The sequence below is a fragment of the Lytechinus variegatus genome, chromosome 18 (genome assembly GCF_018143015.1).
Source record: "Lytechinus variegatus isolate NC3 chromosome 18, Lvar_3.0, whole genome shotgun sequence".
Classification (NCBI taxonomy): Eukaryota; Metazoa; Echinodermata; class Echinoidea; order Temnopleuroida; family Toxopneustidae; genus Lytechinus; species Lytechinus variegatus.
In genome coordinates this window covers 6,955,969-7,088,393 of record NC_054757.1, presented here as the reverse complement: position 1 = coordinate 7,088,393, position 132,425 = coordinate 6,955,969, and the positions used below count along the sequence as shown (strand labels likewise).

Here is a 132,425-nt window from a genome sequence, read left to right as displayed (position 1 = left end):
ATCCAGCTGCCACAAAGGATGTGCTTACTAAGTGTTGAAATTTCAATTTGGGTGGCAAAATTGTTACAAAATGCTTGAATATTTGTTTCAATTGACTAAAAATGCAAGGGAAATGTATGAGAAATGTTTTGCAGGGTAAGTTTGATTTTGCCCTTTCCCCTTGACACAGCGTGAAAACAAGCATCTCTGCGCAAACAGATTTCTGCGAGCTTTACAAAAATGGACAGTGCTCACTCAAGTGTAACATTCTGTCAAAACGTTTACTTTCATTGGATAGATGAGACCCAAACCCAAGATTATATATGAAAAAATTACATGTTGTATATTTTCTAATTCCCAGGGCTTTTTCAAAGTGTAAACTTTTTTTGATATGCACTGTATAATCATAATTGAAGGTCTGCATTTGCCTCCTTACCTTCTTTGTGTTAGGTCTTTTCATGAATAATCTAATATCAACCTGTTGGAAAATGCCTGCATATGTTTTGGAATGGCCGGGGTCTATGGAAAATGTGTGTTGTAGCATAGTAAGCCAATCACCTACAGGGAAAAAATACAAATCTGGTGATGGGCATGCTTGAGTGATCATACTTCTAACATCTTGACAACCAAGATTACCATTTTTTGAGCCATGTAATAGTAAGTCAATTTTTATGATTGTTCTCTAATTATGGTTTGAAGTTTCTTTTTTGTAAATTTTGATTTGTTTATATTTATAACTATAACATTTATGATTTTTGTTTCAGTTAAAGGTCATAAATCATTACATCATCACCCCGCAGCATCTATGTATATAATTTTTGTTCATTTGTTTAATCTCCTTTTTTTATCCAGTAGCGTAACCTGTTGACTACTATACAGAATTCAGTAGTTGAACAGGATAAGGCGTTTGAATGATTTTTATCTAATGAAAATAAGAGAATGATTCTTTTGAGATTATTAAATATTGTTATTAATAATATTATGAATATTATTAACATGCAACAAAAGTGTTTTTTTTTTAATAACCATTTGCAGGGAAACTTTATTTTTATTTGTAGACAATAACACTGTGTGTATAATTAGGTAATTGCTCACTATTGTTTGTACTTAATTCTTGTGTTAACATGTATTCTGATGAAAATGATACATAAGCAAATGTACGTGAGTGTTCTTATTTTCATCAGCATTAAAACTACAGCATAGGTGTTTAAATCTAATTAATATGAAATGAGATATGATATTTATGTTGAATATGTACTAATTTTATTGGATATTATTAAATGCCATGCTAATTAGTAGTCCATATATCCTATCTGTTCAGTGGGTGGAAATGTGTTCCTTCAATACTTCTCACTCTGTCCATTACTTTTAAACTGCATATCATATGTACATAATATTGTATGTTATTTTTGTATTATGGAATTGCCACAATATGGACTCCTACATTTCTCCATGTAGATAAATATTACAATGTTGGTGTATGTAGTACTATGTTCATACAATATATATATATGAGCAATGAGTTTATGTCGCATAATTAGGCAACTGTCAGAGTGAAAATGGAGAAAAAAATGAATGTGAAAAAAAGCACAAATTCGATTTTAAAAATCCTTCACGATTTTAACAGAGTATGTTAATCTCTGTTGTAAAAAAAAAGAGTTTCTATCTATAAACCACGTAGGTATATGATAGTCTGTATGCATGAGGACTGAGAGTACTTTACATTTTTAAAAACTTGCACAACAGGAAATATTATATTTATAAAGACTTGTCTGCCTAAGTTATCACAAACATTTCACTGTTGTTGCAACACTTTGTGCCTTGATGTTATTACTATCCCATGTTGACACAAAATAAGGTTATCATAGAATTGCACTTATAGAGTCTTTGCAAATTTTTGACAAGATGAGCTCACCGCACTTTTATAATTCTCATTGTGATCCCATTGAAAGAAATTTAAATATGTTTAGACATGGAAAATTATAAGATAAATCAGCCTATTATTTCAATTCTATTTACCTTGCAATTTGATATTGAAAACTAGAACTGTCTTGGAATTAATCGTTCCATACGGAGCAAATGTTGAATCAGCTTCAGTTGTGTTTACATTTGAATTCTTTTCAAAATTAAGCCCAACCTTTTTATATTGAAAAAAAAAACTTTAACCAAGCACTTAGTCATCTCAGTGTGAAATTCAAGATCTAAGCTATATATTTTTAATGAAATCTATGATTGGGTGAATTTCTTTAGAGGAGCAAAACAAAAAGTTTTAATTTTTTTAAGTTTTGAATAAGTCAGTCCTAGACTTTATATCATACTACACTTTTGATCTTACTACAATTTGAGGCATCTGGCAGAAAAGACTGATTTTACCTCAAATCTTAAATACACTATCTTATTTTGCTGATCCTATTCATGTTTTATTACTTATATCAAATACAATAATGATGTTCAAAATGGGATTACAGGTATGAATGTTAGAAGATACTTTTTTATTGAATCAGATGAAAACAGAATTGAAAATGTTGTGGGGTACATTTATTTTATGTCCCATCTTAATGGGTCATACAGTATATCTGAAAACATAATTGTGAATGTGCCTGACATATTTATATAATTGTAGATTTATTCATTGATGTGATGTTTTTAGAATGATATTCACCAACGAATGTAGAGGGCGGCATTTTTTAAAAATTGAATTTACTTTCTAGCCATGTAGATTAAGTTGTTTACCACATGTAGTTGATCTCTGTCAATGTTCCTATTCCTTCTGCTTACTCTCTCTCTCTTTCTATTTTTTCTCTTTCTAATTCATCTGTCTTTCTTTCCTTTACTCCTTCATCTTCCTATTCATCTTTCTGTCTTTCTCTATTGTATATCAATACCTTTGTCCTCTCTTTTGCTAACTCTATCTCCCTTCTTTTCCTATATCTTCTCCAAGTATGTATCACTTTTGTTACCATCAATATCATCAGACCCAGTTATTTTGTTAGCTTAGCTAACTCTTATTTGATAAAGGATGCATCCAGAACACAAGAAATATAGTTATTATTATGGAATCTATTAACGAAAAAAGGATATGGTTCTGAAGATGTTCATCATCGTGGAGAATTCAATAGATTGATCAGTTGTCTCGCGATGTGGTTGAAACTGTAAGAGTTCAGGATATATGGTGGCGTAATCTTTTCTAAAATCTTTTCTTCTTTTTACATAGAAGCAGAAAAAAATTACTTTATAACCATTGTACATTTGAATAGTGTAGATACATTCTCAGAGGAGATTTTAATAGAAATTTTATCCAAAAAAATTATAGATTTCTTGTCAAAATGGGGAAATTAATTATGTTGTTATTAGGAAATATTAACCATTCATTTTCGACAAGAATTTTTTATGTTTTAAAAGAAATTCTGCACCCCCAAAAGACCTTACATTTTTAACTGATTTTATATATCACCCGTTCAAAAATGATATTTTGTTTTATTTCTTTAGGGGCATTGGAGGACATTTTTTATTACATGTAGAAGTATATGATAGATGAGGGAAACATTCAACTCTGCTTTGAGCTGATTAAATATTTCTGAAATTCATTGAATTAACACTTTTGTCATTATGTATGTATATTATCTTTTTTTACACAACTCATGTTACTATAAGTACCATATTATGTATGTTTATGATACCCTCGCAATCTTAACTCTTTATAGCAAATTGCCTATAATGCTATATCAACAATTGCAGATGACGAAATCTACTTTGTCATTTTGCTCATTTGATTTTTGTTTCTCATGCAATATTTGAATTTTGAACAGAGAGACATCATAGATGTGTAATGCATTAAATGTATATCAGTGGCGGATCCAGGGGAGGGGGGGGGGCACATCCGGCCCATGCCACCCCTTTTGAGAGCCATAATCAAAATTTGTAATGTAAATATACCGTTTCTACCCAAGTGTGCCCCCCTTGCTTCTCAAATTTTCCGTGGACGAAATGACCTTCAATTTTAGGTGAAAACTTAAAATGTGCCCCCACCCCCTTTTTAGAATATCCTGGATCCGCCCCCGATACAGTCCATAGTTCTTTTTCGTTTTTTTGCTTGTATTATAAAAGAAATATAGATTGCAGTCAATTTATATATACAATGTACAGGGTTTAGAAAGTGGAGAGTGCAATGTAATAAATTTAAAAAACACCGGATTCATAAAGATGTGTTTGTATTCATTTAGTGTCAGTTCTATTATAAACAGAAAATGCAAATGAGTTACCCCAATTCACAATGATGTCCCTTCTTGATTATGGTAACTCTTTGCCCGTGCCATGGACAGAATCAATCCTGAGCCACATTAATATCAATATTGCGACCTTTTGAGGGGATTTGCATTGATTATGCTGATTCAGCTCACAATAGCTTTTGATTGGTTTATTGTAAAGAAAAGCATTGTGTGTATACTGTACAATGCGATTCACACATCACTATTGTGTAAGCGTGTATGAACAATAGATTTAATGCACTCTGTGTGTATTGTGGATAGAATGTGACTTGAGTTGAACTTGGCAGTCTGTTGTATGTGACTCTAGATGAACAAAGCGGGCAAAGAGTTGAGAGGTTTGGGGGAAAGTTACTCAACAACTATGTTTCTACAGTTGTTATCTTACTTGTGATTCAGTGGCAGTGATGTATCCGAGGCTGGCTCGACCGAGACCGTGACATGGGCATTCCAAGACCGAGGCCACTGAAATATCAAATTCAAGTGATTCATTTTGTGGTCGATATTCATAGACCTTTCAGTTGGTCCCTGGTATTTGAGCCATGTATTTTTCAATTTTTTTTTTTTATTTTTGTGGAAAACTTGATCACAGGGTTCCCACAGAAATTTGAAAGCCGAATTCCATGACTAAATTGCTGCTTATTTTCATGACTTCCCGTGACGTCCTGGGAGTTATGTAGAATTTGGGATGTCACAAAACTGGGGAAAATGGAAATCATGAACACCCATTACGATCACATAGTACGAGAGTTGCGAGACACGACAAACTAGAAAGCTGCCATAGCCAGGGTAAATGCAATTCCATGATTTTTCCATGAATTTTCACAAATTTTCCAAATTCCCCGACTTTCCTTGACCACAAATTTTTCCAGGATTTTCCATGACAGTGGGAACCCTGAATCATTTAGAAAAGAAGTACTATGGTAAGCAAATTGGCAAAACAGGATGAGGTCGAAGGCCAAGACATCAGGCTTCGAGACCGAGGATGTGATATCCGACCTCGAGGTATACAACACTGTTTGATGGGTACTAGAGTTATTATAATAAATAATTTATTACTAGCAGCAATTACCCGTGGCAGCACAGGGGGTAGGAGTCATTTTTCTTTATCAAAGTGTGTGGGGGGGGGGGGAGGGGGTGACATTCTTGTATGTACAGCTAGACAGCCTATTCACACTGAAAGCCAAGCAGTTTATTGATGAAATATATTTAGACAACTGATTCATAGCAGACTTCTCTTTCAATATAGATAGGAGGTTCAATTAAGTTAAGCATCTTGGGTTGAACTGGAGGAAGAACTTCAATAATCATTACAGAGTGAAATCCAAATCTAACTATAAAATGGAAAAATGTATTAGAACACGGTGTATTCAGTAAGCAGTCAAGAGGCAATTATTGTGATATAGAAATGTTATGATTACATGTATTGGGTCAGAAATAAATATGTAAGTACATTGCACATGTACCTTACAATGTACATTAGACTGCGGTTGTTTGTACTTTTTAAATTAAAGGTTGCTCTATCATATATAAGTATGGCAGGATGTCGAAAAGAAGTGAGAGTGAGAGAAAGGGGGGTGATAAAATGAGTGAGACAAGTGAAACAGTGATGGGAAAAATGTGTCAGACAGACAGTGAGGAAAATGACAGAGAATGGGGAAATGAGAGACAGAGGGGAAAATGAAAGAGACCCACACGGGGAAAATGAATGAGAGATAGACAGTGGGAAAAATGAATGAGAGAGACAGAGAGTGGGGAAAATGAGAGAGACAGTTGGGAAAATGAATGTGAGAGACAGTAGGAAAATCAGAGAGAGATGAAGAGAGAGATAGAGAAATTAAAGAATACAAAAGAGCGAGATAGAAAAAGAGAAAAGGTTTTAGATGTGAAGGAGCTAAAATATCTGCACACAATAAGCTCATTTGTGTAGTGTTACCACTTGGCATTTAGCATCAGGAATTAAAAGAAGGAAATTATGCACTGAAATCATTAAATTGGCAACACATGTCTGTAAAATCATTTTACCAATGCTTGTTTATTACGATCACACTACATTAGTATTTTGTTAATCACACAGAAATAAAGTTTAACATATGAATTGGCGAACATAATACTAAATATAGTTCATTTATATTTGTAAATGAGTTTTAGAGACATTAATTTTGTTGAATGTGTGTAGCAAAGAAAGAAAATGCCAGTGTTACCAATGTTCCGAAGAAAATCTGATCAAATTTGTCCTTAAATAAAAGGGTTAATAGCAAATCTATTAAGAAATTTTTAATTTTGGGTTTTGGAACTTAGCACTGAGTTGATTATCAGACTCAACCAAACAACTTCATCACATGTTGGAATTTAGATTTACTGCCGCATCAATCATTCAATATAAATATGTCTTACGTCAAAATACTAACCATGCACTGAACTGTGCAACAGAGCACTGGCACAGCTTGGCCTTGGAGCATTGAGTGGCAGGTAGCTGAATCTGTTAAAATACAGGATTAAATATAAAGGATGTTTCAATGAAACTGGGTAGGTAGGTCATTGGATTGACCTAATTATCAAGAAAAGGTAACCTCAAAGATTCATCATGAAGGTTTTATCTCCCGATTTCACTGATGTTGACATAGATTCTAGGCCTACAAATAATATTCTCACTTCATTCTCACCTGATCAGCAAGCAGGTGACAGTGAAGTGAGAATATTGTTTGCATGTCAAAGAAATCGGCAGATAAAACCCTTGTGATGAAGTTTTGCAACATGTACTGTCGCAAGAAATACACATCGCTTGTGAGTTGTGTTACGCGTTTGCGATTACTGCTGCTGCATAGAGTACAAGTGCAAGTGAAGCGTGTAGCGGTATCCTCAGCAGGGCCTAGTAGGTAAGCACTATATAGGTACCAATCCTGCAGACGCAAGCTGAAACCCTAATATCCTAACCCTAACCATAACCCTAACCCTCATCCTATGAATAATTAAGAATATTTATGAGCTTGCCTCTGCAGGATTGGTACCTATTTAGTGCTTACCTGCCTAGTATTGGATATAACCACACGCGTGTGGCCACATGTATGTGGCTGTATACACTGCCTATAACATAAAAAATTTCTTACCACTTATGACCAGCATTTGATAGTAGCCTAGGCTATAGATTTCTAGATCTCGAGCCTTTTAAGTAACAAATTTATCATACGTTAGAATGACAGAATGGGGCTTCACTGCAGAATCATTCACAATAAAAGAAATAAATAGGTTTGTCAGAAAGTCGTACTCACCGGTACGGTAACCACTGAGGACATCGGCCGATTACGGTATGTTGTTTACGTTTCAGCAGCGCGCACACATGCATATATTGATTAGTTTATTTCCATGCAACAATTGAACAAACAACATAAAAAGAATTAACAATATTTAAATATCAGAATAATCATTACATGGGAGGGGACAGTCATAAGCACAGAGGCTTGAAAAGGACACCCCTCAAGAAATGACTATACGGCCCTGAATGCGTCTTTTTTTAAATAAAAATAAAATAACATTTACATTCTCCATATACGCAGCAGGGCCAAAAAGAAAATCATCAAGCATGCCACAGACATAGAAATAAATAATATTACATAATTATAATGATGATATGTCAGCCGTGTATCGAAAGATAGTAATTTATTTATTTTTTGTAAGTATTAAACAAAAAAAAAACAATGACTTAGATCGAATAGCTGTTAATAATAAAATGTTTGAAATCGAACTTAAATTTATTCAATGTAGAAGCGTAACTTATTGTTATGGGTATATTATTTCAGGTATCAGGACCAGTATGTCTTATTGACCTATGAGCTAAAGCGGTTATTGTGTTTAATAAATGAACATTTGTTGAAGTTCTCGTAGGATAATTATGAATGAAAGAATTTAAAACGAACATATGATTAAACGTGGTTGGTAATTGACGACAGTAAAATCGATACATAAACAAAGCAATTTGAAATATAAGTATGTCATCCATTTTCAAAGTTTATATGCATGCAGCCAGCGCATGAGTAAGTACGTACCGTATACCGCACCATACCCGGTCGACAGTCGGCATGATGGCATGCATGCTTTGTATTTCGCTGACCCGAGAGAGGTAAAAGGGACTGGGAACTTTGAAGCTATACTCAGGGCTGCGAAAAGGAATGCCAAAAAGTTACGAATTGTAAAAAAACTTTAAATAATGTTACCAAAATACCACAAACAACCCCCCTCATGACAATCTGTGAACAATTTAACCATGTTTAGAAAAAATTCCAGCTCCATCGAGTGGAAAACCACGGAGAAAAGCTGAGTCAAACAAACGGAAGGACACACAAGATTAGCCAAATTATAGTAAGGATAAGAAATTATTTATTATAATAACTATTTATTAAAAAAATAAATAAGAAATTATTTGCCTTATGGCAGTTAGCACACAATACACCTGATAACAAAAATAAATTATTTTGAAAAAGGTGTTTATTACACACTTTTTACATGCCTCAATTTAAAATTGGCACTCAAAGCGTAGTATATAAATACAGCCTTATACCATCACCGATACATCCAGTTCCTATGGAAAAAAACTCTGAATGCCCATCTTTCATAAACTTAAGTTCAGATATACTAGCATGTGTATTAACAATCTGCATGAATCCACTTACAGTACACATTTTTTTCTCAAATTTTGCAAGCAAAAACCTTTATTTTCTTTAATTGAATTAAAGGAGAAATTTGGCTGGGCAAGTGTAATCAAACTTTGGCAGCTACGAAAATCACATTTCAAAACCCAACGAGTAATGTTCACGAGTGAGTAAAACAATAAAATGAGCACAAGAGTTAAAGGTATTGTTTAACTTTGTGAGCAGCCGATTTAAAAAATTCTCAAACCAAGATGAAACATGTGTACAAGTGCATGTATTAGAATTAATTAACCCCGAAAACGACCATTATTGAGAAGGAAAAGCCATTAAACTACAAGGCAAACCCGATTTTGTAAATAGACGTCTTATAGATAGTAAATAGTACACATAACTGTATGGGATGAAATTAAGATGGTGTTTCCGGTCACTTTATATTTCAATTTTTGAAGCACTAAATAATGATGTTCGAATGCAATTTTTTAAGAGGTTCATTTTTGTGACATATCACAGACACAGGTGACAAGTGTGACCTTCTAGCTCAGATTTTTAAAAGTCAAACCAATGTTAAACAATCACTTTAACAAAAATATGTAATTCAGAGCTATTCAAAATTATCTTGAATATCAAATTACCCTTGGAGATGATGCATTGCCCAATGCATACTGATAAATCTACTTTTCTTCTAAAATGTGTAATTATCATAGAGCTGAAATGACATTGAAAATCAATTTAGCGACCTTAGAATCTTATCACATGATTTGTAATTTTGGTCACTATTAACAAGTATGCAAAAGTTATATGGAGTAAGCTTTTCAATAGTACGTAAAATCTCAATTTTATACACTTCAGATCAACTTCTAACCTCAAATGACCTTTGATCTTGGTCTTTCCATTATAATATTCTCCCTGAGATATAGCAATTTGTATCTTATTCAGCAGCACCAGAAATAAATACTGATATAGAATACAAGATAAGGAATATGATAGCTGTCTTTAAAGACAAATTACATGACACTAATGTGTTTACTAGGCGCTCCTTTGTTTCAATAAATATAGTAAATTTTGGGATATGATCCCAGCAAGTAAAACAGACAGAAAACTGACATTTCAAATGACTTCAAAAATAAATACAATACACAAATAAATAGAGCAGACATTTCATCACAAATGAAGTCATTTCAGACCTGGTGGGTGTTTCATAAAGCTGTTTGTAAGTTAAGAGTGACTTTAAGAAAGACTGGTGATCCTTTCTTATGGTAAATGGTATATTCAATGGTGATGGTTAAGCGCGTAAGAAAGGATCGCCAGTCATTCTTAAAGTCGCTCTTAACTTACGAACAGCTTTTTAAAACGCCCCCCCCCCCCGAAAAGACAGTTTCATTTAAGACGGTAGGATCATTGCCTTGCTAAAATCTACAGGAAAGAAAAAGCTTGTCACATCACTCTCAGATCTTAGAAACATGTAAAAGGCCTTATACTTGACTACTATTTGATTATGGCTTCCAGTTACCCTTTTAGCCTCCTAACTTTCATCACCTATTACTTTGGACTTGTAAATATTGTATTGTATTTTGATTTGAAATTGATTTTTTTTGTAATTTTTGATGTCGTTTATGAAATGTTTATGTATTGATGATGTCTCTCTCTACTCTCTACCATAATGCTCTTAACAGATTAGATATAGATGCAATCTCACAAGCTCTTTCAGCAATTAATGTAAATAATGATAGTATTGGGATAGAAGAATCGTTTTACTTGCCAAATGAATTGAATGATAAAATTGCTCATCTTGCCTTGAATTCTATAAACCTGTCTATGTTACATGTCAATTGTCGTAGTATATTGAAAAATATGGATGGTATAACATTATTTCTTGATAGCTTATCTTTCCAATTTTCGATTATAGGGGTTACTGAAACCTGGCTAAAAGATGATATGTCTACAGGATTATGCCATATCCAGGGTTATGATTTTGTTTATAACAATAGGATAGGTAGAAGAGGCGGTGGTGTTGGCGTTTTCTTAAAAGATTCATTATGTTTTAAACGTAGACATGATTTGAATGTGGACAGTGATGTTTTTGAAGGTTGTTTTGTTGAAATAGAAAATACATCTGGTAAAAACATAATACTGGCCGTCATTTATAGGCCTCCTGATCAACCATTGCTCGAATTTTGTGATACATTACGATCTATTCTTAGTGTTGTTAATAATGAAAATAAAATATTGTATTTCATAGGTGATTTCAATGTTAACTTGCTTACTGCCACTTCTTGCCATGAATCTAATGATTTTTCAAATTTGTTTACAACGTTTTCCATGTACCCGCTTATTCACCACCCGACTAGGATGACAGAACACTCATTAACATTATTGGATATTTTTACAAATGACATTATGAACAACTTTAGTGGTGTTATTGTAGTAGATGTTAGTGACCACTTCCCGGTTTTCAGTATTTCCTGTTATAAGATATTTGAAAAAATAAATCGTATATACAAAAGAAAAATTAATGATAATAATATTAATGTATTAATTCAGCGGTTGCACAACGTTAGTTGGAATTTAAAATCTGATGACCCCAATGTTAGTTATAACCAATTGTTGGATAAGTTTTTACGTATATATGATGAATGCCTACCTTTATCTGAAATAAATATTAAAAATAATTGTAAAAACAAACCTTGGATTATGACCTTTTAAAAATGGTAAAGAAGAAATATCGATTGTATAAAAAATTCATTAGAAAGCCAACCGAATTCAGAAAGAGTGTATTTAAACAGTATAGGAATAGAGTCACTTGTGAAATTAAAAGAGCTAAATATCAATATTATAAGAACAGATTTAATAATAATAAAGGCAATATGAAAGCCACATGGAAAACAATCAATGAAGCATTAGGAGTTGGTTCTAGTTCAAAGCAACGAGTTGATAAAATAATCGTCGATGGTCAGGAGGTTACAAATAAACTTGATATATCCGAATCATTTAATAATTACTTTGTAAACATTGGCTTTAATCTAACAGATAATGATACATATTGTAATATTAGATCCCACCACCAGATAGTTAAAAATAATAAATCTGCCTTTTTTCCCCCTGTAACTTGCAAGGAAATCGTTAATATTGGGTCTGCTTTAAAGAATGGAACAAGTGCAGGATATGATGGTATCGATATTCATGTTATAAAAAGGATAATCAATTTAATTTCTGCTCCCCTTTGCTTTATTTTCAATTCATCTATTTCAAATGGTTTATTTCCAGACAAACTAAAAATAGCAAAAGTTATACCAATTTTCAAAAACGGTAATACCAGTGACATGACAAATTATCGATCTATTTCTGTTCTTCCATTATTTTCAAAGATATTAGAAAAATGTTTATATAAACGATTATATAAGTTTTTGTCTTCATGTAATATTTTATTTGGTAATCAATATGGATTTCGTTCGGGTCACTCTGCATCGATGGCTCTTCTCGATTTCATTGATAAAGTTTCACATTCTATAGATTCTAAGGATTACATGATTGGTTTATTTTTAGATTTAAGTAAAGCGTTTGATACTTTAGATCATATTTTGTTTAAAAAATTAAAAACGTATGGTATTCATGGAAATTTGTTATCTTTATTTAGAAATTATTTGTCTAATCGCTTTCAGTTTGTTGATTTCGATAACCATAAATCTTCATATAAGTTGATTCGATGCGGAGTGCCCCAGGGTTCCATACTTGGCCCACTACTTTTTTTTTATTTATATTGATGATATTATTAGTTCTTCGCAACTGTTGCACTTCATTTTATTTGCAGACGACACCAGTGTGTTCATGTCAAGTCCAAATTTAAATTTATTGATAGATACATTTAATAATGAATTGATCAATGTGAATGACTGGTTGATCAACAATAAACTAGTCATTAATGTAAAAAAAAACACAATTTATTATATTCACAAAAAGAAAAATTAACCTTAACAATCCAATTTTACGATTCAATGGTCAAAACATATCCCGTGTTTCTGTGGTTAAATTTCTTGGTGTGTATATTGACGATAAACTTACTTGGCATGAGCACATTGGTGTCGTGTGCAATCGCATTGCAAAATGTGTGGGTGTTCTCTACAGACTTAAACACTTTCCTCGATATATTTTAATTATGTTGTATTATTCAATGATTCTATCACACATAAATTACTGTAATATTGCATGGGCTAGTGGGAATGATTATTTTATTTCTAGATTATTTATACTTCAAAAAAGGCCATTCGTATAATTTGTAATGCCCCTTACAATGCCCACTCATCACCTCTTTTTATTCAGTTTCATGTTGAACGTATATGTTTTCAATATTGCCTCATTTATGTTTATGTGTTTCAAAGGATTATTACCACCATATATACTTTCTAAATTTTCTCTCAATAATACTTTTCATGAATATAACACTCGCATTGCCACAAATTTTCATTTACCGAAGATAAGAACAAATGTTGCCAAAAATTCAATTTATTTTAAAGGTCCAATAGTTTGGAATAATATCCCAATGCATATAAGAAATATCCCTTCTTCAAAGAGTTTTAAAAAACATTTCAAATCCCATCTTTTGAGTTTGCATGACTTTGATTGAGTAATTCATTTTTTTAATAGATACAATTCTTGTTCTTACCCCCCGCCCCATCCATCTGTTTGTTGTTTATTTCTTGCTGTTCTTACTCTGTATATATACAACGCATTGCTTTAACTTTGTATAAGAGGTCGGCGTTTATAAGGCTTTTAGCTCTTTTTGTCGTCCTCAATTCCCATAAAACCTTTTGTTATGTAATTGTATTTTCTTCTGTTCTTATTACCTTTAATTGTTTATAATATTTCTCCTTTGTATGTATTCATGTTTTTATGGTGAATGAAATAAATGAACTTGAACTTGATAAGTGGTTTAGATCTCTCTTCCATGATGAATTTTCAGCTTAACAGACATAATTGACTTTGAATACCAAAGAATGGATACTTTGTTTAAAGGACAAGTCCACCCCAGCAAAATGTTGATTTGAATAAGTAGAAAAAAATCAAACTAGCATAACACTGAAAATTTCATCAAAATCGGATGTAAAATAAGAAAGTTGTGGCATTTTAAAGTTTCGCTTATATTTCACAAAACAGTGATATGCACAACTCAGTGACATGTCAATGAGTCAGTCGATGATGTCCATCACTCACTATTTCTTTTGTTTTTCATTGTTTGAATTATACAATATTTCAATTTTTACAGTTTGACCATAGGATCCGACTTGACCGAACCATATAATATACAGTTAATGCACATTTATGAGTGTGTTATGACGATGCAGCACACTCGAGGGTATTTACAATTATGCGAAAGCAAGAGGCACTTGCGCCGAGTGCTTTTGCATAATATTGTGAATGCCCGAGAGTTGCTCGCATCGTCACTAACATCACGAATCTTAAAATGTGCATTAATTGTTTTATAAAACGGGTCGGCAAAATGATTTTTTCATGGAAATCTTGTTCAAATCCCTCCAACTTGTGTACGATCGCACAGACGAAGAGATCACAAGACTGTCAATTATGACATCACAGGCGTATCTACTATGCGCGCCTAAGTAAGCGCATCAAAATCCTATCCAGCCTCTTTTACTGAACGCGTATCAGTTTTTACGCGCTACTGGAACTATGCTGCACAAAAATTGCACGGTGTTGCACAAAAAATGCACAGTGCTGCACGAAAAATGCACGACTGGAAGGTTGCGCATAATTAAAGCATGAACACGTGACTTGAATACGCACTCACCATTGGCTACATCCTTGAACCCGTTTTATAATATTAAATAATGCTCATTCCATAAGTTCAGGGAGGAATTAATCGCTGTTTCACTTGACAATGAGAAGAAAATGAGAATATTTCATATCTCATAATAAAATACAAAAGAAATAGTGAGTGGATGACGTCATCGGTCTCCTCAATTGCATACCGACCAGGATGTGCATATAACTGTTTTGTGAAATTAAGCAAAATTTTAAATGTCATAACTTTCTCATTTTACATTCGATTTTGATGAAATTTTCAGTGTTATGCTCGTTGGATTTTTCTCTTTTTATTCAAATCAATTTTTTGTCGGTGTGGACTTGTCCTTTCATACACATGGTTAAATATGAAATATTTATACAGAACTAGTGGCAATAGTGAGGTATCTTCATCATCTCCAATGTCAGCAATAAATCATTTTCAGCTGCACTATTTCTATAACCTGGTTGTACACAGATTTTTGCATACACGTTGTAACAATACTTCCATGACAAAATTTCTTGGTTAAGAACCAACTCCAAACTATAGGGTTTCAGTTAGATAATCTGGGGGTTTTCATTTCGTTCCAACATACCTTCATAAAAATTAAAGAAGTTAAGTTCCACTCAAAAGCTTGAAATGTAGTAATTCTCTGAAACTGATAAAGGAAATGTTGATTATACTGCATCTAAAAACCAGTGTATGCTGTAAGGTCCAAAATAGACTAAATTCTGCTCATAGTTTGGGCCTGTTACAAAACATTTGACTGAAAATTTTCGTCTGTTTAAAGTAATTACTTTAATTGACTTTCAGGGCATCAAAAGAGTAATTGATTTCCATTTACATTGTTCCATCCTCATTTGGGCAATTCCATAAAACATGTATGTCCGACCCCCTACATGTGGGACCCCCATGAAATTTTCTGTCTCTGATTTCTTGTTCTTTTGACAGTCTGGAATGTTCTCAAAGGACCCAGATTTGGTCAGTTTATGAAGTGAAGTAAAACTTGAGAAAAATGGGGGTCGGACGTGCAAAAAAGTTGATTATATTATGGAATTGCCCATTAATAACATGGAAGTCCAATATGATCTCCCCCCCCTTTGTTTCCCTTTGACTTAAATTAATCCTCAAGAACTACAACATGAGGGTCATATTTGAAACAAAGCATTACAACAAAGGACACCAGAGAAATAAAGCCATTGTGAAGCAAGGCCCCGTCTTACAAAGAGTTACGATTGATCCAATCAATTGTAACTCTATGGAAATCCAACAATGTCATAATTTTTTCTTTCAGAGATTTTTTTTGATGTCCTTTGAAAACAAAAAGAAGCATAATGAATTGTCAAGAAAACAGATAATGCATGAGTATACATATATATTTCTAGTAATAATTTTGAACAAACATGTATTTTAGATGTTGACATTGCTGGCCTTCTATAGTTGCGATAGATCAGATTAATCGCAACTCTTTGTCAGACGGGGCCCCAGAAGTGTCATATTTTACAGTCAAGAATATTTAATAAGAACCTGCTATCATCGTTCTCTTTGGATTGGTAGTATAATAGACAGATCTCTTGACCTGGGTTACAATGCGATTTCCTCTGGCATCTCTTCACTCATGAGACCTGCTAACAAGTTCCTGGAAGTAAGGATGGACATGGCTATCCTTGTCTCCTCAACAGCACTGCCAATGTGGGGGAAAACAACTGGAAAGCAAGGGGAAAAAATGGATTTTAAATCTTAAAATCAGTGATGGAAAGAATTGTTTTGGCATCTAGAAAAGAAAATGATTTTAATATAATACATATCTCTCACCATTTGTAACACATGACATGCATGGAGGGTACAGCATTTGAACTTTCATCCTTCCATAATTGCAAGAAAATTGTATTCTATGATTTAGGAGATGTGAATCAAGAATAACATCTCATTTTTTAGGGGAGAGATAAGAATATTAACAAACTGGACATTATTGGTTAACAATTGCTGGAGATTGGCATTTGTTTTAAATCGTTGGCTTACCCTATCTTTTAATTCCTTTTCCAAAGGTTCATAGGCTGAGAAGTCAAACCATTGTCCCTTTTAAGTCACATTTCAAAATAGAGAGTCAAGAGAGGCCTAAGCTTTCGATCCTAGCAGAATCTTCTTCGGAGGCAGAATGACAAACATATAAACTGGAACAACCATAATATAGACCACAGACATTCAACAGCAACACTAGAAACAAGGAGACATTAGTGAGAAGAGATGACCAATCAGGCTAATGAAGGGGATGAAAGAAAAGGAGTAGGCAGACACAAAGGGAAGTTAGTGTAAGTAAGGCAAAAAAAAGACCTCAAGCTGAGAGGGATTAAGACATGAGGCAGGCAACATCAACCAGGATCTGGAACAAAACAGTGATAGAAGGTATGAGGAAGAGATGAATAACAAGAGATTTAGTGAGAGGTGGGTCAAACAGGTAACAAAGAAAGGCATAATAAACTGGTGCATAAGAGTGGGGAGAAAAGGGAAAGAATGGGGAACAACTGATAGTGTGCAAAAGACATAAGTATGTAGGTTAGAGCATTAAACAAACTACGAGAAGAAAGTAAGTGTAAAAATAAATCTATAAGTATAAAAGTATATAAATATATCCCAAAGGGGGGAAATAAATATATATACAAATGGTGTAACTGATATTGTAATCCGCTGGGTGTGAGGGGGAAAAACAGAAGACTATACAGTAGAAAAAAAATCAATATTGCCTTGCTTTCCTGCAAAAAAACTTCAACAGAGTGTGCATACTCCCACACATAGCTACATGACTGTTGATAAAGCTGGATGGAATACCCACCACAGTTATCCAGTTTGAGAAGTGGATGGTCAGTGGGCAAAGGTTCAGGTGTGGTCACATCCAGACCAGCTGCTCTGATCTGACCAGTGGTCAAGGCCTCGTAAAGGTCATCTTGATTTACTACAGCTCCTCTGAAAATAAGAAGAGCAACGTAAACGGATGAACAAAAATTGGAATTAGGCGTTATTTATTTGAATTGACCAGTTGTCATTAGGGCTATATGCAATAATGATAAATATGAAAGTAAAAATAGAGTCACAGAGCTTCAATGAACACAGAAATACATGTATCCATGATCAAGCCTGAATTCACAGACAAGAAAAAAGTTCATCTGTAAACCTGTTGATATCTGCCCATACCCAAACAGTGTTAATTGAGATGTTAGATAACGTCTCAGCGTACAGGAACGCAAATTCATCAAATACAAGTTAACAAAGCTGAACATTCCACACCTTCAGACACACACCCAAATACAAATATACGTACACTATGACTCTTCACCATTTTTGCATATTACCAGAGGGAAAAAAAACTCACCTGCTTATATTAACAAAGATGGCATTGGAGCTCATCATCTCAAAGACTTGTTTGTTAAAAAGACCTTTGGTTTGAGCATTGAGGGAGCAACTGACCACCACAAAACCAGATTCTTTGACGAGTGTCTCAAAGGGAACTAACAAAGACAAAATGGAGAGAAAATCAGTTATCAAGAAATACGTCACCGAGAGATAATTAAAGAAGGAAATATTCAGGACAATATGACATTATGCTGCAGAGTGGCCCAATAAATTGTAAATTTTTATACATGAGAAATAATAAAAAAATCTTAAAACTCCCAATAGAATTTTCTTAATGTACAGCTGATTTTTTTTTCAAGCCTTCACCTATATGGTATCAGTATCATTTGGGTCGGATTCCCCTTTAAGGCCAGCAGCCTGTTCTCTTTACAATTTGTTAAAAAATTACAAAAACTCAATTGAAAATTGCTGGTACTTCTTTTGTACAAGTGCTGGTATAGTAAGAGTATGTTGCAAGAGTTTGATATTATGCAACTTGAATGTGAAGTATTCTGACACTCTTATAGAAAATCAATATAGTGGTGTGTCATGTGTGTACACTTCTGAAAAACAAAGCATTAACTTTTCCTCTGCTTTATAAAATTGTGTGCAAATTTCATTGGAACATACCGGCAGTCACTTAGTCAGGAAACATTTTTTGTTATATTCATTTCTTGTCTCTGGTTCTGAACTTCTGCTCAATCAACACTTGTGACGATAGCCCCCAATTATATTTCCCCAAGCATGCATGCAGGGAAAAAAAAATTCTTACCATTCAGTGCACATCTTCCTTTAATTGCCATTATGAATCCAATTGTAAGAAAGAATTCTCAAAGTCAGATTGAATCACCCAGTTGGTCACACTTTCAAAGTTACAGGTGTGGCTTCTAATTCTGCTTCATATGTCATTGCCCTTCGACCTACCGAATTCAGCTGGTAGACTATCTGCTTCAGGTTTCTTGGTGTTTCCAGAGTAGAGGAATCTCTTGACCCCAAATGGCTTGAGGCGTTGAGCGATGGCCATACCTATCCGCCCTAGTCCAACTAGACCCACTGTGCTGTTAAGAAGACCTGGTCCTGTCAGCCACATCGGCTTCCAAGTGCCCCAACCTCCGCTACAATCAGTAGGAAGAAGAAATGATTAAAAAATAATTAGCAGACATGCCAAGATTCACGCATTAGGCAAATCAGTAGGACTAAATTATTCAAACACTTAAGTGCCTAGGCAGCCCAGCTGAAGTTTTGACTTTGTATTAGAATTCACTCTGTTTAAAGTCTGTTTATATGTATACAAAACTCTAAATCAATTAGTCTGTTTATATGTATACAAAACTCTAAATCAATTAGCACCTGAATATCTTAATAATACTGTAATGAAAGCTGCTTTGAAGATAATTTTGTATATTTTATTTATCTGAGAAGCCATCAAATGATTTATATTCAGGTAGAATATTTAATTTATGATGTAAAGGTTTATTGCTCTCATACTTATTACTTTCCTATCATTTTGTTGGCTTCTCAGATAAATAAAATATACAAAAATTATCTTCAAAGCAGCTTTCATACACACCCTCTCGTAATCTTTGTTCAATCACTGACACATGCAGACTTTGCATTCCCTTGTCAAAACTCTCCTCTGCCGAAAAACAGTTTGCTGTAGCAGCTGCCAAGACTTGGAATGCTATCCCTCTTTCAATAAGAAATGCTTCCAGTGTTCTTGGCTTCAAATCATCCCTTAAGACATACCTTTTTCCTCAATATTAATATTTCTCTTTTTATCTTGAATATTGTAGTAATCATTGCAAATATTAAATTGTTTCCTACTTTTGTACGCGCTATGGTACTTTTTTGTTTTTAGCGCTTCTAAATACCCATTATTATTATTATTATTATTAAAACAGCACACAATGCTCTGTAACAGAAGACATCAACTGTTCATTAAAGCGTAACAGTAAGTCTACCACTAACCATTTACAAAAAGTTATAAGAAAAAAACCTGACAAATGTTAAGGGTATCTATTTGTATGGCTAATTGCTAAACTCCATGAAAATACTAAGTCACATAGCAAGCCGTGAGAAGTGAATCCTTCAGCAAATGACTGACATAATTTGCCTGAAAATACAATGTCAACAACAGATAAATTCAAGAGGTACATGATGGACAAGTATAGTGAGTGATTGTATTACCGACCGGCCTTGTATTACCGAACGCGCGCATCATATGCCTCAGAAAATAATCAAATACGCTTAAACCTTTGCAACATCCTTCCAAAGGGAACTTAAATAGAAAAATGATGAAAAATTATCAAAAAAACACAATTTAGAAGTCTTTATATCCTCAAAACAATAAAATATGGTCAAAATAGCTCATCAGTGACTTTGTTGTTTTCCCAACTTTTCCCATAGAAAACACACGTTCGGTAATACGATACCTTTTCAAGTGACCAAAATATTTCACTTGCGAAGAGGGGTCCGATTGGAAGCTGATGTCGTAAAAATGAAAACCAATTTCGGCAAAATTTCTGCATATTTGTATTTTGTAGGTATTTGTGTATTTATGGTGAAAGTTTGGTGAATTTTATTGGAATAATGTGTTTGATATGATCAAATTCATGAAAAGTGCTCGGTAATACGATCCACTTCCATACTGACAAAACAAGCACCTCCAGAACTCCTCATGCAAACCCGGAAGAACTACCTTAGTTATTATGGTATGGTATTTGGTATGGTATGGTATTTATTAAATCATGCATCGCAGTTACAAAGACTGAATTGCACATGGATATACAATATTAAAAATGTACAATCTCAAAACAGTGTAATTATTTACATAATTAAAAAGTACACATATATCACAGACTGAATGCAATAAATAACATATTACTGCGTATTAAACCATACATATTATTTACGATAAAAGGGTAATGTAAAACACACCCATAACTAAAACAAAGAAGAGGAAGAAGAATAAGAAGAAAATGAAGAGAGAAAAAAGAAGAAGATGAAGACAAGAAGGACGATAAAAAGAAGAAGGGGAGGAGGAGAAAAGAAAATGGAGAAGAAAACAATGAAAAAGAAAAAAAAGAGAGTTGAAGCAGAATAACAAGAAGATAAAAGATCACATAAAATATTACAAAATGAGAATACAGAGTACTGATATGTAAAAGGTAAGATTTTAAATTTGAAATTTGGTTATAACCCTGGCAGGTTATAACTAAGGTTTGCTCCTCTATCATGGGCTAATAACAAAATCAACAAAGGTTCACAAAGGAATGCCATCATCATATCGGCAGATACTCCAATAGCTTATCAACTTCAAGAATACTGACAAGCCCATAGTAAAAAGTTCAGAAAAGGTTAAACTAAAAAAAACCCATCACCTCTCAAAATTAAATCACATTGCAATACGATCCATCTCTGGTGCCGACATTGAAGATGTATCTGACATAGCAACAAGAATAGCAAATGAATGTGAAGTGGAGGAAGTTATCCTTCATACCGGAACAAACAACATAAATTAATTTAATCTATATATGCAAAATAAATCCTCTTCAATATTTTCTTGTATTACCATGGTTATTGATTCGATCAACATTTCACTTCTCACAAAGAAATGTAATAGCGCCCCATATTATTTCTGTTACTTTTATTTCAGTAGCTTTTAACAATGTATAATATATGGTTTGTAGTTTGTATCTTTATATTCCCTTGTGATATATTCACAGGATTCCAATGGAAAACAGCCAATGTGCAGTTTGTTTTTATCCTGTATGAATATGATTAAATCAGTCAGTCAGTTAGTCAATCAAATAATAAATAAATACATAAATAAATCCTGTACTAGATGAAGACCATGTTATACCCCGATCTGATACTTACTTTTTCACATTGGCGATACCTTCAGAGAGTCTCCTTGATGTTGTTAATAGAAGGCCTACAGTAAGCTCTGCAGTAGCATCGGTTAGAGTACCTGGCGTGTAACCTATACGGATCCCTCTGAAAGATTATCAGAAAACCAATTTTTGAAACAAGGGTTAATATCCAAGAGACTAATGAAATATAGTCCCCGTCAAAATAATTTTCTTTTTCACCATACATGTTCCCCAACATAAAAGCAAATAGTTGCAGGTAAAAGGGGATTGCAATACTTGCAAGTTGATGTAAATATTGCAACGAACACTAAAATCTGAATGAGATCTATATAAACGGGGAAAGAAATACCGGAAGAGAAGACACGTACATGTATAGGAAGAGAAGTAGAAAACAAAGACAGAGATATAGAAAGAGAAATTAAAAGGATGAGTAAGAGAAGAGAAAATAAAGAGAAAGAAAAATAAAAGAGGAGAACAAAAGAGAAATGCTACAACATTCTCCCTCCAAAAATATTAATTCTAATGAATCAATAAATGAATAGAAATAAATTTAATTGATAAATAAATAAGAAAATATCAAAAAAAAAAATTATAAATAAAAAAAAAATCATTTCCAAAATTGCAAAGGATAAATACAGTGGCACTTTCTTACCAAAATCTCATGCATTGCTGGTTTTGTAACCAGGGCCCCGTCTTAAGAGTTGTGATCGATCTGATCAATCGCATCTATGGATGGCCAGCAACATCAACATCTATAATGCACGTCTGTTCAAAATATTTTCTTACTATGATGTATATTCTTGCATTCATTGTTTTCTTGAAACTTAATTCACTGTGCTTCTCTTTGTTTACAGAGGACATTGGCAAATTTCCTGTTCATAGAAAAAATTACAACACTGATTTCCGTAGAGTTTAGATTGATTGGATCATAACTCTTCGTAAGACGGGCCCTGGTATCACTCAGAAATTATATTACAGAGTGACAGATCTATTCTTCCACCCACCTCTTCCTGCATTCATCAACGTTGATGTGATCATAACCTACAGACAGGGTGCTGATGACTTTCAAACTCGGCCCAGCAGCATCCATCACCTCGGCACTGATACGATCTGATATAAGACAATAGAGACCGCTGATGCCTGGTACATTCTGGAGCAGTACCTCCTGAGGGACGGCATCGTCAGAGTCCCAAATTGATACCTCACATCTGTAAAGATAGAAACAGTACAGGCATTAAGACCACAATCAATTAAGTAGAGAAATACAATAAAGAAGTTCCCAAGAGTGGATTAAAAAAAGGAAACATAAATGTTCTTCTTTGCCCATCCAAACATGGTTTGGCAATGAATGTCTCTTTTCTTCTAAGGTCTTTGGGCCAACATTCCGCCCAACCATTGCAAAATATTCTAGATAAATGGCAATGGCATAACACTTCAGCAAATTTAATTTTCTGTTTAATAACAAAATATTTGGTATAGTGAGCATTGTAGCAATTTGCAAAGAAGATAGACCTAATTCAATTTCAATAATCGGGTCATTCCATCACCCAACGAGTTAAATCGCACCGTCTCATAATTCGTTCATTTTTGTTATATAGGGAGTTTGCCATGGCCCATGTCCACATATTTTTTTTTAGCGCAATCGGATGCACGGTTTTCCTGTTATGACACGTCCAATTTCGTTGATTTGGCCGAAAACGGGCGCGGCCGCCAAGTTTTAAGCGACCATAGCTCGGTAACTGATGGACCGAACTCAGTAAAAAAGGTATCAGTGGATAGAAAATTGGATGAACTATCTGAAAAATGTGTTATTTTTTATGTAGTTCTGGGCAATATGAGTGATGACCTTTTGACCTTTGCATTGACCTTGAATTTGACCCCCGGGGTCACACTATTTTAGTCAATATTTTTATATCTGAATTCCTAACATTATTTTTACACAATTTTGATGTTCAGCAATATATATAATATATATATATATATATATATATTCTTCTTAGTAAAGTGTTTACTTTTATCATCAAATTGTTGAGTATATGCTTATTTAAGGCTCCCATAATATATATATATGATATATATTGCTGAACATAAAAATGCCTAAACAGATACCTATTCATGAGCATAAATGTTTAATGTTTCATTTGTGAACTGATGAGCTTAATTTCTTATCATGTGTTTGCATACTGTGACTTAAAGATTGGAAGAAATCATGTAACTGGTGAACACTTTACCAACATGAATATCAGTATGTGGGACTAGATTGAAATTTCATATCTTTGGAAGAGTTTTTGAAGGTGAAGAAATAAAATATCATCATTGGTTTTAACATATTTTGTCAATATCATACAAATAATCAACATACACGAAAATCAAGTAAAAAAATTATTTGTCCGGGGGTCAAATTCAAGGTCAAAGTAAAGGTCAAGGGTCACGACCTTATAAATCGCTCCAATACATTATTTGATGCATGTTTTGGATTCCTCTCTGAATTTCCTATTAAATGATACCAGTTTTGTGAAAATTGGTCAACACGTTACGACGCAATGGCCATTGAAAGTTGAAGGTCACGCCCATTTTTGTCAAAACAAGGAGAAAAGGACGGGCTGTAGCGCGAGAACCGGTGGACCAATTTGACTAATTTTTTTTGTTTTGTGCGTGGGCCATGGTGAATTTTATGTATACCAATTTACAACAAATTCCGAGAGGGTCGGGTGCAAAATTGCACTTTCATTGGGTGAATTGGCATGGAATGACCCCAAACAAGTTTTTCACAGGCTTTATTTACTATTTACACATTTGACCCCTAAACAAGTCGTCGCCAGAATATGACCTCGGGGAAAAAAAACATACCCTAAACACGTTTGGCCAGACTAATAACAAAGCTTTGGAAAAAAAATACCATAAATGCGCTTCACCCTGCAATTGACCATTGACCAGTCTTTCAAAACTAACCCTTTTTGAAAATTGGTGTTTTTGACACCCTTAACGAGTGCCTGCGTGGCTTGCATCCAAAACTGTAAAACCACACCTTTAAATGCGTTTTTTTGTCACACGTGTGTACAGCAAAATATATTTGACTGCCCCCGTAAGCGGAAGATTGGTAAAATGTATTAAGGTAGTGTACTGTAATTCATGTTTCTCAAGGACCTACCTCATAACACTCATTCAATGAACAAGGTTATAATATAACCTTGTTCTCACTTATATCTCCACGTGTGGCAAAATAAGGGTGGCAATGTTTGGCTTATTTTCTCTTTTTCTTTGGGGCAAATGCTTGATTTTTTTACACTGACAGTCTCCATTACACCTATTATTCATACAACTTGACTCTTATTCAAATTTGATTCTTTAAATTATTTTTTTCTTAATTAAAAATAGAGATCAAAAAATGAAAATTTTCTTGCCATATTACTTTCCACCAATAGAGGGCGTACCAAAAATATGCCCCAAATTCAAGTTTTTGAGCGCTCTGGTGAATACAAAAATTATTCACAAGTTGCTAATGAAAAATAAATTGCAACTGTATGGAAATTAGTAATTTTGGTCACAAAAGTGATATTTTAATGATTTTTTAAAGTGTGTGCTCTGTACAACATTGGCATACCATAGTCATACCTGTAGATTCCCCACAGGCAGGGTGGTAGCAGGGAACAAGTACCTCATAATGCTGATTTGCAGGCATGCACATCATTACATACATGGAAAATTTCAGAATTTGCAGTAATTAACAAAGATTTGAGATACTTCGTATCAACATACATATGTGTATTCACTATACAATACAGAAATTAGTATGTGTGGGACTGTAGTAAAAATATTTGCAAAAAGTATGCCTTCTTCGAGAGAAGTTGGAACAAAAACAAAAAATAATACACCTCCAGTTTTTTTACATTATATAGAAATAATGTACAGTATTCATATATTGAAATATTTACTCAAAATAGTGTGACCCCGGGGGTCAAATTCAAGGTCAATGCAAAGGTGAAAAGGTCATCACTCATTATATTGCCCCTACTGTAAAAATAACACATTTTTCATATAGTTCATTCAATTTCCTATCCAATGATACCATTTTTAATGATTTTGGTGCATCGGTTACCGAGCCACGGTCAATTAAAACTTGGCGGCCACGCCCATTTTCGGTCAAATCACCGAAATTGGGCGTGTCATAACGGGAAAACCGTGCATCCGATTGCGCTAAAAAAAAATATGTGGACATGGGCCATGTCAAACTCCCTATATACCAAAAATGAACGAATTCTGAGACGGTGCGATTTAATTTTAATTTATTTTGGGGTGATTTGACACGGAATGACCCAATCATTGACTTGTCTTGTGTCAAAATAATATTACTCGTATTTTCATCTGCCAAAGGGAAAACATTTTATTTTCATAATTTGTTTGGATCATGTGCATCGATACAAATGCTTCCTAATCGAAGCCACATAGGTACAGACCCGATGGCAGTGTGATGTTTGACTGACAGCTGCCACATTCCAAGCAGCATTGCACTAACCACGAGTCGATCACCATGACAGTGGTGACTGTGAGTGGGATACAATCAGTACCATGATCACACAATCCGCCGCCGCGGCGGTGGAGCTCCGAAATAAATTCGCACAGAACCACTGCTACACACCACTACAACTACTACACCGATACCTGATACAGCCAGTGTTACCACACTTGCAATTATGCACGGAAGCCGATTGTAGTGTAGGATTATACTCACTCTTTTGATAGTAAATCAAGGCCTTCTTGGGGGATTCTCCGAGTAACGTAGACTCGAGGTTTTCCTTCAGCATTCATATTGACCGTTTTGGCTATGGACCTTCCAAACACAGTGGAATCGACTCCAGAAAACTGGCAACTTCTCGCACCCCAGATTCTCCGCCCAAAAACTGTCGTTCGCACTCGTACAGCTGCAAATTGCATGGTGTACCGACACAGTACAGTGAATGGATTTGGAGCGGCGCCGCGAGTTGGAAGAGAAAGTGGTGGACCTTTTTACCACGTGACTAAAAGATACACCTGTCATTTTTGTTTTTTATTATAATTTGCAGGGAAACTTCATTTTTTCTATTTGTAGACACTAACACTGTGTATAATTAGATATTTTTTCACTGTTGTGTGTACTTAATTCTTGTGTTAACATGTATTCTGATGAAAATGATACATAAGCAAATGTATGTGAATGTTCTTACCCGGGCTTTCATCAGCGTTAAAACTACAGCATATGTGTTTAAATCTAATTAATGTGAAAGGAGATATGATATTTATGTTGAACATGTACTAATTTTATTGGATATTATTAAATGCCATGCTAATTAGTAGTCCATTTATCCTATCTAGGGGGTGTACCACGAAGATTCAAACACGACTTTCGAATCTAAATGCCAACGCGTACATGATATGCAACTCGTAATCTTATTGATCAATATGAAGTCGTGCAGGTCCTCTTAGCATGATCTAACCAATGCGGTCATGCCTTTTATACCGCACCCAAATAAGTGTGACTCTAAGTCATACTTAAATCTTTGTAAAACACCCCCCTGTTCTGTGGAGGAAAATATGTTATTTCAATACTTCTCATTCCCTTTCCATGATTTTAAACTGCATATCATATGTAAATAATATTGTATGTTATTTTTGTATTTTGCAATTGCCACAATGTGGACTCATACATCTCTCCATGTGGATAAAAATTTTAATGTTGGTGTTTGTAGTACTATGTTCATGCAAAATATATATATATATGAGCAATGAGTTCATGCCGCATGAGGGAATTGTCAGAGTGAAAATGAAAAAAAATATGTGAAAAACCCCACAAAAATTAGATGTAAAAAATCCTTCATTTTGACAGTTTGTTAATCTCTCTTGTCAAAAAACAGTTACTGTGTATAAACCGTGTAGTTATATGATATTTTGTATGTAGGAGAGTACTCTACATTTTCAAAACTTGCACAACGGGAAATATTATATTTATACAGACTTGTCTGCCTAAGTTATCACAAGCATTTCACTGTTGTTGCACCACTTTGTGCCTTGATGTTATTACTATCCCATGTTGACACAAAATGAGGTTATCATAGAATTGCACTTATAAGAGTCTTGGCAATATTTTGACAAGATGAGCTCACTGCACTTTTATAATTCTCATTGTGATTCCATTTGAAAAAAATTCAAATATGTTTAGACATGGAAAATAATTACATAAATCAGCTTATTTTTTCAATTCTAGTTACCTTGTGAGTTGATCTTGAAAACTGGAACTGTTATGGAGTTAATCCTTCAATACGGAGCTAATGTTGAATCAGCTTCATTTTTGTTTACATTTGAATTCTTTTCAATATTAAGCCCAACCGTTTAATATTGAAAAAAAAAAACTTTGACCAAGCACTTAGTCATCTCAGTGTGAAATTCAAGATCTAAGCTATATATTTTTAATGAAATCTATGATTTGGTGAATTTCTTTAGAGAAGCAAAACAAAGTTTTAATTTTTTGAAGTTTTGAACGAGTCAGTCCTGGACTTAATATCATACTGCACTTTTGATCTTACTACAGTTTTAGGCATCTTGCAGAAAAGACTGATTTTTATCTCCAGTCTTTAATACACCATCTTATTTTGCTTATCCTATTCATGTTTTAGTACTTATATAAAAAATAATTATGACCAGCTTTCAAAAAGGGATTATAGGCATGAATGTTAGAAGATACTGTTTTTTATTTAATCAGATGAAAACAGAATTGAAAATTTTGTATGGTACATTTATATTATGTCCCGTCTTAATGGGTCATACGGTATATATGAAAATATAATTGTGAATGAGCCCGACATATATAATTGTTTAAGAATTGTAGATTTATTCATTGACGTACTATGTTTTTAGAATTATATTCACCAACGAGTGTAGAGGGCAGCATTTTTTTTAACTGAATTTACTTTTAGCCGTGTAGATTAAAGGGGAAGTTCACCCTGAAGAAAACTTTCTTGTAAAAATAGCAGAAAAAATAGTAAAAAATATTGGTGAAGGTTTGAGGAAAATCCGTTAAAGTGTAAGAAAGTTATTAGAGTTCAAAGTTTTGGATTTGTGACGTCATAAACGAGCAGCTGTCCCATGTGTTATGTAATATAAACTGCATAAATTTCAAATTTTGTATGGTTCCTGATGACTTAATTTTGTTTTCTATTCATGATCAGGTGTGAAACGATTTGTCTATTGATATACAAAAGTTACAGTGAAAACCATTTACACTTTTCTGAGAAAATGACATTTCATTGATTTTTTTACCATTCGCTATGTAGGAATGCTGCTCGCATATGACGTCACAAATCAAATAATTGAAACTCTAATAACTTTTTAATTATTTGATGAATTTTTCCCAAACCTTCGGCAATATTTTTCATTAATTTTTCTGCTATTTTTACAATAAACTTTTTGTCAGGGTGAACTTCCCCTTTAAGTTGTTTAGCACATGTACATGTAGTTTATCTCTGTCAATGTCCCTATTGAATAGGGACATTGACATTGATAGTATTCATTCTGCTTAATCTCTCCCTCTCTCTTTCTATAATCCATCTTTCTTTCCTTTACTCCTTTATCTTCCTATTTATCTTTCTGTCTTTCTCTATTGTATATCAATACCTTTGTCCTCTCTTTTGCTAACTCTGTCTCCCTCCTCCTCTATTTCCTCCAAATGTTTTACTTTTGTTACCATCAATATCATCAGACCAAGTTATTTTGGTAGCTTAGCTAACTCTTATTTTATAAATGATGAATCCAGAACAAAAAAATATATAGTTATTATATGGAATCTATTAATAAAAATAGGTTATGTGGTTCTGAAGATGTTCGTCATCGCGGAGAATTCAATAGATTCAATAGATCAGTTGACTCGCGAAGCGGTTGAAACTGTAAGAGAGTTGTGGATATATGGTGGCTTAATCACTTTCTAAAATCATCTTTTCTTCTTTTTACATAGAAGCAGAAATTTCTTACTTTATAATCATTGTACTTTTGAATAGTGTAGATACATTCTCAGAGGAGATTTTAATAGAAATTTCATCAAAAAACAATTATAGATCTCTTGTCAAAATGGGGAAAATAATTATGTTGTTAATATTAACTATTCATTTTGACAAGAATCTTAAAATGTTTTCAAAGAAATTCTGCACCCATTAATCTGTTGGTGTATGCCAACAAAGACCTTAAATTTTGAACTGATTTTATACATCACTTGTTCAAAAATGACATTTTGTTCTAGCTTTTAAGGGGCATTAGAGGATATATTTTATTCTATGTAGGAGAATTGGATGATAGAAGAGGGAAACATTCAACTCTGCTTTGAGCTAATTAAATATTTCTGAAATTCATATGGTATATAAAATCAAATTAACACTTTTGTCATTATGTATGTATATTATCTTTTTTTACACAACTCATGTTACTATAAGTACCATATTATGTATGTTTATGATGCCCTCGCAATCTTAACTCTTTATAGCAAATTGCCTATAATGCTATATTAACAATTGCAGATGACGAAATCTACTTTGTCATTTTGCTCATTTGATTTTTGTTTCTCATGCAATATTTGTATTTTGAACAGAGAGACATCATAGATGGGTATGCATTAAATATACATCAGTGGCGGATCCAGGGGAAGGGGGCACATCCGGCCCATGCCACCCCTTTTGAGAGCCATAAAATTTGTAATGTAAATATACTGTTTCTACCCAAGTGTGCCCCCTTGCTTCTCAAATTTTCCTTGGACGAAATGACCTTCAATTTTCGTGAAAACTTAAAATGTGCCCCCACCCCCTTTTTAGAATATCCTGGATCCGCCCCTGGTCAGTCCATAGGTCTTTTTCGTTTTTGCTTGTATTATAAAAGAAATATAGATTGCAGTCAATTTATATATACAATGTACAGGGTTTAGAAAGTGGAGAGTGCAATGTAATAAATTAAAAAAACACCGGATTCATAAAGATGTGTTTGTATTCATTCAGTGTCAGTTCTATTATAAACAGAACATGCAAATGAGTTACCCCAATTCACAATGATGTCCCTTCTTGATTAACTCTTTGCCCGTGCCATGGACAGAATCATTCCTGAGCCACATTAATATCAAGATGAAACCTTTAGAGGGGATTAGCATCGATTATGCTGATTCAGCTCACAATAGCTTTTGATTGGTTTATTGTAAAGAAAAGCATTGTGTGTATACTGTACAATGCGATTCACACATCACTATTGTGTAAGCGTGTATGAACAATAGATTTAATGCACTCTGTGTGTATTGTGAAGAGAATGTGACTCGAGTTGAACTTGGCAGTCTGCTGTATGTGACTCTAGTTGAACAAAGCGGGCAAAGAGTTAAGAGGTTTGGGGGAAAGTTACTCAACAACTATGTTTCTACACTTGTTATCTAACTTGTGATTCAGTGGCAGTGACGTATCCGAGGCTGGCTCGACCAAGACCGTGATATTGGCATTCCGAGACCACTGAAATGTCAAATTCAATTGATTCATTTTGTGGTTGATATAGATTTTTCAGTTGGTCCCTGGTATTTGAGCCATGTATCTTCCAGATTTTTTATTTCATTTTTGTGGAAAACTTAATCATTTAGATAAAAAAAGTACTAAGGTAAGCAAATTATCAAAACCAGATGAGGCCAAGGGCAAGACATCAGGCTTCAAGACTGAGGATACGATATCCAGCCTCGAGCCATTGTTCGGTGGTTACTTAGTGTTAAGAAATTATTTGCCTTTACGGAAGGTAGCACACAAAAAGGAAATCATTTTGATAAAGATGTTTATTACACACTTTTTACATGCCTGAATTTACAATTGGCACTCAAAGCGTAGCATATAAATACAGCCTTAAACCATCACTTTATATGTCTTGTTCATCACTTTATATGTCTTGTTCTTATGGAAAAAAATCTCTGAATGCCCATCTTTCATAAACTTAAGTTAAGAAATACTGGTAAGTGCATTAACCTTCTGCATGAATCCACTTACAGTAGACATTTTTTTCTCAAATTTGCAAGCAAAAACCTTAATTTTCTTTAATTGAATTAAAGGAGAAATTTGGCTGAGCAAGTGGTGCCATTAGTAATCAAACTTTGGCAACTATGAAAATCACATTTCAAAACCCAACAAGTAATGTTCACGAGTGAGTAAAACAATGAAGTGAGCACAAGAGTTAACAAAAATATGTAATTTGGAGCTATTCAAAATAATCTTGAATATTAAATTACCATTGGGGTAAATGCATTGCCAAATGCATACTAATAAATCTACTTTTCTTCTAAAATGTGCAATTATTATAGAGCTGAAATGACATTGCAAATCAATTTAGCGACCAAGATTCTTGTCACATGATTTGTAATTTGGTCACTCTTTGTATGCGGAAGTTCTATGTAGTAAGCTTTTTAAAAGTAGGTAAAATCTCAATTTTATACACTTCAGAACAAATTCTAACCTCACATGACCTTTGATCTTGGTCTATTCATTACAATATTCTACCCAAGATATGGCAATTTGTATCTTATTTAGCAGCACCAGAAATAAATACCTATATGGAATACAAGAAAAGGAATGTGATAGCTGTCTTTAAAGACAAATTATATGATACTATGTGTGCACTAGGTGCTCCTTTGTTTTAACAAATATAGTAAATTTGGGGATATGATCCCAGCAAACAAAACAGACAGAAAACTGACATTTTAAACAACTTCAAAAAATAAAAATAAATACAGTACACAAATAAATAGAGCAGACATTTCAGACCTAAAAAGACACCTTCATTTCTCTCTTCCATGATGGGTTTTCAGCTTAACAGACATTGACTTTAAATATCAAAGAATGGATACTTTGTTTAATACAAATGCGTTGAATATGAAATATTTATACAGTACTAGTGACAATATTGAGGTATCTTCATCATCGCCAATGTCAGCAGTAAATCATTTTCAGGTGCACTATTTCTATAATCTGGTTGTACACAGATTTTTGCATACACCTTGTAACAATACTTGCATGACAAACTTTCTTGGTAAGAATTAGCTCTAAACTGCAGGGGTGTTTCAGTTAAAGAATCTGGGGATTTCCATTTCGTTCCAACATACCTTCATAAAAATTAAAGAAGTTCAGTTCCACTCAAAATCTTGAAATGTAGCAATTCTCTGAAACTGATAAGGAAATGTTGATTATACTGCATCTAAAAACCAGGGTATGCTGTAAGGTCCAAAATAGACTAAATTCTGCTTATAGTTAAGGACTTACAATACATTTCACTGAAAATTTTCGACTGTTAAAATAATTTCTTCAATTGACTTTCAAGGCATTAAAAGAGTAATATATTTCCATTTACATTGTTTGCTTTACTATATCCTCATTGGGGCAATTCCATAAAATATATACGTCTGACCCCCATGAAATTTTCTGTCTCAAATTTCTTGTTCTTTTGACAGTCTGGAGTGTTCTCAAAGGACCCAGACTTGGTCAGTTTATGAAGTGAAGTAAAACTTGAGAAAAATTGGGGTCGCACGCACAAAAAGGTTGATTATTTTATGGGATTGCCCATTAATAACATGGAAGTCCAATATGATCTTTTCCCCAATTTGTTTCCCTTGACTTACATTAATCCTCAGGACCACGACATGGGCGTCATATTTGAAACAAAGCATTACAACAAAGGACACCAGAGAAATAAAGCCATTGTGGAGCACCAGTAGTGTCTTTTTTACAGTCAAGAATATTAGATAAGAACCTGCTATCATTGTTCTCTTTGGATTGGTAGTATAATAGACAGATCTCTTGACCTGGATTACAATGCGACTTCCTCCGGCATCTCTTCACTCACGAGACCTGCTAACAAGTTCCTGGAAGTAAGGATGGACATGGCTATCCTTGTCTCCTCAGCAGCACTGCCAATGTGGGGGAAAACAACTGGAAAGCAAGAAAAAAAAATGGATTTTAAATCTTAAAAGCAGTGATGGAAAGAACTGTTTTGGCAAGAAAATTGCATTCTATGATTTACGAGATGTGAATCAAGAATGACATCTCGTTGCTCACTGACTTTTTACTTTAAAGTCTTGCGCAACTTTTGAGACCAGTTTTGTGTCACCTGGGTACCACTTCCGAAATTACACAACATTATGTAAGTGCATTCAGACCGAAAATTGCTCAAAAACTTGATTTTGTGTACAAAGTCAATGCAAATTGTGTTTTCAACCAAAAATCATAAATGTATGATTATTTTTAATTTTGCTGGTCTAAATGTATTCATCTTATGCTGTTTATGATCTCAAAGAGTCCCCAACAAATATCATTGAAAAAAAGAAAAATAAAAGGTCCAAAAAACAAATACATAAAAAATTGCAAAAAACAATAAAATACATAAGAAATTGATCTGATATTGCAATTTTTTCATGTACACTTGCTAGGAATACCCAAAACAGTTTTTATACCAGAAAATTGGAACATTTGGAGCTTTAATTAGGGAATTAAAGGGAAAAGTATGATTTTGCATACTAATTATGCATGAATTAGCATAATCACTTGATAGCAATTTGCATGAAATAAATTACTGTATTTGTAGATTATGTTCAAGACAACCTGTGTGCCAATTTTCAGCATGATCGCGCGGCCAACGGCCAAGATCTCAAGGGGGGGGGGCCTCCATACGAACTCCCCAAATACCCCGGCCTAGATAGGGTTAAGTTACATTTCAAAATAATATTGCCTTGCTTTCCTGCAAAAACTTATACAGAATGTGTAAACTCCCATGCATAGCTACATGACTGTGGATATAGTTTGATGGAATACTTACCACAGTTATCAAGTTTGAGAAGTGGATGGTCAGTGGGTAAAGGTTCAGGTGTGGTCACATCCAGACCAGCTGCTCTGATCTGACCAGTGGTCAAGGCCTCGTAAAGGTCATCTTGATTTACTACAGCTCCTCTGAAAATATGGAAAGCAATGTAAACGGATGTAACAAAATTGGAATTAGGCGTTATTTATTTGAATTGACCAGTTGTCAATAGGGCTATGCAATAAATTAATGATAAATATGAAAATAAAAATAAGTCGTACAGCTTCAATGACACAGAAATACATGTATCCATGATCAAGCCTGAATTAAAAGACAAGAAAAAAAGTTTATCTGTAAAGCTGTTGATATCTGCCCATACCCAAACAGTGTTAATTTAGATGTTAGATAATGCCTCAGCATACAGGAACACAAATTCATAAACTTTACAGAGCTGTACATTCCATACCTTCAACACACACCCAAATACAAATATACGCACACTATGACTCTTCACCATCTTTGCATATTACCAGAGGGAAAAAAAACTCACCTGCTTATATTGACAAAGATGGCATTGGAACTCATCATCTCAAAGACTTGTTTGTTAAAAAGACCTTTGGTTTGAGCATTGAGGGAGCAACTGACCACCACAAAACCAGACTCTTTGACGAGTGTCTCAAAGGGAACTGACAAAGACAAAATAGAGAGAAAATCAGTTATCAAGAAATACATCACCAAAATATAATTCAAGAAGGTAATATTCAGGACAATATGACCTTATGCTACAGTTTGGCCCAATAAATTAAAAAGTAGAATTGTAAGTTTTTATACATGGCAAATAATAAAAACCTAACACTCTAATTAGAATTCTGTTATTGCACATCAATTTTTTTTAAGCCTTCACCTATTTGGTATCATTATCATATTGGATAGATTCCTATTTAAGGGCAGTAGTCTGTTCTGCTTACAATTTGTTAAAAAGGGATTTAAAAAAAGGTTAACTGAAAATTGCTGGTATTTTTTCTGTACAACAGAGAAGTGCTGGTATAGTAAGAGTATGTTACAAGAGATCCACATTGTGCAACTGGAATGTGTGAAGTATTCTGACTAGGCCGTTAAAAAACATGAACGTTTTCCTCTTTTGATAATCGTTTGACTGCTGTTCATAGACTTTATGTAGGTAGATCGAGGGTGACATCAACTGAAAATGGTCTTTCAGAGTCAAGAAAGAGGGAACAACAGTATTCATTTTCTTTTGTTTCCAAATAAATCAAAACAATTTCAAGGAAAAATGGAAAATAGAATGGGCATTTAATAGTTAAATAAATATATGAAATTTCAGCAAATTTTGGGCAATGTTTTTTTTTATGTTCTTATACCCCCATTGGTTAATCCTAACTGCTCTTTACTAGTAGCATTTTAACATTTAACAAAATAAACCCAATGACTCAAGTCTATCTTTGACATTGTTATAGAAAATTAATATAGTGGTATGTGCACTCTCTTGAAAATCAAAGCATTCCAATTTTCCTCTGACGAAACAACACAGAACCCAGTCAGTAAACCAATGTTCATTATATTCATTTCTTGTCCATGGTTTCAAAGTCAGATTGAATCACCCAGTTGGTCACACTTTCAAAGTTACAGGTGTGGCTTCTAATTCTGCTTCATATGTCATTGCCCTTCGACCTACCGAATTCAGCTGGTAGACTATCTGCTTCAGGTTTCTTGGTGTTTCCAGAGTAGAGGAATCTCTTGACCCCAAATGGCTTGAGACGTTGAGCGATGGCCATACCTATCCGCCCTAGTCCAACTAGACCCACTGTGCTGTTAAGAAGACCTGGTCCTGTCAGCCACATCGGCTTCCAAGTGCCCCAACCTCCGCTACAATCATTAGGAAGAAGAAATGATTCAAAAATAATTAGCAGACATGCCAAGATTAAAGCATTAGGCAAATCAGTAGGACTAAATTGTTCAAACACTTCCTCTTCAGTCAGAAGCCTGGGTGTTGTGATTGACTCCTCCCTGAAGATGAATCGCCAGGTTTCATCCCTTTCAAGTTCGCTGCATTTTCATCTCTCAAATATAGCCTGTATAAGGCCTTTCCTAACCCAGGCTGCCTGCGAGCATGCTGTAAGAGCTTTGATGACATCAAGAATTGACTATGCAAACTCCCTGCTATGTGGTACATCTTCGGCTAACATCCAGGGACTTCAATGAGCTCAGAATCGTGCAGCCAAATTGGTATTCCTTGCCAAGAAGCATGATCATGCCTCTCCCCTTCTACATCAATTACAATGGCTTCCTGTTTGCCTACAAATGCATCCATAATTGTGCTTCACCCTATCTTAATGACCTAATTTCTCTGTACCAGAGTGAAAGGCGTGGACTACCATCGGGTAATGATACAACTCTGTTGGCAAGACCAAGAACTGCTACCTCCTCAGGGGACTGATTGTTCGCTGCTGCCGCGCCACGCCTCTGGAACCAGCTCCCCCGCTGCATCCGTGAATCGTCATCTCTGGGAGCATTTCAGCGGTCATTAAAAACATTGCTTTTAAACAGTTAATTTACTTGTTATTTATGTATGTATTCTTTTTTGTTTTTCCTTCTTTCACAATTTTGATTTTGCTCATTTTGTAAAGCGCTGTGATACAATCATTGTGAAGAGCGTTATATAGATACTTATATTGTAGTGTATTGTAACTCCTCATGCAAACTCAGTAAGAACTACCATAGTTACCACCCTGGCAGGTTATAACTATGGTCTGCTCCTCCATCATGGGCTAATAACAAAATCAACAAAGGTTCACAAAGGAACGACATCATCATATCGGCAGATACTCCAATAGCTTATAACTCCAAGAATACTGACAAGCTCATAGTAAAAAGTTCAGAAAAGGTAAAACTCAAGAAGTCCATTGGTGATTCGAGAATTCTTCACACTGAAACCCATCACATCTCAAAATTAAATCGCAATGCGATACGATCCATCTCCGGTGCCGCATTGACGATGTATCTGACATAGCAACAAGACACATGAATGTGAAGTGGAGGAAGTTATCCTTCTTAGAGGAACAAACAACATAAATTAATTCAATCTATACATGCAAAATATAAACATGTAAATCCTCTTAAACATTTTCTTGCATTATCATGGTTATTGATTAAATCAACGTTTTACTTCTCACAAAGAAATTTAATAGCGCCCCATATTATTTCTGTTACTTTATTTCAGTAGCTTTTAATAATGTATAAGATATGGTTTGTAGTTTGTATCTTTCCATTCCCTTGTGATAAATTTTATATTCACAGGATTCCGATGGAAAACAGCCTATGTGCAGTTTGTTTTTATCCTGTATGAATATAATTCAATCAATCCTGAACTAGATGACGACAATGTTATACCCCGATCTGATACTTACTTTTTGACATTGGCGATACCTTCAGAGAGTCTCCTTGATGCTGTTAATAAAAGACCTACAGTAAGCTCAGCAGTAGCATCAGTTAAAATACCTGGCGTGTAACCTATCCGGATCCCTCTGAAAGATTATCAGAAAATGAATTTTAAAACAAATGTTAATATCGTAGAGATAATGAAATATAGTCCTAGTCAAAATAATATTTTTGTCAGCAGACATGTTCCCCAACATAAAAGCAAGTAGTTGCAGGGAAAAGGGGATTGCAGTACTTGCAAGTTGATGTAAATATTGTAACGAACACTAAAATCTGAATGAGATCTATATAAACAGAGAAAGAAATACAGGAAGAGAAGTATAGGAAGAGAAGTAGAAAACAAAGAAGTAGAAAGAGGAAGTAAAAGTAAAAGGATGAGTAAGAGAACAGAAAATAAAGAGAAAGAAAAATAAAAGAGAAGAATTTATAAAGAGAAATGAAGAAAACAAGAATGCAGCAACAATCTTCCTCTAAAAAATAAAAATTCAAATAAATCAATTAAAGAATAAACAAATAAAATTACATAATTAAAGAAATTAAATGAGAACAAAATATCAAACATAAAACAAATTATAAATATAAAGATCATTTCAAAAATGCAATCAAAGTACAGATACATTAGCACTTTCCTACCCAAATCTCATGCATTGCTGGTTTTGTAACCTGGTATCACTCGGAAATGATATTACAAGTAACAGATCTATTCTTCCACCCACCTCTTCCTGCATTCATCAACGTTGATGTGATCATAACCTACAGAAAGGGTGCTGATGACTTTCAAGCTAGGCCCAGCAGCATCCATCACCTCGGCAGTGATACGATCTGATAGAAGACAATAGAGACCGCTGATGCCTGGTACATTCTGGAGCAGTACCTCCTGAGGGACGGCATCGTCAGAGTCCCAAATTGATACCTCACATCTGTAAAGATAGAAAGAGTACAGGCATATAGACCACAATCAAGTAGAGAAATAGAATAAAGAAGTTAACAAGACTGGATTAAAAAAGGAAACATAAATGTTCGTCTTTGCCCATGCAAACATGGTTTGACAATGATTGTCTCTTTTTTCTATAGGTCTTTGGGCCAACATTCGGCCCAACCATTGCAAAATAATTTTCTTTGACAAAAGCAAAGATCTAGATAAATGGCAATGGCATAAGACTTCAGCAAATTGAATTTTCGGTTTAATAACAAAATATTTGGTCTAGTGAGCATTGTAGCGATTTGCGAAGAAGATAGGCCTAATTTAATTTCAATAATCATTGTGTCAAAATAATATTACTCGTATTTTCATCTGCCAAAGGGAAAACATATGGGAACTTTTTTTTATTTTCATATTTTTTGGGGACCATGTGCATCGATACAAATCAATGCTTCCTAATTGGAGCTACATGTATTGTTGGTACCGGTACAGACCTGGTGGGTGTTTCATAAAGCTGTTCGTAAGTTAAGAACGACTTTAAGAACGACTGGTGATCCCTTCTTGCGGTAAGTGGTATATTGAATTGGCAATGGTTGAGCGCGTAAGAAAGGTTCACCAGTCGTTCTTGAAGTCACTCTTATCTTACGAACAGCTTTATGAAACGGCCCCCTGATGGCAGTGTGATGTATGACTGACAGCTGCCATATTCCAAGCAGCATTGCGCTAAACATATCAAGTCTCACGCATATGCGTGAGACTCAAGCATTTTGGACTCTTGTTCATCCTCTCAAATCTCTGTCTCACGCAACTATCACAGCCTATCCCCATATACATTGTACACAATGTCTGTGATCTCACTCAGATTCACAGAAAATCTCACGCATAGCTGGTCTTTGAACTTGGCATCTCTGGCTAGAGCCCGGGGGGGGCCACTTCCATTCACAAGTGGATACCATGCGCGACCATGGGGTCTCGAAAAGCACCCTAAACACGTAATTTCCATATTCTGAAAATGCACACCTTAACAAGTATTGGCGTGTGAAACCCTACCCTTAACAAGTATTGGAAACAAAACGATATACTCTTGGCAAATATTCCCTGAAATGAACCCCTAAACAAGTACAGGAATGTTTTATTGTTACGGGTCCTTCGGTCGTCGGCTTTACCTTATTTGGTTAAGTACAACCCTATCTTCTACTCCTCGCGCAAATCGGACTCTAAACACGAAGTGTTGGGGCAAAAAGGACATCCTTTATAAAACATTTTTATTTTGTTTTATCATCCCCACAAATTCGACCCTAAACACGTAATTTTCCTAGCGAAATAGATACCCTTTTTTCATTATTTTTGTGTTTTTGACACCCTTATCACGTTATGTACGTAACGTGCCCTTTCGTGAAAAAGACATCCTTTTTACGTGTTTTTTTGGTCGCGCATGGTATCCACTCGTCAATGTAAGAGCCCCCTCCGGGGGCTAGAGTCGATCACCATGACAGTGGTTACTGGGACACAAGCTCCGCCGCGCCGCGGCCGCTGTGGAGCTCCGAGAAAAATTCTCACAGAACCACTTCTACACCACTACCGGTTACTGTACAGCCAGTGTTACCACACGTGCAATTATGCAATTGCAAGGAAGCCGATTTTTTATACTCACTCTTTTGATAGTAAATCAAGGCCTTCTTGGGGGATTCTCCGAGTTACGTAGACTCGAGGTTTTCCTTCAGTATTCATGTTGACCGTTTTGGCTATGGATCTTCTAAACACAGCGGAATCAACTCCAGAAAACTGGCAACTCGCACCCCAACAATGCCTGTAGATTCCCTGCACAATCGCTGTAGTTTGCACTCGTACAGCTGCAAATTGCATGGTGTACTGACAGTACAGGGAATGAATGTGGCGCGGCGCCGGAGCTGGAAGAGAAGTGGTGGACCTTTTTACCACGTGACTAAAAGATACACCTGTCACCTTTTTTTATTGTGCGCCATCAATAAAGCCACAAATGCATTATTGGTCCTGTCAGAAAGTTCAATGAATAAGATAAAAATCGTAATTTTGCTTCGAGTCCGGGCTTTGTATTTGCTTTCTACATGTATTAGCTTTCGCCAATATTGAGGGGGGGGGGGGCATAAAAAATGTTTCCCCCCATTTTTCCTGATCGGCCGCTCAAAATGGGTATAACGTCCAGTCACTCCTTAGCTATTATTTTAAAAGAACATACACAAGTTATTATCTCATAAGTCCTATTAAAATTTTCCAAGTGCGAAGCGTGAGCTATTGTTTTTTTGTTTTGTTTTTTGTTTTGGAAATTTTATTTATATTTTGTCCTGAAAAGACATTCTGGGCAATGTTTGGGAACTAGAAGTTACTGCGAGCGAGAAGCGTGAGCAGAATTGTTGATACATAGGCCTACGTGTTGGCCTGGGGTAAAAGGAACCTGTTTGTGTTTGCAGTTAGCCATGAACTTATTTAAACAAGTAAATAATGCGAGCATGAAGCTCGAGCTAAAAAAAGACATTCCAACCAAAAAAAATTGACATTCTAAGCATGAACGGAATAGGTATATAACTAAACACGTCTTGACGCAATTAATTTAAGCACTATTTCAAGCACTGTGCATGAAAATTATGAAGTGGATGTGAATTGATGCAAGCACGAAGCATAAGCTGATATTATTATTATTACTATTACTATTTTTATATGATTATTATTATTATTTTGATCTGGGACCGGGACATTCTAAGGAAATTGAAAATTATGACTTGAATATGAATTATGATTATCTTCCTAATCCACTTCCTAAGCGCGGGATGAAACTTGTCGATATTCCATTCTGAAAAGGGGAACAATTTAGTAATTAGGAATTTATGAAAATGTTTATCGCCTTTTTTATTAATCTAAGCGTAATGAGAAAATGAAATTTGTTGATATTAAAGCCTGAAAACTGGATATTTTAAGCACTAATTATGAATAGGATGATTGCGTTAATATATTTTCTCTGGGGCCTATAACTCACAAGCTATGCTTTCAACATAGGCCCAACCCATCACTGGTTTTAATTTTTTGTGTATATAAACTCCTATCTGTCTCAAGAACTATTTATTTCATTTCATGATAAGTTATCATTGGCAGCGGAAGCCTATAAAATTAGGGGGGTCCAGCTGAAATTTTTGGATGGACACAGGTAAAAAAGCAACAAAAAAAAAAGGTTGTCAACCAAAAATTTAGGGAGGGGGGACAGGTCACCCCCCCCCCCCCCACTTCCACTGCTTATGCATGTTATGCCCATGTCAACCAATGTAAAATGTTTGTATATAATATGTGAATTATGGAAATAGTGAAAAGGTATGGAAATAAACTGGAACAGTTGATGCGAGCGCGAAGCACGACCGAAATTTTTGTAAGAACATGAAATATTTTTTTCCAAGTCTTCTCCTCAACTTGTTTTATTTATTAGTATTCCTCTTCTCCCCCCCTCTTTTTTTTCCTCCTCTCTTTCCCCATCTTTTCTTTTGTTTCTTTCCTCCCCCCCCTTTTTTTTGCTCCGCCAATGGGGGATGGGGGGTCGAGTCATCGGCCCCCTGGATCCGCCTATATCCATTATTAAAGCCACTTACATGCTAACTTATAATGATCTAAGTCTTAACATTATACCAAACAACATTAGTCTTTTTAGGAAGCTTTAGTGAATATGGTAAAAAGTTTCTAAACAGCTATCACTAACAAGCGTGACTATAGTTCTATATGACAAGAAGACAGGAAATGAGAACATTTGTAATCGTAAAGGAAACAAATTAGATCGATCTGAAATGCATGGGAGTATAGGGGAGAAAAAATGCGTACTTTAATATATTTCAAACATTAATGCGAGCTCGAAGCACGAGCGAAAATATTGTTTAGTAACATGATTTTTTTTCCAAGTCTTCCCCTCACCTTGTTGTTATTCACTCGTCTTCCTCCTCTTATTAGAAGTAGCTATGCGACATTTTACTTCGTTTATCATTTTGACCTGAAAAAAGAACCCCAAATTATAGGACACATATTCTTTAAATTGGCCCCTCCAACTTTCCCACACAGGAACAGAATGTAAAAAAAAAAATCATTTTCACATATTGGAGCCAGAATGTTTAATGGAATCCCTGTAAATAATCACACTTGTACATTAAAAAAAACATACTGATTGAGTACCAGTCTACTTTTTATTTTATTACCATTTTCCCTCTCTCGCTTTTTTTTAAAAGTAGTATATGATGTTGCCTTAGTTCTTCATTTTCATTTTGAATGATGTTTGTATTATTGCAGGGCGAAGAGCGCCTTTGTGAAGCATTTATCAAAACTGAACAGGAAAACCCTGCCGTATGAAAAAATAAAACAAAATGAATAAACAAGGCATCAAAAGCTTTTTTTTAATGGGCCTCTTACGTAATAGTAATAATTAACATAATTTGTATAGCACGAAACATATCTCTAAGTGCTTGGGAAACCTTAAGAAAGAGAGAAAGAATTTCAGCAAAAAAAGTAATGCATGTATAGTTCACAGTATAGAGACTGTAGACATAACGAGCTAAACAAAGTAATGACAACGAGAGCCGAATCTTGTTTTTATATCGATTTGAAAACGAGATATTTCAAGTGTCATAATCATGAATCATGTGAAGATACAAGGCCGTTCTCTTGATACAACGGTTTGAACCACGCCCTCAATTTGCCGACCGCTCAGGACACTCTGCAGCAATTATATTGAATACAAAATGAGATATCAGTAGGGGAAGGCGGGGTAAGTTGTGAAACTTTTTGCATTTTGCATGTTAGAATTGATATGACTAGTAATATTGTAAAAATGAGTACCTTGCCTTTAAATTTGATTCTTGGGAAATCTTTTTCACCTATATATAACTTTCTACCCCCACACTGAAAGTCATCGTGACCTTTGAAAAAAAAACGACGTCAAATGGCTCAACTTGCCCCATCTGTGGGGGTAAGTTGTATTACCGTCTGGGGTAAGTTGAGCCACAAAAACTATGTACTATAAATTGTTTAAAGACATGTGTGGGTAAAAAACACTTATCTATTTTACACCCTTTTTACTTTTTTCGCTGAAATTTGTATTTTTCCCTCTAAAAAATTACTTTTGTTTCAAAATTGAAAACAAAGTAGTGGGGTTAACGGTTATTTAATGGGTTATCAATATATAACACCATCACGATGTCTGACTCATTCATTATTAGCCTGGAATGGTAGCTCAACTTGCCCCTGTGCTCAACTTACCCCGCCTTCCCCTATTCTTTTGAGAAAAGACCTTTGTATTGTCATCCTGTGTTGATTGGGCAAAATATAGGCCCTATTTAATATATAATTTTCATAACATTGCTAAAATGGTAGATGAAGATACATTTTTGATTTAAAAAATTGTCATATGAGCACTCTATGAAGGTATTTTTTTCATTCCAACTTTGAATGCATGCTGTACAATCTTGGCAAACTGAGAAATAGGACCAGTCGTTCGTAGACATGGTAGACGCATTGTTGTTTGTTGTGGATTTAAATGAAAACAAAAATTCAAAAGAATATACGAATAATCAAGACATCAAAGTTGTACTTATCTCATTAAATTTTAAACCACCATATCACTTCAGTACCAATGACCTTAACCTTCCCCTGATCATGCGCAGAATGGAACAAGTTTTTACAAGAAAATTTTGAAAGCGGTCACCAGGGGTGAAGTAGGCGGAGCCCTCGATGGGAACAAGATTTTGAGGGTGCCGGTTTTGGAAAAAAGATAACAAGCAAAAAAAATGACAAAATGTAAAAAGAAAAAAAAGGAAAGAAAAGAGAAAAAAAAGTATAAAGGAAAGGAATAAAAAGAAAGGAAAGAATAGGAAAGGAGAAGAGAGGAGATGAGAGGAGAGGAGATAAGAGGAGAGGAGATAAGAGGAGAGGAGATAAGAGGAGAGGAGAGGAGATAAGAGGAGAGGAGATAAGAGGAGAGGAGATAAGAGGAGAGGAGATAAGAGGAGAGGAGATAAGAGGAGAGGAGATAAGAGGAGAGGAGAGGAGATAAGAGGAGAGGAGAGGAGATAAGAGGAGAGGAGAGGAGATAAGAGGAGAGGAGATAAGAGGAGAGGAGAGGAGAGGAGATAAGAGGAGAGGAGATAAGAGGAGAGGAGATAAGAGGAGAGGAGAGGAGATAAGAGGAGAGGAGAGGAGATAAGAGGAGAGGAGATAAGAGGAGAGGAGAGGAAAGGAAAGGAAAGGAAAGGAAAAGAGAAGAAAAGAAAAGGTTGCTCAAAAATGAATATGATTTTTGTCAAATTTCTACTTTTTAGCATACCAACCGGATTTCAGGCTGATGCCAATGATGTATATGCCGTGCAGGCGCGTACGCAAGGGTTTCGGGGGTTCAAACCCCCCCCCCCCCTTTTCGTTTCCTTTTTTTTTTTTTTTTTTTTTTTTTTTTGCTTGTCTCCCCAGAGGTCGGTCTGGTCAAGGAGTTATCGGGCAAGAGCCTGATAACTCCTTCTCCTTGGTCTGGTTACGGACAATTCCCCTACCCAATAGTGACAGCAATAATGAACAGAATCTCATGTTTCCGATGAAAAACACAGAAAAAAATTTCCGCGCGCTTCGCTCGCTCCATTTTATTATATCTTTTATTTCCGCATGTCGCCGACATGATCACGGTATCGCCATTAAAAATGCCATACATGATTATCATGATGTATACTTATGAATACAAGTGAACCAAGACAAAGACATACGTTTTCTTACAAAATATGTTTTACCAATATGAAAACCAAAATGACGGAAAACGCTAAAATGTCGGTTAGCTCGCTCCGCTCGCTCGTAATAATTTATGAAATTCCATAAGTATCTAGTCTCCTGTTCAAGGCCGTATTATGAGTGTTACGAATAGGACATGTAGCATCGACTAATACTTGATTTACTAACAAACTATTGACAAGAAATGTATGTTTTGACGGGAAAACGCGAAAATTTCGGCTCGCTCACTCCGCTCGCTCGTAATCATTTATGAAATTTCTTAAGTTTCTAGTCTCTTGATCAAGGCCATATCATGAGACTTACGAGCAGAAGGACATGTATCATCAACTAATATGTAATCATTACCAACAAGCTATTGAGAAGAATTGTATGTTTTGACGGAAAAACGCAAACATTTCGGCTCGCTTGCTCCGCTCGCTCGTAATTATTCATGACATTTCTCAAGTTTCTAGTGTTCTGATCAAGGCCATATCCAGGCGCGTAGCCAGGGGGGCGGTCGCCCCCCCCCAAAAAGAAAAAAAAAGAAGGGAAAAAAGGAGAGGAGAAAAGGAAAAGGGAAGGAAGGAAAGGGAAGAAAGGTAGCTTTGTTTTTTCTATTTATTCTTTATTTTTTTCTCAAAAGAGAAACTCCTTCACTCTTCTTGCTTTAAATTCATATATGAATTTTGCTTCCGCGCTGCGCGCGGTTAAATGACAATATTGAAGTTCTCCATTGTTCCCCCACCTTTTCTCTAACCCTGTTTTTCCACCTCAGCTATGTGCTTCTTGCCAGTTAAAGTTAAAATTGTATACATTAGGGCATGAATTTGAGTAAGGTTAGGCTGAAGTAAATGTATGAAGTTATTTTTTTTTTTCAATTGATCGCGCAACTTCTGGTCTGGTCGGCACCGAGCGGGTAAAATCTTTATATCAGTTTCTGCCGTCACCTCCATAAAGTCAGCTTCTCCCGCTTTTCAGCTCATTACTATAAACAACCATAATTTGGGGGCAAACAGGTTCCTAATTTAAAAAGAGGAAGGTATGGGATTCGTGTCGTATTAAATAAAAAGTACAATATTTTTTTATCAAATTGTATTAAACTTCATGTCATTTCCCTGTATACATTCATCTCCTGTCCTGTTTTGCGCCCTCAGTTTGAAATTTTGAATGACACTTAAGTTTCTTTATATTCAAAATGAAGCGCTTCAGGATAAGTCAAAAAAATTAATCATCCTTTATTATATAGATAGATAATTTCAATAAATCACAGAAGTTTCAACTTTATGCGCACTATTTTCCTTGTAATGAAGTTCAATAATCTTAGAAAATCAATTGAATTAGAGACGATTGGGTATTAGAGATATCTACATTTGATGAAACGTCCGCCCTTTGAAATTTCAGAGTTTCATTGCTCATCGCGGGGAGGAATATCTTCCTCTACCAATCTTCTCCTCTGTTTTGCGAGTTAAAAATATGCACTGATGCTAAATTGTTTGTAATCAAATCTGATCTTTCCAAAGAAAGTTTCAATATATCTTTGAGAATACCCTTTTCTCGGGACCCTTTTTATGGCAAGAAAAATTGATAAATCACTTTAGCTTCCGCGCTTCGCGCGGAGTTATTATCATTTTAATTTCCTCCATTGTATACCTCTTTTGTGCGTTTACAATCACTTTTGAAAACAAGGTTCAAAATCGCAATATAGTCAACCGAATTGGAGGTACTAGAGACAAGAGAAACGGCTCCTTTTCATTTTAATTTATGAAACACTAAAAGCTTCGCGCTTCGCGCCCACCCCCTAGGGAGCGCGCTCTGTAAGTGTTAGCGCGCTTTGTGTGCATTAACCGCCCCCTCCAAAATGAAATCCTGGCTACGCGGTTGGCCATATCATGAGTGCTACGATCCGAAGGACATGTAGCATCGACTATGATACCAACAAACTATTGACAAATAGGTTATGTTTTCAACGCAAAAACGAGAACATTTCTGCTCGCTCGCGGGTCATGACCGCACTGTTACATACCCATCCCCACTTAAATGTTATTGTCTTATTTGCAGCGCTGAAAAAAAAAATCATCACCCCCCCCCTCATCACTTTTTAGAGACTGGGCGGGAGATTTAAAAAAAAAATATCAGCTCGAAAACCCCCCCCTTTCAAAAATCCTGCGTACGCGCCTGATGCCGTGTATGACATTCGTTGCTCCACTAAGACAAATCTTGGGGGTGCCTGTTGCGAAGCATCCCCACTTCCTTGCAGGACCATGCGTGGGAGTAGGGCATGCAAAGTCCTTCTAAAATAGCCACTCAAAAGTGAGCAAAGATTATATGATATTCTTAAAACGAAAAGCTCTCTTTTTCTTAGATTTTTACAGAAATTATCGTATTTCACACTTTTTCCCATTTTCTTTTCTCCTTTAACTTTTCCGGGGCCTTAATTTCTTGGTCGTTGAACTTTTTGAAGAGCGAGAGTTTCATGAACTCGATCGACGCATCAAAGCATTGCGAATAACAAACAAGATGACACACTCATCCAAATATTGTAGTACGACGTGCGCATTAAACGGCGCGCAACGGTAATGCGCACGTCGGATATTCAGTCGACTACAGTGCGTCTAAAAAAAACTTTACACTTTTGAAAGGGCTACCAACCAAAAATATGTAATTTTGAGGGAAAATTTCTATATATATGGAAAGCCAAAAAGTTGGAAAACTTTTCATGCTTGAGTGAGCACTACCCAGTTTCGCAAAGGGTATGAAAATTAGGGTGGGCAGGAATTAGCCTTTCGATTTCTTTCAGTTTTTGAGAGGCGAGTCCGCTTGGAACTTGCAAACTTGAGAGTGTTGTGATAAATTAATGGTCATTCATTATCAATTTAAATTGTTAGAGCAAATTTCATGAATTATCAAATTGAAATTCCATGCATAAGAGAGCGTGAATTGCAATCTTCAGTGTGCAAAGCATTTCAGTAGAGTGGAGAAGATTGGACTTCAGTGGGTGAAGTAAACTGATGGGAAAACGGACAACAGAACGTTCTTTTAGCCTCCCTCCTATACAAGTCCGCCCCCCGGTCCAGTTGAGATGGACTGATTGCTATTACATGTACGCATTAAGTCTAGGGCGGACTGTCAATAATTATGATAATAAATCAACTTTTACCTATCAATCATTCGATGAATGAATGAATGAATGAATGAATGAATCAATCAATCAATCAATCAACAATCTGTAGGTAATTAAACTCAATCAATGTGATCAATCAAACAATTTTTTTTCAATACATTATCATTCAAACATTCAGCTTTTTCAATAAATTATTTCACAAATCACCATAATCAAGTTCTTAATAATCATTCAACGGAAAAGAAAGACCCATTAACCACTCTGTTTTTGAAAAATAAAGTCTTGAAGGTTAAAGATTTATATTCTTTTCAACTCGGACAGTTGATAAGTTTATCAATAAACAATTACCCTAACCTTTTAATAATATGTTTGTAAAAAATGATACAATTCATAAGCACTTCATTCGCCAGGCGAGTTCCTTTCATTCACCTCTGAATAGAACATCGTTTGCACAGAAGACATTTGTTTTTACTGGTCTAAAATTATGGAATTCTTTTTCAAGGGATATTATACAATGTAATTCAATACTAAATTTCGAAGGATCACTTAAAAATATCTTCTGAATTCATATAAGATTATCGTTTTTTCACAAAGTAATGTAATTCAGAACTTTATATTAAATGTGTTTATTAATTTCTCTTTGTATATATGTTTAATTGTTTTATGATTACTGTATACATTGTATACTGAATGTTCTTTTTTATTCATAAAATGTACTTATGAAATAAGCTCTGCTTTTTAGTTGGTCTCCTTCTATTTCGATTTCATAGTATTATTGTATAATATAAATGATTTAAATGTTATTTTATGTAAATATGTATAACTATCATTGTCAATGTAAAAAGGTTGAAAGAGAAAATTTTCGCCCACGCCATGAATGCGCTCTCATGCGTAAACTCATCGGTCGTACGTGTGTTACGGAGTTGTACTACACTGAGAGTGCTCAATCTTTCGCGTACCGTGTATGTTTGATCTGTGTGTGCATGTGATACAATTGTTGTATTACGAAAATCACATGATCTTGATACAACGTCGACGAACGAAACTCGGAAGTTGATTTGGTAACGTCTTTAAATCTTAATTTTAATCAGCATTGAATCTATGAGAGTTTCGCCACTTTCTGTCTGATCAAGGGGACGGAAGGTTGAATTCTACGAAGATGAAGATCCTTGTTACTTTTGTGGCGCTGTTTGCTGCCAGTGAGTACCGTATATCAGTATTTATTGAGAACACGATAGAGATAATGTGAGCGGTGATGTGTCGTATTCACACGGGAAAGTTAGGCGGCCTAGTTGGCTGGAAATGGCTCTGAGCTCTGGTATATGTCACTTGCTATGTGACGCGTCGTCATGCATCGCTGTGTCTGTGGCTGTTCTTAGGTCTAAACATCTCCAATATTGTACTAAAGCTTAGCCTTAGTTTGATATATTTCCTTATATAGCCTAGAAGTTAGTTAGTAATCAATGATTTCAATGAATCACCTGTGTGAATGAGAGAATGTGTTTTTTAACAAGAAATGATACCATACAGTAGATTAAGTCAGTATAAATTTTGAGGAAAATAAGAAAAATAGAAAATCATGTCATGCCCATGATATGGGGGGGGGGGGTAGACAATTTGAAGGTGATTTGCTGATTGAATGATACAAACTCAGTGCAATGGGCTTGAATCAAAACGTTTACATGAACAGTTTTAACACAAAAAAGTGTGCAAATTTTACGAAACGTTAAAAATGTTTGGGAAAAAAGGATAAAAAAATACCTTAAAATTGTGCATACATTTCCTTAATTCATATCATGCTGCTTTGAAATGAATTCAGATGTATATTTCAATCAGAAATTATTCTAATTTGAATGGAATATGAAGTGAAACTATCTCAAGATTGCATTTTCATTTCAAGTTACATGAAGATATAAATGTACAGGTATGGCAGTGTATCCTATTGCCGGACACCTTTATTTCAGTGCTTTAAAAATGACAACTAGAGGAAATACAATGAAGAAAAATTATACCTTGCTATTCCAAATATTCTGAAAATTATGAATATGATGAAATTATTTTATATTTTCCAACCGTTTTCTTTGCACCGCACTTGCCGCATACCCCTCCGCGAAAAACAATTATTTTCGTGCGTGACAAACTACATCATAATTCCGGACGCGCCACGGACGAGTAAAAAAATTCTTAATTATAATGGTGTAAGAAAAAGTTGGTGTGATTTTTTCATGACATATCATCTCATGAGTAAATTCTAAGTTTTGGTTTGCTTTCTTATATCGATTTTGAGCAGATCTTTGTAATAAATTGGTGTTTGCTAACTAATTTCATTTTTTAAAAATTTTTTTGATTGCGTGTTCGATATGGCACTTTCCCGTATTTTTTATGCTCGTTCATATCGTGACCCTCAGTCAAGTTCTATCGATGCGCAGACGATCGTTGACGGCTCTCTACCTCGCGCACGGACGGCCGGGGTACGTACCTAGTTTACCTTGAGAACTAGCCGCCGTCGACGATCTGAGCGATGGAGCGGACGAGATTGAAATTCGGCAAATAATTAGGTCCGTATTTCCATCAGAAAATAGATCAGTTGGAATCAATTGTTAATGCAAAACTATGTTATATGATATTTCAAGCATTTTCTGTCATTTTAGAGAAAAATAAGGTAAAAGTTGGATTTTTTCGCCTTGTTTTTGCAAACTTGTTCTTTGAATTGATCTGTGAAATTGAACTGCGGAAGTCTTACGGTACGAAATTGATTTCGTACGCAGTACTATGCGCGTCCGGAAATATGATAGTGTCCGGTAATACAATACGTGACTATACTATATGTCAATTTGAGAGCATGTAGGAACAAAGCCACATGGTGTGGTTGGTTTGAATTACCCGTCAATATTTCCCCTCTTTGTGGCAAATGAAGTACATTTTCACTTCAGAAAAAATGGCCAAAATATAACTTGAAATGAACTTAGTGATGAGACAAGGCATCTTTGAATGTGACATCAAATCATTCAGTGTCAAACATTACTTTAAAAACAAAATATCATTTTGGGTTAATTATAAAGCAAAAAAAGAGAGAGAGAGAGAGAAGAAAAGACCATAGACTGAAGTAATTCTTCCAGTTTGTTCAGAGAACATATACCCTAAAATTAATTATTGAGTTTTTGTTTTTGTACTGCAATACTTTCATCAAAATATTTGAACAGTTAAAGTTTTGGATAATGTTCAGAATCTAGTAATAAACATCACCTCTGTGCAATTACATAACAAAATAAGAATGTCTGTTCATCAATCATGGTATAAAATTCATTTCCATCCCTCTTCAGAGATTAAAAACTGGGCAGTTTTATCTCCACAGAAGAATCCACACTAGTTTGCTATAATAAATTTATCACCAGTTGGGAAAATCAGATTAGGCCCCAAAACCTTATTTTCATACATACCGGTAGTCTTCTATCTATTTTCTTCCATTCTTCTCTTTTACGTGTAAGCTTATAGTCAGAAAGTTTTATTGATCTTTGAAGGCATGATATGACTATAAATTTGGTTTCAAGCAAGGTATTTTACAAGGAAATGAATACAATCTACGAATCAAGAATGTTCAATCTAATATATTTATTTTACACATAGGCTAAATTTAAAGTTGTTAAAGTATGTGTCTATGTTATGGCCACATGTTTTGAATTAGGCCAGGTTTAAAACTATACATTTTCTGATAGGAAATTAAGTAGGGATTCCCAAAATACGCCTAAACATGGCATACATTGTAGGAGGCAACCATTAGAAGTTATGGAATATAACTTCAAATTCATAGTAAAAAAATAACAAGCTTTGATACCGTACAAGGAAAGAGTAGTATTGATATACCCCACACCTTCAAAAGTGTCATTTTTCAATTCCTCTCATTCAGAGCATTATCTTTGAACTAAATGCCTTTAATTTTGAGTTTCACTGATTTTAAAAATTCAATCAGTGTACAATAGTTGGATAATGATACAACATGGATGTGTCTTGATATTCTCTTGCTTTTCAGCTAGTGCAATAAACCCTGCAGCAATCTACAGATCAAAATGCAGCGAAGGTGCTTCGTATTGGTGTCAGAGTGCATCACATGCAGACGAATGTGGAGCTGTGGAGTACTGTATCCAGAACTACTGGAGAGGCAAACTTGTTGAAGTGAGTACTACCACCGCAGATTCTTTTATACTCAACATCATTACAACCCATGATCATTTTTACTTTTAGCAAAACAGTCACCATTATCATCATTGTCAAACTTATCACCACCACCATCAATAAATGATCACCACCACCAATATGTCTCATCATCGTCATTGTCGTCGTCATCATCGCCATCAACATCATCACCATTACCATCATCGTAATCACCATTGTCATGATCATCATTATCATCATCATTATTATCATCATCAGCAGCATCATCATCTCCATCATCATCATCATCATCATCATCATCATCATCATCATCATCATCGTCATCATCGTCACTATTCATCATCATCATCATCTTCATTAACATCATCACCATTTTCATCTATCATCATTTATCATCATCGTCATCAACATCATCATCAGCAGCAACAAAGTCTTCATCATCATCATCGTTATCATCACCACCAACTTCATCAGTCATCATCGAGGAGAATAAAATGGACTTGGTAAGAAATACTGACATAGTACACTGCTCAAATCTGTTCAAGACTCCAGCAGTAGAGTTTGCTCATCCTACATATCCACCCCTTTTGTTATCTTTCAAGTTTTGATTTGTTAATCTCCAGGGACCTTCTTATTGATAGTGTGTTTGTTATTTATGTCAAGTGGTTGTTGTAGATGTACAGTAATCGGTTAAATAGTCTAAATTTGTCTTACAATCACATGTTGCTAGATTATCAGATCAGTATAATGCCTTAAATATATTAGCATTGGGTATTTGAAAGCCGGGGGGGGGGGGGGGGTCACTCTCCACATGGACTGCTATCCACCCGTGTCCGACAACCTCAGAAATTCACCCTAAATGGCGTAATGACATTAAGTAAGTTTGCAACCCTAAATGGCGTAACCCATGAAAAAAGCTACCCTAAGTGGGACGTTCAGGCCCGTGAACAGGGAAATGCCCTAATTTGATACCCTAAATGGCCTAAACATAAAAATCGATGTTTTACCTGTGCCGTACCAATGGGCGTGTGGGTAAAGGGTGCTGCCTAGTGTAAAGTCAGGTGTAAGAGACTAATAGGACTGTACGGGGGTAAATCAAGTGCTGCTCTGGCCGCGCCAGGGTGTGCGAGGATGATTTTGTATCCCTTAAAGTCGCCCTTCATGGTGTTTATGGCTGCCTTAGGTCTGCTCCTGGGTCTCTTCAAATTTGCACCCCTAAATAGCCTAATTTTCCTAACCAAATTAGCAACCCTAAATGGCGTGAAGAGAGAGAGAAAAGGCTACCCTAATTGGCGATTTACCAGCGAATGGTGCTGAAATGCAACCCTTTTTGCCAAAGACCTTGACGCCGCCCAAGTGCCTGAAATTGGACCCTTTTCTACACTTTTTCTGGACGCGGGTGCGTAGCAAGCCATGTTGAGAGTGACCCCCCCCCCCCGATTTTTGAAAGTTGCAAAATGTAAATCGAGAGGAATTACATGTTAACATTTTCTACATGTAGGATATTGATGCACTCTACATGTACAGTGTAGGTTGAATGTTGTAAAGTTATTTTTTTCATATCCAGTTCCTTGTTATGGGGAATTTCACACATTTGTTTAAAATGAATATGTGCAGTGTACCAATATGTTTGTAAATGACTTCAAGGAATTCCCTGCATTTGTAATATGATGTCTTGATCTTTGATCTGACATAAAAAGTCAGGAAACATGGACTGCATATTCATCACCCATAATGTTACTTTATAAAGTGGAAGTGAATTGGAAACAAAAATAATAAAATAAGGGAAGTAAATCCATGAAATTAAAATACAAGTCAGGAGAATATGAGATGTGACATTTAACAGTTATTACAGGGCATCTCACCAGAAACTTCGTACAAATTGGGTACAAGGGGGGGGGGGTCGGGTGTCCGGACACTATATTTTTGAAGCCTTCTTTTTTGTCTTTGGATTACACTAAAAATATGAATTCGATAGTAATCATCTTCTATTTTGCTCTTTATTAATATTTCCTAACATTTTGTACTAAAAATTGATGAAACTGCGCTTGTACATTTTTCCAAATGACATTCTAAAATTGATCGTTTGGACACACAACCTGTCTGGACACACAACAACTGGGTGTACATGTTATTTTGCTGCTGCTCAAAAATCAGAATTATTCACCATTTCAGGCATTCAAAGCTATGTGTATCCTCCAAAACTGACTTAATGAACAAATGGAAGTTTATGAAATGTCTTGTCTGGGTAAGATGTATTATGGCTGAGCTTTGGACCATAGATTAAAGCAACCAACCATAATCAATATAATGAACACATCTTTGTGTTATTGTTTGTGATGTGACATGCCCTTTAATCTTTTTTTAATCCCTGGGAAGTAATTTTGTGGGTCAGATCTGTATCTCGGAAACCCTGTAATCCATGATCTTGTGATCTAGATCAACAATACCATTAAGGGCCTTTTCACACGTGAGTCTTGAATCATTGTTATGATGATTTCTATTGTTATGTCGTGACTGTGATTAGCATTCATGATTCTAATCATGATTCTAATCATGTTCTAGTTTGGTTTCACACATGCTTAATATTTGTCATTAGACTTATTTTCCACTGGAATCATCATTCAAATTACAAAAAATTTTTACCGTGTGAAAGGGTGGGTAGTTATGTATCAATAGGTCACTGTTGAAAGATGTACATATACATAACATCCAGGATAGTTGTTTGGGTTTGGGTTTTAACTATCAAGATTAAATGAGAACATTGAGGCAAGGACAGCAGTAAACTCAGTATAAAATCGAGGATAATTAGTCTTTGCAATTGATACCTTTTGAAGTGAATTGCATGTACTGTACATAATATTTTTCTTTTTAAAATTTTCTCAGAAGTTTAATACATTGCATCATGTATGTAATGGCCTAATGTTTTGTTGAAAATAAGGTATTGAAGGCATACATTATAATGCAACAGAACTTGGTTTAGGCCTAAATCTAAATTTCTTGTAACATAGAGGAATGTGATAGGTTGGAATAAATGTACACATACTTCCCAGTACACGCATTTCCTATTAAAAGGACAATCAGATTCAAATTTTAATCTGACACGGCAGTCTGTATTCTGAAGTTAAACTTCCGTATTAGTCTAAATCTGTGCTCCAGTGGGGAAACCATTTGAAATTTTTGATTGCTTAGAAGTGTACAGTAATTTACTTATAAATATGGTTTCTCATATTTAAAGGAAACCAAAACCCAAGAAGAGAAACGATCTTATTGGAAAGAGTAAAATGAGAGGAACAATTTAAAAAAAGTTTCATCAAAATCGGTTATGAAATAAGCAAGTTATGGACGTTTAAAAAGTCTTGTTGTACTTTCTATGGGGATCTTCAAATTGGCAAACGTGCTTCAAAATGGCTGATTTTGTGGACAACTCTCCATTTGTTTTGTACACAAATTTTTAGATTTTACCCATTATTTTATATATTTCACATTATCTCCTCCTGACATTGACATACATGTATGTGGTGTCAATTATATGTCCCCATGACATATGTTGTGCTCAGAAGGAGGCAAGATGCAATTTGATAGATGAGGAAAATCTAAAAATTTGTGTACAAAACAAATGGAGAGTTGTCCACAAAATCAGCCATTTTGGAGCACGTTTGCCAATTTGAGTATCCCCATAGAAAGTACAACAAGAGTTTTCAAACTCCCATAACTTGCTTATTTCATAACCAATTTTGATGAAACTTTTTTTTAATTGTTCCTCTCATTTTACTCTTTCCAATAAGATTGCTTCTCGTCTTGGGTTTTGGTTTCCTTTAACACTAAAGGAGATAGCAGTGTGGTCTTTTGTGGCCATTATGGTAGTATGGGGCTTTATTCAAACAATCACATGACCACTCGTGAAAGCTATTTTTTGTCACTAAGCATTAAAAAATGTAAAACCATGTGAAGCAAACACAACACTGTTTTGATATTTTGAATTTTTTTAGGACTTAACTTACATGTAAATCAGAATTTAATTACAGTCAAACCTGTCTTTAGTGCCCACTAAAATTGTCTCACTTTGAAAGGAATGTGTGTTTATATTGGACCTGGTTCCCGTTTCATCAAGCTTGTTACAAACTTTTAATAACAAAATTGCAATATAAGTTTAAAGCTACTGAAATCCTGCAATTTGATTGGTTGATTCAAAATTTGTCATAGAAATTTTGCACTTGTGACTGTAACAAGTCTTTATGAAATGGGACCCAGGTTATAAAGGTCACCTGTCTAAAGTGGTCACCTTTTCCCTTGGATGGCCTTTAATAGACAGGTTTGACTGGAGCTCTACTGTAAATAAAATTGGGCTGATATCAATTATCATATGTGGTATTTCATAAATATTATTTCATTATTCATTTCACTCACGAATTCTTTTCTTGTTTCATAGGAATCAACTTCATGCTCAGACTGTGAAGCTTTTATCAATGCAGTCCAGAACATACTGGAACAGACTTCTGTTCAGGTAAGTTGTTATCTTTACAATAACTATGTCTTCTCTATGCATTTGGGATTCGTTGCCATACATGTTACATGTAGGACCGGGGACATTATGGGGAGTGTTTGAAAAAAAAAAAAAGATCAAGAAGATCAAGAAGACAAAACAGATGAATAAAAAGTTCAGTATGCTATTTTAATTGAAAATGCTTGGTTATGCTGTTTTTTTCTTTTCAATTTTGTCATACTATTGCAAGCTTCTGATTATATTGGACGCTTTTCCTTATGTCTGCTCACTTCAAGTCACTATCTGCATTGATTTAATACTCATAGATATTATGCAAGAAATTCCCTTGACCTGATTTGTAACTAATGGGGCATTAAAAAAATTACTGCAAAAAAAGGATTTTTTTAGCCCCAGGGTATATTTCCGCTGTTGTAGGATGTATGATATTTGATTATTATATTAATTTATGTGTAAGTCAACTGTTTTATAACAACTTCAAGAAATTATTTAATACTATATTTCAATATGGAATATCTAATAAACAGAGCGATATACATGTATAATAGAGAACTGCTTAAACTTAAAGACTTTGTGTCCAGACTTTAAAGGTTTATATTTTATCTTTCCATCAGACGGAAATCATTGATGCCGCCAAACAGGCATGTGTTGTGATGGAAAGTCTGGAGGCTCTCTGCCAGACGATGGTTGAAAACCTTGGAGCTGAAGTCCTGCAGAAACTGGTCACTGAATTGGTAAGAGGGGGAAGGGTTGGGTACTTCAGTAACGGCCGCAGAGAAACGTTCTTGGGGCTAACAGAGCACTATAACATCTTCCAGATTGTGATGCCAAACATTGATCCAAGATGCGAATAAAGATGTTGTGATATTGGACATTGCTGCAACATTATCAAGATCAGTTGTAACAGAGGCTTCTTTTAAAGTATTGTTAGCGCTAACAATGTTTCGGAGCAGCCGTTACACGCCAAGAGAGAAAAGGAAGAGAAGTAGAGATGGGTACGGAATGTGAGGGTAAAAAATAGGGAAGGGGAGGGGTCAAGTACGGAGGATGGCATGGTAGAGGAAAGGGATTGGAAGGAGGTCTTTATCATGCTGTTTGGTCTGATTTTGATTTTTCTGCTGCAGTGTTGTTTGACTTCAGGAGAATTATGTGTCAATCATAGCACAGCTATGAAATGCTTTTCCTGTCGTGTACCAGGATTTCCTCTCCTTTTTGGCATGAACACAATCTCATTGTTTATTTTACTATCCTGAGGCGGAAGTTTGATTGATTGAGTGATTTTATTTCTCATGATAAAAAACAATACAAAATATATGCATTCAACAAATAAAATGTTAATAATTGAATTACATAGTGAACAGGTATATGAATTTGAAGTAATCATAATATCCAACATATAGAACTTAATTCAATTTTTCTTAGTGCTGCATACTATATCCCTGGCTTTAGCAAGTCTACCCTGATCAGGGGCCCGTTGCAGAAAGAGTTACAATCAATCGCAACTCTAAAAATTATGCTCAACTTGATTCTCAACCAATCAACACCACGCATTTGGGACTTGCGATTGATTTTTTGACTTGCGATTGATTTTTTGACTTGCGTTCAAACGCAACTCTTTCAGCAACAGGCCCCAGGTGCCTGAGTATTCAAGGAATTCTTTCTTCCTGGGTACCAATTTACCACACCTGGGGCCCATCTTACAAAGAGTTACGATTGATCCAATTAATCATAACTCTATGGAAATCCATCAGTGTCATAAAATTTTCCACAAGAAAATTGCACAATGTCTTTTTTAAACAAAGAGAAGCACAGAGAATTCTTAAAGAAAACAATGAATGCATGAATATACATCAAAGCTAGAAAATATTTTAAACAAACATGCATAATAGATGTTGACCTTGCTGGCCGTCCATAGTTGTGATTGATCGGATTAATCACAACTTTTTGTAAGACAGACCCCAGGGCTCCGTCTTACAAAAAGCTGCAATTGATCCGATCAAATTGATTACTAGTATTATATATCTCACACGTACTTACAATGTCATGCATTGTTTGAGAATGTTCGTGAATATTTACATGTACCACAGTATCTCAGATCATACAAAGAGGTCAAAATAGGTGGTTTCAGACCGCCTCAAAGTTCGTCAGTTCCAGGTATTTTCTGATCGGGTAAATTTACCCGATCAGAAAGTACCAGGTAATATTGGCAATGTGAAAGCAAATTACAAGAACTTTCGCAGGTATTTTTCCAAGGTCGCAGGTATTTTGGCAATGTGAAAGCAATTTACGGGAACTTTTACCCCAGCGTGTAGTTGGGCGCGGGCGCCGTGGCTGGCTGCTGAGCTAGTGGTTTTGAATCTCGCGCCTTGCCTGCTTATCAGACCATACTGCGCATGCTCCTAACTTCAGGAATTTTTCCCGAAGGGTATGATTCGGGGCGGTGTGAATGCAGGAATAATTAATGGGTATTTTTTAGCCTAAAAAAGTTCTCGTAATTTAACAGGGATTCTTGCGATCGAGGCGGTTTGAAACCATCTATTGACAACTCATCCTGGAATAAACGATTACTGTAATCTTTTAGGCTTGGATGAAGATTGAACTAAGAAAACTGCTTACATGTAGTATTAAACCTTTAAACCTATTTAAGGTTATTAAAGGATTTTTCTTGTATTGATATTTTTCTCAGTCGAAAGAGGAACTCACTTGAGTTATAAAGTAATTTGAGCATGGAGTTTGAAAATGTGTGATGTGTGAGAACTAAAAATGATATTTGACCCAAAACATATCTGCCAGTAATTACTTGTATACATGTACATGTACATACATGTGTACATTTGAAGTGTCGAATCAAGTTTCACTTCTTTTTATTAGATACAAAAGTTATGGACACGATTGAATCGTGTGACAAAACTCTCTGAAAGTGATTGGGAAATATGGTTTTAGATGCCTCTATTATCTCAAAAATGTTAACTGTATCAGTGTATGCTGTCAAATTTTTTAATCGCCAAAATGACAATTTTACAAACAGTCACATGATACATTTATTTTGCACTCAGAAATTTTTTCATTGGACTAATGTACACAAAAAATGATTGCCTAACATTTCAGCTGATTAAAAAACAAATCTTCTTTTAAACATGGTCACTATTCTTGTTTTACCTGGTGTTGCACACTGTTGCGGCATTTGTCATCAGTCTTGAATGATTTACAATTCTATATAGTTTCATCTTCTAAATTCAACTGCTATTACTTGTTTGAGAAGTCTGCGCCTTTGAATTTGTTTTATCATAAAGAAGACAAAGATCTTGACGAAGTAATTCATTTAGCTCCAACAAAGTTTATTGAAATGAAGACCAAATTTTACGTATTAATTGTCATATTTTAAACATATACATCTACAAATAATATGAATCATCAGCATGTGACCACAAGTCCACAACTCTGGTTTTGTATCTTGATATCATTCTTTTAAAGTTTACTCGGTCTTTTTAAACACAGTGACTTGCTAATGACCATTAATCTTAACATTTAATTTGTGGGGCAATTGTCAGGTTTCTCTTCTAGTTTCGTATCTGACAGTTATTTTGGTCTATTTTTTTCTGCAAGAAAGGAAATGGTACATGTGCTTTGGTTGCATTTTCTTTATCTTTCTTGTTTCTTGATCATGTTTCCTCTTCCTGGTTAAAAACTTATGTTAGAATTTGATAATAAACTGAAAAATAATGAAAATGGTTAAGTTTGTGAATAAGTTTTGTTTACTTAAATGTTTATAATGTCCTGTGACTCATGTTCAAAGCCATTTTTTAGTAAAACACAAGGAACATTGTTTTCCCTTTCTTTTTGAAGTATCTGTTTTGATGACCGGCCTCCCTGATTCTTACTCTGTGTACGTCTCACTCTTATACATGTAACTCCAGGGGGGGGGGGTTGTATCATAAAGCTGCCGTAAGTTAAGAGCAACTTTAAGAACAACTGGTGAACCTTACTTACGCGCTAAATAATCACAAATATTTAATGGTGAATATCATTTACCTCAAGAGAGGTTCACCAGTCCTTCTTAAAGTCGCTATTAACTTACAAACAGCTTTATGAAACACCCGCCTGCTACTTACTTATTTTTATGAGATGCAGTCGAATAAATTTGTGTCTCCCAATAGGACTTATAATTAAAATTAACAATGAGCATGATTAAATATAATCTTGCTTTATTCCCTTTCCCTCCCTTCTTATCCTCCTTCCCTTCCCTCCCCTTCCTCCCCCTCACTCCCCCTCACCTCCACACCGTGTCGTGTCCCCTCCCCTCCCTGTCCCATCCCCTCTACATCCCACCCCTTCACTCTCCCCACCCACAGAATTCAGATGAGGTCTGTAAGGTTCTTCAGTTCTGCCAAGAGAAGAAGACTTCACTCCAAACTAATGTGGTAAGATCAGTTAATATATTTTTTCTCATTGAGGATATAACTAAGTTATTTGAGGAATGGTGATCATTTTTTATTCTTCAAATTGGCAACTTGACAAAACATAGCATTTTTCCTTTCATCGCTACAGTACACCTTTCCATACATATTTTATTAATTAAAAGAAGGGATTAATAAAGTTTGTTTTTTCTGGTTTCAAATTTACATGTTAATATAGAGAGATGTTGCCATTTAAGAAATCTTAGGGATTATTTTAATTAATTTTTTTAACCAAGTGAGGGATATTGATGCAAAAAAATATATTTATTTAAATCTTATGATGCTGTTCTCTATGTTTTTGGGGTCTCTCCCTCAAAGTTATTCAGTCAAGCCACAAAATATAGTAAGTTCTTCTGAAATGGAACAAAAAACTCAAACTATTTGCATTAATCATTTGAATTTTAACAAAAAGGAGTAAAAATAGTCGGGAAAAGTTAATGAGCAATGATTGGCCAGTAGAGTTTCAAAACAATAGACCAGTTCGTAGTTACTTCATGGACAATTTTGGTCAAATGACCTTTCATTTCTTTCATTATGATAGGCAGATTTCAAAGCAAGATATTACGTAAGCTTGCCTTACATAGCAGGATGAAGAAATTGAATAGACCAGGTGACTAGAATAGCACACCCATGAACACTTTATGAAGGTACCGTAAGTAACGGTGTATTAACCGCACCCCCAACTTTGGACTAAAAAAAAAAAAAAAAAAAAAAAAAAAATCTTACATTTACATGCATATTTGAGGTACGAAGAAACAAAATCTAAGATTTTAAGATTTCAAAGTATCCAAAGAGATTACCGGTATGTGGAAATCTGCTGTTCTTTATCAATTCATCTACAAATGTTAGAAAGAAAGAACAATCCCGACAATATTGGCAACTTACACACTCACTCACCTCACAGTCACAGTGTCACGCACACACACAGCACTGCTATTACATTGCAATCTACGATTCAGTACCAGTCATGCCAGTACATCAAATTATGATGTGTCTTTCCCAGCGTAGGAGGAAGAAACATTCACATTTCTTGCATCACAACCTCACTACCATTTTCAGAAATTTAATGTCTTAGCATGAATTTTGGATATGGGAATACAGGAAGGTTCAAGAAACAAAGAAATTGACATTTTTTCCAGTTGTTTTTTACGGCTTCATGCCGTCTCCCTCGTGCGTGGTTTACATGGTATCTTATGAAAAGCAAACAGGAAGGAAAAAAAAAGCTGGCGCGAAACGGGACTTTGAATAGCGCCAGCTTAAGTCGCACTATAACCACATTACAACGCAATCTCTAAGCTCACTCAACTCTCGCTCATCGGTGACAAAATATTACCGAGTATGCTTGGTGTCTCTTTTAAATTAGCCAGGGAACTTCACTACTTTGAATCGAGAATAAAGTCAAAATTAGTGTCATGAAGGTGGGTGCGTTTGTTATGGACAACATTTAATTAAGATCGTAATAATCGCTTCCCATTACCCGCGGCTCATACCCCTCTAAACGACATTGCCTGGGCGGCTACGCCCGGCCACTCGATGTGTTGTGAACTGGCAGACATCGTACATGTACGGGAAGGGTTACGGCGGGCCGGCTCAGACCCGTCACCGTGTATAAACCGCACCCCCGACTTTTGCTTCTATCCCGCCGAGAAAAAGGTGCGGTTAATACACCGTTACTTACGGTATTTGTTGCATTCCTACTTTGAATGCATATAGCATGTTGTACAATGTACTTGACAAACTGTGGAATACCAGTCGTTCATGGACGCATTGTTGTTTTTTGTGGATGTAAATGAAAACCACAATTCAAAAGAATATATGAATAAGCAAGACATCAAAGGTGGTACTTATCTCAATTACATTTTGAACAACTATGTCACTTTAGTACAAATGACCTTCCTGTGATCATGCGCAGAATATTTTGATCATGCGCAGAAAGGAACTATGAACTGGCTTATACTAGTCAAATTGTATAGTACAAGTAACTAATGTAGCATTGCCAAGAAAACCTTTTCTTCAGAGGAAATATAGTGTTTAGTGTGGATTATATTTCGATTTCTTTGAAATAAAGTATTAGGTACAAAAATAACCTTTTAATTGTCCAGGTTCTGAGTGTAATTGAGGTTTATTTTTTTTTCTGAGTTGATTTCTTTAAATTGAAACTATATGTAATCACTGTAGATACACATGTAGCGGTACATGTACATGTAATTCACCATTCATTGGAAGGCCTATATATTACACTGTTTTATTAGAAGTATTACTGAACCAGTGCTTATTTGGGTAATGAGTGTCATCAAACCAATACCGTGTTTACACATTGACTCGGCTCGGATGTTGAATCCGCAAGGCGGGTTGAACACTGCGAAGAAGGGATCAGAGATCGCGTTTATACGTACATATAAAAAGGCGAGTTCAACACGGCTCGCGGATCTCGAACGGAAGAAGAATTATGACGTCGCAAATTAAACGCGGGAAATTCACCGCCGGAATCGAATCTTGTCCGTGCGAACAATACAACAATGCCAAAAGTGAAAGCGCGCGCAGTGACCTGGTCAAGAGAGTTCGACACGGCTTTCTGTTTACACACGAAAAAATTGCCGAGTCTGACTCGGCTCGCGGGTTGAAACCTACGATTTTGGCGGATCAAAAAAGCCATGTTTGACACGGCTCGCGGATCACACTAATCGCGTTTACACAGCATAAAATTGCCTTGTTGAGCACGGCTTGCGTGTCGAACCCCCGAGCCGTGTCACTGTGTAAACACGGTAATGATTAATCTCCATCCTATGAAAACAAGCAACACCATAATTGGTCTTCTAGAATAACATGATTGTTCCCACTTGTGATCAAACATCAGTTGCATATCTATTCCAATCCAATGTGTAACATGTAGGTCAGGATTATGTGGATAGTGAGGAACATGTACTGATTTAAAGAGCCACATAAAAGCAGAATTCTGTCCCACTATTCATGGAGGTTTTTAAGATCTTGATACATGTGAGACCTCGTAATTGCCATAAAAAATATATCTTGTCTCAGATAAAAGTAGATTATCTAATTTAAGCAGTGAGGATTTCATGCTTTTTGTGCTGCCAGGAATAATCTACTATTGTTCAGTAAAGCTAAAAGGACTAACCTAAACCTAGAGGTCTCCCAATTTTTTTTATTGTTGAATTAGGCAGGGTACACCACCAATATGAATTGATTTGTTAAAGTGACCTTTTAATCAACCTTGAATCATGGTTTTTAAAGACGTTCAGTTTGAAGGCGAAGTTCACCCTGATGAAAAGTTTGTTACAAAAATAGGAGAATAATCTAAGATATTTTGAAGGTTTGAAGAAAATCCATCAAAGATTTAAAAAGTTATTAGAATTTTTTGTTAATTCTGACATCATACATATATGTGAACAGCTTCCCCATACTATCATGTAGTAAAAATTATTGATGAAATGTAATTTTTTCAAAATATTGAAAATCGTTTTAATTTTGCATTCAGTATAGCAATAGACAATAGTATTTCACACTGCTGCAGAAAGAACCAAATGTTTATTTGTCATAAACCATTTAAAATAATTAGAATTTAACGCACTTAACCAAATAAAAAAATTGATGTTAACAGGGGTGGATCCATGATTTTCCCAAAGGGGGATTCATCTTCCCTGTGGAAAATTTGACAGGCAAAAAAAAGGTTTTTATTAAAAATTGTGGTCATTTTAACAAATTGATAAGCCCAAAAAAGTCCTCACTTGTATATGAAAGGCATATTCCCATTAAAAATCTACATGCTGTGACTTTCGGGGGGGGGGGGGGGCACACTTGTGTATCCATCAACATATTTACGTTACAAATTTTGATTATGGCTCTCAAAGGGGGGAGGCATGGGCTGGATGTGCCCCCCACTGGATCCGCCACTGTTTGTTAAAGTAAAATAATTGATTTTCCTCAAACCTTTACCAATATTTTGTTCTTTTTTTCCCATATTTTTCAGAATGAAGATTTAATCAAGGTAAACTTGAAAATTAGTCGCTATTAAAAGGACAAATCCACCCCAATATTAAGTTGATTTGAATAAAAAGAGAAAAATCCAACAAGCATAACACTGAAATTTCATCAAAATTGGATGTAAAATGAGAAAAAGTTATGACATTTTAAAGTTTTGCTTAATTTCACAAAACAGTTATGCACATCCTGGTCGGTATGCAAATAGGGGACTGATGACATCACTCACTCACTGTTTCTTTTGTATTTTGTTATATGAAATAGGAAATATTCAAAATTTCTCCTCATTGTCCTGTGAAACAAAGTTTTATTCCTCCCTTAACATGTGACATTACCATTGTTACATAGCATTTTATGGTTTAGCGAAGTTGGTCCGTGATGTCAAAATGGTAAAAATTAAAATATTGTATAATTCAACAATAAAAAGCAACAATAGTAAGTGATGGACATCATCAACTCCCTCATTTGTATGCCACTCAGTTGTGCATATAAGTAATTGTTTTGTGAAAATAACAAAAATTTGTAAATGTCATAACTTTCCTATTTTACATCCGATTTTGATCAAATTTTCGTATTATACTTCTATGATTTTTTTCTTTTTATTCAAATCAACATTTTTCTGGGGTGGACTTGTCCTTTAAGTATTTTTTTCCTCAATGGTGTGTCTTTTCGTGCCACAAAGGGGCGTGGATGAAGTTTGTAAGAGGGCTTTTATCTTCTTTAATTATTCCCCCCCCCCTTCGTGACTGGGACACCTTGATCTCGTAAAGTTTGCTCCTTGATCAAACTCTAGCTTGTTTTAGATATCAGAATGTGTTGATACGTGTACCTAATTTCTGAAGACAGCATAAATGTTTTGAAATGCATACATATAGAGATTGAAAATGCAGCGAATTGCTTCCCAACAAATTGCACATTACAGAGGAATGTCAATTTCAAAACCACCTGTTATATAAGTTTATTATCATCATTCTGTACATGTTTTAATGTGGCATTGATTACATGTACCTGTAGAAAAGTGAGAAAGGGTACACCATGCTATGTTTTGAGCCATTAAACTTGTTTCTCAACCGATCTTGCCCACAAAATTGGGTATACATGTACATGTAAACACACTTCGTCCTTGCAAAAAAAATGTGTGTCAGACTATATGATCAAAGGTTGTAGTATCACCCTGGATTATAAACCATTATCTGTCACTTACTGTAGGCTCCTAGTTGATTCTCCTATGGTGTGATACATCTTTATCAATTTTTTGTAATCTTTGAAAAAACTGTTGACCTTTTTTGTACCCTAAAAAGACCAGCTTTGCATGCAATTAAGAAATTAGTATTAAAGAGAAATGCCAGTAGTTGCAGTAAACTCTGATTTAATGAGAAAGTCTGTAAAACCAGGCTTAATTGTCAGAATATCATTGAGGATCTAGTTCTGGTACAGTTACATAAACTGAACTTTGTGAAATCTATGCTGAAAAATGTTCACACTGAAGATCAAAAACACAGATAGGCACATGTGGGACAGTGTACAGTGTATTATTATTGCTGGAATAAAGACCCGATGGAAGTGACCGAATCCGCACTTATTTTTGCTTATTTCTCAGCAATAACACAATTTCTTCCAGAATCCTTTGGCAAATATTTTTATTCATACATATAGGCACTTGGGTGGTCATTATATGAGATTCTGTAAAAAGTCATTTTGAGATTGTTACCAGAACTGGAAGTTATCTTTAAGTTAACATGAATCCCTGCTTTGAATTTTAGCCCTCACAGGAAGCGCTCAAGAGGGCAGGGCAATTTAAAAAACAAAACAAAACTTCAGGGCAGTAAGGTTGTTCTATTAAAGTGTACCTTCATCACCTTGTGTTATTAAAGGCATTCAGCTATAATCATAGAGAAAGAAATAAGTTTATATTCCTCTTGTATTTTATTAGAGTAATGTAATGAATCTGTTCGTACATGTATATTACAGTATGCATGTTAGAAATAGAAAAAAAAAGGTTTTAAATGATGAATTGCAATATGCACATCAACAGATCGTCAAGTTTATTTTTATGGATCCATTGTTAATTTTGTTGTGTTGTAATTTTATTGGCCTTCACTATCTTCTTTCTGTTTTGATATGTAATTCAACCAAGTACATGTAACTGTACTTAACCCACAGAGTTCTGAAGACGATGTTCCCGTGACAAACATATGAGAACTACATTAGTCAGTTGTCAACATCTCTTGATTGTTTACTTACAATTCATTTTCTTTTGAATTTCTGTTTATGAACCTTTAAAATTTATAGTGCCATTTTGAATTCCAGTTTCGATGGATACTCAAAATTGATATTCTATTCTAATTAACGGATAAAGAAAGAAATTGAGCTACTTTCAGTGCTTGTAAAAATTGGTGAGAGGTTTGTTTATTGTTTCATCCCTTCATCATTAATCTCTGGATACAGATTTAGCATAATAGTATACAAATAATGCACGTAAGCGCACGCATGCAGAGCCAAATAATGAACGATGTGCGAGAAGAGCCAATGGATATCCCGCACCGAGGTCCGCAGGACCGTGTGCGGTATATCCATTTGGCGAGTTGAGCACAGAGTTCATTATTTAGGTCCTCTATGCACAAGAATGTGTGCATTGTTTGTTTTATACAACCTCTCTCCTCCCCCATGTTACTGAGTTGCCCCGAATGCTATATTTGATCTAAATTCTAGATAATTCCAGACCTCGTACTATCCAGCACTCTGACGTCAGAGTGCAGGATAGTACTTTTGGTACGACGTCAGAGTGCAGGATAGTGCGTTTTTTATGCAATAGTGCAATTCGCCGAATATCATGTGATCCAATTTGGACCAATCAGATTACAGAACATTCTTAGGAGTTGTATAATCTGTACTATTGAAACAGCCCAAATTCTTTACCCAGAAATCACTTTTTAATGGATCTAGTCAATATGTTGCATAGTATTAGTAAAATGCAAACCAGATAGAACAACTTTTGAATTCATACACTGTATGCTTTGCCCTTAAACATTCACCATAATATAAAGTAACGGTAACAAAATAGTTTGCCAAAGAACAATACACATATAAATCACTTTTTTGTTTTTTAAATAAAGATAAAATTTTCAACCAAACTCCAAAATTTATGCATTTTCAGTTTGTTTATTAATTAAAAAAAACAGATAAAAGCACATGATGATCAATTAAAGCTACAAATAATTTATAATCTTGAATTTTGTAAGTAGAATTCAGTTCCATTTCTGATTTCACTGGTATACATGTATGTACTGTATATTGTGTTCAGAGTGACACATGTCATTTGCATTGGATGATTGTTTGATTTTCATTTAATCATGTGATACAAAGACAATGGTGGAAGCTTTATATAAAAAAAGGTGATTATTTGGTAGATGTGGGAAGTTGTTCTCAAATTGTTTTCCATTTTTCCTTTTACAATCATAGTCATATGACTTCCATATCCTTTCCTGGTCAAGGGTGTGGGTGTTGTATTATTTGTCTCAGATTTTGTTTTCTATTATTCCGCAGAATGTAAACATGTAGAATGGGTTAGTTATAAGCAGAAATGAAGAATTACAAAGTGAACTGTTAGAATTTGTATTTGCTTTCATTCTTCATCAATATTATTTTGAAAGAGGGAGAGGGAGAGAGAACTACTTGGTTGTGACTGGCACAGCATTGCTATGTACATATGCATTGGAAATAGTTCAGTCTATTGTTATTGGACACGATATTTGCCTTCTCTCTTCTCTTCTCCAACACTCATTCACACTAGGTCTTTTCCTTACTGATGATACACAATGTACACTTCCCCCACCTCTCCCACTCTGCCTCTCTCTTGCTGCTTGAATTTAAAGGTAAAAAAAGGTAGTGGCAGCAAAAATAAAATAGTTCCTGAAAAAGTATCTTAAATCAAGGTTACATGTAATTGTCACCATTTTCATAATGTACATATATATCTAGATCTGGTACATTAATGTAAAAATATCTTTGTGAAATCATGAAATCTGAGCTCAAAACCAATAATTCTTATGATCACTAACACAGAAAAGGATATGCGGGACAAGTGTATTAATATAGCTTGGAAAAATACCCAACATTTGATGAAATTCCTTGCTTATTTGGCTTATTTCTCAGCAATTACACATTTTCTTCGAGAGCCATCTACACGTAGCACATATTTTTTCTTTATACATGTACATACAAACACCTGTGTTTCATTGGATTCTGTACAAACACGAACTCATTTGAGATTGTTACCGCAACTGTTGTTTATCTTTCAGAACTTATAAATTCATGCTGATGCCATTTATGCAATGTACTGTATGATATAAAGAGCTGTTTTGTTTTTATTATTTAAAGGTCAAGTCCACCTCAGAAAAATGTTGATTTGAATCAATAGAGAAAAATCAGACAAGCACAATGCTGAAAATTCCATCAAAATCGGATGTAAAATAAGAAAGTTATGACATTTCAAAGTTTCACTTATTTTCAACAAAATAGTAATATGAACGAGCCAGTTACATCCAAATGAGAGAGTCGATGATGTCACTCACTCACTATTTCTTTTGTTTTTTATTGTTTGAATTATACAATATTTCAATTTTTACGAATTTGACGATTAGGACCTCCTTGACTGAAGCACAAAATGTTAAAATAATGGAATTCCACGTGTTTAGGGAGGAATGAAACTTCATTTTACATGACTATGACGAGAAAATCAAAATATTTCATATAATAAAATACAAAAGAAATAGTGAGTGAGTGATGTCATCAACTCTCTCATTTGGATGTAACTGGCTTGTTCATATAACTATTTTGTTGAAAATAAGCGAAACTTTAAAATACCATAACTTTCTTATTTTACATCCGATTTTGATGAAATTTTCAGTGTTATGCTTGTTGAATTTTTCTCTTTTTATTCAAATCAAGTTTTTGTTGGGGTGGACTTGTCCTTTAAGAACTTATAAATTCAATGTACATGTATGATATATAGAGCTCTTTTGTTTTTATTATTTAATGAACATTCATGTACATGTATATTATCAAATCATAGTGTGCCATTCAAGGATTTATTTTCAGAAAACTCTGTTCTTTCTCTACAGAACGATGATGAGCTATGTACACTGTGTAAAGAAGCCATGACTGAAGCGAATTCATTCCTCTCAAATGTTACAATCCAGGTAAAAATGTTGGTTTATATTCATTTTCAAGTCTCACATGTTGTATATTAAGTAAGAAGTTTGTTACACCTAAATATTTGCCTGAAGAAACATGTACGGGGGTCATGAAATAACTATATATTTATTTTTTATTTCATTATATATGTATGATGAACACATGCCTATTACATAATTGGTAACTATATGTAGGTAACTAGGCCTTTTGGGTCTTTTTTACTATTATGTCATTATTGTCACCATTTTTATTGTCGCCATCATCATTATTGTCAGAATATCAACTTTATCTCCATCATCATCCTGATCATTATCATCGTGATTTGGCATTTTGTCACCATTGCATCATTGTCTTTCTCATCATCATCATAAACGTCATTTTCATCATCATCATCATCACCACCATCATCATCTCAATAGTCATCACCATCATCATCACCTTCATCATTATCATCATCATCATCACCATCTCCATCATCGTAACCATCATCATCATTATCATCATCATCACCATCATCACCATCCCTATTGTCATCATCGTCACCATCATCATCATTGTCCCCATCATCATCGTCATCATCATCAAATTTATTATCCCCCTTTTCCTCCTCACTTTGGTTTTATATCGTTCATGTTCATTATCCAAGAGCCCACCCTCTCTGTCTCTTAACAGCAAGATGTTGAGAACATTCTCCTCCAGTTCTGCCCGCTCCTGTCCGGGATCTTCCCGAACTGCTTCCAGGTCGTCCAAGATGACATCCCCATTGTCTTTCAGACTCTGGCTGCTTTCCTAGTAAGTAAAACTCACACCAACCTACCGACTTTGTATCACGTCTCTCTTTACAGCAAGAAGTGGAGAACGCCATCTTGTTCCTATGTCCGTTCCTGGATCTCTTTATACCCAATTGTCCTGAAGTTGTAGAGGACAACTTCCCAACTGTGGTAGAATTTTTGCTGACTTATGTTGTAAGTGGTGGAATTGGTTGCTAATAGCTAAACCACCTGTCCCATACCATCAGTCATATTCTGCTTGAAATACTGCCTCATATGTCTATGAGTGTGTTTATGCTTCCACTGCGAGGACAGAATCAGCGCTTTCAAACGTCGATTCAAAACGCCGATCGTAAACGTTATTCTGGGAGTGCTGTTTATGCTTAACTTTTCAGAGGCGAAATCACGATCTCCAGCTGGCTTCGCATTGTAATTTTTGTTGAGCAGGAAAGCGAGGTCAAATTGGGCGCGCCTTTTTTCGAAAGTTTTTTTTTCCCCGAGTGTTATTACGTGGAGGTAATGTGACTGTATTTGCCCGCGGATTTTCATCTCACTGGACATTCCGGAAGCATGTACTAAATGTTTACGATGGTGGTTCTGTTTATACATGTACTTCCCCAGAAAGCCTGATTCTGGTCAAACGTTTACAAACGCACCTTTTTGTGAGTTTACGATCGGCGTTTTGAAACTTCATTGTAGTGAAAGTAAGCATGGACGTAACCGTGTTTTGGACTAATCACGCATGGAAATGCTGATTCTGGCCTGAAAAGTGGAAGCATAAACATGGCCTATAAAAGGTTTATCATACCGTATTCATTTTCTTGTTTGTAATCATTGCGAGTGTGAATATAATATATTTGTCGTACCACATCTTTGCTTGCCTATTCAAACCTCATTTCTTATAATTTAAAACTTTTTGAGGGCAAGAAAAAAAGTATTGTTTAAGAAATGTATTGCAATGGTGGCAACCTCATATTGTCTGATAACATTCAACCATTTTCTGAAGTGAACTCATTCGTTGTAGACAAAAGGAGGTTACTACATGTTTCATAACTAAAAACTGACCTTTACCTGAGCTGTCTTCCAATTATTTAAATCTTAACGTTTGAACAGCCCAGTAACTACATACATTATTCAGAGCCCTGTGTATTTATATTGTCTGCAAACTATAGTGGCAAATCAAGGCCTTGTAAAAAGAAAAGAAAGGGATAAAATCAATATTTTGTACATGGTTGTATCATAGAAGTACATGTAGATTTACAATGAATTGTACAATTGATTTTAAATCTTATGAAGTGGAGGTCTTCGTGGGTGGTATTCTCGAATTTGTGCATCATCTTCCCACTTGCTGCTATCACTACATGTATATGAATCCCTATGTGTGCACCTGTGTTTATGATTGATCTGAAATTGCATAAACTTTTTTCTTTCTTTTATGTTTTGCTTTGTCTTCTCTAGTAACCTGTGTGTCCCTGTTCTTTGTAACGTTCTCTGTTTTCGTCCTTGTCCAGTTCTGTAACTTTCTCCGAGCTCAGCTCTATTTTTTTTTTCTGTAACTATTTTAGCTGTCAATGATGACACATTAAAGGGCCTATCCACAACAAACTTTTGCTTTACTTTAATTATGTCCATCCACTTTGAATCTGCATTTATATTGTAATTATGCATACTATTTTGGAAGGAGTTATATGTTTTTTGTATTTTGATTGATTTGTGGAAAATAAAATGAAATGAAATGAAAATATTCATACATGTGTCAATTAGTATGGCCATTAAAGGATAAAAATTGATACAAAGGCGCAGTGATATTAGAATGACAACATAATTGTCACCAAACCTATTCTTTAACAATTGTTCATTTGTTATTTAATTTCAAGCATTTCACACATCTTCTATTAAGGAGTAATATATGGCATTCTGGTGAAATGGAGAAAATGAGTAAGAGTAGTTTAAATGGGTGTATAAATTGAGAATTGAGTGAATGTTTCTTCTTTCATGTGATTGTATCTATATCATTGTAATCACTTTACAGTTTAGCACATGACTGCCACTCATGCATTTTAGATATTTTTTTAAGTGAACCATGAATGAATGAGTGAATATATTCAAATGAATATAAATGAAGCATGAATGTAAATGAGTAAATGAATAAATCAGGCAGAAATGAGTGAACAAGTGAATAATTGAATAAATGGAGCATGAATGAATAAATGAATCACAAATGAACTGTGATGAATGACTTAAAGATAAATACCAATTGTGGTAACGATCTCAAAATGAGTTCGAACAGAATCCAATGAAATACCTCCAAAGTGTTTGTATGTATGAATAAAAAGTATGTGCCAAATAACTCTGGAAGAAAAAATACGTAATTGCTGAGAAATTAGCAAAATAAGCACGGAATTCCATGAAACGTCAGGTATCTTTCGACGCAATATAAATACACTGTCCCATATATGCTTTTCTGTGTTAGTGATCATAAGAATTATTTTTTTTGAGCTAAAATTTCATGATTTTAAAAAGATAAGATAAGTTTACATTAACATACCAGATCTAGATGTATGATAATATCTTGACAATTAACCTTGATTTAAAAGACTTTCATGAAATAATTGTTTGCTGCAACTACATGTAATGTCTTTTACCTTTAATGAACATAACTGAACATATGTATGAAAATTAATATATCAAGCATGAATGAATGGATGAGTAATAGAGTGAGTGAATACATTAAGCATTGATAAATGAAATAATTGAACCTTAAATGAAAGAATACATGAATAACATGAACTGTAACTAAATAAATTTTTGTTTGCTCTTAACCAGAACCCAGACACCTGCAGTGAAATAGGACTCTGTCCTGGAACCGAGGAACTCCGAAACCTTCTTGTTCAACTCAAGAAGCTGGTAGGTATATTCTCTACTTGCAGAAAAGAAAATATGTTGGGGAGAAGGAAAATATTGCAGCTACATGTACCAATTTTGATTATAGTCCCTTTCTTATCCAATTTCTTACACTTGGCTGATCTGTTGTATTTCAACATCAAAATGATAAAAAATGAAGAAGAAAAAGCAAGATTTTTTTTTGTTCAACTTAAGAAGCTGGTAGGTATATTCTCTACTTGCAGAAAAAAAATATGTCAGGGAGAAGGAAAATATTGCATCTACTTGTACCAATGTTGATTATTTCCCCTTTCTTATCCAATTTATTACACTTGGCTGATCTGTTGTATTTCGATAACCTGTCTTTGGTCCTCCTTTAGCTTTCCATACTACATATTACTAGTCATTGGTAGTGTTGAACTCAGTGAACTTGATATACCAGCCCTAAACCCCAACCGTAAGATATCACCAGATTATAAGTGGGTTGTAGATTGATGCTATTTATTTTATCATGCCTATTTTTAAATGAGGTAACATAAATTATCTAATTAGTGCCATATCAATGTTTCGATCCCATGATTATGCCAATCTGTCACGTTGGTCTTCTGTAAACAATGAAATGCAACCTTTGCTTTCTGTTTCAAGACACTTGACAAACATAATTCATACATGCAGCTATTGCTAGCTTTTTATAGTTTCATTGTATGCTGTTGTTACACAGGCACTAGCGTACCTAAGGGGGGGGGGGGCAGACTGCCCCCCCTGACGAGTCACAACTCATCTAAGGGATGTATCCCTGCCCCCCCTGACGAGTCACAACTGATCCCCGACGAGCCACAAGCGGCCCCCTCCTTTGAACTTGAAGACCTTTTTTTTTGCCTGTCAAATTTTTGGGCGGACAAATCCCCCCCCTTTGGAAAATCCTAGGTACGCCACTGAACACAAGTTCTCAATTAATGCAGAAGTGTACCATCGGGATGAGTAGATTATGAAATCCATTAGCTGTGAATGAAATGTGAGTCACACTATGAAAATCAATGTTCAATATTACTGTGTCTTTGTAAAGGATTTAAATTCTAGATACAAGTACAAGTAGATTACATACAGTTGAGGCCAGAAGTTTACATACACCCAGGAAGTTTGAAGAAAAGTTGCCACTTGCCAAATATCATGAAATTTACTTAATCTAATAAAATATCCGTGCTATGATAATGAATTGGATATCAAACAAATGAGTCGGTCATGCCCCTTCATCACATTGCTTTGTCATCAGGAGCTGACAAATGTTTAGGTGTCATTTTCCTTACAAAAATCTTCACATTTTAGACAAATTAAAAATAATAACGTGACAAAAACATTTCATATTTGTACTATTTACTTCTCAACACAAACATTTCAGATTTCACTTATTTGTTCAGTGGTGACATGTCATGATAAAAATGTAATATAAATCATAGATTTGACATTCATACATTTCTATGAAACGATGTTTGAAAATATGATAACAAACAATAGAATACATTTGGCACGAATATTACTTTTTTTCTTCAAAGAAAAATCCACCTGAAATACACTTTAATCCCAACAGCATCCCAATCATGTGAAAGAGCTTAATACTCTCTTTCATTTGATATCAAATTTGTCATGGTAGTATTTATATTTCTGAAGATACAGTAAATTTTACGATGTTTGGCAACCAAAGAAATTTCACTGAGTTCCATGGGGTATGGAAACTTTTGGCCTCAACTGTACATACCTCTTTTTCTGTGATGATTTGCCCCATTTTTTAAACAATGAATACAGTCAGAATAACATTTTCTTTGAAAAATATTATTTTTGTTTGCAGAAAAACCGTGAGGGTGCAGACCTTTGCTCCACGTGTAAAACCACAGTTGGGACCATTGACAGCATGCTTAGCAATTCTGCAATACAGGTGTGTTTGAATTTACTCATACAATATTCTTTAGTTCATAATCATAGGCCATTGTTAGGTGAATTGCCAACTCGCCCAATTGTCACATAGCTTTCGTCTAACAACCATTTGGTCCAATCATCACCTTTAATTAATACACCAGTTCATCTAAAACCATTTCATCTCGTAACCAGTTGGTCTAATATCCATTTTATTTTCATTAATTTTTCGCCTAATCAACACTTTGTCCAATTAGACCAAGTGGAATATGGACTAAATGACTTTTGGACCAACTGGTTATTAGACCATGTAGATAATGGACAAACTGATGGTAGTAAACCAAATGATAGTAGACTGGTTGGTAATTGGACGAATTGGCATTCGACCGATTGAAAATAAACCCATTTTAACTGAGACCATGGTCTTACTCTACTGGAAGTATGGGAAGCTGAAAAATAAAAAAAAATTGTTTTCTGTGTTTTTTTATGCTTTAATGATGGAGAAAACTATTTTGGATATCATTCCCATACAGATATGAATGATTAAAGTGTAAAATAAGCTGATGAATTCATCCTGCAATGTTAAGAAAATCTGTGTTTTCCTTTTTTAAACCACAACTTTATGAATGTTTTCAACAGAAATATGGCACAGTATTAATGCTGTGGATCATCATTTTAAGACAGGATTTTTAATTAAACCGAGTTCTGAATACAGGCCCTAGTATTCATAGAAAAATAGTAGTAGTTGTAGTAGTGGCAACAGCATCAGCAGCAGCAATAATAATGGTGGAGGAGTAGAGGGGAAGAAAGTGATTCGTAATAGCAGTTATGTCACCGTTGCCATCATTTTTTTCATGTTATTTTATCATAGCCGTCTGTATTCTTTCTTTTCTTCTAGAGTGCCATTATTCTTGAGTTGGACCAACTGTGCTACCAGTTTGGTCCCTTGACCCCTGTCTGCATCTATGCCGTCAAGACTTACACCAAGGAGATCATCACTGCTGTCATCTCATACTTGGTAGGTTTTTGTCTTGTCTGAACAAAGTTCTGCGGAGACCTAGTAATCACCTTTTCTGTTGGTCTGTTACAAGATTGTTCAAGTTTTTGTTAATCTTGCTCTCATTAAAAAAAAACGAAAAAATTCTGAATCATTCGTGATCACTCTTGGTAAATGATCATTAGGTAATACCATATGTGTGTTCATGAGGAGAATGGGGTCAAAGGTCACCTAGGGGTAAAATATTGTATTGCATGTTTTATTGATCAGGTAAGACTCCTGGTTCACGAACCACCAGATTATTTTTAACAGCAGTTTAAAGGTGGCATTTCTCAGCTATCTTGAAGAGATTCAGATCCAATACTGTATTTTTTCAAAAAAAGCCAGACTCTTCCCATAATGCAACACTTTATATCATGTAGTCTAATGATGCATGCTCACAAGGATGATTTTTTTGTTGTGGATGTTTATGGAAACTCCTGTAGGAACTCGGCAGGACAGCATTTTGCTGGTAAACGCCAAGCTGGTTTATAACCAATTACCTAGGAAACATTTTAGCTTAATCACTCATAGTGGCTGACCTTATGGACAACAGATATTACTCTTTGGCCTATTTAACAAAGTGGAGACAATGGCAGAGTGGGGATTTGAAGTCACAACCTTGAGATTATGAGTACAATGCTCTTAACCACTGGACCATACGACCTGTTGATAATGATAGTGATGATAACAATAGGGATCAGCTGTCAGACGGAGTCAATGAACTATTATTTTACCCATAATACCCTACAACTCAAATCTCTGAGTTGATACAGTTTTATTTTCATGTCAACGACAGTAGCCCCAAAGCATAAATAACTTGCAAATCAGTATATTTTTTCTATTAATAATTGTCATAAAATGAATTGTTATGCCTAGAAGAATGATTTTTTGGGGGATTGGTTTCACCACAATGTCATCCTGTCTCATTTAAGTCCCACACATACACATTGATGTTAGTTGTTTAACATCAACTGACATTTCCAGAAGTCGATATTTCAAAGTCACAAAACTTAGTGAATGTTCCTCATTTTCTTGGTACTGTAGTTTCAAACCATGTCAAATACTTTCAAGAGATTATGGACAGTAGATGGTCAGTTCATAATAAAGGATGTAAGATAGAAATTTCATAAGATTTTTAGGAATGTTTTTCCTCCTACCCTCTCCCCCAATAATTGGCCATTCAAGACAGTAAGACATTCTTCAAAATAAATGTAAAGACCCATGCCTAGCTTGTTGTTGTCTACTTGTTCCATTTCAGAACCCAGATTCCTTCTGCCACGAGTTTAGATTCTGCTCATCGGATGAGGTATGAAAATAAAATTTGTTTGCCCATACATTTAGATAAGCATTGTAATTATGAGCTATGTAAGGAAGTTTCAAGACTCATCTAACCTTTTATATTAAAAAAAAAATCTTCTTGAAGTTCATTTCTAGTATCAGTTTGCAAAAGGAAAATGATCAGAAATTAAAGTAATTAAATAAAGACACTTCAACTAATTGGAAGGAAATAAATAATAAAATAGGGTATTTATATTGCGCACATATCCACCTTGTTAGGTGCTCAAGGCGCTCCTATATTACCCGGCTAAGCTAGGCGTTCATAGCGCAGACAGCCTTTTAAGGAATTACTTCCTACCGGTACCCATTTACCTCACCTGGGTTGAGTGCAGCACATTGTGGATCAGTTTCTTGCTGAAGGAAATTACGCCATGGCTGGGATTCGAACCCACGACCCTCTGTTTCAAAGTCCGAAGACTAATCCACTGGGCCACAACGCTCCACATAAAGGTGTGATAATAAGTAATTTATAACAAATAAATAAGACATAACATAAAATACAACTTTCCAGGGCTTTAAGATAATGTAAGCATAACTTAATACCTGCAAGTGAGCCCTGGGCAATAAAAAACATTTCACAAATTTCATATGCTAGCTGGGTTGATGGTGCTCACCATAATGCTTAAAGTGAAAGTTGTAATATCCCTCTATTGAATCCAGAATCCCTCTTCATATTTCTTTCTTATAGAATGTTTACCTTGGCAACGACCCGTGCGCTGATTGTAAGACTTTCATTGGAGATATCGATGGCATGCTTACCAACCAGACAGTCCAGGTAAGTACACATTGTAATCTAGTGTATAGCAATGATTTAGACCCGTATTCTGAAGTCAGGTTTTATTTAAAATCAGGTCTCAAGTTGAGGTTTAACTATGGAAAGTCGACTGTGACATAAATCATAAATCAGTAGAGGCTCAATTTGACTCTCAAAGCATATTTGTCTCTCAAATCATTCTTAACTCTCTGGAAAAGTCAGTTGTCTTTACAATTATAGGAGTAGAAAGGGCACCATGACAGTAAACATTAGAAATATACAATTTAAAGGAAAAGTCCACCCCAACAAAAAGTTGATTTGAATAAAAAGAGAAAACTCCAACAAGCATAAAACTGAAAATTTCATCAAAATCAGTTGTAAAATAGGAAAGTTATGACATTTTAAAGTTTCACTTAATTTCACATAACAGTTACACATGTATGCTCATCCTGGTTGGTATGCAAATGAGGAGACTGATGATGTCATCCGCTCACTATTTCTACTTTTCTCATTGTCAAGTGAAACAAAGACTAATTAGCCTTGTTTAATACTATAAGGTTCAGTCAGGTTGATCCCTATTGTCAAATCTGTAAAAAAATAAATATTAATTAATTCAAACTATAAAAAATAATAGTGAGTGAGGGACATCATTGATTGCCTCATTTGCATGCCACTGAGTTGTACATGTAATTTTTTATAGAAAAATAAGCAAATGTTTAAGATGTCATAACTTTCTTATATTACATGCGATTTTGATACTGTTCAGCGTTATGCTAGTTTGAGTTTACTCTGTTTATTCAAATCAAAAATTTTCTGGGGTGGACTTGACCTTTAAACAAATATTTGGACATTTTTGGCTTCCCATAATTTTAGCAGAGTTAGATCATGGTCTAATGTACACCGGACTTCAGAATACGGGCATTAGATCTTAGACTGAAGGTGTTGTAGGAAAAATTTGCAATCGATTGCAAAAATCAATTGCAAAATTTGCATTTAATATTTTTATGTATAGGGCAAGTTCATAGAATAAATCAGATTTTTTTTCTCCATTGTTGATTCACTTCATGAACTGCTCAAACTGTAATCATTTGATAGCCTTACAACCTTCATATAACAATTTACGGAATTCCTACAGATGGGGGGTGTACATACATTGTGAAATAACATTATAGCAAGTCAATAAATATGTTCTGTAATAAGAAGAAGACTATAATTGGCAGTTTGCAATGAATTGGTATGAACAAGCATATATATGTTCAGATGTATAATTTGTCTAATTATGATCTGTTAATTTGTGTTTATATTGCCTTTTTCAGAACATCATCATTGCTGGTGTTGATGAGATCTGTGCGATGTTGGGAGACTTTTCTGATCAGTGTAAGAGTTACGTGGACCAATACGGATACATAGTCTTTGACTTCCTTGCTTCACAACTGGTGAGCTTTCTTAAATAAATTTAAAGGGATGATCCAGGCTGAAAGTATGTTAAGCCTAATATATAGAGTAGAATTCACTGAGCCAAATGCCAAAAATTTCATCAGAATCGGATAACAAATAACAACGTTATTGAATTTTAAAGTTTAGCAATATTTTGTGAAAACAATCATCATGAATATTCATCAGGTGGACTGATGATGTCACATCTCCACTTGTTCTTTTGTATTTTATTATATAAAATTAGGTTTATTCAAATTTTTTCCTCCAAGAACCAGAAAAATTGGATTGACAACTGATTTAGTGCATTAGATATTTATTGCTGCAACTTATTTCATTATAAGGGAGACATATTATTCTCAGAAATATGATATAATGAAAAAAATATAATTTCATGTAATAAGAAAACGGAAAGTGGAGATTTGACATCATCCGCCCACCTAATGAATATTCATGACGACTGTTGTCACAAAATATTGCTTAACTTTAAACTTCAATAACTATGTTATTTGTTATCTGATTTTGATGAAATTTTTCGGCATTTTGCTCAGTGAATTCTACTCTTTTTTTTAAGATATAAATATTTTCAGCCCGGACCATCCCTTTAACCTGGTTGGTGTTTCACATAGAGTAAAGTGACTTAGAGTAGTGCTTAATTAAACGCCAACACGCACGTTTGATTGATGGATACGCTATAGTGTGCGTCACATGCGCATGATCTAACCAATGGAGTGATTCGTTGTATATTGCATGCAACTGAAGTTTAAGTGCGATTCTTCTAAGTCATACTTAATCTTTGTGAAACATGCTCTTGCTCTTAGGGCATGTGCACCTGGGGGCCGTTTCATGAAGCTGTTCGTATAAAGTTAAGAGCGACTTTAAGAATGACTGGTGATCCTTTCTTACGTCCTAAACAGTCGCCAATGGTGCGTACCATTTACCATAAGAAAGGATCACCAGTCGTTCTTAAAGTCGCTCTTAACTTACGAACAGCTTTATAAAACACCCACCAGATATTGCCTTTTAGATCTACAGTAAGTGAACATTGTGATCATATGATTTGAAATGTTCAATTCATGCTTTATGAGGTTTATATCATTTGTGGAAAGCAACCTGACACAACAACACATGCCATGCTTGTGTTTCACGTCCAACAATATTACTATGTGTTGTGTTTAGGACCAGACCCTTTCATTTACAAATTTCCAAAAAGAACCTCAAGAAAGGTCAACAATGCAATTCAATTAAAGTGTTACAGTACAACTATTCAAAATAAGTTAAAAAAAGACCTCAATTATTTTCTCTATAACATCCTGTTAATATATTGTAAGCACTTGAAATGTAGAACTATTTATTATTTTATATACTGCAAAGCATGTTTGCATTTTTTGTAAATGGAAGAGTGCAATATAAATGCTTACATGTATTTACATGTATTTAAGAAACAATGAATGAAGTGCATTTGAAACATGTAGCTTTAAAAGAGATATTTTAAGATATATTCCCAATAAGATAATTTTTGAATGGCTATCAAAAGCTGTGATTGTGAGATACCAATAGATATTTTTGCAGTTGGATGATAAAGGTCACAAGATAACAATAATATATTACATTGTGCAGGGCTAGCTTGTAGGCCAGCTAATAAAGCTCAAGTGGCTACCCTGGGTAACTATGAGATATCATTATACAAATAGCGAATAGGCGATGTGCGAGTGCGATGGTGCGAGATTTCGCATGAGGTGAAAGAAAGATGATCTATTCAACGAGGTATCACCCTTGGGCAGCATTGCGCATTTAGCCAGCGGGCTTATACGCGTATTGCACCTTCATTTTACTGAGCGCAATGAATTAAATCGTATTGTGACGTCACCTCCTAAAGCCGTGCAACAGTACATTTTGGATGGTACGTCTTGTGTGCAACGGTACAAATGTTTGACAATGACATTCAGCCTCCCATTTGCTCGCGTACAACAAGCTAAGTAGGCATTGTACAATATAATTTATCATTAGAGGGCTGATGTATAGAAATTATTTTATATAGACCTGTTTTGTCCACAGTATATTGGCAGACTACCATTTGAAATCAAAATGAAAATTTCAAATGAATTGTATATGTACCTCTGTATTTACGCTCTTAAATGCTTTATGAAATAATAATGCAAAATTTACATTATACTTATTGTTCTATACCATTCCCCTCCTCTCTCGATCTTCCCTCTCTCTCTTTCTGTATCTGTCTTTGTCCATATCTATCTGTGTCCTCTTTCCCCTTCTCATTCCATCTTGTGCATTACCTCCTCTGTCTCTTTGTCTCTATTTGTCTGTCTTTGTGTCCGTCTTCTCTTTCTATATTCTCTATCTTTCCTCTTCATCCCACTCTCTCTGTCTGTCTGTCATTGTGATCTCCCTTTCCCTTCCCTTTCTGTGCCTGTTTCTATATGTCTGTCTTCTACCTCTCCCCATCTTTCTTTCCCTCTCCCCTTCTATCTTTCTCTCTCCTTCCCATTCTTTGTCTGTCTCTGTCTTCTATCTCTCCCCTTCTCTATCTTTCTTTCTCTGTCTCCCCTTCTATCTTTCTCTCTCCTTCCCATTCTGTGTCTGTCTCTATCTGTCTGTCTTCTATCTCTCCCCTTCTCTCTAACTTTCTTTCTCTGTCTCCCCTTCTGTCTTTCTCCCACTATCCCATTCTGTGTTTGTCTCTATCTGTCTGTCTGTCTTCTACCTCTTGTCTTCTCTCTATCTTTCTCTCTCCTGCTTCTCTTTCTCTCCCCCTCCCTTCCATTCTCCCCTCTCTCCATTGTTCTCTCTGAACAGTCCCCTCAGGAAATCTGTACTGACATCGACTTCTGTTCATCCACACAGACGCCAAAGACAAAGGTAAGATAAAGGTCATAACCTTTGACCTCTAACAACGTAACATTTCTGGTTTCTCCTCAGGTTGTTCGAGTTTTGAGAGAAGATCTTTTAGCAGTCTCTGTGGAAATTTAGGTGATGTCAGGTTTATGGCAATAAGTTCTTTAGGTTTTTGCCATCTGTGTGAGTTGCGTCCTTCTGAAACTGAATGGCATGTTAACCTTTTTTATTTTCATAAAAGCTTGTACCTGAAATGGAAATTTTTGACCAATGATTGAGAGTTTTTATCAGGAGTTTGTTTCAGGAGGTTCATCAAAGCAGATACCAATGGGTTAAATGACATACATGTGTGTAGGTATGCACTTGGCTGAGGTTTTTAAGTCTTATCCTTGAAATTTAGATGTATTTCCCTTTTTGTATATTTATTTGTACACAGTATATTTCTCCAATTTTAATTGTGTGTTAAAAGTTTTGAATGAGAATTTGAAATAAATGAAATGAAATGAATGAATGAAACAATAAACTGTTATCAGCAACATACAAGTTTACCAGTTCTTGTCCAGATAATTGATGGCTTGTATTAAAGAAAGAAACTTTGCAATTTTCCACCTTTTGATGTTTCTTTGCTTTACAGATGGATCTTTATCATATCTTCAAGGTGGTACTCTAATTATCTTAACCCATTAGAAACTGGCTGGTCATGTTATAACACACATTTTCCATAGACCCCCACCCAAATACATGCGAGCGCAGTCTCAAAAGGGTTAACATAATATTCATCATCTACACGTTGTAGTGAAGAAAGAATTGAGAAATAATTGAGTTCGGATGTGCAAAACAAAACGTTAACTATTTTATGAAACTGCCCATTGACATATTCAGTATATTTGGTATATACAGTTGGGGCCAAAAGTTTACATACACCTAGTAGACAAACAGTGATCCTCAAATTTTTACAGTTTCACCCATTCCTGCCAAAATATAATATCATGGATGCAGACAAGTATGGTCTCTTAAATATACCTGGCATATACTTCAAATAAAAACACTTGGTGACATATATATGGTTCATAATAGATATATTTCCAGTTTATTGGTGGGTCAAAAGTTTACATACATCAGCCCTAATACTTGGTAGCACTGCCTCCATTCGTCTTTACATCTCTCAGTCAACGTGGACAAGCTTCTTGCAGACCTCCCCTGGGATGTTTGACCACTCTTCTTGGCAGATAGCATACAATCGAGTCACATTCCTTGGTTTCCATGACTGAACATGCTTTTTTAGTTCTGTCCATAGGTTCTCAACAGGGTCGAGGTCTGGACTTTAGTGTTTCGGGTCACCGTCATGTTGGCCTCAATTCTGACTAAGATTGAGGTTCTTAGCGGACCTTTCTAGGTTTAGCTGAAGAATATTCAGATAGTCTTCTTTCTTCATGGTGCCATCAATCTTCTGGAGTGAGCCAGTACCACTTGCTGCAAAGCATCCCCACAACATGATGCTGCCATCGCAACTGCCCAGGTGTTGTTACAATACTTCAGTCTGGCTTTATGATGTCGGTCCTGGAATAAAGGCTTCTTCCCTGCTCTGCAGCCTCTCAGTCCATGATCATGGAGGACCCGCTTGATGGTAGAGGGGGATACCTTGCTTCCTGAAGCCTCCAGATCCTGGCAAATCTCTTTTTTATCATCCATGGGATAAGCTGAACTGTACGGACAAGTCTGTGTTCTGCTGTCTGGTTGAGTTTTCGCTTTCTCCCTGATCATGGTAGAGTCTGCACTGTGCCGAGAGTGTTATGCTTGCGTATTATGGTTTGCAGTGAAGCACGAGGCATGATTAGAGTCTTTGATATGACTCCTAAAGAGGAACTGGACTTGTGTAAATCAACAACACGTTGCCTAAGGTCTTTGGTATATTGCTTTGACTTCCCCATGGTGCTAATGTTGCAGTGCTGATCAACACAGTATTGGTGGTAGCATTTATAGATACCAACACTGAATCACTGCAGGAACTTCTGGTCAATATTTTTTTACCATTAGTCTATTCAAAAGACAAAAACCTATTCATCGGTCATATTTTAGCTTTGCTTGACAAAGATGGAATGTGAATCATGCTTCAAATGTCCAAGGAAGAGGTATGCATAATTCTGCGGTCATCAAATGACGTCATAGAATTATCACATTCCTCAAGTCATTAAAAGGAAACCAAGTCCACTTGAAAGCCATGGCACCTCTTTAAACACATTACATCACTTCATCAGTGAGCTGTATGTAAACTTTTGACCCATTGATTTTTCAGAAATATAGATATCATAAACCATGTTATATATATCTGAGTATTTTATATGAAATATACACCATGGGCATAAAATATTCGGACAATTATTCTGATCTAATTAGCAATTAAACTGGTTGAGTGACAAAAAGATGATGAAAAAATGAGAAAAATAATTTTTTCACCAGGTGTATGTAAACTTCTGGCCCCAACTGTATATAGAGTATTACCAATGCATCATTTTCAGCCTTTACTGCCACTGGACATATCAATTTGACCGCCACATAAATGTTGCATAATCATGAATGTTTACAACAACTTTCTGTTTTCGTCCATCGGTTTACCATTCTTTCTTCCGTTATAACATGTAAGTGCACAAAATTTTTCCTTCATGACATCACTGAATACACAGGGCAGTCAACCAAACTTTAAGAGGCCTTGCGGCGACTAAAGGCAACCGCACACCTTACGACCCGACTGGTCTGCGACTGGCTTGCGACTGAGTGGGGGAAGATGAATTGCAAGGTAGTCATAAGCCTCGACACCGCACACCTTGCGATCCAACTACCATGCTGTCTGTGACTTACGCATGCGCTTTTTACTTTTAGCCATAGAAACTGAGAAAATGGGCTTCCTACTGCGTATGCGCATTGTTTATCATATACGCGTCATGCAACTCTGCTATGTGATTGGCTGGAAGTTGGATTGAGCTTGCGATCCAGTCATAAGTATTTGACATGTGAAATCCTTATGAATTTCCTTGCGACTTGTCTCTGACCAGTCTGTGACTATCAAGCTGACAAGAGCTGTGACATCACATCTCCCCTCACTCAGTCGCAAACCAGTCGCAGACCAGTCGGGTCGTTAAGTGTGCGATGGCCTTAAAGTGTCCAAAGGTTTGACAAGTATATCCTTTGGTATGAAAGATATTCATGTCTATGCATCTGGAAATGTATTTCGACCAGTCAACAAAATTAATAATATAGGTACACTCTATTTTCAATACATGCACAGAACAATGTATGTATACATGTTGTTTATCTACGTGCAACCTGTATACTGGTTTGCCACATTGATTATTGTCATTTATCAATGTTTCTGTCCATTTTATCAAGTCTTTAGTTTCCATAATACTGCTCATTTGATTGTAAACCTTCATTCATATTATTTTTTTCATGAAATAAAAGCAGTTTCTCTCTAGTAATTTATCTGTTTTTTTCTCATAGCAGCTGCACCAAGAGCACACATTTCCATGGATGTCCACTGAAGTCTAATTATTTTTTATTCTATACGTCCATTTTCTGTTTTCCAATACAGCAATTCTTACTATTAGTCACTCAGATGCCACACTTGTTCATATTTCAAGTAAAAATTGTCCTGCTATATTATAGCTACGTCTATCAGTGTGCATTCCGTTTCATGCAATTTTTGGAGGAGATACTTAAATATTGTTTGTTAATAATCATAATATCACTGTTGACCCCTGCTTTAAATAGACATTTCCATTCCACTGTCAAACCTGATGGTATGGCTCCAGGGGGATGTTTCACAAAGATTTAAGTATGACTTGGGTCGCACTTAAATGTTGACGCGTACATGATATGCAACTCGCAATCTTATTGATCAATACGCAGTAGTGCGCGTCCTCTTGGCATGATCTGACCAATGCTGTCATGCCTTTTATACTGCACGCAACTAGATATTCAAGTGCGACTCTTTTATTGTCTTGTTTAGGCAAGAATACCCTTAAATTCACTCTTGGTTTATTGCATAAGGGCTTTTTCTGTGAGATGTGATGTGCTGTTGTGGTTTGGGAATTCTTTCATTTGCAATGATCGAAAGAATGAAGCAGCTGCACCTTCCATCAATTTACATGTTCATATTGAAAAGATGAAATGAACACCATTCATTTATCAATTTGCCAGAGATGTTAAAAAAACAAAAGAAAATACATTAATAGTTAAGATGCAAGTGAGAGAGGGAGGGAAATGGGGGGGGGGGGGGTAAATTAAGAGAGGGATGGTGGAGGGTTGGAAAAGGAGTGGATGAAGGGCTGGACTAGGCAGGGAAGAAAGGAGATAAAGAGAGATGGAAGGTGGAGGAGGAAAGTGGGATGGACAGAAGAATTGAGGGGTCAGGTAAATCATATTTTCACATTTTGATTGAAATTGCACAGTTCTGTTTTGGAATTCATATGTTACACCCGAAGCAAAGTAAACATTTCATCTAAACTTGCAGTGTAGCAATTTATGCTGATATATACATGTACATGAATATGATATATTTCAAAATGTTAAAATGAAAACATGTAGAAGTATTCTACATACATGATTTTAGACACGTGTGTCCATCATAATTACAACCTTTGTATCATAAAGTTCATCTTCATGCTGTACTCTGCCAATGCATTCAGTTTGAAGTGGAGCTTAAAATTCCTCATTGATAAAATTGTGAAATATTTTTCTTATTAATTAATGAATTCATTTTTTAATTCTTTAAACATTATGTAGACATGCCCCATTTACATTGCACCACCAAGCCATGATCTAGAGTTTCACTCACAGCACCTGTCATAAACCATGAAAGAAAAGACATGAGAAATTCTAGATCATTCATGTTTTATGCACACACAATCATGTGCCATACTGACATTTAAAAAGAAAGGAATATAGATGTACACTGTATATTATATATAAATATTTCAATATGATTGTGAATTGAAAAGAAACATAATTATATATAAAAAAAGAGATAATCACATTTTAAGTGAGTGGTTTTTAAAGGTCCACTTGTATGTTCAAGAATTATTGTTGGGCTTGATATCTTCAGAAACTGAAAATGTTAGCAAAGTTAAAAAGACTTCAGCTTAAATTTGAAAGTCTCTAATGATGATATATTTCTGAAATTCAATGGATAATAAGTTAGAGATGTGAGCTTTTATTCAAGCTGTTTAATTTTCTCAAATCTAGGTTATAGAAAAGAGAATACCTATTGAGGGACCTTCCAAGGTCTGTACCGATTGTGAACAGTTTGCCGCCGACGTCCAATCAAAATTGAACGACCCTAATGTTCAGAACACTATCGTCAATGCCATTGAGAGTGTGTGTGCATTGTTTGGACCGAGTTCGGACGAGTGCCGATCCTACGTCGAGCAGTACGGCGATCTCGTCATTCAGTTTATCGTTTCATCCATCGATCCAGACACAATTTGCAATGATCTTGGATTCTGTATGTCCTCAAAGAAACCCATTACCTTGAGGAAACTGAAAGGACCCTCTAAAGTCTGTACGGACTGTGGCAAGTTTTTCTCTGATGTGCAGATGAAGCTAAATGACCCCAATATCCAGAATACCATTGTTAATGCGATTGAGAACGCTTGCACGCTGTTTGGTCCGAGTGCAGATGAATGCAGGTCCTACGTCGAGCAGTACGGCGATCTCGTCATTCAGTTTGTCGTCTCCTCCATCGATCCAAGCACGGTTTGCAACGATCTGGGATTCTGTATGTCATTGGCTCGACTCCCCACCCCGAAACAGTTCAAGAAAGTTCAAGGACCGTCCAAAGTTTGCACGGATTGCGACCAGTTTTTCACCGACGTTCAAACCAAACTGAATGACCCCAATGTAGAGGCAACCATCGTCAATGCCATAGAGAATGTGTGTTCCTTGTTTGGACCAAGTTCGGATGAGTGCAGATCCTATGTTGAACAATATGGCGACCTTGTCATACAGTTTATAGTTTCATCGGTGGTGAGTTATTTGTCAAAGAGGAAGGGGTGAATGTAAATGATATCAAGAAAAAAGATGGACACTAACCATCAACATGCCAGTAAAACATTGGAAAGGAAAGGAACTGAAAGAGAGTTAGAGACAGAGTCATAGGAAATAGGATACAGAGAGGAAAAGGATAAGGAGAAAGAGCAGAAGAAAAGGGAGAAGGGAAAGGAGGAAGAAGAGGAAAAGGAGGAGAAGAATGAGGAGGAGGAGAATGGAAGAGAGAGAGTGAAGGGGGGGGGTTAGCAGAAAGCAGAGAGATTTGGATTGAAATGCAGTACTGAAAAACAAGAGACGATGAAAATGGGGAGGGGGAACCTGGAAGAGCTAGATTCAGATAGAGGGAGTAAAAAGGTATTTTATGCGTAGAATTTAATTACAATATTGTAAAATATAACCTCTTTTCTCGCATGTCTTTAGAAATAATGTGCTAAAAAGATCCTCTAATCTAATATTCTTTACTTTGCATGCTATTCATTCTATCTTGCTTTGTTTATATGTGATTTTTGCCAGGATCCTGACACCGTTTGCAATGACCTTGGTTTCTGCATGTCCATCACGATGCTAAGACAGGCAAGTTTTGTGTTGCCATGACGATTCATCAATCAAACATCCAGTGTAAATCACCTCTGCAGAGCATATTCATCCTATTATTCAGATTTGATCATTGTTTTCAGATGTTTATTTTTTTCCTCACTGTAATTGTACACATGCAATATGGCCAGTATTTTGAAAACGGGTTTCAATTGTAAAAATCCATGGATTATGCAGATTTCTCATATTATCGCGTATGAATTAAAGGAAATGAAACCTTTGGAACAAGAAGGCTTGTGTTAAAACAGAAAAATCAAAGAAACAGATCAACGAAAGTTTGAGAAAAATCAGACAGATAATGAGAATGTCATGAGCATTTGAATATTTTGCAATCACTAACGCTATGGAGATCCTCCTTTTAGCAATGCGACAAGGATGTGTGATGTCACATGTGAACAACTTTCCCTTTGATGGACTATAAAATACCCTAAAAATGTCTCTTTTTTGCTTTTTCTCATGGTGATACAAACTCTATATCCATGGTGTATTCTTTAAACATCTGTATTACATGCCCTCCTATAGGAAGAATACATGATCTACTGATAGATGTGATAATAGAGGCATTTTAAGTGAAATATACACTAAAGTAATGGGATAGTTGTTCACAAGTGTGTGTATTTATAATTGCACTTTTCTTAGTCTTCATGATGAATATGCATAATAATGTACACAAAATATGCACAGTTCATGGTTTTATACAGTAGTACAATTGAGACCTCCTTTGAGAAGTATGGGCCTTACGTATTCCGCATTGAAATGTCTTATACATATTCTTTTCTTATTGAGTTTGATATAATTCCTTTTTATTAGGAAAATGTAAGAGCATCCAAGTTGTTTGTAATGTATTTTTCTCTATAAACATGTGTTTATGATTGGAGTGAAGAAATGCTTTTCTTGCAGGTTCTTACCATGATGACTACTGGATAATCTGAATTACTACAGGGACCACTCTGCTTCTTTAGGCTTTATGTTAATCTTGGTTGATTGTACTGCTGTGTGAACATGTCTTATGATCACGTTTGGCTTTACGTTAACGGTTGCATTTTATCAAACCATTATTGATGAATTTATCCCCTGAGCCATTTCATGCGTATTATTTCTTCATTTTCTTCCTCTGTCAATGTTGTCATTTGAACAAATGTTGTCTGTGCCTTTGCATTTTCTACATTTCATGGAGCAGGAATTTTGTTGTTGCCCTTTGGAAGTGGGTTATAAAGGTGACTTTGGAAGAATTGATGTAACATGGATGATCTGCATATCGTGTAAAATCCTTGATGCTATTGTGATGTACTAGTAAATATTTCTGAAAATATACATTACTGAAAAGCAAGCAAACATGTAATCAAACTATTGAACCAAAAAACTTACATATTGCCTGAGATGGGAGAATGGTCAGTAGTTCTTTTTTCAATTTTGATTAAAGGCTTTCCTAAATTAAGAATTCACGAAAGTTATTAATCATGGCTAGTCCAGGAATATTCATCGAATACATGAAACCTTATATAAAAATTCCCTGGATAAACCTCCGGAATTCATGAACCTTCAATGGAATTAATAGAATTTTTCTTCTTAAAGCTTGAATAGAAGCTGTTTTTTTTAATGCAACTGTGTCTGCTGAACCATCCCCACAAGCTAATCACACACAGACATAATGGCCCGTATTCTGAAGTCAGGTTTAACTTAGACCATGGTCTAACTCTGTGCTAAAATTATGAGAAGCCAAAGGTGTCAACATTTTTATTATGTTATTTGTTTCTTATATTTACTGTGCTCTTTCCTGATTCATCGATGGTGAAGACAATCATCTTTTTGTACTTCCTAGACAATTATGAATGATTTGAGAGCCAAATGAGCTGAAATATGGTATCTCTACTGTTAGTGATTTATGTAACAAATGGCTATCCATACTTAAATTACAACTTTAAACCTGAGTTTAAGTTAAACCCGACTTCAGAATATGGGCCAATGTAACTTTGAATACATATTTTTCCCATCCTTACAGAGGCTGTCCCTACTTGCTGATCCATGCACAGACTGCAAAGCTTTCATTGGTGATTTACAAGGCATGCTCATGAACCAGACTGTAGAGGTAAGCACAAACTCTCCGACTAATTCTTCAAAATAAATGTTGAAATTTAGAAAAGTTCACTTTCATCATTTCTTTTAGGAAATATTGATATATCTTTATATGTACGTGTACATGTAGACCTTGATAAAAATCTGAATGGCAGTGACATCCCTACCTTGCAGTCAAATACAAGTTTTCTCTGAACTTTAAATCACAGTCTATATAATTATTCACTTGATTATTCCAACACTAATTTTAAATCTCATGAATGAAGTTATTTTCGTGATATTTTTTAAACTCTTCTACTTTTAACGGAAATGCTACATTGAGTTAAGGCCCTGTAATGCAAAATAAATAATCTCTCATTGGCCAGTGATATGATTAATTCTCTTCTTCATTCTGTCTCATCAAACCCTTAATATGTCAGAGCCCCTTTATAAAAAACTGATTACATTATCATTTTGTTATTATTCTCAGAACATGATTACCGCAGAGTTGGTTCAAGTGTGCAGTTACTTTGGATCATTCGCTGACGAATGCCAGACCTACGTCAGCCAGTATGCCACTTTGGTGTACTCCCTCTTGGCTTCTGAATTGGTAAGTGTGGACAGTTTGGGTTCGGAAGAAATTATTGGTTGTAAAAGTGGTAAAGAGAAGTGGTTTGAGGTGGATGGGCCTTGTGTTTGAGGAGGAGGAAAGATGATGAATCTGTTAAAAACAGCATGGGATCTGGATGTGGGTGGCGTAGGAGGACTGGGAAGACCATAGGGTACATGGAAAGACATGGTAAAGACGGAAGCCAGAAAGGTTGGTCTCAATAAGGAGGATGCTAAAGGCCACCGCACACCTTACGACTGTTCGCGATCCGATTTTGGAACGAATCGCATTTTGCTCATTTTCTGAAAATGTGAATGAAACATATCATTTTATTTGAGGTTTGAATTGAAAGAATACTAATATAACCATTTTGAAAGATTGCAAGCCTTTATTTCGGAGTAAAGGCCAAATTAGTTTCAAATCTTAGCCAATCGTACGACTGCTATGACTTCATTACGACTAGATATTAAATTTGCTTTTATTCTAAGAAGGATGATAGCATAGTCACAGATTTGAACATAGGTATTTGTACGATGATTTAAAACATTACACAGTAAGATGTTCCAAGTCTCAATGTTAGCATCAAATTATACTACAATTTTTCTGAAATTGGGTCGCAGACCAATCGTAAGGTGTGCGGTCGCCTTAAGACACAAAGAAGTGGATGGAGGGAGTGACATCATGGCGGGAGGGCCAGTAGCCCTTTGTAAGAAGGAATATGCTGACTGAAAAAAATGATGATGCTGATTATGATGATGATGAGAATATGCGTGAAGAGGATATATTGATGTTGAAGTAGATGATGATAACGATGATGATGATAATGATAATGATATAGTGTTAATTATATTGATGTTGATGATGGTGATGATTTCATATGTGATGATGATGATTATGATGATGATGATGATTTCATATGTGATGATGATTATGATGATGATGATGATTTCATATGTGATGATGATTATGATGATGGTGATGATTTCATATGTGATGATGATGATTATGATGATGATGATGATTTCATATGTGATGATGATTATGATGATGATGATGATTTCATATGTGATGATGATGATTATGATGATGATGAGAATATGCGTGAAGAGGATATATTGATGTTGAAGTAGATGATGATAATGATATAGTGTTAATTATATTGATGATGATGATGATGGTGATGATTTCATATGTGATGATGCTGATTATGATGATGATGAGAATATGCGTGAAGAGGATATATTGATGTTGAAGTAGATGATGATAATGATATAGTGTTAATTATATTGATGATGATGATGATGGTGATGATTTCATATGTGATGATGCTGATTATGATGATGATGAGAATATGCGTGAAGAGGATATATTGATGTTGAAGTAGATGATGATAATGATATAGTGTTAATTATATTGATGTTGATGATGATGGTGATGATTTCATATGTGATGATGATGATTATGATGATGATAATGATGATGATGATGGTGATGATAAAGAAAACATTCAACTCTCAATATCTTTTTAAACATTTTACATGTTAATATACTGCTTATCACTTGTATTACGTCTCCATTATTTCCATCTTTTAACAATTTTATCTTTGCTTTTCAATAATATCCACCATTTCTGCCTTCGATGAATAAGATTGTACCTTAGTAGGAACAATGTCTATGTTCCATCAGTTGTTAATCCTTGATTACTATAAGTTTTTCTTCATTCTCATAGGCCAATACAAGATTTATTTTCTGTATTTGATTGTATGTACTCATAAATATATTTTCTGTATTTGATTGATGTACACATAAAGAATATATTTTCATATCTTCGATTCGTACAGAATCCTGATCAGATCTGTTCCACCATTGACTTCTGCCCCGCAGAGACGCACTTGAAATTTAAGGTATGAATGAGAAGATCCCAGGAAGTCAATCCTTGTCCCTCTTTTCTCTCTTTGTTAAAAAATCTTCATTACATGACTCAAATTAAAAATTCAAAGAGGCAAGGTCATATTTCTTTTAAAAGGGCATTACAAAGAAAGGGAATGTGGTGCTCACTTGGGGTGGGGGGGTATCCAAGGCAATTTTAAAAAGGGTATCGATAGTAAAATATCCTTTTCAATGAGACACATGAACCACAGGCATAAAGGGCACTTAATTTGGCCTTCATTCTACAAATATTTGGATGGGCATGAAGGCCATTTCTGAGGGCAGTGGAGGCCATGACCCTCAGTGGGCTTGGATAATTAATTATTTTGTCTCTGTCCTCTTGTCTTCTTTCTCTGTTCACACATCTTGCTGTCTTGCTAGCTTCCTCTTTATTTGTTTGCCTCTCTCTCTCTCCTGTTATTGTTCAGTTAATTAATTTTGATCCAGAATGAAAAAAAGATGGAATTCATCTAAAATTGTCATGATGTTGAATTTGGTCAGAAGATTTGAAAGGCCATGATTGTTTTCTGAAATGCGACGTCATGGTTCACCATTGTCTGTAAAGGCAGAGCTGCCAAGTAGTACGGATTTTCCGTATTTAGTACTGAAAAATGAGAAGAATACTGATGGTTTCATGCAAAATACTGATCTCTCAAGTTTCAGTTTTATGTGTTGTCCTATGGTATTTCTTTGAAGATACTGATTTCCTTGCCAAAATACTGATTTTCAGCTTTAAAAATACTTAAATGTTCTTGTTCAGGTTGGCAGCTCTGTAACGTTCCAATTTTCACAAGCTTCTCGTTGGTCCTAACCATCTTATGTTATACATTATGCTTTGTACTAGACTGGTATGTTATATTGGTTTTAGTAAATGAACTTGAATATTGACTTATTGTAATAAAAGAATGTATCTTTAATGCCCAAGATTGGAGTAATTCTTGATACCTTACATTTATTCCATAGACTCCAAGGGTTAATAATCCTGAGGTGTGCACCCTCTGTCAAAACGTTGTCGGTGCCGTCGAGACATACATATCAAGCCAGGCTAACCAGGTAAGCGTTCACTAGCGTGCCACAGACACGTTTTCATGCAATTGTACTTATTATCTGTACAGTTGTAATGATTAATTTTCTCTTTAATGCCAGCAATGCTGGCTTTACAAAATAACCATATGTCTTGTCTTGTGTCTGTGGATTAATTTTCAGTCAATCACACCCAGCAAGGATTTTTCATAATGGCCCGTATTCTGAAGTCTGGTTTAACTTAAACTCAGGTTTAAAGTTGTGGTTTCAGTATGGACAGCCAATTGATACATAATCACTAACAGTAGAGATATCATACTTCAGCTCATTTGGCTCTCAAATTATTCGTAATTGTCGTGGAAGTATAAACAGATGATTGTCTTCACCATCAATGAATCAGGAAACAGCACAGTAAACCTAACAAACATACAACTTAATAAAAAATTTTGATACTTTTGGCTTCCCATACATAAACCACAACTTAAACCTGAGTTTATATTGAACCCGACTTCAGAATACAGGCCATTATTTCAAAGATCAAAATGAACATCTGTATTTTCAACAAAAATTCATTTGGCATGTTAAGAGTTAAGTTAAGAATAACTTTAACATACGTAGCCGAGTACCTGACCAGTATTCAATTCAAAGTTTTGATTGACTAAGTAAATTTCTTGGCATCTTACCTGGATTAGCAAAATGCTTGTATTCAATTCCCTTTTTAGTATTAATACTTTTTCAATCCAATTTCAAGCAAAATACTTAGTAATAACCATTGTGACGTCACAACCAAGTCAAACAATGCGCAATGTGTGTATCCAGCTGTACGCAGCATGGTTAACATCGCGTATGTACATTTGTAAACTGCATGCAAGCCAGACTTAGCCAAGTATGTGGCGGACTTAGATTTGAACAAAATACTAAGCCAAATATACAATAACTGAAAATAATATCATCAAAGCACTACCAGCGGCTTTCCCTCACCTTTTCTTCTTATTCCCAACACGCATCGAGACATTTGTAAGGTGTAATGTGCTATGCAAAAATTGTTCTATTATTTTAACTGATTACCAAAGATGGTTTTAAGCAGAATACTGATTAAAATACTTAAAATTATTAAATTAAATACTGGCCCTGATGTAATTCAGTAGTTAAGGTGGTGATTTTCAAGGCTGTTGGTTTGTAGTTACTTTAATACTCACAAGTTACACACGAATATGAATTTTTGGAACTTATCTTTGTGGTAAATGAGGTAAATTTCTTTAATTGCAGAATTTCATTGTTCAAGAGCTGGATTCTCTTGTTTGTGCCAATCTCCCATCCATCCTCTCACTTCAGTGCAAGTCTCTGGTGAAAACCTACACTCCCATGATCATCAATCTTATTCTTACATACTTTGTAAGTGATGGCGATGTTGATTGTGATCATGATTAGGATGATGATGACTTTGTGTGATTTTGATGATATTGGTGGTGATGATGATGATGATGGTGATGGTGATGGTGATTGGTAATGATGATGATGATGCTGGTGATGGTGATGATGATAATGATGATGATGATGGTGGTGGTGATGATGATGATGGTGATGGTAATGATGATGATGATGGTGATGCTGGTGATGGTGATGATGATAATGATGATGATGATGGTGGTGGTGATGATGATGATGATGATGGTGATGATGATGATGATGATGGTGATGGTAATGATGATGATGATGGTGATGCTGGTGATGGTGATGATGATAATGATGATGATGATGGTGGTGATGATGATGATGATGATGGTGATGATGATGATGATGATAGTGGTGGTGTTGATGATGATGATGATGATGGTGATGATGATGATGATGGTGGTGATGGTGAGGGTGATGGTGATGATGATGACGATGATGAGTGATGAGTGATGATGAAGGTTAGGACCATGATGACTGTGATGACGATTATAATGATTTTGATTTGTGATTTTCAATTCACTTTCAATTTATTTTACCTCACTAAACAAAGTTCATATCAATTATGTTGCAATTGGTGTATGATTGAGTTTGTTGTGGGTGGGCAGTCAGTGAGTATGGTAGTCTGTCATTTGGTTGGTCAGTCCGTTGGAAACTTTCCTGATAAAACTACTTTGTGAGTCTTTGCGAATGCTTGTGAGACTCCTTGGTCCTGGAGTGCAAGATGTGAAATATAATTTTTTCAATGTGCAGTATACTGTGTTGTCATGAAAAGGACAGTTAAATGGTAATATGTTAAGGGAAAAGTCCTGTGGAACGATCAAAATTTGCTAAAAAAAAGAGTTTTTTGATGTGGCATGCATGTGGGTAATTTTTCAGATGTGTTGGGTACTTACATGTAATTGCCATTGTATTTACTTATTAATACACAATGGTGTTGTGCTTGGGGCCTTCTGTGACACTTTCTCATTGCAAATTGCCATCCATTAATTGTTACAGGTCCCTAAATTACCAAAAGTATTCATACTAAGGCCTTAATGGTATTTTGCAATGCTGAATGTGTATACATTCATCTTTTTAAAATAAATTGTCATTTTTTCTAAATTTACACTATTTTGTAGGAGCCAAAGGTGTTGTGCACTGAAATCAAGTTGTGTCCAGGTGTGAGTCCATTGAAGGTAAATTCTTTATTGGTTATTAATTAACGGTTGATGTTTATCTTATTTTATTTCTACCCAAATGGGCTTCTCATATTCATGTCTTATCCGTCATTGTCATTATTTTTTAAGAATGGTTTACTTTATGTTATTCACAAATATGACAGATATCAAGGGGGTCAATTCTATTGTTTAATGCCTGTTACCAGCAATAAACTGATTTATCCATTTCTTGCAATTTTCTTTTACTGACATTGCTATTTAAAGCATTTAACCACCCAATGGCATGCATGACTGTTCACATGAAAATGTCATGTCATACTGGAAGAGGAATGTTGTCTGGTCATGTTGGCATACAATAATTTGCCTTTAATCAAATATCTATATGGAATATTTCAACTTTTATAAGTGTCCAAGAACTTTTTTTGCTGAGTGTATATTTCCTTCTCATACTTTGCACTTCTCTATCTGTTTCTTGCTAAAATGCCAATTCTAACGCCAGTTAGAATTGCCCCCTGGCAGACTGAAAAGATCTTAGAAGCTGGTGGGTCTTTCATGAAGCTGTTTGTAAAGTTTCGCACAACTTTACACACGACTGGAACATGTTCTCAGGTCATAAATCAATTATATAGGGATATCACATCGCACAAGAAAGGATCACCAGTCGTGCGTAAAGTCATTCGTATCTTACGAACAACTTTATGAATGACTGGTGATCCTTTCTCTTGGTAAATGATATGTACCAAAATGTTCATTGGTGATGGTTTAGTGCGTAAGAAAGGTTCACCAGTCGTTCTTAAAGTCGCTCTTAACTTACGAACAGCTTTATGAATCGGCCCCAGGTTGCCCGGCAAGTACATGTACCTTCCCCCATGCTCTATATAAGGACCTACATCTTCCTATTACTGGCATTATACATCTAAGTTAGGGAGCCCCCATCCACAGATAATTATTGATTGTTCCTTTTAAGATTGTATGATGTAAGCAAATAATAATCTTTCACTTTCTCTCTCTCTCTTTCTCTCTATATAGATCAGTGGTGATTCAGAATTTTGTGATGACTGCAAAAAATTCATGGGTGATATTCAAGCCTTGCTGAGCAACCAAAGTTTCGAGGTATAAACTTCATATCAAATAAATTTCTGAACATATTGAAGGATGATTATTTTGGTCAGTGTATGACATCATACAATTAGACCCAACATCGTGCTTGAATTTCATTCTCGTTTTGCGAACTTCTCTGCAATTTACACAATTTCTTCCAGAATCTTTGTGCAATTTTTTTTTTAGACATATGATGTTCGGATGTTCATTTGATTGGATTATGTATGAACTCATTTTGTAATCATTACCACAACTGGCATTTGTCTTTGCACATACAAATGGGACAGAGTATACTGTAACTTGCCAGCTGTTCCTATTTAACATGGACAGTCCCTATTTTGGGAAAAGAAAAAAGAAATCTTCAGCAATCCTGACCCTGTGTGAGTTTACCCATAGGATAGTGTAGAAATGTTAGCAATGTCCTTATATTTTATTCTTTAGTAGTCCTTTGTCCCTGTTCATGGACTTGCAGTGTACTTTATAAACGATTGGTAATCCTTTCTTGGAAGCCAAATCAACACCAATTGATAATTTTGCAGTATATCATGTAGCACAAGAAAGAAAGGGCCACCAGACAATCTTTGGCAAGGCATTAATCTACATTTGCCACTCTCCACCCAGGTGTAGTAAATGGGTACCTGGTAGGAAGAAATTCCTTAACTGCTCGAGCGTCCGATCAGGGTAGCTGTGCTAAAAGCCGGGAAATAGTATGCAGCGCTTTGAAACATTGTATTAAGCACTATATAAGTGCTGCATTTTATCATTACTGTCTTAAAAATTGTGGGTAACTAACGACCAGCATATTGAAACAACCCACAGGTAAAGAATGCCCTTTCGCTATAAGTCCTCAAGTCAAATCCACTTGCTAACATGTTGTATTTGTCTAAATCCTATCTTTAATAACAGCAAGGGATAATGACCGAATTGGAAGGCCTGTGCGTCAATTTTGGAAGCTTCGAAGCCGAGTGTAAACTTCTGATCCAGACATACGCACCCCAAGTCTTTGCTATCATTGCCTCTGAGTTGGTAGGTCTATTAGAGAAGTTACACCTATCTTAACTGCTCCACTTTTGATAATGATGATCAATGATGATGATGATGATAATGATAATAATAATAATGGTATATTTACCCAGGGTAGCCACTTCAGTTCCGAAAACTGTTCTCCCAGCGGGCCCTGCTATTATTGCAGGGTATAAATCTTATTCTGTGATATTTTTATTTTTTGAAGTAGTAGCTATTATGGCCTATATCTGTGCACAGCCTTTAATATTTGCCTAGCTGTGAAGAAATTTGAGAACTCTCTTCGTGAACTGAAGGTTATCAAAAGGTCAAAGACCACTGGCAGAGGCTACAGAACCTTCTGAGCCCAATGTTATTTTTTTAAACAAGAGTCTCTTACAGCCCGTAGGTTGTAACTATTTCACAAAAATGATTGTCAATTGACGTTCACATAAAAGTGAGTGAAACAGTTCAGTTCAGCTCATTTTATTTATTTCAATTACAAAAAACCATGAACAAAGAAGCGTCAAACTTGTATGGAATAATCCTCTAACACGTTGCTATGGCTTTGTTTTATTTTATTTCTCATTTTAGGATCCCACTACGGCATGCACAGCTATTCAGTTGTGCCCAGGCGGTTCTGCCCCCGTGGTTGCACTTGTAAGTAAAGATTTTTTTTTCTTGCAATGAGAGCCAGCAGCCATGTATTGGCCCATTTCAACTTCTCGAATGTGGCAAGGTTCTTGAGCCATAATGCAACATTCCCCGCAGTATAGTCTTCTAAAATAGGCCCACTCAATTTATAACGCAATAAGTAACTATACAACATATTTATTCCACAATTATTGTGTTGCCAATTACAAAAAAAAATGAATATTGATATCAAAACATTTATTTTCTCTGTAGAAATAACATTATAGGCCAATGTATTATCTGCATCAAAAGGTATATTTCCAGATTTGCTATTCATAATGCACAGCCAAAAAAAAAGCACACATGATTTTGGTTAGCCAAGGACCTGTATGTATTTTCTCTGTAGAAATAACATTATAGGCCAATGTATTATCTGCATCAAAAGGTAGATTTCCAGATTTGCTATTCATAATGCACAGCCAAAAAAAAACCACATATGATTTTGGTTAGCCTTTAAACAAGGACCTGTATTTATTTTCTCTGTAGAGATAACATTATAGGCCAATGTATTATCTGCATCAAAAGGTATATTTCCAGATTTGCTATTCATAATGCAGAGTCAAAAAGAAACCACACACGATTTTGGTTAGCCTTTAAACAAGGACCTGTATCTATCATGATATTTATATCAAATGTCTACCGACAGGAAAAAAAAAGACTGTGTAAGGCTGGAAGAATGCAGTGGTTGTGAGCCCAGTCATAGGGCCTTTTATAGGAACCTGACTATGATTTCTTATGTTAACCATTGTTTCTGACTTGTGATTGCTGCCTCTCAGGTAACGGCCGATCAGCAAGCATATCGTTCGCATCAATGAACCCTGTAGGACCCGTACCACAGAAGCGAACGTTCTCGTTCCCACGACGTCATGAACACTGACGGTACGGATTAGCGCATCAGCATGATCATGAATAAATTATACATTCACGTCTTATCCAGGTTCCTATAGGCCTCGAGACTAAATCACTTCATCTTGCGCTCACTAGGGTCGTGCCAATTCTCTTCGTCGGTCGCTAGTCTCCTGTCAGCAACTGCTTGATGAGGAATATAGACAAGTCACAAGGCCTTGTCAAAGGCTAGGCATTGGTCAGTTCCCTCCCCCTTTCAATTACCACATACACATAGATTTTAATATTTTGATCCATTTCTGTTTTTCTATCTATCATCCTTTGCAGACCAAGACAGACCCACAATTTTGCAGCGACTGCAAAAACCTTCTTACTGATGTTGTTACATTGCTTAGCAACCAGACTTTTGAGGTACTTGTGTTTTCTTTTCTACAGTGCATATATATCACTTTCTTTATTCTACATCCTTTCTGGTTGGTTGAAAGTGAAGCTTAGATTACATTGTAGCTTGAATCAGGATCATGCCACAATGCTCTGTTTTAATTTTATATTTTGTTTATAAGCAGTGAGATTTTGGCTCAGTTGAGAGTCTATGCTCAAGTAGCTAAACTCTAACAGATTCCTTTTTATGTATGATTTTATTATATTAATGTTTTCCTTTGTATGTGTGTGCTCTGCCCTTTACTTGTGCGCCTTGAGCATCTCTAATGAGATGGATATGGTGCCTTATAAATTGCGTTTATTGATATCTATAAAAAAAGTAAGGCTGATATATATTTAAAGGACAAGTCCACCCCAACAAAAAGTTGATTGGAATATAAAGAGAAAAATCCAACAAGCATAACACTGAAAATTTCATCAAAATCGGATGTAAAATGAGAAAGTTATGACATTTTAAAGTTTTGCTTAATTTCACAAAATAGTTATATGCACATCCTGTTTGGTATGCAAATGAGGAGACTGATGACGTCATCCACTCACTTTTTCTTTTGTATTGTATTATATGAAATGTGAAATAATCAAATTTTCTCCTCATTGTCAAGTGAAATAGTGATTAATTCCTCCCTGAACATGTGGAATTAGCATTGTTTAATACTATATGATTCAGTCAAGTTGGTCCCTATGGTCAAATCTGTAAAAAATAAAATATTGTAGAATTCAAACAATAAAAACAAAATAAATAGTGAGTGATCGACATCATCGACTAACTCATATTGCATGTCACTGATTTGTGCATATCACTGTTTTGTGAAAAATAAGCGAAATTTTAAAATGCCATAACTTTTCTATTTTACATCCGATTTTGATGACATTTTCAGTGTTACGCTTGTTCGATTTTGCCCTATTTATTCAAATCAACATTTTGCTGGGGTGGACTTGACCTTAAAAAAAAATTATTATTTAAAAAGTAAGGGCTGTGTGATGTTTCATTAAAATCTTTATGTATTCAATATGTGAATAGTTTGTTTTGATTGAGCTGAATGAGCTAATTTGATACTTAGATGAGATCTTTACTAAGGTGGAGAGACTATGCTTAGTACTGAAAGTCTTCATGCAGAATGTGCACATTTATGAAGTTTGAATAAAAATAATTTAATAAAAATGATTTCAGTACATTAAATAAGGAAGATTGACTAGCTCTGATATTTCAAATGAATTTGTATGTCAAGATTATTTTTCAATTTTGTTGAAATATGTTTTGTATTAACAGAATGAGATCTTAGCTCAGGTCCAGAGCCTATGTTCAATAGCTGGAAGTCTTCAAGCGGAATGTGTACTATTGGTGAAGACGTATGGACCTGCTGCTTTTTCATACCTTGAGGCAGAACTGGTAGGTTGTTTTACGCATCTCCACCCCATTTTAAACATATTTTATTTAGGTCCTTGTGAACTATCACCATTTTAATTGTTCTATTAAAAGATTTAATTTGTTATACTTATTTTTTCTTCTACTGCTTTTTCTTTTCTTTATTCTTCTTTATTATTTGTAATTTTTCCTACATCTCCTCCATCTTCTTTTTCTGTTTTTCCTCTTCTTTCTTTTCTTCTTCCTCTGATATAGTTAGATTACTGTGTTGTTTTGATATCCTCCATTTCATGGACACTATTTTATCATTCTTCATGTCGTATTTGAATTTTTTTTTTCAAAAATATTCTAGAATTGAATCATGTTTATGGTGATGATAAAGTTATCCTGCTGAAGAGGTTCTTTGGAGTTCAGTTCCCATTACAATAACATCTCTGAAAGAATATCACAATTAGAAAATTCCTCTGAACATGATTTTTATATTGTGATTCCTATCTTGTCAGGATCCCAACACCGTTTGCACAGAAATCGGTCTCTGCCCTGGTAATACTGCTCCAGCCACGGTAAGTGTGTCCAGCAAGTCCTCTGGCCCAGACATATCTTTGCAGATTAAGAATTTTAAATCATTTGTGGGGGTGTCATGGCCTAGTGGTTATGACTCTTGTCTTTCAATCAGAGGGGCATGGGTTCGAATCCTAGCCATGGTGTGCTTTCCTTCAGCAAGAATTATACCCGCATTATGCTGCACTCAACCCAGGTGAGGTGAATTGGTACCCAGCAGTGTTCAGGAAATGCTATATATTAATTTTATAGAGCAGAGTTCCTAGTGTTCTGCGATTTAGACTACAAAAACAATTTCACAGAATTTCACAGATACACAATTTCAGGCGTCTCATGTCTGGATTGTGTAAAAAAAGTGAAAATTCATGGAAATCCAATAAGAATTAAACCGTGCATCAGTAGATATTATCTGCTGATCAAACTTGTTTAAGACATGTCACTGAAAAAAATATGGAATTTAGTGTTTATAACACAGAAGAACACAGAATTTGCAATAATAATAATAATATAGGGTATTTATATTGCACACATATCCACCTTGTTAGGTGATCAAGGCACTCCTATGTTACCAATTCAGATAATGTAAAACTTGACTCTCCAGCTTTGAGATTAACAATATGAGCTACTGTACCTATACAGTGCATATCAAAAAAAAGTTTACACTTTGAAAATATCCTGTAAAATTATACATTTGTAATATCCTGAAGATTTTTTCCACATTTTAACATTGGTATAATCCATTTAAGCAAATGATGATATAACTCGAAAAATATTTCCGCTTGAGTGAGCACCACTTACTTTTGAAAAGTTAGTGAAAAATGATTTGCGCAGAACTTTGAAATAGCTAAGCGAATAAAAGTAAACCTTTATCATGAAGAACACGTAGAATTTAGCAAGTGAAATTGATTTGAAGATATCTTTTACCTCTAACTTGTTTCCTTGCCCAATACACTTCGAAGAGTGCATTGCACCCCACCCCACTCCCCCACACACCAAGGCCATCAAGACGACATTTGATTTAAACTGAGCTGTGATTTACATAAAATGAATTAGACTTCATTTCCATTTTCTTAATCATTGTCAAGCTTGGGAAAAGTGTGGAGAAACAAGTATTAAACGAAGTGTCAACCCACTTTAAATAATAAAAACTTAGTGAAAAAGTGCTGGAGATGTCTGATGTAATTTTTTTTTTCAGATTCAGTTATGTCCTCAGATCCAGCTGGCACAAAAAGGGTAAAACTTGCGCTTACTAAGTGTTGAAATTTCAATTTGGGTGGCAAATTTGTTTAAAAATGCTTGGATGTATCTGTTTTATCTTAATCGACTAAAAGTGCAAGGGAAATGTAGGAAAAATGTATCGCAGGGTAAGTTTGATTTCGCCCTTTCCCCTTGACACTGCGTGAAAACGAGCATTTCTGCGCAAACAGATTTCTGCGAGCTTTACAAAAATGGACAGTGCTCACTCAAGTGTAACATTCTGTCAAAACTTTTACTTTCATTGGATAGATGAGACCCAAACCCAAGATTATATGTGAAAAAAATACCAACATGTTGTATATTTTTTAATTCCCAGAGCTTTTTCAAAGTGTAAACTTTTTTTTGATACGCACTGTATAATCACCTTATGATTATTAGACAAGTGAACATTAGCCCAGTGGTTACCAGAACTGGCAATTAGACCAAGTGCCGATTAGACAAATAGAACGTGGAACAGAACGACTTAGCTCATACAAAGATACATGTAAAGCTTTACGACAACTTTCTTGGTCTAAATGATATACACAAAACTTCATTGATGTTGGTTTTGTACCTGAGAAACGATCACCAGGGATTTGGGAGTGTTTCATAAAGTTGTTCGTAAAATTACGCACGACTTTATGAACAGCTTTATCAAACCCTCCCCTGATCGTTCTTCTTGTCATGGGACTTTCCCTTTCCTCCTCACACCAAATCCATTCTGAAATCCATCTCTTCTCCCTCTGTCACTCATTTTGGTCATTCCAGAAAGCCATTTCTCTTGTGGCAGTTCAACCTATGGCAACCCTTCAAGTGGCTCGACCAATCGTTCCTAAGAAAACAAGCTCAAAGGCATCGGACGAAGAATGCACATTTTGTAAATGGATTGTTGGTGCTTTCCTCTATGAATTCAATAACAATGAGACAGAGGTAGGTAGTATCATTGTAATACATGTGTAATAAAGAAAATATATTAATACTGTTATTTGTAAGGTTGAGTATCAAAGCGCCTACGGATTATTCAAAGGGAATTTGAATAGAAAGATGATGGAAAAGGGCCAAAACACATTTTCAAAGTCTTTATTTTCCCAAAACAACAAAATAAGGTCAAAATAGCTGATCTGTGATATTTTTTATTTTCCTACTATTCCCACAAAGAAACAACTTTTGGTAATGCGATACCATTTTCAAGTGACCAAAATATTTGGAAGCTGATATCATAAAGAATGAAACTGATTTTGGCAAAAATTGTACATCCTTATTTTTTGTAGGTATTTGTGTACCCATGGTGAAAGTTTGATGAATTTCAAGAACATATTGCCTCTGATATGACTGAATGTATGAAAAGTTTTTTGATAGTACGATCCTCTGACATTTTCCATTTCTCACCCGACAGCAAGAGTTCTTGGATGACATAACGGAACTGTGCAATGTATTCAGTGATAACGACACGAGAAGGGAATGCCACAATTACATCGAAACCTACGGGTCGCTGATATTCAATCTCTTCCTGGATAATTTGAGTGCTGAGCAGGTTTGCCAGACAATCGGTGTATGTACCTCTCTCATGGACTCGAAGCCTATGAAACGTAAGTCCCTCTGAGTGTGAGATGTTGATCCATTGCCTGTTGAACCTGGTTGGGTGTTTCATAAAGCTGCTAAGAGTTAACCCTATCTAGGCCGGGGTATTTTGGGAGTTCCTATGGCCGGGGGGGGGGGCCTCCCAGGCCCCCCCTAAGATCTCGGCCGTCGACCGCGCGATCGCGCCGAAAATTGGCACGCGGGTTGCCTGGGACATAATCTACAAGATTGTATAGTAATTTATTTCATGCGAATCGCTATTAAGTGATTATGCTAATTTATGCGTAATTAGTATGCGAAATCATACTTTTCCTCTAACTCCCTAAATAGAGCTCCAAATGTACTATTTTTTGGTATAGAAACTCTTTGTGGTGTCCTTAGCAAGTGTACATGAAAAAAATTGTGATATCAAATCATTTTCTTATGTATTATATTGTTTTTTGCAATTTCTTATGTATTTCTTTGTTTTTTTGACCTTTTGTTTTTCATTGTTTTTTCAATGAAATTTGTTGGGGACTCTTCTGTGATCATAAAAAGCATAAAATGAATACATTTAGACTAGCAAAACTAAAAATAATCATACATTTATGAATTTTGGTTGAAAACACAATTTGCATTGACTTTGTACACAAAATCACGTTTTTGAGCAATTTTCGGTCTGACATGCACTTACATAATGTTGCGTAATTTCAGAACCACGTACCCGGGTGACGCAAAATTGGTCTCAAAAGTTGCGCAAGACTTGAAAGTAAAAAGTCAGCGAGCGGCGTGGTAAAAAAATTTCGCACGGCGAAAATATCGCGCGATTCGTTGAGGGGGGCCTCCGAGGCCCCCCCCGGCCTAGATAGGGTTAAGAGCGACTAGTGATCCTTTCTTGTGGTAAATGGTATATTGAATTGGCGATGGTTTAGCGCGTAAGAAGGGTTCACCAGTCGTTCTTAAAGTAGCTCTAACGAACAGCCTTATGAAATAACTTATGGCAGGGCTCGAATGAAGGATTCAAAGGGATATGGACATATTTTATTGGGGCACTTAAAGGGAAGGGGAGGTGGTGCTCACAGTTATGGGGCATTCATGTCCATTAAGAAAGGGCCTCAATGGTAAAATGTATTTTTCAATGGGATACGTGTACTTGATTTCTACAGGGCACCAATGCCTCAGGCATAAGGGGCACTTATTCTTCCCTCTAGTCTACAAATATTTGGAAGGCCATCAAGGCCATTCTGAGGGCATTGGAGGCCATGAACTTTGGTGGCCTTGGTGTAAATCAAGCCCTACTCTGGGAATCACAAGACCAGTCAGTAATAGATGAAGAAATTTTTATTTAAGGTTTAAAAAGAAGGTATACATGAATCAGGGATGCCACTCTTTTTATCAATTCTATCATGGAATTAATTGTCTGTAATAGATGTCCAGGCAGTTTAATACAAAAGTTTTCAATCGATTGATGTTTGACAATAACCAGTTAAAGATCATTATTGCAATGCATATTTTGTTCAAAACACTGACTGACAAAAACGAGTGTGATCACCCAACACTACTGAATGTAAAAAAGGTATTTTATTATTGATATTATTGAGTGTGGAGGAGCCGTGGTGTAGTGGTTCTGACTCTCGCCTTGTAAACAGAGGGTCATGTGTTCGAATCCCACCGCGGTCTCGCGTCCTTTTGCAAGGCGTTAATCCACACTTTGCCACTGTCGACCCAGGTGCTAAATGGGTACCCGGTAGGATGTGAAAGTCATTGTAGCTTGTCAAGTACTGTGTGCGCTCACCGGCAACTGACTGGAATACTCCCCAGGGAGTGGAGGATGTGCACACATTGTGTGCGGGAATGACTGATTGAATCCGCTTAGACACGTCGTTCCGATGTATTAAGTGCTATATAAAAGCGCATTATTGTTGTTATTATTCCATCAAGCACTGTGGATTAGTCTTCTGACTTTGAAACAGAGGGTCGTGGGATCAAATCCCAGCCATGGCGTAATTTCCTTCAGCAAGAAATTCATCCACATTGTGCTGCACTCTGCCCAGGTGAGGTGAATGGGTACCTGGCAGGAATTTATTCCTTGAAATGCCACCGCGCTGTAGAAGGCTGCGGGGCTAAAGCCAGGTTAACAATATCCAAGTCCTTTGGAAGCGCATAGGGATGTTATGACATAATGTGATACGCGCTATACAAGAACTGCGTTATTATTTTTATTAAACAGATCTGAAGGAGGTGCTCTTGAAGCTCCCCAGAGACGATACCTTCTGCACCTTATGTGAAATCGGTGTTGGTGAACTGGAGACCATTTTATCATCAAACAAATCCAAGGTTAGTATGAGATACATGTACTTCCATTCTGTGCTTTGTGAAAAGGTTTCTAGAGACAATTTGGTGTTTTAACATCTTCTGTATCAGAATATCCATGGTTAGCAACAAAAAGAATTGATCTCAAAGGCATGTATTCCGAAATCAGGTTTAATTTGAACTCTGGTTTAAAGTTGTGGTTTAACAGTAGATAGCTATTAGTTGCACAAATCCCTAACCGTAGAGGTTCAAACTATGAGCTCATTTGACTCTCAATTCATTCATAACTTTTTTGAAAGATAAATAAGATAGTTGTCTTCACGATCAAAGACTTACGAAAGAGCATAATGTAACCGAAATTTTGACTACCCATTATTTTATCACAGAGCTAGACCTTGGTGTAAGTTAAACCTGACTCAGAATACTGGCCAAAATGACTGAATAAAATATAGTTAAATTTCCTGCCTTGTATAAAGAAACCTGTGTTTGGTTATTGGATATGAAAGGCATTGGCTAACGTTGAATTTACTTTTTAAAATCTGAGCTATAACGTCCACATTTTTATCTGTGTATGTTGTACAAATGAATCTCTGAAAAAAAATGACCAGAAAATCAATATTTAAAAAGGTGAAATTGTAAAAAAAATGACTGGAAATGCCATTCCTGTTTCATTGTCTGTACTACATGTGTTATGGTCATAACCCCTGGCATAGAAAATAAATGATTAGTCGGTTGCATGTATCTTGAAAATGCTTGCACAATTCAATTTTTTGTGGGTGCTCTTGACCCAGTAGAACCACACTTAGAATGGCAATCCCTGAATTTTATCATCATTTTTGCCGTAAATTATGTCATTTACAGGAGGAGATAAAACAAGAGGTAGAGAAATTGCTCTGCGGCAATCTACCATCCCCAATCAACACCCAGTGTCTCTCCTTTATGGCCATCTACGGTGATGTCCTTGTCCAGCTAGTAATTGACCAATTGGATCCTTCAACTTTCTGTAAAGATGTCGGACTCTGCGATGGTAATAAGAACGATCTGAGTGAGTAGGAAAACTTGTATATAGGTATTATTTTTTTATGTGTCGTGTTTAATTGTAGCCTACCACAGACAGTTTGCTTGATATGGGAGTAATGTTGAAGCTAAATAATAATGTTTGAATACAGTTTGTGTTAGGTTCTGTTTTCTATACTATAATGATAAATATAAATGCCACCAAACAACTTCCTTTTAATGGTCACCATGCAAAGGATAAGTATATTTCTCATTCATTCTTGATAATTTCATATATAACTTTTCAGATGAAATAGATATAAAAGTATTACATTGACTGCACTGACATATTGCTCCAGAATTTATTTTTGAAAATGTATTTCTGTTTTTATAATTTATTCAGAGAGTAAGCTTCCACCCCTCAAGGCCTCTGAAGACTGTGTACTTTGTGAATTCATAGTTGCGGAACTTGACAAGTATATCAAAGAGAATTCAACAGAGGTAATACATGTAGTTTGCTTCTCTTTATATATTATTTGTTTGTGATGAAGGATTGCAATGGTGCTGGTTGTGATTGATGTCTTTTTTTTGGTGTGATTAATGGATTTTGCTTTTCTTTCATGGATATTGTTGTGTCTGAAGGTGTTTGTTGCGCTGGAGAGTAAAATTATGAAATATGATTGTCACTGTTACTAATGATTTTGGTTATTGAGCTTGATGTTGTGAGTAAAGCGATCCGAATTTCAAAGAAATGTTTATAACATTTTATAAACACATTCAAATAATGATGTCATCATCGACTGCAACTTGAAGGCGATTTGGACTTTTCTCCGACCACAGGGCTTGCCGCAAAGCAAAATTATGATTTTATCATTCCTCACGTTATGCTGAACTTCAAATGAAATAATCTTCTTTGAACTTTCACATTTATTGCAGAATGCGATTTATTAAAGGATCACATCGCAATGAATCGCATAGAGCGAACCGGGCTTAATGAATATTACTTTGATTAGCTTTGATATTTCAAATGAATTTGTAGTTCTTGGTTATTTTTAGTTTTGTTGTAATATGTTTTGTAAAAACAGAATGAGATCTTAGCTCAGGTCGAGAGCCTATGTTCAATAGCTCGAAGTCTTCAAGAGGAATGTGAACTCTTGGTGAAAACGTATGGACCTGCTGCTTTTTGTTGTACCTGAAAGTGGTGGTTGTGCCTTACAGTGATATGAAATATGATTTTTGTTAATCATGATTGTTGTTGTCATGACTGACGGTGCCTGTTGTGACTGATGGTCTTGCTGCTGATGTTTTTGTTGTGAGTAATGGATTTTGCCCTGACACATTGATATTTTTTTGTGCCTGACAGTGCTTTTTGCAATTGATGGTGGTTGTTGTAAATGATGGTTTTTGTAACTGGAGAATTATAGCATGAATATACAATAATTGTTGTGACAACTGATGTTTGTGGTTGTTGTGATTGATGGTGCTTGTTATGTGTAATGGTGTTTGCTGTGACTGGACTGACTGTGTTTTTTGTTGCTGGTAGTGGTCGATGTGCCTGAGGTTGGTTATTAATGGAGCTTGTTGTGACTGATGATTGTGGTTGTGAATGAGGGCGCTTGTTGTGAGGGGTGATAATTGTTTTGTATAATTGCGTATTGATTGAGAACTCGCTTTGTAGAAGTAATGATCATTTCCAAATCATCTTCAACAATTGTATAAAGGTCTACTCTGTAGGATTATTCTTCAGCTTGCACTCAGATTGGCCCTATTTTAGATACAAGGAATATCTGTAAGGTTGGGAAGAAGAATAATTCTTCTTCCTATATAAGTACCACCTGTGGTGTATTGTCGTACTCTATAGTGGATTTGAATGCTGAGTGCTGAGAATCCACCGTTGAAGTTGTGGTAAAAAAAACAAAAAAACATATATAATATTTACATATTTACATACAAATGCAGACTAACATAGTCTGACATGTTGCACCTCACTCTTGAATATATTTGCTGAGGTGCTGTCTACGACGTCCTGAGGTAGGGAATTCCATAACCTGGCAGTGGCAGGAAAGAAGGAATTTTTGTAACATTCCGTATTTGCAAATGGAATCATGAGTTCTTGATGGTATAGTGGTACATGTACCCTTAACACAAAAATTGTAGATACTGTACTTTGATAATAACTGGCAACTTGACTTAAAGCTCTGGCCATTTCTCTTTCTTTTCTGAAGAAAATTCTGTTATTAATGGATTGACAGCTGAATTGGCAATTATGATAACCTCCAAATTGCCCTATCGCACCTTTGATTAAAGTTCAACCACTTTCTTTCTGAATTTCTTTAAAACAAAATTCATTTTCACTGTACATTAAAGTCACAAGAGTAAGAACTTTAACTGATTTTCAACTGAACTCTTTGATTTCATTAGATGGATTTTAAATGTACTGCTGTTCATATACATGAAGGTCAAATTGTATTTAAAAAGATTGAATGGATTTTCTTTTGCAGGAAGAAATCAGAGAGGCATTGAAAAAGGTGTGCAATGATCTGCCAGAGTCCATCAGGAGTGAATGTGATTCCTTCCTTGAAGAGCACGCTGAACAGTTTGTTGATTATCTTGTGGAACAGAATCCTAAGGTCCTGTGCTCTGCCCTTTATTTGTGTGATTCAGGTGAGGTTGGAATGTCTCTTAATGGGGTACTGTTTCACAAACCTGTTGTGTTAGACTACCTTCATGGTAATTAATAATTATCTTATCATATCTTGAGTCCGTTGCAGAAAGAGTTGCGTTTAAACGCAAGCAAAAAAATAAATCTGAAGTCCCAAGTGCGCGCTGCTGATTGGTTGAAAATCAAGTTGCGCATGATTTTAGAGTTGCGATTGATTGCAACTCTTTCTGCAACGGGCCCCTTATCTATTAATTGTCTGATGCATTTGCCATACATGTGTAGAGGTGTAACGTTGAAGCTAGATGCCATATTCAAATGATGGTCACTAAAATCAAAGATGACAAATAGTGAGTGGGGATCTTAAGAAAACACCAGAGTTTACTGTGAACAACGTATTTTTTTCCTATTTTGGACTTAGTAACTGTGAAGGTGTAAAAGTTGAAATTCAATTGAAAATCTTAGACAGCGGTTCCAAACTAGATAAATATGTGGGACTACATTGACATGTTACATCAGCTTCAATGTATTTCTGTTTCACTCTCCCATTCAGAGAAAAAAGTGCCACCGCCTCCTCGAGTGCAGGATAGTTCTGATTGCATCCTCTGTGAATTCATTGTGGAAGAACTAGACAAATACATTGAGAAGAACTCAACTGAGGTAAGATTTTTGTTTCTGTCTTGTCTGTTTCTTGATTTTCTTTTTGTCACAATCAATTTCAGTTGAATTCAATCATGGTTTATTTTGTATAAAAAACAATACATGTTACAAAGCCAGAAGGCTGAAATTAACATGTTTACAATAAAACGTTCACAAGTCATGGATAAAAGCAAACAATTACAATTTACAATGTACATAGATAGTAAATAAATTTCAAAGAGCAAGTGTACATAAAAATTCATTAAATATAATTAAATAGAACAAAAAAAGAAATACAATGTTAAAAGGGATGAATATTAGACAATTAAAAATTCAAATATCAATTGGATTGAAATGGAGACTAAAACAATGGCAAACATTTGAGTTGATTTCAAGGGTATGAAAAGAAAAATTTATTTAGAATTTAGTAAATCAATGAAATATGGTATTGCACTTTTTCTAAAGCGATCTGTTTTGCATTTTAACTGAGCAAAGTTTGGAACACTCCTTAATGAGATTGAGACATTTTTCCTTTTTGGTAGCCAGTTATTACAGTTTATTTTGTCTCTAAGGTGGTTGTTTTTGTGACTGATTTCAGTTGTTGGGTTATCTTACGTTGGTTGCCGTGTCTCATTGTGGTTGTGTCTGATGTAATCGGTTGGTGGTTGTTGTTGCGACCCACGGTGTTTGCTTCTTTTTCTGATGGTTAACGTTTTAACTGAAAGATGTTTCTGTGTCTATTGGATGCAATGTCAGTATATTCTCAGCATTCATCCGAAACGTCGTATCAGTCAATTTTGGTTTTAGAAAAAAATCAAATTTGATATTTTTGCAGAAAAAGAAAGTTAAAATCCTATTATATACGTACATGAATTTCTAGGCAGCAATTTATTTTATTTTCTGAGGTATGTGGGGATTTTCACGGCAATATCTTAAAATTGTTGATAAAAATGTGCAAATCCCATTGAAAACGTGTACTGTAGCAAACCAAACAACAGCTGCGTGCATTTAATATGCAAATGCACTGTCAGCCAAACTGTTGTATTGGCATTGCATTGACTTTACACGAGGAAGAGCAATCCGTTTTGACTGATCGCTCCCATTGAATTCGTGATGAGGGTTGTTGTATTCCCTGTGGTGTTTTGTACAGGGAAAATCTAAATTGCTCAAAAATTAAAATTACAAGCATGTTGCTTGTTAGCAATTTTTTCTCTGATTCTTAGTTTTGTGTAAAAATGACGATGCCAATGTCAAGCAATTGTCTTGCTCTTTCCAACCATGAACATTTCTAGCAATGATTTTGTTGTAAGACTGGGAAGCAAAGTGTGGAAATTATAGTAAACTTTGAAGTCGATTTCCTCTGCAATGGGTTTGCACTGTCTTATGTGTGATACGACGGTGAGGACGACCGCCGACGATATTGGGTGATTTCAAGTCTGGTGTTGGCCTTGGTGTTATGTTGGTGTTGAAATTTGGATTGCTTTCCCTTGCTCCAAAACTTAGAGTTTGTAAAACTAATCCAGATCACATTATTGACATCTCAACAACTAGTGAGTGACTTTTCAGGACCATCTTCATTTTATGTTTGATGTTGTAATCGCGTAAAAATTGACCTAACACCAACACCAAAAGGTCAACACTTAACTTGAAATCACCTATTGTTCACTCAAGGTAAAAATAAAAAAAAAAAATTGAATGGATTCTCTTTTGCAGGAAGAAATCAGAGAGGCATTGAAAAAGGTCTGCAATGACCTGCCAGAGTCGATCAGGAGTGAATGTGATTCCTTCCTTGAAGAGCATACTGAACAGTTTGTTAAATATCTCCTAGAAGAGAATCCTAAAGTCCTGTGCTCCGCTCTTTATTTGTGTAGTTCAGGTAAGGTTTGAATATCTATCTAAAGCAGAGCTGACAAAATGTTGGATTTCATCCTATTTAGTCAGGTTTTTAACATTTTTTAAACTTGTAAAGTATCATGAGTTTGTTTGTATGTTTTTCAAGATTTTAAAGAAAAATAGAACTTCAATCTTGAAAATAGGACAAAAAGAATTAAATCAAAAGATTTTCCAGAGGTTTTAAGGTTGGTAGCTCTAATAAAAGAAGGTCACTATTTTATAAAAATCGTGTAAAATGATAACCTCATGGTGTTTAATGTCTTGCTTGATAACCAATATATCATTGGAATTTTTTTTGGACAAAGAGTTTTTTGGAATGGGACCAGGCCACTCTCATAATCTTAAGGCTTAAAGATATGATAATCACTGGCATATAGATAGGGTTAGGGACACTTAACCTCCAAAGTTCCATGACACCCAACCCCTGCCCCCCTCCCCCCTTCCCTTCACAAAAAATAGAAAAAGAACAAGAAATGGAAAGGACAAATGGTGAAATAAGATATATTTTTTTAATGTTATGTTTGGATCTTTCACAAAATTAGATTTTCATTTTTAAAGTGAAAATTTTTCACTTGCTTGAGAATTTTTGTCCCCTTTTGGCGTATTATCCGACTAATAATGGTAACTTTGCCTTTATTGTGCATAATAGCCAAAATATCATAGTTAAAACTGCAATGTAATAATGAAAGTGGCCCCAAGGCCATGTTGCACAAAAGTTACTATTTTGGAAACTTTGCAAAATAATGGTTACTTCAATAGAATCCATGATTTTGATTGACTGTTGAGACTGTTCCCATAGTAACACTTAATGCTCGATATTAATATTTATGGATCAGGACCAGGTACCCATTTCATAAAGAGTTACAACTGTTGTAACTTTGCAATCATTGTAACTACCATGGTAACCTTGATTTTGATTGGCTGCTGAGCCCAGTTGCCATGGTAATTACTATAATGGCGAAGTTACAATAGTTTTAACTCTTTATGAAACGGGCCCCTGAGGTTTAGGTAGTGACTGTGGTAATAATGGTGATATTTATTGAACAATAAACATGATAAGGATGAAACTGATGAATCCTCAACAGGACCAGGGGGCTGTTCCATAAAACTGTTCGTATTGATAAGAACGATTGGTGAACCTTTTCTTACGCGCTAAAACATCGCCAATGAATATACCATTTACCACAAGAATGGATCACCAGTCATTCTTAAAGGTGCTCGTAACTAACGAACAGCTTTATGAAACACCCACCAGGAACCCGGTCCATGAAGAGTTACAACTGTTGTAACTTTACCATTATGGTGATACTGATTAAACAATAAACATAATGAGGATGAAAATAATGAATCAATAAAATTCATCATCAGCATCGCCTTCGTCATTCATCACCACAATCACCATCATCACCCTTAATAATTACTGCAAATTTTAAATGATTTGGTTTGTTTATCTTCAATTTCTTGCCATTTTGTTATGATTAATATCTTTTCCATTTTTATTTCTCTTTTAGGTAAAATGAATGCTATGGTGAAGAAGTTGAAGGTTCAAGACAGAGAGGGATGCATCCTTTGTGAATATGTCATGTATGAAGTTGACAAATTACTTAACGGATCTACCGCCGTGGAAGAGGTATGTAGCAGATTGACAATCCAGCAGTTATGTATTAATCATGTTTTGTTTACATTATTTGTATATAGATGATACTGAGATATCACAGAACAAAATTTTCCTTTTTAATTATCCATGAAGTGGCTCGTACGATTGGTTGTGCAACTATGTTTTACCACTGATTGCGATCCCGTGCAAAATTCATGTCTATTGTAGCCAAGTGACCGTAAATGTTCACAAACCGACAATAAAAGCTCCTTTAATATGTATCTGTTTGGGTTGAGAATTTTCCAGGACTAGGGGTGTTACATGTATGTATCATATAGACATACACAGCATCAGCTTACTCCCCAGGGAGTGGAAAAAGTGCACATATTGTGTGTGGGCATGGCAGGATCCGATGAGTGCGGTGACATTTTGTAAAGCGCTTAGAGACGTCATTCTGATGCATTAAAGTGGTGCTAGATAGTAAGTGAACCCCACTGGAAAATGCACTCTTTAAAGGACAAGTCCACCCCAACAAAAACTTGATTTGAATAAAAAGAGAAAAATTCAACAAGCATAACACTGAAAATTTCATCAAAATCGGATGTAAAATAAGAAAGTTATGACATTTCAAAGTTTCGCTTCATCTCACAAAAACAGTTATATGAACGAGCCAGATACATCCAAATGAGAGAGTCGATGATGTCATTCACTCACTATTTCTTTTGTTTTTTATTGTTTGAAATATGAAATATTTTCATTTTCTCGTCATTGTCATGTGAAATGAAGTTTCATTCCTCCCTGAACACATGGAATTCCATTATTTCAACATTTTGTGCTTCAGGCAAGGAGGTCCTAATCGTCAAATTCGTAAAAATTGAAATATTGTATAATTCAAACAATAAAAAACAAAAGAAATAGTGAGTGAGTGACATCATCAACTCTCTCATTTGGATTTAACTGGTTCGTTCATATAACTATTTTGTTAAAAATAAGCAAAACTTTGAAATGTCATAACTTTCTTATTTTACATCCGATTTTGATGAAATCTTCAGCATTGTGCTTGTCTGATTTTTCTCTATTGATTCAAATCAACATTTTTTTGAGGTGGACTTGACCTTTAATGCTGAGTGTTGAATGTAGAAAACAACACTACAATGTTTGGCGAGCCAAGAGAAACAAGCTTTATTTAATCACCTGACTCCACAATTTAATATTAATAACATGACAGAATACTAATTAATTTTGAGGAATAGCCCAAGTGACACTCTATTTTGAGTGTTGTCGCAGAACGATTTAGGTATGACGACACATTTACGGTATGCAATAGGCAATCTTATTGATAAATGCGCAGTAGTTCGTATTACTCTCTTGGGATGATCTGACCAATGCGGTCATGCCTTTTATACCGCACGCCACTAGACATTTATGTGGGACTTAAATCTTTGTGCAACACCCCGAGGTCTCAGACCCCCCTTGTTGTCTCACCTGCATAGCAAAGTGAGACTATAGGCGCCGCTTTTCCGACGGCGGCGTCAACATCAAATCTTAACCTGAGGTTAAGTTTTTGAAATGACATCATAACTTAGAAAGTATATGGACCTAGTTCATGAAACTTGGCCATAAGGTTAATCAAGTATTACTGAACATCCAATTAGAGTTTCATGTCACATGACCAAGGTCAAAGGTCATTTAGGGTCAATGAACTTAGACCATGTTGGGGGAATCAACATCAAAATCTTAACCTGAGGTTAAGTTTTTGAAATGTCATCATAACTTAGAAAATATATGGACCTAGTTCATGAAACTTGGACATAATAGTAATCAAGTATCACTGAACATCCTGTGCAAGTTTCAGGTCACATGATCAAGGTCAAAGGTCATTTAGGGTCAATGAACTTTGGCCGAATTGGGGGTATTTGTTGAATTACCATCATAACTTTGAAAGTATGTTGGTCTAGTTCATAAAACTTGGACATAAGAGTAATCAAGTATCACTGAACATCCTGTGCGCATTTTAGGTCACATGACCAGGGTCAAAGGTCAATGAACTTTGGCCATAATGGGGGTATCTGTTGAATTACCATCATAACTTTGCAAGTTTATTGATCTGACTTTTGAAACTTGGACATAAGAGTAATCAAGTATCACTGAATATCCTGTGCAAGTTTCAGGTCACATGATCAAGGTCAAAGGTCATGTGAGATCAATGAACTTTGGCTGCATTGGGGGTATTTGTTGAATTACCATCCTATCTCTGTAAGTGTATTGGTCTAGTTCATAAAACGTGGAAATAAGAGTAACCAAGTATCACTGAACATCTTGTGTGAGTTATAGTAGTTTTCAAAGTCAGCACTGCTGCTATGTTGAATCGCGTGATGCAGGTGAGACAGCCAGAGGCATTCCACTTGTTTTATGAATAATCAAACCATTTCCAATCCCATTCAATCCAACAGATTGAGAAAGCATTGGATGATGTCTGTGATGTAATCCCATCCTCTCTGAAAACTGAATGCACAGATTTTGTAAACACCTACACACCGTTGATAATCTCCTACATCACTCAAGAATTGTCACCAAAGAGTATCTGCACCATGTTGGGAGAATGCGATACAGGTATGTCTATAGTTTTCTTAATTTATTTATTTTTTTGTTGTACTTTCTGCCATATTTATTTCGTGTCCAGTATTTCGAAACGGGTCATAGGATGCAGTGAATAGCAAATATATCTGGGAATGATATGTAGATGCTTTGATTCTATGCAATTTGTCGCCCGAAGGAAATACGCCCTTTTTTGCGAGAATGTTTTTTACGAAAGTTATATTTTATTGATTACTTAATTCACGATGCATGGTAAGCTGCTCAAATACGACGTCACAAATCAAAACATTAAATTCCTTATAGATTTTTAAATCTTTGATGGATTTTTTTCCAAACCTTCACCAATATTTCTTATTATTAACCGTATCAGACATCTTAGCAGGGCAAATTTATTACAGTGTTGCCTGCTTAATACTGGGATCAAGTTGTTGGTCAATAAATTTCCATTTGTTTAACCACGCACAAATTTATTGCCCGCTCAAGAAAGTCAATGAGAACATGCATGGAAATGTAGCGGGCAGTAAGGCAGAGGTAACATCCGCGTATTCTACGCACTTTTGTACGCGGCCTTGGACCGCGCAGTGCTATGTCACAATGCTAATCAAGTTCCTAGGCCAGGGACGCGTCATGTCAATTACGTCACAATGGTAAAGTTCCGAGGCCCAGCCTGCTCATGACAAAATAGATTCCCATTCTTAAACTGCAAAATATCTCTAGATGTCTGATTTGGTTCATAATAGCAATATTGACTGGCCTGGGGGCGAAAGGACATACCGGTAGATCGCCCTCACTAAATTGATATAAATCTAGTTTGTGCGATATATGTCGTATCGCCCCGAGGCCATGCAATATTGCTTTTTTATTTTCTGCTATTATCACATAAACTTGTTTTTCTTGGCGAACTTCTCCTTTAATTCATTTTCCATTTGTTTCTTTCATGTTGGATGCAGTAGCCAAACCCAAGATCAAGAAACAGTTTGCAAGTACCGAGTGCACTCTCTGTGAATTTGCTATGTCTGAGTTGGATACTATCCTGGGTGAAAATGCAACACAGGTAAATATCCACTGCCAGTCTTCTATTTTCGTGCTATGTTTTTTTTAAAGCATTACACATATTCTATAGTCAGTCTGGCATTGGTATTAAAATTCTTCCCAATACCGCTCTTTATTTCTTTTATCTTGCCTGGCATTACATACTCCTTAATAATATTTGTTGAATGTGTTTTATTTGAATTTCAATAATGTGTCATTTCATGTACCGGAATGTGCAATAATTTCTCAATGGTTTTTCTATGTGGGCTCGCATGCCTCTGGGCAATAGTACTGAATTTCACTTCTGCGAGCCCTGGACCATGGAAAAAACATTTTCTTACTCTTTTCTTTCATTTCTACTTATCTATATTTATTTATTCAATGTCACATTGTATTTTTGTAATTATATTGTAGATTTTTGTATGTTTCTTATGGTCAAATAAATGAAAAAAAATAATAAACAAACATACCAAAAAATTGTATATTCTGTAGTTATTTAGCTTGATGGCATTGAGAAAGTGCATTCAAGACTAGAAAGTTTGATTCTGATTAAAATAGGATACATGTGACCATCCGGCCAGACTGGAAATCACTGAAATCACTTTGATTTGAAAAAGCTGATCAAAGGCTAAATTAAAATGGATCAACTGAACCAAATATGATAATATGGTGATAATGAAAATAAAGATATGTAATACTAAAACACAAGACATATGGTTGTGGACTCTTATTGAGTAGGATGATAAAATTATAGACTTGTAACTTTTTTTAGTGTGATTATGTGGAATTAAAGGGAGTTGGCTTTGTCCATCTTCCTGTTTTATTATCCACAGTGTGTACATGTATATTGTAATTAAGTTTGTATAATCCCTATTTTTTTTTAATAATGATAATAACAATAAGTTTACAAAGAAAATGCCATACTTACCTTGGGTAGCCACTTCAGTTCTGAAAACTGCTCTCCCAGCGGCCCTGCTTGACGTGATAATGTTGTGATTACCCAGCCTTTAACCTAGGCTACCTTTTATCTATCATACATTTTTGTCTCACCTGCGAAGCAGAGTGAGACTATAGGCGCCGCTTTTCCGACGGCGGCGGCGTCATTATCAAATCTTAACCTGAGGTTAAGCTTTTGAAATGACGTCATAACTTAGAAAGTATATGGACTTAGTTAATAAAACTTGGCCATAAGGTTAATCAAGTATTACTGAACATCCTATTAGAGTTTCATGTCACATGACCAAGGTCAAAGGTCATTTAGGGTCAATGAACTTAGACCATGTTGGAGAGATCAACATCGAAATCTTAACCTGAGGTTAAGTTTTTGAAATGTCATCATAACTTAGAAAATATATGGACCTAGTTCATGAAACTTGGACATCAGGTTAATCAAGTATCACTGAACATCCTGCACGAGTTTCACGTCACATGACCAAGGTCAAAGGTCATTTAGGGTCAATGAACTTTGGCCGAATTGGGGGTATCTGTTGAATTACCATCATAACTTTGAAAGTTTATTGGTCTAGTTCATTAAACTTGGACATAAGAGTAATCAAGTATCACTGAACATCCTGTGCGAGTTTCAGGTCACATGATCAAGGTCAAAGGTCATTTAGGGTCAATGAACTTTGACCGAATCGGGGGTATCTGTTGAATTACCATCATAACTTTGAAAGTTTATTGGTCTAGTACATTAAACTTGGACATTAGAGTAATCAAGTATCTCTGAACATCCTGTGCGCGTTTCAGGTCACATGACCAAGGTCAAAGGTCAATGAACTTTGGCCGAATTGGGTGTATCTGTTGAATAACCATCATATCTCTGTAAGTTTATTGGTCTAGTTCATAAAAAGTGGACATAAGAGTAACCATGTATCACTGAACATCTTGTGCGAGTTAGAGTAGTATTCAAAGTCAGCACTGCTGCTATATTGAACCGCGTGATGCAGGTGAGACGGCCAGAGGCATTCCACTTGTTGATAATGGATGCTGAATAAATGAAATGAAATGATAGGAATAGCTATCATTAACCTGTCCAACCTGTGCTGAATTATCCTCCTGTTTTAAAAATGTTTCAGGAGGAGATTCAGGCCGCCTTGGAAAAATTATGCGACATGCTGCCTTCCACTGTTAGGCAAGAGTGTGATGCCTTTGTGACGACCTATGAGCCAGAGCTGATTAAGCTCCTGTTGACAATGAGCCCGGACCAGGTCTGCGCGGAGTTGGGGCTCTGCACCTCAAGCGTCAAGGTTCTCCTTGGTGAGTTCGGGCTACCTTGACTGATACAGTCACACCAACGCACAGAGTGCAAACCGACCCATGGTTTTGTCATTGGTAATATTGTAATAGCTTTGATCGGTTTGCAGGCAGTTTGCCGATGTGACTGCAGCAGGAATCCCATTTAAAGGACAAGTCCACCCCAACAAAAAGTTGATTTCAATAAGAAGAGAAATCCAACAAGCATAACACTGAAAATTTCATCAAAATCGGATGTATGATAAGAAAGTTATGACATTTTAAAATTATGCTTAATTTCACAAAACAGTTATATGCACATCCTGGCTGGTATGCAAATGAGCACAATATGACATCATCCACTCACTATTTCTTTTCTATTTCATTATATGAAATATGAAATATTCTAATTTTCTCCTAATTGTCAAGTGATTAAATGATTTATTCCTCCCTGAACATGTAGTATTAGCATTGTTTAATACTATATGGTTCAGTCAAGTTGGTCCTTATTGTCATATCTATAAAAAATGCAATATTGTATAATTCAAACAATAAAAAACAAAAGAAATCGTGAGTGATGGACATCATCGTCTGACTCAACTAGTTGTGCATATCACTGTTTTGTGAAAAGTAAGCGAAACTTTAAAATGTCGTAACTTTCTTATTTTACATCCGATTTTGATGAAATTTTCAGCACATTTTTCTATTTTTATTTAAGCCAGCATTTTTCCTGGAATGGACTTGACCTTTAATAACACTTTTAGAGCACATTTATATATTACACTATAAATCTAAAAAAAGGGACAGGAAATCTCCTTACTTTATAATTCTTAATACATCTGTTGGGTTGATTTATACAAACAAACTCTTAAGAGCTGCCATTTTTTTGTCACATCAACAAATTAGAATGATGAATATACTTTGTTCAATCAATGTATAAAAATTGCTTCTGCATAGTGACACACATTCTTAGAGGACAAAGCAGACAGGCCGTGTAGGTGGCCCAGTGCATTTGCGTGTGACACACATGAACACGTAATCTAATCATTGAAAGTATTCTAGTGCGTCTTCCCGGAGCGTGCTATGACTGAAGAATACAATCAAACAATTGCATGAAAGTTATATCCAGCAAAAAAAAATTCTGTGGGGGCTCGGGGTGATTTAGCCCCCCCCCCCACATTATTAAAGAGCCATTGGAAAATGAATAAATGAGCCCTGGAAAATTCCCATTCACCGCAATGTAAAAGCTAATCCAATGTTTTAGAAAATAGGCAGTAGGTTGTGCAAAGAATAATAATACTAATAGCCAATTTTTACATAGTGATTTTTCCCAGAACGGGTCAAAGCGCTTTACAGCATTTTATTACCCCTGTCATTGGATTCATTTCAATCCCGCATGAAAAGTGCACCATTTCCACTCCCTGGGGAGCATTCCTTGAATTCATTACAGCCTGTGAAGAGAAAAGCCTGTGAATCTTTTTTATTTTTATTTTGCCGGGTAGGATCTTCTGTCGGCTTCATTTGAAATCGATTCCTCTTGTGTTGGTTTACAGGTTCGATCGAATGTGACCTGTGCCAGACGGCCGTCCGCGAATTCATGCTCGCCATCCAGGAGCCTTCCGTAACCAAGGAGATTGTCGCCATCGTCAACGAGACCTGCCCTCTCCTCCCTGATGATCTAAAAGCACAGGTAACGTATCAATTCGGTAGAGAACATCATGTTTGCCTAAATCAGGGCCCTGTTTCGTCAAGTTTGTTATCGAAGGCTAGTTACAAGCTACTGATATAAGCTATTGAAATCTTTGAATGTGATTGGACAAGAGCATATGTTCTTACATTTCTAACGTTGATTTTAAGATGATGATGATGACGGCGATGATTATGATGGTAATGATTATGATGATGGTGATGATGATTATGATGATAATAATAGTGATACATGTACCTTACTGAGCGCACACCCTGTCCAGACACGCTCATGGCGCTAGCTCAGCAACACTTCCTTTGGATACAAAATTTTGTACACATACATTACAAACAGCTACTTAGAAATAGAAATCTTAAATCACTACAGGGACCATCCTGCATCATCACTACTGAAATTCCCAGCTACATCCTGGTGGGGCCTGGTACCCTCGTGCTTGCTGCCCCGTTCACTGACATTTGTAGGGGCAAGCCCGGTCAGCTCAGTACTCACAGGAGCTCTAGCAAATAAGGGCACCAGCCCCCATAGGAAGCCAGTCAGACCAGTGTGTGATGACAGAGAGTTTACCTTAAATGCATACAAAACAAATATTATTTCTTTAAAAATGTACATAATTATACATAATTATGATGGTGATGGTTATGATGGTAATGATGATGATAATGATAATAATTCAAATATTAAATTAGGATATTAAAGAAATTCCACAAATATCCACCTTAATGATTAACATGTATATATCAATTTATTATTTTTCAGTGCTTTTCGTATGTTGATCAGTATGGAGACCTGGTAACTGAGTTCATTGCTCAGTTCTTTGACCCCATCACAACGTGCACGGTTAGTATGGACTTTTTTCATTCTCAACCATGTAACATCTAACCTTGCTGCAGACAAGTCTTGTTGGTCATGTGAAATACGTTTTATCGAGCGAGCCGAGTCCATGTTATATGGGTGTGAACATACCAGGGTTCCCAGCCCATTAGGCTGCTTACTAGTCTTGTTGGTCATGTGAAATACGTTTTATCGAGCGAGCCGAGTCCATGTTATATGGGTGTGAACATACCAGGGTTCCCAGCCCATTAGGAAACTCAGGGAAAATTATTTCACTCTTTTCCAGTCAGGAAAAAAATCAGGGAATTTTATTTTTAAAATAACTCAAATCGGGGGAAAATGCCTCAAATGAGTGGAAAATCAGGGTATTATGATCAGCCCAAAAGTCGAAAGCACTGTAGTCAGTCTGACTCTGTTATATTTTGTTGCTTATCAAAACAACATCCATTAAAGGACTGTTTATGGTGGTACTAATTAGTTTTACATCATTGTTTTCATAGTGAAATTACATGTACTTCATAGCAACAATGTAGAAGACATGCAAAACTGGGAATGGGTTTAAATAATTATCAGGGAATTTCTAAACTTCATCAGGGAGAAATCAAGGAATTTTGTTTTCTTGAAAATCTGGGAACCCTGAAATACGATGCAAGAAAAAGAGAGAAAGAAAAAGAATGGGAGAGGAAGAGATAGCCAGACAGAAAGAGAGAGAGAGAGAGCGTGTTGGGATTGTATTTTTACACTTTGAAGACTGGAACTGGAATAGCAGTGTTCAACGCCTGTACAAATTACAGAATTTAGTCATCAACTAGTCCTTTCGGGATGAAAGTTCTCTTATTTTTAGCTAGAAAGTAGATCTATTGCTGATGTGGTTTACGGTACACCATGTGGAGTGTTATAGAAAACAGTGGATAGAAGAGGAGACGAAATGGATAGGCGAGAAAGTGGAGATTTGAGAGTAGAGTATTCTTTCTTGAAAGTAGATCTAGTGAACCACATTCCACTAATTTTCTGCTTAAATTTCTTGATTGTTTTCTTTGATATGATAATGTAATGCACTATACAATTGTAACTGTGATAGCATTATTTTTATGATTTATTAGTATTATTATTACTATTTCAATTCAATTATTTTTCTTGTTACCTCTGATAGCTAATTGAGGCCTGTCCATACCCTGATAACGCACCAAGAACTCCAAAGCGCATGCTTGGCCGTAACGAATGTACTAGAGGACCGGGCTACTGGTGCGCCTCCAGGGAAAATGCTGTCCAGTGTAACGTAAGTCTGGGCAATTATCCTCAAGATTTCTGTAATTATCAGGAATGTAGTGGAGGCCAGTTGTTCTGAGTCTTGTGTCTCAGGCAGAGGCCGTGGATGACAAAAATGATCTAGCCTCAAGGCCGTCTGTGACAACATCCCTGGTCATTATGAGAAGAGGAGTGGGTTTTTCATTCTTTAAAACTTTTGTGTCTGCACTCAACGTTTCTAAGAAATTGAAATATTGGCCCTACCAATCATAAAATTATCTGGGGCATTTTCAAATGTAAGGAAAATAGAAGATAATTTTTTCCTGTTCTTGTTCAATCTTATCCAAGCAGTGTGAATACCTAGTTACTTTATGAAAGCGCCTGGTGGGATTGAAATCAACCCCCCCCCCAAAAAAAAAAATGTTTGTTGACACATAATTATGATATGTAGCATGTACAGAATGTCATACAAACGTTTCTAAGCACTACTTCATATAATTCGATCTTTGAGGAAGGTTTAATGGAATGTTGCCTTGGGCTTCATAATGTTGTCCTCCAAATCTGCTGGAGATCTCAATTGAGAAGTTATGTCCTATATTGACTGCTGGGGTCCATTCCATAAAGATTTACAACTCTTGTAACTTTGTCATTATGGCAGCTGCCATGGTAACGGGGCTCAGTGGCAAATCACAATTAAGGTTTCCATGGTACATGTAGTTACAATAATGGCAAAGTTATCAGAGCTCAAACAAACGTTCTTTAAACGGGTCTTTGGTTTCATTTTTTGATACATTTGTTTAAGGTTGAAGCTTACTATGTATTCATGGGTGCATAAACTTATCACTGTATTACAATTAAAGGGGAAGTTCACCCTGACAAAAAGTTTATTGTAAAAATAGCAGAAAAAATAATAAAAAATATTGCCGAAGGTTTGAGAAAAATTCATCAAATAATGAAAAAGTTATTAGAATTTCTATTATTCGATTTGTGACGTCATATGCGAGCAGCATTCCTACATAGCGAATGGTAAAAAATCAATGAAATGTCATTTTCTCAGAAAATTGAAGATGGTTTTCACTGTAGCTTTTGTATATCAATAGACAAATCATTTCACACCCGATCATGAATAGAAAACAAAATTAAGTTATCAGGAACCATACAAAATTTGGAATTCATGCATTTTATATTACATAACACATGGGGCAGCTGCTCGTTTATGACGTCACAAATCCAAAACTTTGAACTCTAATAACTTTCTTACTCTTTAACGGATTTTCCTCAAACCTTCACCAATATTTTTTACTATTTTTTCTGCTATTTTTACAACAGAGTTTTCTTCAGGGTGAACTTCCCCTTTAAAAAATAGGCATTTTTCTTTTTTCTTCTTTCTACAGATGGTTGAACATTGCAAGCGTCATGCTTGGAACTAAATACTGAATCACACTTCAAAGATGTACGACTCAAAGCACATCAAGGAATCATGTATGAATTCACTTACATAACAGCAGTTCATCACAAAAAATATGATACCATTCCTGGAGCAATATTATTGTGTAAAAATTGTTTTAACCATTCACTCATGTAAACAGATAAATGATGCACACTTACTAATAACTACAGTAATTTTTGTCAACATTGCACATGGTAGTACTCTGTTCACTTGCAAAATATTTGTGGGTGTTTTTTATTATGATTGTTATCGCATGGAGGCTTACTCCTTAAAATGCAGGATAACTTATTCAATACCCCACATTAATTTGATGTTTTTGCAGACAAATTCCTGCTCAATTGGGGGTGTGAACAGAGTCTTTGAACAGAACAGGAGAAGATTAATGCACATTATCTTTATGCTTCTGCATTATCAATTTGTGCAGTCAATGGTGATTGCTTTACCTGGTGTTCCACAGGGCTGTGTGCTGTCACCACTTTTACCATGCCACCTTGCATATATATATATAGTGTGCATTGTCTTTGCAGGTCAGAGTTCATGAAAGCTATCATATCAAGGGATCTGTATAATATATAACAAAAGATATAAGTTTTGAGAAAGAAAGGAGAAATTAGATATCACAAGGGATTTTTTAATAACAATTTTCACAATCTTTTTGAAAGAAATACGCCAAACATGAGAACCTCTCTTTCCTTATGCAAGACCACAGATGGATTTTAAGTTTTACTTTATGTTGTAATGTAGAAGCACCCCTTGCCTTTAAAAACAAAAATAATATTATTTGATCAAATCAAAACTTATTGATATATTGAGTTGAAAATAACCTTTGTTTGCAGAAAGGAGATGTAGAGGAGAATGTGATATTCAATAGAGTACTCTAACTATTCTTACGAGTAGATAGGCATGTAGTAATTACCTTTTTAGTGTTATTTTAATCAAGATTTGGTTATGTTATCATTTGGGAAAGATTAATTGAATTGTATGGTTGTGTTACTTATTGCACTCTTCCATGAAAATGCTACAATTTGTAATGATATATATTATTGTTTAATAGAAAAAAAATCAATTTTAATTTCTCTGTATGTTTTGATCTTCTTGTTTTTCGTGTTTAAATGAAGAATACAAACTTAAAGTGAGAATTCTAGTCATTTCATAGCATGTCATTCTCATATTCTATTTTGTTGTTTTTGTGTATAATGTTCTTATGAACTCAAAATATACATGTATGGTGTCCTTTTAAATACAGATTTTGAGTTCATAAGTACATTAGGAGTCATACATTTATGACCATGGATATTTTTCTATCATTCCTCTGATATTATGCATTTATGATACCACTTCACAAGGATTAATGACAAAAGCATACATTAAAATGAAAAAAAAGAGAAAAAATGTGTGTATTGATATGCCTTTTTGTGCAAATTTAGGCTAATTTATTTGATGTAGTGAAAAGTCACAAACTGAGATATATGTATATAAGTCAATATTTTTTCATCTCTTTTGCTGTACTCTAAGAAAACAACATATTCATTTCTCAAATATTATTACATCAGAGTTGATGTTCCAGATTTCTTTTCTTTAAGTTGAACCTGTGAAGGTGTTTTTCACTTTTTAATTTTGAACATATTAAATTGTTTGACGCAAGCAAAAATGCTATGACTTTTGTTTTTCATTTTCATTTTTTCATGCATTTAACATCATATACCAGAAAATGTAGTTAGTAAATTTCTACATGTTTTTTGAATGAATGAAGAGAAATGTCACGATTTACTTATTTTTTCTTTACTGGGAACAGATGTGTCTTGACATGCAACTTGGATTGTTGTGATTATTCTGCACTCTTCTTTTATGTTAATTGTTCATGTACATTTCATGTGTAAGCTAAGGAATGATTCAATCATGTCATGTGACCATTTTGAGATGTAAACTTAGTCTCTATTTTTGTTCTTTTATATATAATGTCTTTATCACCATTAACCTCTTTGCATATGTCTAAATGAACTTTGACTAATAAAGATGATTTAGAATCAATTCTTTCTTGTATTTCAGTGTATTCATTGGCAAGTGTATTTTGTATATTGTTATTCAATTCTCATATAAACATATAATAATATGACATGCACAGATTTAAAGGGGAAGTTCACCCTGATGAAAACTTCATCGTAAAAATAGCAGAAAAAGTATTAAAATATATCGCCGAAGGGTTGAAAAAAATCAATCAAAGAATAAAAAAAGGTTACTAGAATTTTAATCATTTGATTTGTGACATCATAATGTGAGAAGCTTTCTTCCAAATCAACTGGTAAAAAATCGATGAAATGTCATTTTTCTCAGAAAATAAAAAATGGTTTTCACTGTGACATTCAGTACATCAATGGACAAATAATCTGTTCCTGAAAAGAAAACAAAAATAAGTCGTCACGAAACCATGAAAATTAAAATGTATGCATTTTTATATTATGTAACATATGAGGCAGCTGCTCATTTATGGCGTCAGGAATCCAAAGCTTACAATTCTAATAGTTTCCTTTATCTGTAATGAATTTTCCTCAAACCATCACCATTAATTTTTATTATTTCTACTATTTTACAACAAACATTCATTCAGGTGAACTTCCCCTTTAAGATGGGAAATAGTGTCCGGTAGATTTTGAAATAATGAAACTGGTATAGGAAATCAAATTCATCACACTTTTAATTTCCAATTTATTATTTTCTGCTCATTTATACGTTTATTTTTCAAAGCTCTTTTTGTGGGAGTTGGGGGTGGTTATTGCAGGCCGTGAGTCGCATATTGCATGGTATGTTGCTTGATTGAAAATAATATTGTTTCATTTAAAAGTTATTTTTTTTAAAGTAATAACCATTATATGAACATTTCATGGCGGCAACAAAACAAGTCATCATAACTTGGTCCCACTGCACTTATATTACGGATGCAGAGAGGATGTTAAAAGGAAAAGAATCTTGCCATCCGTTGAAAAACGTTATGTTTCCGATGTGTACTCTTTGCATACGTGTTTCATACGCAATATATCTATCGAGCATCCGTCAACTGTGATTTCATTGTTCGCCCATTTTGTCCATTGTCTGGCGCAGATGAAAACGGATGGAGCCACCCCTGAAATTTTGCTTGTCTGCTGTATCCGTTATGAATACGTTTTATGTCTGTCAGCCAGTGGGACCAGTCATTAAATTGATTTGCCTGGTAT

At 35.4% G+C, this 132,425-nt stretch overlaps 3 protein-coding genes across 4 annotated transcripts; 1 reads left to right on the top strand and 2 right to left on the bottom strand.

Moving 5' to 3' along the window:
* Positions 1–16,185: 16,185 nt before the first annotated feature.
* LOC121431644 (glyoxylate reductase/hydroxypyruvate reductase-like) lies at positions 16,186–27,145 on the bottom strand. Of its 2 annotated transcripts, XR_005972144.1 has the most exons (8): positions 26,682–27,145; positions 22,954–23,157; positions 21,957–22,073; positions 19,002–19,192; positions 18,058–18,193; positions 17,521–17,651; positions 16,710–16,904; positions 16,304–16,393 (listed from the first exon to the last, which is right to left on the bottom strand). XR_005972144.1 is itself a non-coding variant. In XM_041629242.1 (7 exons), the coding sequence occupies exons 1-7, from the start codon at positions 26,882–26,884 to the stop codon at positions 16,272–16,274; spliced, it is 1,104 nt and encodes a 367-aa protein (XP_041485176.1). In that variant the 5' UTR covers positions 26,885–27,141; the 3' UTR covers positions 16,186–16,271. The 2 variants fall into 2 exon arrangements, 1 of the variants encoding a protein (XP_041485176.1); XM_041629242.1 differs by lacking the exon at positions 16,710–16,904 and having other exon boundaries at positions 16,186–16,393; positions 26,682–27,141.
* A 6,310-nt stretch (positions 27,146–33,455) lies between these two features.
* Positions 33,456–41,061, bottom strand: LOC121431643 (glyoxylate reductase/hydroxypyruvate reductase-like). The gene is made up of 7 exons (XM_041629241.1): positions 40,804–41,061; positions 38,944–39,147; positions 38,197–38,313; positions 36,465–36,655; positions 35,322–35,457; positions 34,790–34,920; positions 33,456–33,906 (listed from the first exon to the last, which is right to left on the bottom strand). The coding sequence occupies exons 1-7, from the start codon at positions 41,013–41,015 to the stop codon at positions 33,785–33,787; spliced, it is 1,113 nt and encodes a 370-aa protein (XP_041485175.1). The 5' UTR covers positions 41,016–41,061; the 3' UTR covers positions 33,456–33,784.
* An 8,952-nt stretch (positions 41,062–50,013) lies between these two features.
* Positions 50,014–131,244, top strand: LOC121431956. Its single transcript, XM_041629751.1, has 46 exons — positions 50,014–50,225; positions 53,057–53,199; positions 57,632–57,706; positions 58,318–58,437; positions 62,056–62,124; positions 66,149–66,166; positions 71,283–71,360; positions 72,028–72,147; positions 74,952–75,032; positions 76,855–76,941; positions 77,818–77,937; positions 79,217–79,264; positions 79,985–80,071; positions 81,367–81,486; positions 84,299–84,361; positions 84,972–84,995; positions 89,579–90,358; positions 90,896–90,955; positions 92,979–93,065; positions 93,522–93,641; positions 95,483–95,545; positions 96,534–96,623; positions 97,863–97,988; positions 99,170–99,226; positions 100,238–100,321; positions 101,216–101,335; positions 101,906–101,971; positions 103,178–103,261; positions 104,562–104,681; positions 105,161–105,220; positions 107,223–107,384; positions 107,851–108,043; positions 110,245–110,351; positions 111,189–111,372; positions 111,727–111,824; positions 113,825–113,987; positions 114,536–114,642; positions 116,335–116,497; positions 118,026–118,144; positions 120,565–120,724; positions 121,663–121,763; positions 123,820–124,000; positions 125,530–125,666; positions 126,441–126,521; positions 127,669–127,794; positions 129,158–131,244. The coding sequence occupies exons 1-46, from the start codon at positions 50,186–50,188 to the stop codon at positions 129,191–129,193; spliced, it is 5,328 nt and encodes a 1,775-aa protein (XP_041485685.1). The 5' UTR covers positions 50,014–50,185; the 3' UTR covers positions 129,194–131,244.
* The last annotated feature ends 1,181 nt before the right edge of the window (positions 131,245–132,425 follow it).

What these genes read in the sequence shown, in the direction of transcription:
- LOC121431644 (XM_041629242.1), bottom strand. Translation starts at nt 26,884, where the DNA reads ATGCAATTTGCAGCTGTACGAGTGCGAACGACAGTTTTTGGGCGGAGA. An exon ending in GGTATCGCCAATGTGAAAAA is followed by an intron (nt 19,193 to 21,956) that starts GTAAGTATCAGA and finishes TACTGATTGTAG; the next exon opens with CGGAGGTTGGGGCACTTGGA. An exon ending in ATCTTTGTTAATATAAGCAG is followed by an intron (nt 17,652 to 18,057) that starts GTGAGTTTTTTT and finishes TCTTATTTTCAG; the next exon opens with AGGAGCTGTAGTAAATCAAG.
- LOC121431643 (XM_041629241.1), bottom strand. Translation starts at nt 41,015, where the DNA reads ATGCAATTTGCAGCTGTACGAGTGCAAACTACAGCGATTGTGCAGGGA. An exon ending in CTTGATTTACTATCAAAAGA is followed by an intron (nt 39,148 to 40,803) that starts GTGAGTATAAAA and finishes CTATCTTTACAG; the next exon opens with ATGTGAGGTATCAATTTGGG. An exon ending in TAGTCTACCAGCTGAATTCG is followed by an intron (nt 35,458 to 36,464) that starts GTAGGTCGAAGG and finishes TGTCTTTGTCAG; the next exon opens with TTCCCTTTGAGACACTCGTC.
- LOC121431956 (XM_041629751.1), top strand. Translation starts at nt 50,186, where the DNA reads ATGAAGATCCTTGTTACTTTTGTGGCGCTGTTTGCTGCCA. An exon ending in TGTGGCGCTGTTTGCTGCCA is followed by an intron (nt 50,226 to 53,056) that starts GTGAGTACCGTA and finishes CTTGCTTTTCAG; the next exon opens with CTAGTGCAATAAACCCTGCA. An exon ending in TGGTAATAAGAACGATCTGA is followed by an intron (nt 111,373 to 111,726) that starts GTGAGTAGGAAA and finishes TAATTTATTCAG; the next exon opens with AGAGTAAGCTTCCACCCCTC.